General features: G+C 34.6%; 6 protein-coding genes and 2 long non-coding RNA genes across 10 annotated transcripts; 6 read left to right on the top strand and 2 right to left on the bottom strand.

The window, feature by feature from the left end:
* Positions 1-20,320: 20,320 nt before the first annotated feature.
* LOC145571273 (uncharacterized) lies at positions 20,321-24,517 on the top strand. The gene is made up of 9 exons (XM_081630337.1): positions 20,321-20,348; positions 20,595-20,685; positions 20,771-20,835; positions 20,930-21,001; positions 21,115-21,186; positions 21,310-21,394; positions 21,488-21,552; positions 21,647-22,528; positions 22,809-24,517. Exons 1-9 carry the CDS (start codon positions 20,321-20,323, stop codon positions 24,515-24,517), a joined length of 3,069 nt encoding a protein of 1,022 aa, XP_081486463.1.
* Positions 24,518-24,598: 81 nt separating this feature from the next.
* Positions 24,599-26,134, top strand: LOC145571274 (ATP-dependent DNA helicase pfh1-like). The gene has a single exon (XM_081630338.1). The coding sequence runs from the start codon at positions 24,599-24,601 to the stop codon at positions 26,132-26,134; it is 1,536 nt and encodes a 511-aa protein (XP_081486464.1).
* Positions 26,135-43,337: 17,203 nt separating this feature from the next.
* LOC145572513 (uncharacterized) lies at positions 43,338-45,031 on the top strand. Its single transcript, XR_014096871.1, has 3 exons — positions 43,338-43,486; positions 43,826-43,880; positions 44,408-45,031. It is a non-coding gene; the product is annotated as an uncharacterized LOC145572513 (long non-coding RNA).
* A 6,455-nt stretch (positions 45,032-51,486) lies between these two features.
* LOC145570580 (monodehydroascorbate reductase-like) lies at positions 51,487-56,275 on the top strand. The gene is made up of 10 exons (XM_081629701.1): positions 51,487-51,640; positions 52,804-52,875; positions 53,278-53,329; positions 53,678-53,758; positions 53,976-54,094; positions 54,176-54,395; positions 54,568-54,686; positions 54,794-54,919; positions 55,029-55,169; positions 55,731-56,275. Exons 1-10 carry the CDS (start codon positions 51,590-51,592, stop codon positions 56,052-56,054), a joined length of 1,305 nt encoding a protein of 434 aa, XP_081485827.1. The 5' UTR covers positions 51,487-51,589; the 3' UTR covers positions 56,055-56,275.
* A 1,440-nt stretch (positions 56,276-57,715) lies between these two features.
* On the bottom strand, positions 57,716-59,317 carry LOC145572514 (large ribosomal subunit protein P2B-like). Its single transcript, XM_081631484.1, has 3 exons — positions 59,121-59,317; positions 58,045-58,271; positions 57,716-57,906 (listed from the first exon to the last, which is right to left on the bottom strand). The coding sequence occupies exons 1-3, from the start codon at positions 59,206-59,208 to the stop codon at positions 57,880-57,882; spliced, it is 342 nt and encodes a 113-aa protein (XP_081487610.1). The 5' UTR covers positions 59,209-59,317; the 3' UTR covers positions 57,716-57,879.
* A 4,889-nt stretch (positions 59,318-64,206) lies between these two features.
* LOC145570584 (alanine--tRNA ligase-like) lies at positions 64,207-77,708 on the bottom strand. 2 transcript variants are annotated; one of them, XR_014096525.1, is made up of 24 exons: positions 77,316-77,708; positions 76,556-76,794; positions 76,292-76,432; positions 74,242-74,388; positions 73,815-73,967; positions 72,040-72,169; positions 70,937-71,033; positions 70,669-70,789; positions 70,275-70,334; positions 69,341-69,391; positions 69,159-69,254; positions 68,858-68,959; positions 68,606-68,728; positions 67,498-67,635; positions 67,335-67,406; positions 67,172-67,247; positions 66,929-67,071; positions 66,717-66,825; positions 66,443-66,630; positions 66,195-66,284; positions 65,900-66,091; positions 65,633-65,812; positions 64,699-64,880; positions 64,207-64,496 (listed from the first exon to the last, which is right to left on the bottom strand). XR_014096525.1 is itself a non-coding variant. In XM_081629705.1 (23 exons), the coding sequence occupies exons 1-23, from the start codon at positions 77,659-77,661 to the stop codon at positions 64,806-64,808; spliced, it is 3,069 nt and encodes a 1,022-aa protein (XP_081485831.1). In that variant the 5' UTR covers positions 77,662-77,708; the 3' UTR covers positions 64,526-64,805. The 2 variants fall into 2 exon arrangements, 1 of the variants encoding a protein (XP_081485831.1); XM_081629705.1 differs by lacking the exon at positions 64,207-64,496 and having other exon boundaries at positions 64,526-64,880.
* Positions 77,709-87,852: 10,144 nt separating this feature from the next.
* Positions 87,853-93,523, top strand: LOC145570582 (IQ domain-containing protein IQM3-like). The gene is made up of 9 exons (XM_081629702.1): positions 87,853-88,183; positions 88,277-88,385; positions 88,591-88,656; positions 88,745-88,833; positions 89,397-89,484; positions 89,585-89,734; positions 89,852-89,944; positions 92,388-92,489; positions 92,706-93,523. Exons 1-9 carry the CDS (start codon positions 87,951-87,953, stop codon positions 93,159-93,161), a joined length of 1,386 nt encoding a protein of 461 aa, XP_081485828.1. The 5' UTR covers positions 87,853-87,950; the 3' UTR covers positions 93,162-93,523.
* Positions 93,524-94,061: 538 nt separating this feature from the next.
* On the top strand, positions 94,062-96,300 carry LOC145572515 (uncharacterized). Of its 2 annotated transcripts, XR_014096873.1 has the most exons (5): positions 94,062-94,135; positions 94,418-94,598; positions 94,701-94,840; positions 95,412-95,456; positions 95,823-96,300. It is a non-coding gene; the product is annotated as an uncharacterized LOC145572515 (long non-coding RNA). The 2 variants fall into 2 exon arrangements; XR_014096872.1 differs by lacking the exon at positions 95,412-95,456.
* The last annotated feature ends 20,302 nt before the right edge of the window (positions 96,301-116,602 follow it).

Genomic DNA, 116,602 nt, shown 5'->3' on the forward strand with positions numbered 1-116,602 from the left:
TTCCTTAAGAATAGCCTTGTAATATAAGGAGACTAGCTTGGGGGGTGTGCACACTTGGGTGAGGAAATTGGATTAAAAGAAATTGGTTCTTAATAAAGGAATTGGTTTTATTAACTATTATTTTGAATATTGAATCATTGAAATCGGTTTTGGAATAATGTGTTTGGAATTTATTGGATTAATTATTGGAGTTGATTTTTAAAGCATGTTTGCAAATAAATTGAGTTTACATTATCTTGCACTTATCTTACTTAGCATAATTTACTAATCCGTATTTCCTATTTGTTTTGGTTCGCCTTGTTTACCGTAATGATAAGCAGTGTTGACTATTTTCAGGTGGAGTCATGAATGAGCATATGGGAGTCTAGGGATTTGCTTCACCTAGTTTAGGAATGTAGGTCTCGTCTTTATTTGAGTACTCATAACAATGTTACTATTTTTATAAGTATTAATAAAAGAAAGTTGAGTTTCCGCTGCAAGTTTTGTTATTGAGTTAAATATTTTGAGTAGCCTTGCGTAATCACGTGGCGGTATAATTATACGTATTATACTAGTATTTTCGTAGAGGGAGATTTGGGGGTGTTACAATGGCACCACAAAACGGTCAACGCTGTGCTGACGGACTACGCACTCTCCAAGGTACCAGACAAGACGTGATGTACCAAAGAAGACAGTACGACACGCCGAGCGCTCCAAAGCCTCGGGAAGGTCAGTCAAGCCAGCCCAAGGTCGATACTGGATCTCGACCGGGACTTGAAAACCATAAAAGAATGCAGTGAATGCCGAGAAATAACATCAAAATGAAAGAAATACACTGTGAAGTCGATCCTTACGCCAACAGTGGTGGTACCCCGACGCAACAACCCTCGTAGACTCGTTACCGACACCACTCGTGACTCGCCCCGGTCACGCCAGCTGGCACCGACAGGAAAGACGTGGACTGCTCCGCGATGCCGTCGAGGGGCTAATCCTAGAAAGTACTCGTAGAATCACAGTTGCAACAAGAATAATCTCTAAATACATGAGCCAAACCGATAAAAGCAAAACACGAAGAAAAAGGATCGTCACCTCTACAACTTATCAAAGACCATAGACGGCAACAAGGGACTGATCGTTCAACTGCCTACAGCCATGACGCAATGACGAGAGCAGATCAGCATACCCTAGACTAGCCCAACTAAAGGATCCTATCTCAGCGATCTTGGTCAGAGACGGCAGGTAACAAAGGAGCGCGCGAGAACTCCTATCAGGAGAAAGAGTCCCAGAAATAAGGATCAAGATGAAGATCCGCACTCGCTGCTCAGGTGTCGTCTCAGCAATATCAAAACCATGGGCAAGTACAGAAGCCGAATCTGACCGCCCACTCAGAGGACCACCCCGAGGCACCGGTTGAGTCCTGATATGGTGAACGATAGGACCTAACAAGTCCACTACGTCACCCGCCCCCTAAGTAAGGTCAGGAATCTGCTGAACGGGGCGATCAATGAAACGCAAGCCGCTGATCATGCTGAAGTCGAGAGGAGTCACCGTCATCTCCCCCCAATCGAAGTGGAAAGTGTTGGTAGTATCCCAAAAATACTCCAACAACGCTCAAACGACTATCGAACCACAACCTTGGGGGCTGCGAATTCCCACAACTGCTGAATAAAAATCGCCTAAACCAGCAGACTCCTTCAATGCATTGGTAATGAGATCCCCTGTGATGACCCCATACAGCCGAAAAATCAAGTCTCCAGCTCCTGAACCATGATGGCGAAATACACCATCGACTAATCCGGTAAGCGGATGGTGAGAAATACGGTTCTCATGACAGAAAACTAACTCGTCTAGTGTCCACGAGGGTGGAGTCCATCTACCCCTGCTTGTAGAGGAGCGAGGCTCAGGTTCCAAGACATCATCTATATCCTTAGGAACCGAGGGAGTGTCCTCTCTCAAAGCCTAACGCCGGCCACGAGTATGAATATCTCGATCTCGTTGTCTAGGCATGCTATTATGTTAAAAAAAAGATAAATATCTAAATACTTAGCATCATTTCCTAAGCTATTTGATTATTTATTCAAAGCAGCATTAACGGCTACCTCAAGTTGCATTTCCCATTATGCGCTAAATTTTTACCTCAAGGCTAAAAATTAATAAAATAATAGAATCATTTCTAGTATTTAGTTTCTCCATGACAAACTAATACTACAATTCTCCTAATCGCATGATACTATGACAATGTATTACATACACAAAAACAGAGCATGTTTCGAAATTGAACAAGAACAATAGATCGGCACATCATAACATGTTTTACAAGATCTATAACAATTAGATCATCATATCAAGTGCAAGAAACAACAAGGAACAACAAGAACATCATTTCATGCACAAAGTAGTACCAAAAATGGTGATTTGCTCATTTCTTCACCAAATCATGCAAATTTGGTCTCAAATTGCTCACAAACCAACATACATTCATATACAAGCTAATTCATGGCAAGAATTTTGACATAAAAGCTCAAAATAAACTTACATAGAGGCAAGTAAACTTACATAGAACCTTGTAGAAATTCGAAAATGAGGAATCTAGCTAGAAATTTGAGTGAATTTGATGGAGAATCGAGTGAGAAAAGCTCGAAAATGCTGGCGACAGTAGCATTGAACTAGAGCAGCGAAGAACAAGAAATTGAAATGGAAAAGGAGCTGCGATTTTCGAAATTTAAAGGAACACATGGGTGTCGTGACACGGTAACCTATGCCGTGTCATGGTAACAAGTGTCGTGTCACGGTACAACTGACGTGGCGCGGGAAACAGCAAGTCAAAGGGCACAGAATTCGAGCACGCGTAATTGTTTCAGCATGAAAAGAAACATTGCGTCACGCAAAAGAATGCCGCGTGAGGACAGAAATTGCCGTGTCACGGCGCCCAGCCACGTGACACGGTGTATGCAAGTGATCTGCACATTTACAGGAATCTGCCAGCGAATATTCCTGACAGCTTTTGATTAATTCGGCAGCAGAAAAAGTGGCCCGTGTCACGAAATAAATTGTCGCGTCACGACAGAAATCGTCGTGTCACAGCGCCCAGCCGCGTGACACGGTGCACGCGCGTGACCTGCAGGAGCTTTTTCAGCGAATATTTCTGGAATATTCCAGGCATCTTTGACCAGTTTGAACGATTTTCTGCAGCTTTCGTCAGTTATTTTTCCACCGAAAAACTCGCGGGAAATTCTAACTGATATTTAAATGGTATCAAAACTACCATTTTACCCCTAGCAAGCATAAAAGTCATATTTCAAGCCCCTAATACGATCGGATAGTCGGCTTGAAGGTCTAATCATTTACAGCCCACGTTCGGGGACAATCGCACCATCTACAACCCATGTTCGGGGATAATCGAACCATCATCATTTTTAGTGATCATCTCCCAAGCGAAGACGATTCACGACGCAAGGTTCTCGATACACAGAGACTTGCAATCTCGTCATTAGACAAGTTTTTCCTCAAGCATGGAAAATTGTCGGTCGTTGCCACCTCTTAAGGCGAAGAAGTTAGCGATTATATCATCTATCGGCTTTCCTCAAGCAGGGAAAGTATCTCTACAAACATCATCTGGTAAATTTCTTCAAGCATAGAAAACTACCAAATTTATTTTCCACCGATACAATGGTGTCCGATAAGCATTCTATCCCTTTACTCTTTTATCTGTGGAACTAATGTTTTCTACAGGTATCGACGTATACAGAGTGATTTTGGATCGCAGAACGTCTTAAATCATTCTTCGTCCCAATCGACTACTTTGACTATCGTTTTCGACACTGACATTTCTACAAACTCAGTCAAAGTGGGGGCTTCTATAGACACCTAAAAATGTCTCCCCGAAACCAAACCCGATGATGAACAACCTTTCACCGCCATTATTGGCCGGGTTGAGTATTTAATCCTTGAGAGTGCTTGAAATCTTTGTTCAATTAAACTCAGCTCACAAAATAGTCAACGGATCAATCCTAATGTTTAGTCAAAGCGTAGTCCAATTTGTATTTTAGCCCGAACCCTTTTAATTCATTTCGTATTATTTATTAATTGAGCCCGATTAATGAATAATATAGCTAAATAGCCCGAAACTACGAAACGACACTTAAAATACCGAGCTTAATTAGGTTAGAAATGAATTTGGACGCATTTCGGAAAAAACAGTAAACTGTGACACGGCGCCACGTGCCGCGCCACGGTGGAAGTTGCCGCGTTACGGTACACTTGCCGTGTCATGGTACACATGCCGTGACACGGGATTCTTCCGTGTTTTCTCTGCGTACACACTGCACGCGCTTTATCATTTTAGGGTAAAATAGTGCACCGCGACACGGTAACCTATACCGTGTCATGGCAGCCACTGCCGTGTCACGGCTCCCCAAAATTAGGGTTTTATCTTTTTAAGGTTCCTGTGTTCCCTCTACTCATTTCCTCTATAAATACGAGCCTTATTTCTGCAGTTCGGGGCATAAAATAATTCTCTATTCTCTCTTCTATGCGCTAGCCTAAACACTAGCCTACCTTATTCTTCCACAATATTTCCCCCAAGCACTCCAAGGAATCCGTACTTTACCCGAGGTTCTGTATTTAAACTAAGGCGTGAAAGGTAGAACTGAGGGTTTGGCCCCAAATCAACTCAATTTAATTTAATTTTAATTATTGTTTTATTAATTTCCTTGAAGTTACTAACGTGTTTATTATTTTGTAGTTGCAAGCAAACAAAATCAAAGGAATCATGTTCCTTTTATTTCTATTATTTTTCTAACAATTGTTATTATGTTTGTCATATATTAATTGTTGGATTATTGTTGAATTTCTTCCAATATTAATGTTTATTGCATGTTAAAAGGAATATGTAATTGAAAATCACGCCTAATAAGATAATTTGGACAACCGGTTTAGGTTCCTTTAATCTTGTTATTAAATAAAGTGATCACCAATAATTAGAATTATGCGTTGCATTAATATTCAACCAATTTAGCCTAATAATAGTTTGGAGCAAATTAAATCTTTGTTTGTATGCCTTTGAGATCGCAGGAATCACTTTTCATTATAAGAATCGAGTAGAGGCCAATACGGGCGAATGTGACTCCGTTACTCACTTCGTACCATCATCCCCGATCCTCCTTTCGTGGTTCCGAACCATATGGAGTTAGTAATCTCATGGATTATGAATGGGGTGTGACCTTCACGGGTCAATCGTTTTTTCCTATTGTTTTCCCTTATTCGTGGTTGCCTTTTATGATTCGTGAACGGTTTACAAGTTCCTTAAAAACTTGTTGACAACTCCTTACTTTCCTTGTCCCTAATCGTATATGTCAATTCCCACTTCCTATGAGTGCCAAGCATACTCACACATGCTTTACGTAGGCGCGCTTCAAACGACGCCTACAAGAGGCAATTTTTTTATAATACATTACACATTGGTCTAAATCCAACCAATGAGGTAGGGGAATTGACTTTCGGGATAAGAACAATGTTAGTATTATTCACAGAGCTAATAGAGTCATTACCCTGCAAAATATTACTAACAAATCGAGAGACATCATCACCAACAATATGCTAAATTTTTGATAGAAAATAGCATGCTTATCGTCCGGACCCGGGGCTTTACAAGGATGCATTTGATTGAGGGCTGAAAAAATTTCTTCCTTCGAAAACGGTCGAATCAATTCTTCATTAATCTCCGGCGTAATGATGGAATCCACCGCATTCAACACATAATCGCAAGCCTCTTGGGATTAGGATCCAGCAGTGAAAAGATTACGATAAAAGTTTTGCACAATTTCTTCCAAATCTTCCTCATATTCTCTCCAAACCCCATTACAATCAAATAAACCCTTGATCTCATTTTTCTTCTTATGCTGTGATACTTTATAATGGAAATATTTTGTATTTCTATCTCCATCCTTGATATCAGAGGCCTTAGAACGCAAGTACTAGTAAGACTTGTGTTTATCAAGAAGCTCTTCCAGTTTCCTTTCGAGCTCATTAAACCTTGCGATTGACTCATCCGAAACCTCCTCACCTTACGCAACCTTCAATTCCCCTTCAATGTCGCTCACTTGTTTGCTTAAATTCTTAAATTTCTTGCCACTCCACATCTTCAAATTCCCAGCAAATTCTTTCACCCAATAAGTGCTTCGGTTCCCAACACCAACCCAAGCACTCTGAACCACTTCCTCACACTCCTTCTCTAACAGCTAGTAAGTTTCAAACCGAAAACCTCTTTTTTTTCTTCTTTTTCCTGTGCTCCCCAATTCTACGGAAAATTGGAGAATGGTCAGATTTGACACGAATCAAGTTCTCAACATACGAGCTAGGATGATTGCGGAACCATGAGCCATTAGCAACAAACCGATCAGGGCGTTCTCTGATGTGAGTTTTCGCTGAAAGACCATTTTCCCATGCAAACCATTGACCCTCATACCCAAGATCTCGTAACCCACAATCCTGTAAAATGTCACGAAATTCGGGAATTGAACGTCTCTCATTATCAACACCACCTTCCTTCTCTTCATATGTAACACCCTAGAAATTCCTAACCTTTAAAATACCTGTTTTGCCCTGTTTAAAACTTTAATTAGGAACATCTAAGACATTACCGCCACTGTGATAACGGCTAAGGCAACCATCAAAGACACACAGCGGAAGACTAATTTCAAACCCTTTCAAAACAAGTCAACTTAAAAAGTCAATCAACGAAAGTAAAGTCAAACCAAAGTCAAACGAAGTAAATTAAAATCAACCTACAACTTGGAACCATTTTAGGCCCTTATTAAAACCAAACCAAATTCAAAACCTTTTCGTTAGTCACGCATAATAATATTATCTTAAATAATTAAGGCGATAAACACATCATAAACTTATGGAAACTAGCATGATACGCTCTTCACTCATGCCCATTCATGAATATGTTTCAACACCTGAAAAGCTTATCTCTACCTACTTCCACTACTCTCCATTATAAATGGGTCATCATAGGGCCAAGATAAAGACAAGGCCGACAAATACACAAAACACACAATCAGCAAAGCTGAGTACATAAGCGTAATTAACACACTAGCATGCAATTCCCTATCAACACACGACTTACCTTGTTGCACCTATATTTCAAGCATACAACATTCAATAAAAATTCTCACTAGACACTAAATAATTTATTTAGCATTGATTACGCATCGAACGGGTTTCCCCCTAACCTCCCCCAATAAATTGAGGTCACTGACACGGGAGCTAACCGTGCCAGCATCAAAAACCACACATAGGTGGCGGAATTCCTGCGCATAATAATAATAAAAAGGAATATACAACGTCCTGTACTCCATTAGAAGTTATGGTTAAATATAAAACCCTATAACTCCCCACATATGTTCATACTCAAGGTATATACGTTCCAAGAGTTTTGGTGCGTAATCTCTTTCACTTTACTTTATTTACCAATTATTAAACTTGGTGATGACTCTCAAACCATAATCATTCAATCAACAATAATTATTCAAACAATCAAATATTTCAATTTAATTCTTGAATAATTAGTGACCACATAATATTTAAAGTTGAACCCTTTTTAATTCTACCTCGGTGCCAATGACACCTTAAACGCATAAAGCGCCACAAATCCTATCCCTCGGTGTTAATAACACCTTAAGTGCACTAAGGCACCAGCATACAATTTATTTCTCGTGTACATAAACACTTATATAGCTCATTTCCTCATGCTTATAGCATCAATAAAATTATATGAACCATAAATAAATTCCTTTTCAACATTCCAAACCAAATTAAACATTTAGTTTGATTAAACATGCTCTCTAACACGCCATAAATAAATATGTGGTTCATAAATAATATTCCAAACTATTATTTTCCATCCAATAATCCATTACAAATAAATCATGCTTCATAATCAAATCACCAATAACTTCCAAATCATAATTTCCATTCCAAACCTAGCATGATACTACTTGTAGTCAATCAAACACATTTAGCATGCTATTACATCAACATAATTATGCTAAGTACACGAACGTACCTTGAATATGATCTTAATATCGCCACAATTAATAGAAATCACTCACTTCGAAGTCTCCTACAATTTAAAATCATAAAAGAATATTAAAACCCACTCTATACAAATTTCCAGCAATATACACTATTATAAAACCCCTCATAATTTATTTAAAATAAGCTGAAATTATATTTAAAACATCATAATTCAATCTCAATTAATGGGTGATTAAAATTCCTTAAAGAAACTTGATTTTTAATGCTTTACCAAAAATTCCAGCACTTTATTTTAATTAAATCTTGCTGTAATTTAGTCTTAAAACACTTTAATCAAAGGTTTACACCATTATATATCATAATCCTTCAATAATTTATAAATCAAGAACCCAGGGTTTCAAAAATTGGGGCTTTTTAATTAAAAACATAATCTGAAAATTAATTAACATAATACTTATAATCAAACATCAAAATCAAATCACAAAACCCATAATTAATATTTAGATCTAGGATTAAATTGATTTTTAAAACAAAAATTAATTTTTTTTTATTCGAAAAAGAGGGAGAAAAAGGAGGTGGCGGCATCCACCACGCCGGCTGCCAGCGCCGGTGGCCACCTGCTGCCGGTGGCTGGCAGTGGTGGTGGGGGTGGCCGAAAAAAAAAGAAGGGGAAGGGGAAAAAGGAGAAAGAAAAAAAAGAAAGAAAATAAGGAAAAAGGAGAGAGAAGTTTACCTTGGGTTTTCTCCACTCTGGGCAAAGTTTGATTTGCCTCATATGTGAGATATTTATACCCCTTCTCTAAGACCCTTCTCCCAAACTTTCCCTTTTTAATTTTCCTAATCCCATCCCTAATAAAACTTTACTAAAATAAACTTTCCTAAATTAAACCCCAACTTAATTAAAATAATTAATTAAATAAACTTTCCTTTTATAAAATATTTCCAACTTATTAAAATAAATAACTAAAATACTTTAAATAAAACATTTAAATTCAATTAAATACTTCTCAAAATACTTATTTTAAATAAAATACGTATAAAAATACGAGGTATTACAGTCTACCCTCCTTAAAAGAAGCTTCGTCTCGAAACTTGGGGAATGAAATCCGAAGTTTTTCCTTAATTAGTATTATATTGCTGTACTTTTTGTCATACCTTTACCCTTTTTGCGTCTCATTGAGAACACAAGAACTCAAAATATTCGATAAAATTGTGCAAAAACACAAAAATAACTGAAAATATAGGGTAAAAAAATGCGAAATTCTACCGCATTCTACCCCCTAAAAGAAAACGAGTTACGTCCCCGTAACTCAACATACCTGAAACAACTCAGGGTATTTCTTTTTCATTTCATCTTCTGCCTCCCAAGTGGCTTCCTCATACTCTTGATTAGACCATAACACTTTCACAATCTTAACATTCTTATTGCGTGTACTACGCACTTTACTATCAAGAATTTTGATAGGTTTTTCTTCATAGGTTAAACTTTGGTCTAGCTCAATGGTTTTAGGTTGTAGCACATGGGACTTGTCAGGTATATACCTTCTTAATTGAGACACGTGAAATACATCGTGTACTTTGCTTAGCTCCATAGGTAAGGCTAACCTATAAGCTACTTTGCCTATTCTTTGCAGTATCTCATATGGACCAATGTACTTTGGGCTCAGTTTCCCTTTCTTTCCAAGTCTCATTACTCCTTTCATTGGTGATACTTTTAATAACACCTTATTACCAACATCAAACTCCTCTTCTCTACGCTTTAAATCTGCGTAGCTCTTTTAGCGATCTTGAGCTGCTTGAATCTTGGCTTGAATTTCCTTTACTTGCTTCATTGTATCCTCGATCATTTGAGGCCCTAGAATCATTGTTTCGCTTATATCGTTCCAACAAATTGGACTACGACACTTTCTCCCATATAATGCCTCAAATGGAGCCATTCCTATGCTCGCATGATAACTATTATTGTAAGAAAATTCAATCAAATCCAAGCTATCCTCCCATCCTCCTTGGAAGTCTATAACGCAAGCTCGCAACATGTCCTCCAAGGTTTGAATGGTTCTCTCAGTTTTCCCATCTGTGGCAGGGTGAAACGCTGTACTCATCTTAAGTGTCGTACTAAAGTTTTCCTATACGCTTCTCCAAAATTTTGAGAGAAACCGGGAATCTCTATCAGACACAATATCCTTTGGAATTCCATGTAACCTCACAACATTCTTGATGTAAGCCTTTGCAAGTTGCTCCATCTTCTAAGTCTCCTTCATTGGTATAAACACCGCAGATTTTGTCAGTTCGTCCACCACTACCCAAATGGTATCATTTCCACTCTTTGATTTTGGAAGGCAAGTCAGAAAATCCATCGAAATGCAATCCCACTTCCATCCAGGAATTTCCAATGGTTGCACCGTTCCCTGTGGCCTCTTGTGCTCTATTTTCACTTTTTGGCAAGTCAGACACTTTGCTACGAATTCCGCAACTTCATTCTTCATTCTAGGCCACCAATACACCCTTTTCAAGTCCTTATATAGCTTATCCCCTCCTGGGTGTACTGAATAGGGCGTATTGTGCCCCTATTCCATTAGCTTTCTCTTCACTTCCTCACACTTTTGAGGTACACACCATCGACCCTTATACCTCAAACTTCCATCTTCATAAATTTTGAAATCTGTAGCTTTGCCTTGCTTTATTTTCTCTCGAATCCTATCCAATTTCACATCTCCTGCTTGGTTTTCCCTTATCTCGTCGAATATGGTTGGTTGGATAGTCAGACTCGCAAGAATGCCAGCTGGTACTCCCCATTCTACTACTTCTAAGTTCATTTTCCTCATTTCCCTACATAACTCATCAGCCACTATCAAGGTATTTAATCCGTGACTGGTCTTACGACTTAGAGCATCTGCAACTACATTTGCTTTCCCTTCGTGGTATTGTATGTCCAGGTCATAATCCGTCGTATATTCCAACCATCTCCTCTGTCGAGAGTTCAAATCCTTTTGAGTGAAAATGTATTTTAAGCTCTTATGGTCCGTATAAATTCTACATTTCACTCCATACAAGTAATGACGCCAGATCTTTAGGGCAAAGATAATCGCAGCAAGTTCTAAATCATGGGTTGGGTAATTGACTTCATGAGTCTTTAACTATCTTGATGCGTATGCAATTACCTTCCCATTTTGCATAAGCACACACCCCAAACCATTCTTTAACACATCGCTATACACATCATAGATACCACTGTCGTCTGGCAGTGTAAGCACTGGTGCTGTAACCAGCTTCTGTTGCAAGAGTTGGAATGCTTCTTCACACTTATCATCCCACTCAAACTTCTTATCTTTCTTCATTAGAGTAGTCATAGGTTTAGCAATCTTCGAGAAATCTTTCACAAAACGCCTATAATATCCTGCTAGACCTAAGAAACTCCGAACGTCAGACACTGTTTTGGGCGTAGGCCAACCCTTTACGGCTTCTATCTTGGCTGGGTCTACTTCCACACCATCCTTAGACATGAAATGACCTAAGAATGCTACCTTTTCCAACCAAAATTCACACCTAGAGAACTTTGCATAAAGATTGTTTTCTCTCAGTGTTTGCAGAATTGCTCTCAGGTGTTCCACATGCTCCTCCTTGTTCTTGGAATACACCAATATGTCATCTATGAACACCACAACGAACTTATCCATAAATTTATGAAACACCCTATTCATCAAATTCATAAAGATTGCCGGAGCATTAGTCAATCCAAATGGCATCACCGTAAACTCATAGTGCCCATACCTCGTCCTAAAAGCAGTTTTAGGAATATCTTCATCTGCAATCCTCAACTGGTGATATCCAGACCTCGAGTCAATTTTAGAGAACACGGTTGCGCCTTTTAGCTAATCGAATAATTCATCAATTCTTGGAACTGGATACTTATTCTTTATTGTCACCTTATTTAGTTCCCTGTAATCGATACACAACCTCATGCTTCCATCTTTCTTTTTAACAAACAGAACTAGTGCTCCCCAAGGGGATGCACTCGGCCTGATGTACCCTTTGTCCAACAAATCTTGCAATTGCTCCTTTAACTCACTCATTTCTGCCGATGCCATCCGATATGGTGCCTTGGATATTGGTGTTGTTCCTGGGACTAAGTCTATAGTGAAATCGATTGCCTCTTAGGTGGCATCCCAGGGATCTCGTCCGGAAATACATCGAGAAATTAATTTACTACTTCTATATTTTCTGGCTTAATTGCCTCCTCATAATCCATGTTCCTCACACTACAAAAGTATACTGGATGCCATTTCCTCATGTACTTTGCCAACTTCAATACAGAAATCAATCTAGGGCATTTGACTTTGCCATGCATCCAATAAGTCATTGCCTCATTCCCACTTGTGGTCATTTTTACTTTCTGCGATCGACAACCTATTTCTGCATTGTACTTGCTCAACCAATCCATTCCTAGGATGACATCAAAATCCTTTAACCCAAACTCAATCAGATCCGACTGAAACACTTTCCCTTCGATCTCTAAAGGTACATTCCTAAAGGTTTTGGTACAGTTCACTACCCCACCCGTTGGAATGGTTATTGGTAAATCTACTGCTTCTACTGTTTTCAAACGGTCTTTAAGTTTTGAAGCAATTCTTTTTGAAATGAAAGAAAAAGTTGCACCAGAATCAAATAAAACTTTAACAGGAATAGAGTGGATAGAAAAAGTACCAGTGATGACATCTTTTGTGGAATCTGCCTCATGCCTACTCAACACATTCAATTTTCCTACAGCTCCACTTTTCTGCTGATTATTCCAATTGCTGCTGTTATTATTATTCCTTGCTCCGTTCTGCTGCGCTCCCTTATTCCCATTGAAGATGTTGTTGTTTCCCTGAAAGTTCCTTTGGGTCCCTCCTGAATTATTGCTTGGTTTATTCCCATTAGAACCTTTAGAGAAACACTCATACTCTCGATGCCCAAGCTTGTTACAAGCACGACAAGCGACCAAGTTGCCCTCACAATCTTTTCCAAGATGGTTATTCTTGCATCTCCTGGAAAAATAACGCCTCTCATTTCTGTTATTCCCTTGGTTATTATTTCTAACCCCTCCATTGAAGTTACATCCTCCTTGACGATTGTTACCTTGGAAATTGTTGTTGTTGTGGAAGTTGTTGTTGTTATGGTGGTACTTCTACTTTTTGAAGCTATTCTGGTTACCCTGTTGATTCCCAGAGTTTTGTCCCATCTCTTTTCTCTTCTCTTTCACTTCCACACCCGCCAGTTCCTTCTTTTTCTTCAACTCCAAAGCATACAAGTGCGCAGCTCTGCCATATACTTCATCCAAGGTTTCAAACACTTGACCACATAACTTCAGCTGCAAATCAGTAGTCAACCCACTCTCAAACTTCCTAGCCTTTGCCTTCTCCGTAGAAACCGACTATTCAGCAAAACGAGACAGCTCTATAAACTTCGTATAGTATTCAGTCACTGACATGCCCTCCATTTTGAGGTTTGAGAATTCCTCAGCCTTTTGCTTCTGTAAGAAGCTAGGGTAAAACTTGTCTCTCATCTTTTCTTGGAACTTAGTCCAATTGAATCCAGGCAGTGCTCTAATAGTTGTTTCATTTTGTTGCCACCAAAGATCAGCTTCACCTCTCAAGTAGTAGGTAGCACAGCCCACCTTAGAATTTTCTGGGCACCCAACTGCCCCAAACAGTTTCTCAAACTCCCTTAACCAATTTTCCAATAAGGTAGGGTTAGGCTCTCCTTGAAAGGTTGGTGGTTTGCTTTGAGCCACCTTCTTAAAAAATTCTCCCTGAGCATCCCCATAGGTGGATGAATTCCTTGCCAACTGCTGGGCTATAACTGCTAATTGCCTAACAACCTCATTCAACTCACCCCCATTATTACCAGAATTACCTCCCCCTGCCATTTTGCTTCTCCTGAATTAAGAACAAGGGTCTATATTAGAGAATGGCTATGGTTAACTCTCAAAACATACACTCATCTATTACTTAGCATCCCTTGAAACATTCACAATAAAATTTGAAGCTAACAAATTGGAATAGCAAAAGCTAAGAATTCCCTAAATTTGTAGCTTTGTCAATCAATTATTGATTGCTAACTAACCATACACTTTTTTTTGACAAGAACTAACCATACACTTAATAAAGCATCACATAGATAAATAAAAATAATTCCCATAGATTCCCATAACCTAGAAATAATTTATTGGAATTAATTTGCTTAGAATTTTGGCTATTGGAATAGTGATGTGAAATGGAAGATTTTGGAAAATAGATGAATTTCTTTATTAATCATATAAAAATTCCAACAAAGAAATAAATAAGATTTTATTAATATTACTAAAATAAAATTATTTTCTAGAAACTTATGTGGTCATGCCACTTATTAATTTTAAAACTAAAGTGATAATAACTGAAATAAAAATTGAAAATTCATGACGAGGAAAACTATAAAAAATCTAATCCTTTCGGACATCATCTCTCTTGTCGGCCGACTGCTTGTAGCTACCCGGTTCGAACTCCAAATCATCTTCCTCCTCTATTGGCTCAGGTGACTCTGGTTCAGGTTCCACCTGTACGAACTCTCCCTCTTCCTCCTCATCAGAAGAAATTTCTATAATGACTGGAGTTGGAGGTGGATATGGATTAGAAATTTCCATGAGTGAACTATCTTCTTGTTGTTGTTCCTCATTTTCTGCTTGATTTCCCCCTGAAGAATGAGAAGAAGAAGAAGAACTTCCTGACTGATGACTAGGAGAAGGTGGATTTTGCCCCACTGGATTTTCGAAATAATAATCATGGTAAGGAAGGTGAAGTTGTCGGCAATGGGCTTTCTCGACCCTAACAAGGTAGGAAATTAAAAATCTGTAATCAGGGTACCATTGTCCATAATAGTCCCTATATTTGTAGTAGTTTGGGATGTCCCCTGGTAAATAGAAATCAGAAAATTTGGATTTGACAGCATAATAAGGGGGCTCATCCGGCAAGCAACGAACAATCATAGCTGAAATACGATCAGGGCTATCAAAGACTCTGTCCTTTAAAACATTGCTCCTGAAGGAACAGTAAAAGCGAATCTTTTGAACGTAATCATAGGGATGTTCATTTGGTTTCTTAGTGAGAGTGCCTAGTTCGGTGTATCTTCTAGGAAGATTCGGCATCCTGTAAGGAAAAGACTTAGAAAAGAATTTCCTTTCCCAAAGAAAACAAAATAATACAGTTCTTGCATGAAATAGGTTCAATGTTCAATCAAACAATTTTCTTATTTCTAACCACATAAATACATGCTCACAAGTAGTCCATAAACATGATTAAACATCACAACCTAAATATTAATGCATACAAGAACATGATTATTTCTAACTTATATGCCCAATTTCTTTCCTACCCAATCTCGCCAACATGCTTTTTAAAAGCTATTAACACATAATACTTACCTTAATCCTTGCTTTCCTGCAAAATGAACAAACTAAAAACATTTTGGACTCCTTTTTAATTAATTTTTTTTTTCGAAATTAAATAAGAAAGAAGGCAAAGTTCGAACCTCCCTAAAAAAAATTTCGAACCCTTCCCTAAAAAAAAATTTCGGACCATTAAATAAAATAAAAATAAAAAATTTCGACCCCTCTTAATAAAAAAATTTCAAACCAAATAAAAAAAAATTGGTTTTAAATTAAATAAATAAATATTTAATCTTCCCAAAATAAAATAATCAGAATAGAATAAAATAAAATAAAATTAATTCTCTAAAAAAAACAATTAACCAATAAATAAGTACTTGGCCAAGTTTAAATTTAAAACACTTTAAAACACATTTTTGGCTTTAGTGGTAATAAAATCTCAACCAAAGCTCCCAGATACCACTTTGTAACACCCTAGAAATTCCTAACCTTTAAAATACCTGTTTTGCCCTGTTTAAAAATTTAATTAGGAACATCTAAGACATTACCGCCACCGTGATAACGGCTAAGGCAACCATCAAAGACACACAGCGGAAGACTAATTTCAAACCATTTCAAAACAAGTCAACTTAAAAAGTCAATCAACGAAAGTAAAGTCAAACCAAAGTCAAACGAAATAAAATAAAATCAACCTACAACTTGGAACCATTTTAGGCCCTTATTAAAACCAAACCAAATTCAAAACCTTTTCGTTAGTCACGCATAATAATATTATCTTAAATAATTAAGGCGATAAACACATCATAAACTTATGGAAACTAGCATGATACGCTCTTCACTCATGCCCATTCATAAATATGTTTCAACACCTGAAAAGCTTATCTCTACCTATTTCCACTACTCTCCATTATAAATGGGTCATCATAGGGCCAAGATAAAGACAAGGCCGACAAACACACAAAACATACAATCAGCAAAGCTGAGTACATAAGCGTAATTAACACACTAACATGCAATTCCCTATCAACACACGACTTACCTTGTTGCACCTGTTTTTCAAGCATACAACATTCAATAAAAATTCTCACTAGACACTAAATAATTTATTTAGCATTGATTACGCATCGAACGGGTTTCCCCCTAACCTCCCCCAATAAATTGAGGTTACTGACACGGGAGCTAACCGTGCCAGCATCAAAAACCACACATAGGTGGCGAAATTCCTGCGCATAATAATAATAAAAAGGAATATACAGCATCATGTACTCCATTAGAAGTTATGGTTAAATATAAAACCCTATAACTCCCCCCATATGTTCATACTCAAGGTATATACGTTCCAAGAGTTTTGGTGCGTAATCTCTTTCACTTTACGTTATTTACCAGTTATTAAACTTGGTGATGACTCTCAAACCATAATCATTCAATCAACAATAATTATTCAAACAATCAAATATTTCAATTTAATTCTTGAATAATTAGTGACCACATAATATTTAATTTAATGTTGAACCTTTTTTAATTCTACCTCGGTGCCAATGACACCTTAAACGCATAAAGCGCCACAAATCCTATCCCTTGGTATTAATAACACCTTAAGTGCACTAAGGCACCAACATACAATTTATTTCTCGTGTACATAGACACTTATATAGCTCCTTTCCTCATGCTTATAGCATCAATAAAAATTATTATGAACCATAAATAAATTCCTTTTCAACATTCCAAGCCAAATTAAACATTTAGTTTGATTAAACATGCTCTCTAACACGCCATAAATAAATATGTGGTTCATAAATAATATTCCAAACTATTATTTTCCATCCAATAATCCATTACAAATAAATCATGCTTCATAATCAAATCACCAATAACTTCCAAATCATAATTTCCATTCCAAACCTAGCATGATACTACTTGTAGTCAATCAAACACATTTAGCATGCTATTACATCAACATAATTATGCTAAGTACGCGAACGTACCTTGAATATGATCTTAATATCGCCACAATTAATAGAAATCACTCACTTCGAAGTCTCCTACAATTTAAAATCCTTAACTCTTATAAAAGTCCCAAAGCAACTTACTGTTGCACCCAAGTTGCTTCCAATTTTACTGTTCATTAGGAACAGTAAAATTACGCCTTTGCCCTTAGTTTCCCGTGCTGGAGCACCAAAATTCCAGGGGTAGGGTTGTCCTTTCGCGTTTTCCCTTGCTTGGTGTACATTTGTCAGCTGCTGTTGGCCACGTATACAGCTATGCTTCTTGGGAACCATATTTCTTTCTTTATTGATGTAATAATCTTTGATGTAATTAGCCAATTTATTTGTTAATTGCGTTTTCTTCTCTTCCAGAGCATAGTTCAATGGAGATTTTCCGTGTAATCTGGGTTGTTGTTGCTTTATATATGGTGCTTATGGATTATTATAAGGTGGGTTCTCTTTTTTTCCCCTTTTTTTTCCTTGTGAAATTTAATTATCTTTGATTTATGGTTGGCTGTGTTAATTTGCTATTTACTTTGGAATTTCATTTTGTATGATTTATGTTAGTGGCAGAGGTTATGGTATTGTTAGATAAGTAGGTGTTTAATTATTGTGATTGGAAAATTTGTCTGGGCTATTTGTTTTGAATTGTTATTTTAGCAGCAAAGGATACGGTGTGGTTAGTTAATTAAGTGATTAGTTATTGCAATTTAGTTAATTAAGTGATTAGTTATTGCAATCGGAAAATTGGTTTGGGTTGGATACTGTTAGTCTACAATGTTTGCACAAGGAATGATGTGGTGCAGCTGTTTGAGTTGTACTGCAAAATTGCTAGAATATTTAATGCATTTAGATATACTGAGTAGAGAACATATTTGAATTTCGAGGCTTAAAATACTTTTGTGATGTACTTCTTCTTTTATTAAAATATGTATAGGTGTGTCCTTTGGTTTATTTTTTTGCCTTTTATACCAGCACATATTTCTCTTATTTCTTGTATGTATTTCTTTGTTGTTCTTCATATAGAAAAGGTTGGTGCTATGAAACTTTGACTGAGGCTATTTTCTTTTGGCTAATTTTGATGGGAACACTGCATGATAATGGAACATATTTCACTGAAACTTAGTTATATAAACAGATTTGTATATTGACATAGTGATTCTTGGATTAAAAGAGTACTTGACTTTTTGGACTATAAAGGAATGTAAATTAGCTGGAAATATGAACTACAAGTTTTAGTTTAGTTGTTAATTAGTTTATGTACTTGTGCTAATATTGTTGTATTTTGGGAGATCTGGCTTAAATGTTGTTGCTTATGTTGCTTTTTTTTTTTGGTGTTTTATGTGTTTTCTTTTTCCTTTTTGCCCCCCTCTTCTTGATGAAATAAAACAGAACAATAGGAAGCTGCATCTTGGGTTAGCTGTGGTGGTGAATCTGCGCAATACTAATATTAGTAAGTTTATGTGATGAATTTGGACTTGAATGTTTCGAGTGTATGTGGTTTCTTAGCTGGATTGCTGTTAGATTTTGTAATTTGATAGGTGTGCTTGATTAGTTGGTGCTTGTGTTGCTTTAATTAAGATGCTATTTTTTGCCGGTTACAGGTTATGGCCATTCATCCAAACAAAATTACCATTCCATTTCGACCTTTATTAGGTCAGGTAGCTGAATGTTTAAATTTCCCTGAACCAGTGTATGGTTACGTAGATAAGGATAGGAACAATGCTTTTGTTCGTGTTAAGACTGAGTGTGGCAGATCTGAATTTGTATTCTTTGGTGGGGAGGCTAATACAATTCAGGAGTCACAGGAAAGGGCAGCTAAAAAAGCTGTACAGAAAATGATCAGCTACTATGGAGTGCGGGTGAATGATTTCACAGCTGATAGAGCAAGAATGTATCAGTTGTGTAGTAAACTTTATAAGCATAAGGTTGTTGAATTATGTCGTGAGAAAGGGTTAGAGATGCCTATAACTGAAGGCAATTTAGGAAGGAGAACAACTGAGGATGTTGTCCATGTGACGATGAATTATGTTGGCTTTTTAGGTGCTGTTGTTACAAAAACGGGAGCAGAGGTAAGTTCATTGGAGACTATTTGGGCTGAAGGTTTGGGTTTTGTGGCTTGGCTAACTGTGTCTTGCCCTCACAATGGAACTGGTATGGAATGCATTTATAGTGATCCTTGTGCTGAAGTAGCAGCTGCAAGACAAAAGGTTGCTAAAAGAGCAATCTATTACTTGGTCACCCAGTATAACCTTGAGGTTATAGATGCTAATTATGGCCTTGCTTCAGAGAAGGGTGCTGCTTGTTCTGATTTAAAGGCTAAGTTTTATCATTTCAAGGAACGATTAGCTGCTAGAGGTGACCGCTTTCCTGAAGGAGACTGTGTGACTCCGACATCTGAAAGGTTTCAGATTCCTAAGTCTACTGTACCACCCTCTGCTCCGATGAAGCGTCGCTCAAGTGCAGCAATGGACACCACATCTTCTTCTTCTGTCAGAGTTACAGAACCTTTAGTTTCTGGCATTCCTGAACTAGAGACTGTTTAGAAGCGCGCTAAGTTTGCTTAGGTTACTTAGTGTTATAGTTAATAGGTGGCATGGCATGATGTTTGCCTTATTATTAGTGTTTATGTTTAGTGTGCACTAGGTCTATTATATGAGCTTATGTTCTTCTTTTGCCGTTTAGATTTAGTGCTTCTTTTGAGTATGTAGAAACCGCATGAAAGAAACCGTATGTATGATAAGGCTTGAATATAATGTAATGTACTTTCTAAATGAATGAAAGCACCTTTTGATTGCCCTGTTTAAGTTTACATTGTTTTATGTTACTTACAGACATATTATTTATCCTTTGCCTATTGTCTCTGAAATAGTCATCAAAATAAATTTTATTTTCTATAAGGCTTAGTTAAATGTCGAACACTAAGTTGGCTCCAAAAGGTAATATTGGATTGTTGGTTGTGGTTTTATGCAGAAATAAAAGAACAAAAAACGCAAGCTTTCTTACTACCGTATATAAGATCTAGAGGTGGTTTCAGCTGTGCCAGTGTTAGATGGGTGCGTTTGCAGTAAAATAATTTTTGCAGGAGAAAAAAATTTCTTATTTATTTTGAATGTTGTGTTGTTGCATACTATCACCTTAATGAATAGCTGCTTTATTGCTGTTTTACAATATTTATGTAATAGCTGAGGTGCCTTATAATTTTAAGAGGCCATCAGCTCAAGGTCGACAGTCAAAACGAGCACTTAGTGTATCATTGCCACCGAATTCTATCAGGTACTAGGTTATTATGACAACTATGATTATGTCAGGTATAATTATGTAAGAAAATAAATCCACCTGTCTTTTATGCTTTGTATAGTGATGGAGAGCAATCGAGACCTAAAAAGGCTAGAGCAAGGCCTTCGACATACATCACAGCTGGGAGTAAGCATTTTGTTTTGATTTATGGCTATAAAGAGGACATATATGTGCATCAATATAATAAGCTTTCTTTCTTTTTATTTATGTTGCATTACAGAAAAACCTAAATCTACTAAAGCAACAGGTTCATCTGCGCGGAGTTCAGAGCAATTAGAGAAGACGCCGAAAAGTAAGCATTGCTTTAATTTTGGGGGTTAGCGTATGTGTGCTGCTGTGTCGGAGAAATATTTGGTTTTATTTACTTAGTAGGTTTTGTTCTTGAATTATTTTTGTATATGACAGAAAGAAGCAAGGCTACTAAGACAGCTCCATCATGTGCGCAGAGTTCGGAGCAGCTACAAAAGGCACCTAAAAGTAAGCATTGGTGTAGGTTCAGTTTAAAGGGTTAATTAGTGTATGTGTGCTGCTGTGTGGGAGAAATATTTGGGTGCATTTACTAAGCAAGTTTTTTTTTTAAATTGTTTTGGTATATGGCAGAAAGAAGCAAGGCTACTAAGGCAGCTGCATCATCTGGACAGAGTTCAAAACAATCAAAGGATTTGGCTAAGGGTGAGATCATATTGTAATTACGATTTTCAAAGAAAATCTATATATGTTGCTGTATAATATGTTGTTTACTACTTTCTGTTCTTTTTTAATGTTATAATTTTACAAGGAAAAACAAAGTGTCAGTATCTGCACCGGCACAAACTTCAAAGCAATTAAGGGATGCGGCTAAAAGTAAGTCTTTATTTATAGTTGCAGTTCATGGGATCAGTATATATATGTTGTTGTGTGATGGAATTTAACAAGTTATCTTTTGATAATGTTACAGAAACACCTGTGGCTGCTGTAGGGAAGCCACTGCCTACACAACCATTACAGTTAGCTTCGCCTACTTACTGTGCCAAATGTGGAGCTAAGAAATTCCAGTTTGAAACCAAGCATTTCTGTTGTGGTGATGGAGATGTTAAGATAGTTGCTAATGACTATCCCCTAGAATTAGTAAGGCTTTTTACTTCAAAGGATGAAGATGCTGTGCATTTTAGAAAGTATGCTAGATTATACAATAATTTATTTGCTTTTAGTTCAATTGGCGGTAAATACGAAAGAGAAACACATAAAGGAATATATGTCTTTAAATTACATGGTCAAATATACCATTCTGTACCAGATTTAATTCCGGATGAAAAAGGCCCAAAATACTTGCAGCTGTACTTCTATGATGGTCAAAATGAACTTAAACATCGAGCAGATTGTTTTCCTGAATTAAGACAAGATGTAATTGACATATTAATGCGAGTAACTAGAGATAATCCATATGCAAGATTTTTTCGCTCTTTGAAAGAAGTAACTGTCAATGAAAGTACTAACATCATAATAAATTCAAACACTGTACCAGATCAAAGAGTGTATAATGCTCCCACTTCAGATGAAGTTGCAGTTATTTGGCCTGATAGTGTTTCGTCGAGCCAGAGTTCATGGCTGCATATCCTTGTAACTGGAAAATCTACAGAAATTCACCGAATTGCCCACTATTATGGGTGCTATGACCCTTTACAGTATCCTCTACTCTTTCCAAAAGGTGAATGTGGTTGGCATCAAGGACTGAAAAAAGTTTCGCACGGTAGAGACAGGCAATTGGCCACTGAACCTGATCCTATTCAGTCTTGCGCGGTACATACTCCAGCAGAGTTTCTGGATGCAGAAGCCGCCCGTGAGTTTGCACAAAGACCTTAATTTTTAACATTGCTTTTATAACATTGCTTCCTTTATATAGGCTTGATTACTTAATGCTTATTATTTCCTTTGGTTATTGCTTAATTACTAAATTACTATTATTTCTTTGGCTCTTTCCATTGGCTGTTATTATTATTATTATTATTATTATTCCTTTGGCTATTTCCTCTAGCATTGCTTAATTACTTAATTTTTTTCCTTTCAATGATCATAACATTGTTTCATTTTGATAATTAATCACTTCGTGCTTATTATAGGTGCTTTTGGAAGGCATACCAGGGCCGATAAGTACATCTCTGCAAGAGAATACTATGCCTACATGATTCAAATCAGGATAGGAAACATGCTTCTAAGGGCGGGTCGTGCTTTCCTGCAGTACATTGTAGATATGTATATCAAAGTTGAAAATACTAGATTAGACTTTTTTCGGAGGAATCAAGATACAATAAGAGCTGATCTATATAAAGGGATTCTTGATACCGTTGAAAGTGGAGAAACAAATGCAGCAAATGTTGGACATAAGTTCATTTTGCCACCATCTTTTCTAGGAGGGCCTCGTGATATGAAAAGGAGATATTTGAATGCAATGGCGCTTGTGCAGAAGTACGGAAAACCTGATCTCTTCGTTACTGTGACGTACAATGCAAATTTGCCAGAGATAAAAGCTGAACTGTTGCCAGGTGAAGCTGCTCAGGATCGGCCAGATTTAGTTGCTAGAATATTTCGAGCAAAGTTGATTGCTCTCAGGAAAAAAATCAAGAAAGAAAAAATATTTGGCAAAGTAGCTGCTATGATTTATGTTGTGGAATTCCAGAAAAGAGGGTTACCCCATGCTCATTTCTTGTTAATTCTACAGCCACAGTACAAGATGAAGTGTCCTGCTGATTATGATAAATTTGTTTGCGCAGAAATACCTTCTGTGAATCAACCCGAACTCCGTAAAATTGTGTTGCAGCATATGATGCATGGACCATGTGGGGAATTAAATCCAGAATGCCCTTGTATGAGAAAGAAAGATAGTGTATCTTCTTGTAAAAATGGGTATCCAAAACAATTTACACCACAAACAACAACAAATAAGGATGGCTACCCATGCTATCGCAGGACGGATACTGGAGAACAAGTCAAGGTCAGGGGTGCTTACTTAGACAATCGATGGGTTGTGCCTTATAACCCTTATCTGTCTTCACTTTTTTACTGCCATTTAAATGTTGAGGTTTGTTCAACTATAAAAGCAGTAAAGTACTTGTACAAATATGTTTACAAGGGACATGATCGGGTTGCCTTTAGTGTTTCAGCTGAGGATAGAAATTCTGGAGATGAGATTGCTCAATATCAATCAGGTAGGTGGGTGTCACCATGTGAAGCAGCATGGAGAATTTTTAGATTTGACTTATTTGAGATATATCCACCGGTAATTCCTCTCTCAGTTCATATGCCAGAAATGAACACCGTGTGTGTGCGGCCACATGAAAGACTAGATGTGGGAATTGCAAGTGGTGTTTATGCAAAGACTCCTTTAACTGAGTTTCTCCGTTTAAATGCTGCTTCTGAGAATGGTTTGGGGTATTTTTATGGAGAATTTCCAGAGCACTATAGATGGGATGCTACTGCAAAAGCATGGTTCAGGCGGAAACGTAAAACAAAAATGGTAGGCCGTTTAACCTTCGTAGCTCCTTCTGAAGGTGAGCGCTTCTATTTGCGGTTGCTATTGCTGAATGTCAAGAGTCCTAAGTCATTTACAGACTTACGGACAGTTCACGGGCATGTATGTGCGAGCTTCAAGGAGGCGTGCCTTAAAGCTAGTATCTTAGAAGTGGATGATGCTGCAAACATTTGTTTAGCTGAAGCAACTGAAATTCAGCTGCCAATAGCTTTACGCCGCTTGTTTGCTACTGTGCTTATATTCTGTCAGCCAGAAAACCCTGAAGAACTATGGTGCAGATACTATGCTGCATTGTCATAAGATTTTGCAAAAAAAAATCTTGGTGCAGAAACCAAAATTAAAAAGCTCACAATCAGATCAATTGAGCAGCATCTAGAAGCTATGGGAAAGTCATTGGGTGAATGTGGTTTGGGTTCTTTAAGTGATAGCACTGATAGCATGATTGACAGAACAAAGGATATACAAGACGCATTAGATGCCCCAATTCCTCAGAGCTGTATTGACAGTCGCAGCCTCTTAAATGCAGCTCAAAAGGAAGCATTTACGTCTATGATGGAGCATGTAATACAAGGAAAACCAGGAGCATTTTTTGTAGATGGTCCAGGTGGAACCGGCAAAACATTCTTATACAATGCACTGTATGCAGAGGTACGCCTCATGAATAAGATTGTTTTGCCGACAGCAACCTCTGGCATAGCTGCAGCAAACATTCCTTCTGGTAGAACAGCGCACTCAAGATTCAAAATACCAGTAGACAGTGATTGCTCACTAGCATGCAGCGTTTCTAAGCAAAGTAGCCTAGCAGCATTGATAAAAGAGACAACTCTTATAATATGGGATGAAGCATCAATGGCAAACAAGCAAAATTTGGAATCCTTGGACTTGTTGTTACAGGATGTATGTGATAATAATATTGTATTCGGTGGAAAAGTAATTGTATTTGGAGGGGATTTTCAACAGGTGCTGCCTGTTGTTCCTAATAAGTCTCAGAAAGAAGCAGTTGATGCAAGTGTGGTGAGTTCGTATATATGGAATCATTTAAAGAGATTCAGATTGACTGAAAACTTAAGGGCCAGAGAAGACCCTGCATTCAGTGATTTCTTGCTTGCATTAGGAAATGGAGAATTGCAAGCTGTGGAAAGTGAACTTGTTCAGTTACCAACACAGATAGTGAAGACTTTTCCGCCCGAAGAAAATCCAATATTAGAATACCTAGAATCGACTTTTCCAGAATTGAGTTCAAGCAGTTTGGATCCTAAATTTTTTTCAAGGAGAGCTGTTCTAACTCCTATAAATGATGATGTCGATTCTATAAATTCGTTCATGATTGATAAGTTTCCAGGGGAAGCAAGAACATATACAAGCTATGATACTATTTTGGATGACACTGGCAACATATACCCTACAGAATTTCTGAACAAACTGTGCCCAGGCGGAATGAGTCCTCACAACCTTGTGTTGAAGAAGGATTGCCCAGTAATACTGCTCAGAAACCTGTTACCTTCTTCTGGTCTGTGTAACGGTACACGGCTCATATGTAAGAGATTTTTCTCAAATTTAATCGAGTGTGTGATTGATGTTGGACAGTATCAAGGTGAACATGTGTTTATACCTCGAATTAAACTCAGGCCATCAAGTTCTCAGAAGTATCCTTTTCAATTTCAGAGGAGTCAATTTCCAATCAAATTAAGTTTTGCAATGACCATCAATAAGTCTCAAGGGCAGACACTAGACCAAGTGTTGGTCTATCTTCCTCGATCATGCTTTTCGCATGGTCAATTATATGTCACTCTTTCACGTGCACGAACAGCGGATAAAATCAAAGTCCTATCAGTTGCTCCTGCTATAGAATACGCCCAAACATCTGTTAAAAATGTTGTTTCGTACACTGTCTTAAAACTAGCAGGAGTGATCTAGATAAGAACGCAAAAAAACTAGCCTCTAATTACATATTATCTTAGTTGAGAAAATATATATGCATTACCACATAAATCCTTAATTCAGTTTCTTTTACGTGTTTACATTGCAGGAAATCCGGTTTTAAAGGACCTACATCCAAGCCTGAAGTCATTTTGTGTACATTTCTGAACACCTTTTGAACAATAGCATTATGATTATAGCAATTTAGAATAAGTTATGACTGTATCAAATGTTCTACTAAGATGCATCATGTACTCTTTATTATTTTGATTATAATATAAATATGAAGTGCTCCTTCTTAGAAAGCAAAAATTCATTTATATTACTCATATAAATATCTAAATATTATATTGCAATAGTAGTATCATAGAGTATGCTAGAAAATTTAGGCTATCTTTTAGGGTGGCTTTTAGAGTGGCTTAAGATCTGACAACCTATCATAGACTTTTCAGCCAAAATTTAGAATTTGGACCATATGAAATTTCTCCAATGAGTTCTTTTTTTTTAAAGACTTTTTAAAAAAAACATATAACTTATTATTTTCTTATATGTAAGTAGAAAATCAGACATATCAAATATAAAAAACACTTTGAATACCTAACCAAAAGCATAGAATGTGCAGTCTAAAGCTCAGAGTACAGATTTGCAAATCAGAGGTATGGGATGAACAGTATAAACAGTAACAGCAACATTTTTTTTAAAAAAAAAACCTCACTGGTTATTTTCCAATGTATCTCTAGAAGTATCCAAGGCTATTGTAGTTAATTTACCTGTGATTTTAAGCACTACATGTTTTCCTAAAGCACTATAAAAGCATTTGCTGCTAGGTCATGCGTTTTTTTTTTGGGTTTACAGAAGCAAATATTCTCAGCATTAATTCCTGAACTATGGAAGGTATGGTTTTTCCTTTATGCAATAACTACTCATATTAATTTTTAGAATGCTTCTTTTCGTTTACCTTTTCTAAGAAAGTTATTGTTATTTAGTTGTTTGTTTTTTTAGCAAAAAAAAAAAAAAAAAAAAAAAAAAAAAAAAAAGCATTGCAGATTCTATTTATAGCCGATAGTAACCATGAAATTCTGTACACATTTATATGCACAGAGTTAAAATTCAGAACAACTAGACACAAACCACAGTATGTGTATTTGAATCAGTTGAATGCATCAAGCAAGTCTTACATAGTCAGAGTAGTAGTTGCTGAAAAGGGAAGGGACATACTATCTTCCAAAAAAACTGTCAGATTCCAGACTTTGCTACTGAAGGATGAGCAGCTATCTATTTTCTGCTTTAAAAGATTATAAGTCCATATTATTTTAGGTATGTTTTTAATGTGAGAATCTAAGTGTTTACCACTCATTTTTGGTTGGACTGTTTTGATGTGAGAATCTAAGTGCTTTCCAAGTACAAACCTTTCATTATTATTATTGTATGTAGTAGTCTAACTAATTTAGTGTTCACCTTTGCTCCACATAAAAAAGAGAAACACATAAATTAATAAAAAGTCAATGGAAAATAGGCAAACACTTCTGAAAGATTTTAGACTAGAAAAAAAAAAGGGGGAATAGATCTTCTTGTTACAAAAATGCTTAGACAATAAAATCAGAGTATATGATGCTTTTAACATGCTGCTTAGTTTTGTAAACTATAGACTTATTTTAGTCAAGGTAATAGTAGATGTTATATATCCATGTTGCTTTAGGTTGCTGCTACGTATTATATTTGCCTATGATTGTTTTAAAAAGACTTGGTGATAACTCTAATATCCTATTATGCTGTTTGATTCCAATTATGCATTCTGAACTTTGATACATGTAATTCCTTTCAATGAGTTGTTTTATGCACTATATTCTACGAGTCATGAGCATAAATTGCTATTAGTAAAATTGTTTTTGCTATTTTATGCACTTTATTCCACGAGGTAAGACCATAAATTGCTATTAGTAAATGTACATGATCAGGTGTTACTTTGAATCGGATCTTGTTATAAAATAATCAATAAGTTGATAAGTGACATCTAGATTGATTAATAGATTGATCACATCTTATACTATACTCTGTTAGTATCATTTATACCTATCCATTAGCATTTGTTATCACCATTCTATTAATTAGCTATAATTTATCAGCACACTTGGTTACCTATCAAAGCTCCTCCTCGGCTTCTCAGCTTGATCTGTACTATATCTGCTGGTAGCTTTGAAAAAGTACAGATCAAGCTGAGAAATATTTGGATTTCCATTTGGTTATCACCACACTATAAATTAGCTATAATTTGAGCTGGTAAAAAAAAAAAAAAAAAGAGTCATTATCATTATCATTATATTATAAATTTACCATAATTCGATCTGAAACAAAATTCTCGACGATTTCTACAAGAGAGATACATTATATAATAGGATTATTCTAATACATTAATGACAGCATTTTTTTTTCTGCCAGATATGAAGATAGCTATTTATATTTATAACTTTGACTTGCAAATTCAAATAAATGCATTGGACTAACTAACAAGCAGAAGCAGATTGCTGAATTTTCTTTACAATGTGATGCTAATAGCATCGAGTGGCTTACAAGTTTGTGCTGCAATATTGTAGAGCAACATGATGCGAGGTACTTTATTTGGAGATCAGATTGAGGCTTTTGAAGATGCACTGCAGTATCTGGGAGAATATGATATTTCGTCTGCACCAATCAAATTTATAGATGAAAAATGGAGAACTGACCTTGATCAGTTTCCTTACCAAATGACTTTTGGCAGTAGAACTGTGATTCAGCCAGTTGATCCCGAACTTGGACCAGTTTTACCTAACTACCAGCTAATAGCAGCTATTCCTCGTGCAGTGGATCCAGATGAGAGATATGGTAAGATAATATAACTTGACATGTTCAAAATAACTCTATATAATAAAAATACTAATTAGCATTTTTTAATCACAGATGTTGTAGGAGTGGTTCTTTATGTAGAAGACGAACCAAGAACAGTTGAAGGGAAGGATGGAGGACGAGATAGTTTAGTGCGAGAAATAATCATCACTGATCAGAGGTTACTTTACATGATACTCGGTGTCAAACAAAATATAAAATTTTATTTAATCATGTTTGTGTATTACAATAATTAAAAATGTGTTTGTCATGAAATAGCTGCGATCAACCACTCTCCATCTCTCTGTGGAATGACTTGACAGAACCAAGGTACTTCGACGGATTAAAGAACTGGGCAGATTCGTTCCAAGTCATAGGATTTAGAGCACTCAAACCATATACTCGTCGTGGTGAGGCATAAATTGCTACTATTAAATTACTCAAACATTTTAATGCCATGAATATAACATTGCTGCTGCTTTATATAGGATTTTCAATGAACTCAAGTATGTCTACTCGCATTATATATGAACCTAAAGGAGAACGAGCACGTGTGCTGCAAGACTGGTAATTTTTTTTTGCAAGAAATAGATTCAGAAATAACAGCACCATAAATCTTATAATTTGCTAATTCTGTTTCCACTAAAACTTATGCCAGGGTAAAACTCTTCCACCAGAGAATAGTTGACAGGCAGGCAATGGTATTAGATGTTAAATACCCAAGTGAAAACAAAAAGATAGTTTCAATTGCTGACCTGAAGCGAAGAAAGGTAAGATATTGCTCTTACTGAATTCATTCAAAGATTCATACCTAACTGAAAATTAGACATGTGAAATCTAACAAATATTCATTAACTATAATATGTACATAGCCAAGCAACACCATGCAAGAAGAGATTCTTTGGATTGAAGTGACTATTCAAAATGCTGACTTAGACAAGGTGAACGCATATACAGGATGTTCTAATTGCTCAAAGCGCTCCAATCTCCCATTGCAGAAGCGTTTCACATGTTCTTCTTGTTCAAACAAAGAGAGTATCTGCTCAGAGAGGTATATGCATATGGACTTATATAACTATCTTCATTTAGTAGCATTATACTTAATAACATAGACTTATTGTTTATACTAGACTAGAGCGACATTTAAGTTCAAAATTAGACTCTATTTAGTATTATTATACTTAATGACATAGACTTATTGTTTATACTAGAGCAACATTTAAGTTCGAAGCTAGCGATGACACAGGAAGTATGACATTCACTACATTCAACGATGATACAGAAAGACTATTCAGAAAAACTGCTGCAGAAATCTATGCTATAAAAGAAGAGGTATAACATTACAATCACCATTCTAGCTCTTTAGTTTCATATTATTTTACTTACAACTGAGAATATACATAGAAGAAGCACTTAAGCAACTTCTTCTTAGCAACTTTTTCTTATCATTAAGAAACTGCTAATTATGGCCAAAATTACACTTGAATCAAAGAGTACACCACATAAAAAGTCTTACAAACCTACAAAATCAAAGATGTAGCTTTTACCTGTTACATTTTTAGAGTTTATTTCTGACATATGCTACTATAATGCATTCAATACAGAGTGATTACGACACATTCAGAGCTATTCAGAATACGCTTAGCAGCATCCCGTTCTACATTCAAGTAGGGCCAACTTTGCATCTGGCTCAAAACAATGTCCTAGAGTGGCCAATCAAATCTGTGCAGCTGAAAGAGGATCCTAACACACAGGAGATTACAGATGAAACCCAAGGAGCAAATGAAACGCAAGTGACCAACATCATGACTGAGATGCAAAGTTCTGAGCCATTTATTCCTACACCAAACCTGAAAATCTCTTCAAGGAACCATCCGCAGCAAGAGCCTTTTACTGAGGAGCTTGAATCACCTCAGCAACCTTCTGAAATGATCAAGCAAGCAAAATCTGCAGGGAAAAGGCCCATGGAAGCTGAAGCTGAGCAAGACACATCACAGTTGCAAAAATCACAATCTGCTGCAAAGAAAAAGCTTTGCTTTGGTGGAATGTCTCCACAGAAGCGCACTAAAAGTCAAGGCCAAACCACATCTCTGGGAAGAGGTAATGCTGAGGATGCTGCTGAGCTAACTGAAACTGATCAGAAACAAACCACACCTATCACTGTGAAGACTGAAAAAATCAAAAACGCCTCCACTGAACCAGCCACTGATGGAAGTTAGTACCCGATATATCAGCTACCTAAAGAAGACGAAGCAATGTATGTAGTAAAGTGATCAACTATCTAACATCGGCCGATTAAGGTGCATTTCCTGCACACCTTTTGAATATTAAATATTTTGCTGCTCTCAAGTATCTAAGCAACCATAGCTGTTTCCTTTTGCTATGTTAAAAACACAACTACTCAAGTTTATCTAGCAAATGGCACATTAGGTGCCTTATGTTCTGTCTCTAGCATCTTCTAAGGATCATCTTTAAGTATGTCCTTATGGTTTTATGTATATAGAAGAAGGATGTTGTAGAAAGATGTCTTTTGAGGGGTTTCCTAGAAACAATGACAGTGGTTATTGTTTCTAGCAAACAACTAACTAAAACTTTGTCTTATGTACTCCTATTTATATAAATCTATATAAAAATATGTTTATTAAAATTGAACTGCTTATCTTGCTATTACTCTTATATGTAATTGCATAGACCTTTTAAAGAAAAACAAATGAAAATGTAAGAAATCAAGAAAAGATGCAAATGACAATATATATTACAACAGGTAAAATACTATATTTATTTAGTGTACACAAATACAATTTAAATATACTAAATCTTAGGCAAAGATAAAGACTAAGTAATCTAAGAACATACTCTTAAAACAATAATTCTACAGCTTAAACACAATCAGCCTACAGCTCCTAAACTGGTCCAAGCAACAACTCAAACAAAATAGGATAACCATGTCGGTAAACAACTAACGCTCCGACTCCATCGACAATTGCTTGATCTTCATAGAACAAATTAACTCCATTCTTCAAAACACTATTAGTGATAAGGTTATCCTCCTTTACTAAATGAAGTTCAACAGGCCACTGTTTCATTCTATGCCGGAGTAAAACTAAAGTGCAAGGTTCTATTTCATGAAGATGAGCCCTTGCAAATAATAGAGGAATCACCTGCATAGAACATAAACTATTTCAGTTTCTGACAGCAACAAATTATGATCATAATCAACTATAAACGAACAACTCACAATTTTTCCCTGGAAAATGGATCGACGATCAAACACATACTTAAATGACGGATCAGAGCATTGTTCTTGCATTTGAGTTAAATGTCTATCCATTTCCTCAGCACTCAGAGGGAGCCTTCTTCGAACAGGGATAGTTCGATTAGTAGGAACATTTACATGTGTTTTTTCCTCCCCGAATGAATTATACATTTTGGTGTGAATGATACCACTACCCATGAAATACAATATCAAAGTATCTCCTACTTCTAGATCATTATCTGAGATAAATTCTTTCCAGCCTGCATCAATATACATACCAGTAATCGACTTTCCAATGCAAGTCTTATAAACAACTATATCCCATGCAAGTCCATCTTCACCGCGGTAAATTCGAAAAGCTCCACATTGATCTGCTAGAATGTGATAAAACATGGAAGGAATCTCCTAAACAATACCAACAATTACCCTAATCAAGGCCACATAAACTTATCAAGTTTAAAAGTAAACTTTATTTTAAAAATAGCTAACTATACCACTACTTGTAGATGATCTTCATCCAATCTCTGAATCCACTTCATTGTACAACTGCCATCAGCCTAAAATACCAAAAGGGAAAAAAAAACCAAAAACAAACAAACATGAACATATTTTATAATACACTAATATATAATTATCATCAGTTTTCATGTTCAAATATCCATACCATTATTACTAGGCTATAAATCCAATGCAAATGAAAAATTCTAATTCTCCAAATTATATAACTCTTTTATATACTCATTAACATTACATAATTTTTTTAAAAAATATATATATTTAAGATAAGAAATCAAAGGGAACTGTAGCCATGTGAACTACACTATAAATGAATTTGCTTATTTCAGTTGATATATCAATGCAAAAAGGAAGAAAAAACAGAAGAAAACAAAAGGAAAAAAAAAACAAAAAAAAAAGGTAAACATGTAAGGAAATCAGTCACTTTTATCAAAGGAGTAAATCCATTACATATGTAAAGCTTCTCCATACAGATTATTCAAAGCTTTCCCATACAAATTTCTTTGACATTATTGAAAGTATTACAATTAAAAAAAAGCTTGGATATAAATCCATTACTCAATTATTATTAGATTTTAAGACAATATTAATCTTCAGAGGAGCAAACTGCATCACTTGAACTAAATTTGTGTAAAGGTTCAATAAGACTGAATCTTTCTACCATTGACATTGAAAATTTCCTCACATAAAAAGACTTATTCCCGCCATAATATATCATAAGAACTTCGCCTTCACATATTTGGTTATCGTTTACGAACACTTCCCAACCAATGCCAAGAGTCATATACTCTCTGGTTTGGCCTATGACTTTTGCCAATTCAACATTCCAAATCCGACTATTGTTCCCGCGGAGGACTTCCACCGGGCTAGATAAACAATATAGCATAGAAGTCCAACTTTCAGGTAGTTCCTGTAACAAATATTAATAACATAAAAGGCAATTCTACAACATAGAAGAAAAGCGTTAGCTATAATTAGTAAAAATCTCTTCCATACCAGCTCTTTTCGACATTCTTCTTGAAAAAGCACCACATGAGACGGCAAATTCTGATATAAGCTCATAATTTCGAAATACCAACACATCTATTCAAAAAATATAAACAGCTCCACTATTATAAAGGATCAAATAATTAATTGTCTATGCAAATAACTAAGTAACTCCAGCTCTAATAAGAGTTACACTTACTATATATTGACCTAAAGTTGGCGGTTTCTATAAAATCAGTTTTTAATATGACAACATAGCATAGAAGTCAAACTTTCAGTCTTTAGTTTTCTATGTACATACAACAATTTATGAAAATTAAGGACTAAACTATCTCACAATTAAATCACTCATTAAGAGGTTTCTATAAAATCAGTTTTCTTTGAGAATCAGTTTTCTGTTTTCTATGAAAATTAAAAACTAAACTATGTCACAATTAAATAAGTTTTCTATGAAATCTGTTTTCTTTGAAAATCAGATTACTTTGAAGAATTTATTTAATTAGAGAATTCTCTGAAGATCAATATAGACAGTTACATATTAATCAAATTTCTGTGGAATTTATCTATAAACTTATTAATTTGTTTAGCATATAGTCTATTAATTTCATTTATAGTGCAGTAAGCTTGTTTGAAGATTTCTATGGAAATCAGTTACTAATTTAATTGGAACAGTTATTAAAAAGATTAATGAAGTAATATTATAAATAAAAACAATTGTTACAGCAGAAAGCACAGAAAGCAACTGGTTTTTTTATCCAGTAAGTCTTCAAACCGAAGATGCCTCAGACAAATGCTCAGAGGACTTCCTTGAGTAAAGAAGTTCACCTGTAGTAGTAACCATAATCCATATGAATTAGATTAATTAGATTAGTGAACACTAAATAGACAACACAATAATATAAAAAGAAGGACTGATCATATCATATCACACTGCATTCATAGAAACTGAATTAGTCACAGCTTTCAGTGAGTAGTAATTTTAGTGACAAATCAATAAGAGTTGTCATTCATACCTACTGAACAACAAAGCAATAAAGATAAGAATGTTGAGCAGAAATCTATTCATATCAATAAAGCTATAATGAACAATATCGACAATAAAATAAATTTTCAGCTTAGAATATCCAATAAAAGCAAATAGATAGAGATAAATTTCTGCACATATTGTCAGCCTTAACAATGCATCATACATTTACAGCCTGAAAAAAAAAATAAAAACGAGGACATGTAAAAAAAAAATGGATTTCAGTATCTCTAGAATCAGTAATTATACAATTTATTTGTACATATAGGCATAGGATTCCAATTTTAACAATAGGACAAAAAATAAAAAAAATAAGCCTAGAAATATATTATAACTGTACGAAACATATATACACCTTTTTTGTGAAAATAAACTTCCTGAATATTTCATAGAAGCACCTACGTGGAATTCATGCAAATGCAATTCACATAACTTTTTAAAAAAAAAAGGAAAAAAAAAAAAGATTGTTAGTATAAATATAGAGCTATTGCTTTGCAATTCACATAACAGAAAAAAAAAAACCAGAAACAATCCTGTACCAAATATAATACACCTAACTCACAAAATGCTTCGAAAAATAATGCAAAATCACACTAGCTTTCACCTTCCTCTCATTAGCCAAAAAAAAAATACTAGCTTACCTCAAAATACCATTCTATATATCAAACTACTAAAAATCAACACCAAAGTTAATGGTAAATAAGGGAATCAACTCCAAAGTTAATGGTAATGTATTCCCTAATAATAATCTTTACTACAACTACGTTGTCTTCAGTTGAATTCACTACGTGAGTGACGTAATTGTATTAGAGTTCGTTAATAGCTATTTAGGTAATTTGTCAATAAAAAAAACCATATAAATATTGGCAATTAAATACCTAAATAGCACCCAAGTTTCGCGTTGAAGCCAACGATTTGGGTCTTACAAAGAAAAAAAAATTACTTGCATTCCATTCGACTAAACAATCTCCTACAAATAACTTGGGAAAAGTGTGTCAATATGAAAAATTCAAGAAGGCGAAAGATTATGGATGCCGGGCAAAAATAAAAAAATCATTGCTATGATTTCAAGAATTTGTACTTTAGATGCTCTCACAAATTAGCCGACATTACTTTCTATGTATTCTAGGATTAATGTAATTTAAATATTGTTACAATAGAGCAATATAATTATTTTTGCTTTGCAAATCCGTTTTTATCTTTAATGATGCAATACTATATTTCACTAACTGCTTATCTTTAAAATAACTCTAATTTCATAATGGTTGTGTTTATACGTCCCTAAATGAAAATAGTCACCTATTAATTCACGGCAAACAACGAACTAAGTGCAAAATATTTTGTATGATTAAAAGTCTAAGTGAAAAAAAAAACAAAAAAAAGAAAAAAGAAATGAGAACGTGCACTATAAAATAACACTAGGAACAAACTCACTCAAAATTATACAGGTAAAAAATGATTCTTTGCCAATAATACACTTCTACACTTTTACTTGATAAAAAAAAAAGGAAAAAAAATTTGGCACCAAAATACTACCCTCCATCAGTGCAATATATTTAAAAAAAAAAAATGCTACATTATTATCTATAAATATAGCACTTGCACTTCTCATTTACAACAACACCATAACAATATCATTCACCTTCTCTAATTTTCAAAATGGTTGAAAAAACAACCCAAAAAAATAATACATCTCTCCCTACTCTCATTAATCAAAAATCACTAATATCTTTCCTAAGAATACCACTACACACAAAACTTTAAACATGCTCAACCCCAAAGTTAATAGTAAATAGGGAGTCATCACCAAAGATCGTGGTAACATACTCCCTAAAAATATTCTTTAATACAATTATGTCACAACCGGTTAAATCAGCATCGTCGGCAACATATTTGTATTAGAGTTTATTAATAATGCCCAAGTAGAGCGTTGAAGCAAATGGAGTCGGTGTTTATGTTAAGCAAATGGAATTAGCTTTCGTCAAATAATCTCGGCTCCTACAAAATAACTTGGGAAAATTAAACCAACATATAAAATCCTTTGATTTAGAAAAATTTGTATGTTGGGAGAAATGAAAGAGATTTCTTATGTAATTTTTAAAGAACAAAATTTACGATCGCTATAAACTTGTATACTACAATTAGTGTATTTTTCAAATTGAATAAAAAACCCAAAATATTCAGTTATTTTTTATATCAGTAGAATTTAATGATTCTTTATTATTTTGCATTTTCTTTTCAAGTAAAATTATTTATTTTTAGGTTTGCAATTTGTCTTATGCACATCTAATTAAGTGAAAATAGGAAGATTCTCAATATTCATTGTATTGTGCACTTATACTTGATAAAAACAAAAAACAAAAAAGGAATGTTTAGCTTAATATTGCAATAAGAGATCAAAAACAAAATAGTCCCACTTAAGACAAACGTAGGTCCCTTTCAAAAAATGGAATAAATGTTGATCAATATTAATAAAGTATGATAAAGAAAATAATAGATATTAAGCCCACAAACTCACCAAACGCATATTACTCCACCGAAATACTTCACTTAAACAAATTTATTTACCACAAACTTTCCTTTTTATCCACATTATTAAAGATAAGAGGTATGTAATTTTAGGAAAAAACATGCTATAAATGCCATATAATAAGACATAATAAAAAACAATTGAATTAAAAAAAGAGAAATAGACTAAAACCTTTCTTCTGACAATACCCTTTAAATCTTCACCCAACCAAATTTAACTCATCACATTTTTTTCATCTTTGCATTTTGGTACGACTACTAGAGACTAAAGATACCATACTTAAAGATGGGCCCTTTTTTTTTTTCTTTTTCTTTATCTCTTTTAATTTTCTTTAGAACTGTTTTTTTTCAGCTTGTCAATTATTTGTCTCAACATATCTCTTTCTTTCTCTGCTTATGTGATGAGTCATAGATTTTATTTGGCTATAAATATAGCACATACACTTCTCATTTACAACAACAACATAACAATATCATTCACCGTCTCTCATTTTCAAAATGGCTGAAAAAACAACCCAAAAAAATAATACATCCCTCCCTCCTCTCATCAATCAAAAATCACTAACAGCTTTCCTAAGAATACCACTACACACAAAATTTTAAACATGCTCGACCCCAAAGTTAATGGTAAAAAGGGAGTTATGACCAAAGCTCGTGATAACATATTCCCTTAAAATATTCTTTAATACAATTATGTCGCAACCGGCTAAATCAGCTTCGTCGGCAACATACTTGTATTAAAGTTTATTAATAACGCCCAAGTTAAGCGTTGAAGCAAATGGTATTGGTGTTTACATCAAAGAGATGGAATTAACTTTCATCATATAAACCCAATGCCTACCAAAAAACTTGGGACAACGGCGCCTACATGTAAAATCCTTTAATTTAGGGGAATTTGTATGTTAGGCGAAAATGAAAGAGATTTCTTATGTAATTTTTAAAAAACGAAATTTATGATCACTATAAATTTGTATTCTGCAATTACTGTACTTTTCAAATTAGAAAAAAAAAAATTCAAATATTCTTCCTATCAATAATATTTAATAATTGTTTATTATTTTGCGTTTTTTTTTTCATTTTGCATTTTCTTGCCATTTTGCATTTTCTTTTTAAGTACATTTACCTACTAAACTAATTTGGCATTAATGCATTCGTGGGTTGATGAATGTGTTTTACAATGTGATAATGCTATAACTACTACACCAGTAGCAATATTGAAACTATTCAAGCATATTGTCATATTGAGCTACATTATATTGAAACATATTCTCAGAAAGTCCAATAAAGCCTTGGATTTATCCAAATAAGCCCAATTGATGAGGCTGCATTATATTCAAGCACCAAAAGAGCCAAATGAAATCCTTCAACCATAAGCCTTCAACCATAAGCCTAATATTAGAACAAGACCAAATTCTTTCTTTCTATACTCTCTGCTAAACTAATTTACCTTTAATGATTCAATGATTACATCTAGCTTTTCTTAATTATTACTAATGAAAACGAAAATTAAAATATATAATTGCACAGTTATTATTTGCTTATTTGCTATAGTTAAATTAATAAATATACATAATTCTAGCTTATTAACAATAGTTCCTAGCAATTCAACTTAACATAAATCAACCAAAATTAACACATAAACATCAACTAATCACACACTAATTACAAATTAGAATAATGTTGGGGGACCGCGCGCGTAGCGCGCGGGCCAACGACTAGTCATAAAAGAATATTAAAACCCACTCTATACAAATTTCCAGCAATATATACTATTATAAAACCCCTCATAATTTATTTAAAATAAGCTGAAATTATATTTAAAACATCATAATTCAATCTCAATTAATGGGTGATTAAAATTCCTTAAAGAAACTTGATTTTTAATGCTTTACCAAAAATTCCAGCACTTTATTTTAATTAAATCTTGTTGTAATTTAGTCTTAAAACACTTTAATCAAAGGTTTACACCATTATATATCATAATCCTTTAATAATTTATAAATCAAGAACCTAGGGTTTCAAAAATTGGGGCTTTTTAATTAAAAACATAATCTGAAAATTAATTAACATAATACTTATAATCAAACATCAAAATCAAATCACAAAACCCATAATTAATATTTAGATCTAGGATTAAATTGATTTTTAAAACAAAAATTAATTTTTTTTTATTCGAAAAAGAGGGAGAAAAAGGAGGTGGCGGCAGCCACCACACCGGCTGCCAGCGCCGGTGGCCGCCTGCTGCCGGCGGCTGACGCTGCTAGCTGCGGCAGCCACCTGCTGCCGGTGGCTGGTAGTCGTGGTGGGGGTGGCCGAAAAAAAAGAAGGGGAAGGGGAAAAAGGAGAAAGAAAAAAAAAGAAAGAAAATAAGGAAACACTACTAAAATTCGGTCGAATTGCGACCGTTTTTCTACGACCGTCATGAAAACGGTCGCAAAAATTGATATTTGCGACCGTTTTTAAAGCGGTCGCAAATTTGCGACCGTTTTGTAAGCGGTCGCAAATTTGCGACCGTTTATGGGCTATAAAACGGTCGCAAAGGTAATTAAATATATTTTAAAAATAAAATTCATGTGAAAATTTATTCAAAATTAAATTAATTCTGTTACGACCGTTAGTAGCGGTCGCAATATGTGTTAATTACGACCGTTTGAGAAACGGTCGCAAAATTACGACCGCCATACCGGTCGCAAAAGTGTTTTATTAATTTTTTTTTAAAAAAGGGTATATAAGGAGATCACCCAAACCCTATTAGAACTACAGCCGTCACACGCATCCTCTATCCTCTCTCTCTCCTCACGCATCCTCTTCTCCTCTCTCTTTTTCTCAAACCCTTCTTCTTTCTCTCTCTTCTCTTTCCTCTTTCCACCTCCTTGTGAACAGCCCTCATCTCATGAATCCTCTTCTCCTCATCTTTTTCTCCTTCTCTTGCATCTCTTCTCTTCACCAACCCGAATGAAATAGAGCAGCCACCGTCACAATCAAAGCCAACCGTTAAAAGAAACACGCTAGTTTGGTGTTTATGGTCAAATTCGACCTTAAAAATTCTAGATCTGGAGTTTTCTTGGTCGAATTTGACCATATTAACCTAAAGAGGAAGATAGATTATGAGAGGTATGTTTATTTTTCGAAAATTTTGTTTATTTTCAAATTTTGTGGTTGAATTTCGTTTTTAGTTAGAATTTCCATGTTTGTTTGATTTTGTTATCGATTTTTGTTTGCGTTTCTGTTCCAATTACTTTGATTTTGGTTTTATTTTGAGTTTTTTTTAGTTCTGTTCGATTTTGTTCGAATTTCATAGATTTTTGGTTTGATTTTGAGCTCGAACTTGTCGAATTAAGGTTCGAATTGGTGGGTTTAATTGTTGAATTTTGGTTCGATTTATGAGGGTTTTATTTCGTTTTTTGTTTGATTTTTTGTCGAATTTTTTGTTCGATTATGTGGGTTTAATTGTTCTGTGTTTATTTTTTTAGGTTGAATTTTTGGCCGATTTTTTTTATTTAATTTTTGTTCCTTTTTTGGTTTAATTTTTGAGCATTTTATTTGTGGGTTAATTGTTTTGATAAATTTGGATTTTTTTTTCCGAAATTGATTGATTTTTGTAGGTGATTTTTTTTTTAATTTTTTTACTGTTTTCCTGTGTTAAGGGTGAGTGGTGGTGGGTATTGGTGGGCGAAGGTGGGCGAAGGTAATGGTGAGTAGAGGGCGGCATAGGCGGCTACTGGTTGTTTAGGGTGGGCAACGGTGGTGGTTTGGGTGGGATCTGGGTTAAGGGTGGGATCTGGGTTAAGAGTGGGTGGGTGGGTTTTTTTTTCTTTTTTTTTTTGTTTTTCTAAAAACTTTTAGCGACGGCTTAGGACAGTCGCTTAATTTAATATTTGCGACCGTTTCATAAGGCGGTCGCAATTTATAATATTTGCGACCGTTTTTGAAACGGTCGTTGAAAATAGGGTAAACGGCCGTTAAAAATTTGCGACCGTCAAACGGTCGTAAATTTTTTTTTTTGCGACCGAGATAATAACGACCGCCTAGTTGCGACCGTTGACGGTCGCAATTATATTTTGCGACCGTTTTTACTATTTTTGCGACCGTTTGCGCCGGTCGCAATTTGGCCAATTTTTAGTAGTGAAAAAGGAGAGAGAAGTTTACCTTGGGTTTTCTCCACTCTGGACAAAGTTTGATTTGCCTCATATGTGGGATATTTATACCCCTTCTCTAAGACCCTTCTCCCAAACTTTCCCTTTTTAATTTTCCTAATCCCATCCCTAATAAAACTTTACTAAAATAAACTTTCCTAAATTAAACCCCAACTTAATTAAAATAATTAATTAAATAAACTTTCCTTTTTATAAAATATTTCCAACTTATTAAAATAAATAACTAAAATACTTTAAATAAAACATTTAAATTCAATTAAATACTTCTCAAAATACTTATTTTAAATAAAATACGTATAAAAATACGAGGTATTACATCATATCTCAATATTTCATTAAAATCACCACAGAAAAGAATCTGGCCATTATAGTCCTCACAAAGGTGTTTAATTAAACTCCATGTTTTGTGTTTTGTTCCCCGCCTCCGGCCAACCATAAATACCCACAAATCTCCAACTCTCCCCAGAACTGGTTTTAACATCACCGCAAATATGATTATGTGAGAACGAGATTAAGGTAAAATCTATGCCATCTTTCCAAAACATACAAAGACCACCTGATCTACCAACATTACTAACACCAAAAGCATAAGAAAAACCAAATCTGAATTTATTATTCTCAACTATAGATCTATTAACTTTAGTTTCAGACAAAAACATTAAATCTGGGCCTAAAGATGAGCACCACTATCGTAGTACTCTAACTGCTCTGGGGTTGCTAATTCCCCGACAGTTCCAGCAAAAAGTACTCATTGAGGATGGCGTGGTTTCTCCATGTCAACCACCGCCGGAATAACGGCTTGAGAAGTCAACTTAGGGATGGCTCTAAACCGTTTCCCAATAGAAGACTCCTCTATAACTGTTGAGGAAAAAGGGTCATCATGCTTGCGTTTACCAGAAATAGGCAAGATCTCAGTCATTGATGCATCAATGTCTCTGTCAATTCTCTTCCACAATTTGCGAGAGGGGCCTTGTAATTGTTACGAGTGCACCACTGTAGAACCAGAATCAATTATAGTGGCAAAGGTATCAATCACAGTGGGCATCATATCAGCAACAACAATTGTAGCAGCAACTTGGGTACTTGAAGAATCCATCAAAGCCTGGTGGAATAATCGCAGCGTCTTCAATCTCTCTGTCCTTCATAACGGCCTTGTCAGAGTGAATCAAGCTCTCTACACCCTTCTCAATATCATTAATCACCTTATTATCCTTGCGCACTGATGAGGAAAAAGCAAGTTTCCTTGCAACTCCAGGGGGCCCCTTGCGAACAGCCTTCGGATTAAAGTACCCTGGCAGCTTGGGTTTGTTATTTTCTTTAATCTTTGAAAGCCAAGATTTCTCCTTCTCTCTGTCAAAAATCGAACTTCGAACTTGCTTTTTGGGTGAGGCACCCAACCATGGACCATACTCTTACACCACTCCCTTTTCCGCAACTCCCTCCTCTACAAATTAGCACTCCACGTCCGTATGATCCATCCTTCCACAGTAATAGCAAAAATCGGCCAATCGTTCATATTGAATGCCACACCATCTAGGAGAAGCAGAGCCATTCGCAATTTTTATACCCCTCCGCAATGGTTTAGTGATATCCACCATAATCTTCACACGCAAGTAGGCAACCCACCCCAAAGGATCAGTGTTATCATACTCCAAAAAGCCTCCCAGATGATCTCCAATTTCATAAGAAAAATCCTCATTCCTCTTATTAAACGGCACATCACGAACTCGGATCCAGAATGGGGATGAAGTGAAACGAACCTTTGAGGGCTACTCATCGCCAATTATTTCAGTTAAGGCCCTGTTTGGTTAGGCTGAAAACCATTTCCAGGAAAACTATTTTGCTCATTTTACGTTGTTTGGTTTGGGCCGGATAGAAAAAGGAAAATTTGGGCTGAAAAACTATTTTCCTCGTACAAGAAAACGTTTTCCCCCAAATTAGAAGGGAAGCCGTGTTTTCAGATTTTCACCCTCCTTCCATCTTCCCCCTTCTCCTTACGCTGCTAGCTACGAACTCAGGTAGATCTTCCTCACTCAATTTTTTTTTACAAATTTGGTAATATTCTTTCTCTTCTTGTCTTGATTATTAATCTAGGGTTTAATTTGATTTAAAATTCGATTGTTTTTGGGTATTTCTTGTACATATTTTGATTATTCGATTGTATTTTTTTTTACAAATTCGATTGTTTTTGGGTATTTTTTTGTACATATTCGATGGTTATAATTTGTTGTTAGATTCATTCTACTTGCTGCAAATTTTATTTTCTTCATATATTTTACATGTTTTTATCATGCCCACAAAGTGTTTGATAAAATGCCTCACCTAAAATTTGTTTTATTTTGATGATTTTTTTGAAGATTGTAAGCTAGTATGATGTCGGATCAAGGGGTAGCATCTCAAAATTCACTTCAGGTATATAATACATCTCTAATGGTCTGATTTTACTTGCTTCATTATGTAGAGAATGTAAGAAAATTTCTGTCATATTCTTCTGGAATCTGGTAAACTCATTAGTATGTTACCATATTGTAGAATAAATCTATAACACATTCACATGCATGTTGTTTCAGTAAAATAAACAAATTAATTAATACCAACATGTTTATTGAAATTCTATCTGCAATGTGCATTTGTGATGTACATAGATCCAAGTAGTCATCTGACCTTCAATGTACTTGGTAGAATATAGTCATATTGCACTTCTGAATGTGTCTGATGAAATGATCAATTAGTACCCATCCTCAATTGCATTAGAAAAAGCACATTTGTTCTCTGGTTAGCCAAATCCAATCTTATTTCAGATTTTTTTGAGCCAAATCCAATCTGATTTCAGATTTTTTTGAGTACCCAGCTGGTTTAATTTTGTAATTATTGAGATAATTTGCTATTTTTGTATATGTTATGGCTTATTATATAATTTGTTGTATGTGTTATTGTAGATGACCCATGAAATGAAAGGCATGATTCTTGGTTCTGTGGCAGCTATAATTGCTTCTGTTCTTTCTCTTGTTGAAGAGTATAGGTTAAGGAATAAAAGGCCTAGAATAATTAGGCAACCTTATGTGAATAGAGATAGTTTGAGGGAGGCAAATATCAATAGTATTTTACATTGTGGTGACACTCATTGTCTAGGACAAATTCGTATGAGGCCTACTGCATTTTATAGCCTGTGTAATATTCTAGTTGAAAGAGGACTTTTGCGGGAAAGTGTTCGGATGAGTGTTAAGGAGCAAGTAATTATATTTTTACACTTATTGGGGCATAATGTAAGGTTTCGTGTGATTGGGGGAAGATTTTTTCGGTCAACATGGACCGTACACTACTATTTTCATATTGTACTTCAAGCTATCCTTCGATTGTATCCAGAGGTAGTGAAACCACCAACAACTTCAATTCAACCAGAAATTCAAAACAACCCTAGGTTCTTTCCATGGTTTGAGGATTTCATAGGGGCTATAGATGGAACACATGTGCGTGCCTCCGTTCCCATTGAGATACAAGATAGATTTCGTGGTAGAAAGGGCGGAACAACGCAAAATGTGCTAGCTGCTGTTGATTTTGATGCCAAGTTCACATATGTTCTAGCTGGCTAGGAGGGTTCTGCACATGATTCAAGGGTCCTTAATGATGCGCTAAGTAGGGGTTTCAAAATTCCAGAAGGTAGTTGTCTCTTTTTTTGTAGTTGGCTAGTTGCAAACTGAAGATAAATTGATTATAATATGCATTTTTATTTTTGTGTGCAGGGAAGTATTATCTTGCAGATGCGGGTTTTGGTAGTCGCAAAGGTCTTATGCCTCCATACAGGAGAACCCATTATCAATTGAAAGAATTTACAAACAATCCTCCAGAAAATGAACGGGAGTTATTCAACCTTCGACACTCTTCAATTAGAATGGTTGTAGAGAGGGCGTTTGGAATTCTAAAGGCGAGGTTTCGTGTTTTGGATGCTGAGCCTTTTTGGTCATTTAAAACCCAGGTTGATGTGGTTTTAGCATGTTGTGTGATACACAACTTCCTTAGGGGTGTGGATCCTAATGACCAGATAACTAGAGAGGTAGACTTGGAGATGGATTCACATGATACAAGAACATTGCTTACTCGAAGGGAAATGCGAGAAGAAACAAATGAGTGCATTAATAAAAGAAATGCCATAGCATTAGCCATGTGGACTGCATACAAGAGGCCTCAAACAACCTGAGTTTTTCTATTTATTTCCTATTGTAATGGGTTACACTAATGATTTGAAGTAGAAATTGCAAAGATGTTTATATTCTCCTTAATTACATGAACTTTTATTTTGGTGAATGTATATGAAATGATTAGATTTTCTTGATAATTCATGTGGTTTGCATATGAGAAGCATGTGTATCTACAATTGCAGGTGAAGAATGAAGAAAAAAAAGGGAATTTTCGTTGGTCAAAACAAATGTCCAAGGAGTTGCTGGCATTTCTTGCAGAAGAAGTGAGAAAGGGAAATAGGCCAAATAACACTTTCAGAACAAGCTCATTTGTTGCTGCTGCAAAAAATATATCAGAAAAATTTAAAACTTCCTGCACGGCTGACCATGTTGAGAACCACATGAGGACGGTGAAAGCTAATTGGGCAATCATATCGAAAGTTCGTGGTAACTCTGGATTTGGGTGGAATGACACTGTGAAGATGGTAACAACATCTCCTAATGCTTACAATAACTATGTTCAGGTATCTTAACTTTTCACTAGCTTTTTACATGCTATAAATTATTATGGTGTGTATAGAAAAACAACTCAGAGAAGAGTTTTCCAAATCAGTTTGTGATATTTATTCTGTTTGTATTCTTACATGCTTAGGTATTTGGGTTTTTTTTTTGGATAGATAATCACTTTTTCAAACTTTTGGCTATATATGACAAGGGAGCAGGGCTAGATATCTGGAATCTGGTCCATTGGTATTACATAGCTAGATATCAGCAGATTATTCTTGATTCAACCTACTAGATCTGTGCATTACATAGCTGTCAGATACTCTGGCCTGTTTCATAATTATAAGTGTGATATCTAATTGCTGCAATTTTGTAGAGAATAAGTTGTTTATAGTACGTATGGTAGATGGTTGGGTAGTGACGTATAGTAGATGGTCTTATAATTATGCTTTCATAGTCATGGTTGCTTTATATTACATTGTTTCAAGTATTTCACTGATATTTTCTCCTTTTATATACAGGAAAATCCTTCTCATGAGAAATATCTCAACCGAAAAATTGATATGTATGAAGAAATAGCAATCGTGGCTGGTAAAGACATGGCTCGTGGAGACTTTTCTAAGAGTTTTGCTGATATTGAACTTAACAATGAGAGTGGACAAGGGCAGCCTACAAGTATGGCAGAAGATGGGACATCAAAATCAGATAGTGACACTTCTTCAGAGCCAAGACAACATCGTAAGAGGACTCGAGGTGAAGATGACACTTGTGACTTGCAACAAATATCTAATCAACTAGGAGAAGTGGTTAGTGCTCTGAAAAAATTCTCAAACAACCAACTTGATGTGGAGAAACTTTATGAAGAGATAATGAAGATGGATGATTTGAAGAAGCAGTTCGTGATGCCGCATTTGACCACTTAGTTGAGCGGGAGATGCTTGCCAAAGCTTTTTTGACAAAGAGCAAACCTCTCCGAAGAGTTTGGATCCGAAACTTTATAAATTCCCTTAATCGTTAAAATTAGAATGAGTATGTTTTAAACTTCATAGCTTTGTTGCTGCTACTTTGTACTATTCTACAACATTTTATCTTACTTATATAATTTTATTATGCTAATTTTTACCCTTTTATTTCTAAATTGCAAAAAATATTTACAAAAATAAATTCAAAGTTATCCCTTAAAAAAAAAACAAATTCAAAGTTAGCTTAGAAAAAGTTCGAAGATTATTATAGTATTAGTAGTACGGTATGAGAAAGAACTGATAAGATCTTCCATATAAATAATATTGGAAAGACAAAGAATAATTTTTTTTTTTTTAAAAAATGTTGATTTTCTATTGAACCAAACGACGGAAAATGCTTAAAAAGGAAAATCAGTTTTCATGTAACCAAACAAGGGAAATGTGTAGGAAATTACATTTTCTTATGAAAAAGGTTTTTCATGGAAAATCATTTTCCATTGAAAACATTTTACACCCAACCAAACAGGGCCTAAAAGTAGTAACTTCTTATCAAAGAACCAGGGGCAACCCTCCATGACTCTAACCTTATCATCCTCACAGAAGAATTGGAATATAAACAGGTTAGTTTCGACCATTCGAATCGCGACATTGTCCTTAACTCTCCAGACGTTCATGAGAGTCGTTTTCATTGCCTCAACATTGTAGGGGCGCACAGTCAGAAGTTTCCCTACTAAAGTCAAGGAGATTTTGGCCTTCGTACTTTCAGTATCCACCTCTTCAAAGTTTTCTCCAACAATTTTATATTCTCTTCTTCGGTTAATTTCAGTTTCTCCAAGTCATCTAAAACCTTCAATTCCATGATCAATTGCAGAAAATTCAAGGAAAACGAGCGAAATTGAGTATGAATTTCTATCTAGAACACAAAAACGAGGAAACGAAATGAAAACTAACCCTAACCAAGGACGAGAGCCGCGCAACCCTAGCAAGGGACTTTTAATTGTGAAAAACATTCACAACTAATGGTTTTGTCTCTATAATTTTTTTTTCATATAAGGTAATTAAGTAACAAGAATACATAAAACATATACTCTATATTTCAAAGAAATTTTTAATGTTGTGCATTACACGGGCTAATCTGATGTCTCTATTATTAGTGATTCACACTAAATTAATGTGAATCAAGTTTATTTTAGAGTTTGTATAGTGGAGGAGTACAATAAGCCAAGAGTAGTACTCCCTCCATTTTTAATTATTTGTTGCATTTCTCCACGGCAGAGTTTTAGAAGAAATCGGAGAAAATAATAAAATATGGAGATAACTGGGTTGGTGAAAAAATAAAAATTGTAAAAAATAAAAGTATTTTAGAGAATTGTAGGAGAGTGGATATGAAATTAATTGTGCAATTATTTAAAAAACGGCCGGATCAGAAATGAAAAGTGGCGGAGCAAGTATTTAAAACGGAGAAAGTAGTTTAACAAAAACGACATTGAATTTATGGATTTTATGGGAAGGGTAACAATTTATTAAGAAAATAAAGGGTGTTGCGTGTAAAAAAAAAAGTTTTTTAAAAGTTTTATTTTTGTATTTTACTTATTAATTGTGGAACTAGTTTGTGGCTCGGGCAATGCCCCGAGTTATGTTTAAATACAAAATGAAAAATTTCCTTGAGTTTAAATAATATTTTCGAATCAATACCTTAAGTTAAATAATAAAATTGAAAAGGTAAAATTAGGGCCTGTTCTGATTTACTGAACTGAACTGAATATTTTATGAGATAAGGAAATTAGGAACTGAACTGATTGGAGCTGAACTGAACTGACCTGAACTGAAATTAAGCTGAAGAGAACAGGCCCTTAGTTGGGGATAAAAAGAGAGATGTAGTAGTATTTGTTTTACAATTAAGTAGGGAATTGCATATTTGCATAAATACTTAAAAACTTTTAGAATCCTTAATGAAAAGTTACAATTCATATATGAATGTTAATTAAGTAATAAAGTGACATTGATCGTGGAATAGTGGTAATGAATAGTTGGGAATTCTAAGGGATATAATGGTTCAAATCTAATCCAAATACTACGCATTAATGTGTATCATCATCTATGTGACATTATGTCATAAATATTATGATGACAAAGTATGACACATGTCGTCAACATGTTAATCCCATGGATTTTAATAATATTATATAGATAGATTATAGATATACTTCATAATTATACTACCTCTGTTTATTACTGTATTATTTGTAATAAAGAAGTATTATTTATAAGATATAAAATATTCTTTTGTTATAAATATTAAGAAACTAAGTTAATATGTTAACATCTGAAGGTATCAGCTTAAATACTTGCTCCATTTATCCTTACGCGATATTTTTGGAGAAATTGAATAAAGTAATAAACTATGGAGGTAGTGGATTTAGTGAAAGGTAAATTGGAGGAGAGAATCTGAAAGTAATAAAATATAATTTTATTGGATCCCACTAGTTAAGAGAAATGAATTAAATATTGCAAAAAAAAATTCCAAATAAGAAAGAGCAATTATTTAAAAACGGCCAGAAATAAAAAGTGGAGCAAGTATTTAAAAACGGAGGGAATATATGACAAGGAAAAGTTGGAACCTAACCTTGACTCATACTGTATATTTTACTTTCCTCGTTCTTTTTTGTGTGACCCGCTTTGACTTTCACATTATTTATCACCCCTCCTTTGACCGTTTTTTGTGAATAATATGTAAGGAAAAACAAATTCATGTGGGATCTTTTTGAATTCGTTTTAATAAGTATTATCATATTATATAACTTCTATAATTTTACTTATGAAGAATTAAAGTTATTGATTGTTAAAATTTTATATTGACAATCGTGATAAAATAAACAAATCTAGTAAAAAAGAATATAGGAAATATTATATATACCCGCTAGTCTGAACACGCTGAAGATGCCATCAACTTCCGAAGGTGTTGGTCTCAGAAGTCTGCCACATAAATAAACATTTAAAAAAAAAAATGCAGGAAAAAAAAGATAGCAAGCGCAAACTCGCAAATTCGCAATGGGTAAGGCAGGGGCCAAGGGGGGCCATTTAAATTTTATTTATGGTATTATGAGTTGTGTCATCATCAGTTACGTCATCATTTTCACACTGAACAGCCAGTACGTGCGTGACCATCTCAATTCTTTTGTTAGGATTTGCATATTCATTTGAGGAATTGAGGGTTTATTTTTACAGTTGATAATACATTACCCTTTGTGGTATGCACTATTGATAATCTTGTTTAATTTTGATAATACATTTTCACAATTGACGCAAGCTAGTGCAAATCTATTCTTTTTATTTTTATTTTTTATAAATATTAGTTAATCTCTTCGTTTCATAATAATCATTACACTTTGACTTTACACTATTCATATACCTACTTTCACCATATATATAAACTTTCTTGTAAAATACTGTCATGTAAATTAATTCATATTATTGAATTAGTTTTAATGATATTTTCATTACATTAACCTTTTATACTTCTTAATACTCAAAATTGTGCATTAACAAGTGCATCGGTCAAAGTTTTGTTGTTATTATGAAACGGATAGAGTATTTCTTTCTACATTTATCTTTTCACAGAATAAGTATGAGGGGAACTAGGGATAAGAAAAAGTTTGGGTTTTAATCCACTAATTTCTCTCTTATTAGTACACAAAATAACATTTAGAATTAAAATAGTTGTGATTTGTGTTATTACATACAGATTATTATTAGGTATAAACTATTGAGGTATATATTCTTATTATTTTCATCGTGTAAATATGACAATTAAAATAGGATGTAGAATGCAATATGAGTAATTTATAATGTCATTATATTACTCCCATCATCCCTATTATTTTGCCCTATAGTATATATTTGGGTCAAACTTTAAACATTTTGACTATAAATTCTCCTTGATTTATAAGAGATGATATAGTTATGTGGTATCCAGTTGATTGAATTCGTCTTTTTTTATATTTTGCTGATATCATGTTTTTATAATTTTTACGTATTTAGAATTAAAGATATACTTTTTAAGACACATGTTAAAACCATAGAAAATCAAATAAGATAAGTAATTAGGGACGAAGAGAGTAATACTACAGTACCATGAATCTATCCGCGGATAGTTTCTAGAGGTTCATAAATGATCCGTTACAGGGAGGGCGGGCGCCTTTGTGGCAAAATACATACGGAGTATTATCAATTCACACGAACGGATACTGTATCACCACGTGTCTAACAACCATCCTACAAAGCTAATCAGACGGTCAACAATTGCACATCACCTGATTATTCTCAATAACATTCAATTTTTATTATTTATAAATATCCAACCAATCCTTGTTCATTTTTCTGCAATTACCATTTTCTCTCTCCTCTTTTCTGTCTCTCTGTCTGATTTTCATTTCTGCGATAAACTTTTTGGATTCAATCGATCAAAGAAACTTCAATGGCGGAAAAGCACTTCAAATACATCATTCTCGGCGGTGGTGTCGCTGCTGTATGCCTTCTTTTTCACTCATTTTGATTTTTTTTTTTTTAACAAATTTCATTTTTAGCTAAATAATTTGTGCAGTTTAATGCAAAATTTACATGAACAGATCGTATTTTTGATTGAATCTGAATCAAATGCTCTTTATTTATTTTTGTATGATTAATTTGTTAATTTTGTGGTTAATTTGATCAATTTTGCTGTATTTGTTATATGAATATTGAATGATATAAAGATTGTGCCCGATCTGAGAGTAATAATGTAATCATATTGGCAAAATCGCAATAGCATGTTAATGGATTGTTCAGATAACGTTGATTTTAAAAAATGATAATCGGAATGAAGTTTATTTGACTGAATATTTTTATGTATAGTCTGACTTAGAGACTGATTGCCTAGTCAATAGAGAGAGAAATTTTCATTGTGAATTTAATAATTCTGGTCAATTTTGTAAACTGTTATAGAGGTATAATCTTGCTGTAAGATTCATCATGTTAAATTGGATTATTGTGCTAGAAATTTACGGAAACTAAGTTTTTATTGAAAATTTTATGTGTGGTGGTGCAAATGCTATGAGAAGCGGCCAGAACATCGGTGTTTGCTTGTGTATAATGTTACTCCGTATTACGATGTCAGAGTATGTTATAAATGCAGAACTAGTATATAGGTGAACATCATTGTTATTGCTCGATTGTGTTACGACAGATATACACATGTATTATTTGTGCAGATGAACATTAGCTTGCTCGAGTGTATTATGTTATGCATACAGATTAACATCAATTTTTTGCTCGGGTTTATTATGCTAGAGATGCATTTGCTCGAGTGTATTAGCAATGACTTAATGAGTGTACTCTGTATTATGCTATATGAAGTATGAGCGTTCTTTTTTGCTGGAATAGTCCTAATAATAAGAATACAAATGATTTTTTGTTCAATTGTACATGCTAGAGTTGCACAGATGTTAAGTAAATGATATGTCCATCAGTCCATGTTGAATTATGATTATTGGATTGGATTAGTATTTCGAAGCATATACCAGTACACAAGTAGAATCTCAAATTTGGCGTTATGTTCTCAAAGGATACAGAAATTTGTGTATGCAATTGCTCGTTATTTGGACATTGATATTTTCTGTTTATGAAGTTGGAAGGCTTATTTTGTGCTTGCAGGGGTATGCTGCTAGAGAGTTTTCGAAGCATGGTCTTCAACCAGGAGAACTAGCCCTCATTTCTAAAGAAGCGGTATGCTGAACTCTATGTTTGTTAACTTTTGATGTTCGTAGTACTTTTGAGATTGTCATTTAATCCAAGTTGCTCTTAAATTTTCCTCATTTCTTTATTTTGAAATCTCTTAAGCAAGTTCTCATGAATCATGTTATTGGATAATATTAGCTATTGTGAGTCGTACTTGTTCGCTGAACTTTAATGCTGAAAGTTGTTGTGGGGTGAGGCCAGCTTGTTGTTGGAAGTGCTTCTGACTCTTATTGCAGTTCCTGCTGCAGCCAGTGCTTCTGACTCTTATTGCAGTTCCTGCTGCAGCCTGCATGATATTACATAGCTCCTGCAATTTTACGTTCTTTTCTGGGTTTACTCCTGTAAATTCAGCTTTTGAGAAAAACCTGATAACTCATCTTTCTGTTCCAGGTTGCTCCTTACGAACGCCCTGCTCTCAGCAAAGCTTACCTCTTTCCAGAAGGTGAGTAGATAAAACTCACTGCATGGAAATTTTTTTTAAAAAATTCAACTACATGATATTTTTGCTGATAAGTCGGTCCAGTTTAAGTTATTGCTTGAGTTTATATTATTTATACTGGAGCTCTATCTATTAACTACCGATGTTATTGTGTTAATCTTGGACTCTATTTCTAATGCACTTTCACTAGATCCTAAGGTATCCACATTGACACTTTGATGCATCTATTATACAATTGCTGACTTTCACTGCCTATCACTGGCTAAGTTTGATCAATGGACTGCTTTGTTATCTGACTGCTGTCACAAATTTTCATGACATGCTATTGACAATTTAAATTGGGTTTTACAGGTACTGCTAGACTTCCTGGGTTCCATACCTGTGTTGGAAGTGGAGGGGAGCGACTTCTTCCTGAGTGGTATACCGAAAAAGGTATAGCAGCTTCTATTCAACCATCATCAATGGTTGTGCTTTCAACTTTGCATGAAGTTAGCTGTTTTTTTAATTTCTTAAAGGATTGTATTTTCGTTATTACTTATGTTTTAAGAAGAAATTATCTGATTTTTCTTGAACTGACCATTGTGTTGATGGATTTTTTTTTATTCTGTTTGCTTTTGCTTGAATCATAATTATATGTATATGGCTGCAGGAATTGAGTTGGTCTTGAGCACAGAAATTGTCAAAGCTGATCTGTTTTCAAAGTCTCTTACAAGTGCTGCTGGAGACATTTTCAAGTTTGACAATCTGATCATTGCAACTGGTTCTACAGTTAGTTCTGTGACACTCATACTTACTGTTGACATTATGTTATCACCTGCCTACTGAATAAACTGTTTGACATTGTTTTAGGTTATAAGATTGACCGATTTTGGCGTTAAAGGAGCAGATGCAAAGAACATCTTTTATCTTAGAGAGATTGATGATGCTGACAAGCTTGTGGAAGCAATTAAAGCTAAGAAGAATGGTAAAGCTGTTGTGGTTGGTGGAGGTTACATTGGTCTGGAGCTTAGCGCAGCACTGAAAATCAACAATTTAGATGTCTGCATGGTTTACCCAGAACCCTGGTGCAGTAAGTCTAAGAGCTATATATTTTCTGTTTTAGGTCTTAGATATTGTTTTTCATGAATACCTATCTTATGGTAGCTGTACTTTGTATGATGAGCCTTTGCCTACCCTTCGATATGAAACAGAAAGATAGCTGATCAGTGATAATCATCTTTCATCTTAAATCTCTCTTGTAGTGCCACGTCTCTTTACTGCTGATATTGCTAAGTTTTATGAGGGATACTACACCAACAAAGGAATCCAAATTATTAAAGGAACAGTAGCAGTTGGATTTGGCTCTAATGATAATGGAGAGGTATGGATTCTAGTTTCATGACTCATTTGTTCAAGTCTTTTGTTACATGGCTTACACCTATATGATGTGAGTAAATAACTTTGAACAACGATCCGTCTATAATTCAGGTAAAGGAGGTACAACTAAAGGATGGTAGGGTGCTTGATGCTGATATTGTGGTGGTTGGTGTTGGTGGAAGACCTCTTACTACACTGTTCAAGGGGCAGGTTCAAGAGGAGAAGGGAGGAATCAAGGTTGGTTGCTTTCATGAATACTTATCATTGACCTGTAACCTTTTTAGTTTAGTTATTTTCTTGCAAGTATATGTCTGTCGTGATGGCTGACTAATTTTCTTGGTTGCAGACCGATGCCTTCTTTAAAACAAATGTCCCAGATGTGTATGCTGTTGGTGATGTTGCCACCTTTCCAATGAAACTGTATGGTGATATTAGAAGGGTTGAACATGTTGATCATGCCCGTAAATCTGCTGAGCAGGCTGTGAAGGTAATGCTCACTTCATTTCTTAACCAAAAAATGTATAAAAATTGTGAACATAATGGTCACTTCAACTCTTAACTAAAAATTGTATAAAGTTTGTGAAGGTAAAAGTCACTTCATCTCTTTACCAAAAAAATGTATAAGAAATGTGAAGTTAAAAGGTTACTTCATCCCTTAATTAAAAAATGTATAAAAAATGTGAAGGAAATGGCCAATTCATCTCTATACCAAAATATGTATAGAAAACAAAAACTTGAGTATTATCTCGAGTCTTGAGATTGTAAGTTGCTTCAGATTCTGTTCAGAATAGCAACAATGTGATAATTAGCTCATAGCATATGTATTTAGTGGGTTTTTTTTTAAAAAAAAATGGTTATGGATTATGTAAAAAGTGACAACTGATCACGTTATGAAATTCCTATTTCCCCCCTTCTTTTCGAGTGTTTGGGTATATGCATTATTAACTTCTTGATATTAAGCGTTGTGGCATGGATACATCGCTCGTTCTCACAATTGTTTTTAATCTTGTGACAAATTTCAGTGCACTAATTTATGTTTATTTTACAGGCCATCAAAGCTAGTGAGGAGGGCAAGTCCATTGAAGAATATGATTACTTGCCATACTTCTATTCTCGCTCATTTGATCTATCATGGCAATTTTATGGTGATAATGTAGGAGATGCTGTTGTCTTTGGTGATAATGACCCCGCATCATCATCCCACAAGTTTGGTTCTTACTGGATTAAAGATGGGAAGGTTGTTGGAGCATTCCTTGAGAGTGGAAGCCCTGAAGAAAACAAGGCCATCGCTAAGGTTGCTAGAGTGCAGCCTGTAGCTGAGAGCTTGGAGCAGCTGTCTAAGGAAGGCCTTGGGTTTGCCTCTAAGATCTGAGCACGATGAATATATTACAGCTCAATTGTGGTGGTTGTGTTTATATGACACCCCGTTGCTAGATACTATTCCGTGTGGTTTACTCCTGGAGATATGCTGCTTAATAAGTTTTGGTTTGCCTCTTTGAGTTGTAAGTACTTACTGCAGCTTGCTAGTGAATTTGACATTGAGATTTGAAAATTGAGAATGAATTAAAGTTTATAGATGACATTCTTGTTTTATCTCATCTATCATCACTATATAAGTTTTGGTTTTCATTTTTATCTTGCAAAAATCAAATATACAGGTGTTTACCCAACGCATCATTGGCATTGCTATGTGAACTCTCCTCAATCCCTTGCAATAAGTTTTGGTAATTTGGGCTCCGCAGCCAGCTACACTATAATGATTGTCCCTTAATTGTGCTTAGCAATGAGCGAAAAAATAAACTACATTGTCTATAATTTATGCTTTGCAACAACATAAACGAGAAACATAAGATTCAATCGTTCCAAATTATCTTTGCTCTGGTTCATTAACACCACATAAAAATCACTACATGTCTACATACTTCTTCCATCCCAAATTAGATGACATGTTTCTTTTATCACATTTGCCAATGTAAAAGTTCAATCGAATATATTTTTAATTATTGTAAAAAAAAAAAAAGATTTTTAATTAAGTACATGAAATTAATTTAATAAGATCCTATGCTTTTTTTTTTTTTCTTATTTTTTTTTTTTTTTTTTACCTATAAATCACAAATGTTAGTCCAAGCAAAGTTAATGAATAGTGTCAAAACATGTCATCTAATCGAAGTATAAGTTATTTACTTTTAGTTACAATTTACCAATGGGTTTTTCTTTATATTTTTGTAAAATCATGTACTATGTAAAATAAATGTTAAAAAAAATACGAAGTAAGCAAAGAACGTTTTCCCTGTAAATTGCTCAATCAAAAATTATTTCCCACTTTGCATTAGTTTATAAACTAATTCCCGGAGTATTGTCCATGCCCTGCTACTTGTGTTCCCTGCGGTCCTGCCCACTGATGCTTATTATCTTTCCTTGCAAAAAGAAAAAGGCATACATCACATCTTGATAATGCTCAAGTACACCAAATATCATCATAACAATGGTGGTTGAGTTTTTTTAACATTGCTCTGTTTTTTTTAAGGCCGCTCCGTTGTTTATTTTTTTAAAAAAAGTACTACTTTTGTCTATAGAATGAAATGAGGTGGAAAAGAAGAATTGGGTGTAATTATTGAAACTTTGAAAGAATAAAAACCATTGTTAGTTTTTTTGCTGCAAAAGATAAAAACCATTGTTAGTGATTTCAGTTTTACTCTTTAAACTGCTAACATCGTTCGGTACTGCTTTAAAAAAAAAAATTTTAAAAAAAAAAACTAAAATGATATCCAATCAGACTTTGGAAATTATTTTATAAAAAGCAAACACGGAATAAATTTTAATTTAAGCTATATTGATGGAAATCATTCGCTAGCAATATTGAGCTCTATTCCAGTCCCTAAGCTGGCCAGTGGCTTTATGGTTACTATTTACTAATGTTGATGGAGTACGAGTAGTAGAATGTAAAATTTCAAAAAAAAATTACCAAAAAAACAGCAAAATGTACCCGAAGTTAGCAAGTAAAATACAGCACTTACATTACGATCCAAAAAGTAGAGAAATCCAACATTCTTTAATTCAATTTGTTTCGAAAAATCTCCACTGTTTCAACTAATAATAAACCCTAACTACACTCTGGGTAAAATGCTAAATATGATCGCAAAACTCTAAACCGAGAAAAAAATTGGCTCCATGTAAGAGGCATCCTTCCAACCCACTTAGTCAAAGAGACTGAAACCCATGTCCTGCACAAAATTGAAAGAAAAAGGTCAGCTGAAGGGGAAATGTGCTAGAAGCTTATACAAAAGTCGAAAAACCAGGAATGAAGTGTAAGATGCTAACATGCACTCAATATAAATGAATTCAGGAGGTAGAGATATTACATCATCGGATTCTTCTTTCTCTTCGACTTTCTCCTCTTTCTTAGATTCAGCGGCAGCTGGAGCAGGAGCACCAGCGCCACCAGTGGCAGCAACAGCAACACCGGCAGCACCACCAGCAGGAACAGAGGCCAACTTTTCCCTACCAGCAGCAACAAGCTCTGTAATGTCCTTGCCGCTCACTTGGGACATGAATAGCTCAATCCTCTCGTCATCAGCATCAACACCAACTGTAACACAATGTAAAATTGCAAGTTAAACAAAAAGCACAAATTATAACCAATGAACCACCTACTCACAGACACAGTCTCATTTCGAATTCCTAACAGATTGCAACACCAATCATATAATTCGACATCAGAACAAGCAGCAAATTACAAAAACCTGAGATGAAATTGAGGATAAACCATAGCATCTTCCCTCGTAAACCATTATTCAACAGAACTCTTTGATCCATAGTATCTGTTCCTTGACCATTTATCTTTTATATTTTTATCTAATCCAATTCCTACCACTCTGTAAGATACTTCCCTTTATCTATTGAGCAGTTCATCAGTTCAAAGTTAGAAACAGGGGCAATCAAGTCAATAAGCTTCATCATTGTTTCATCCCAAAAAAATTGTTCTATCATTCTCCATTTATTACATTATTAATGTCATATTCTCCAATCATCAACAAACAATAAGCTCAACGACGTAAAAACGGTAATCAATCCAGTGATCTACAACAAATGGAATCAACCCATTCATACAATTTATGATAATTTTATATCCCAACCAAATATGAGAAATTACAGACAATCATAGATAATATCAAACACATTGATCCTGATCACTCAGACACCAACACCAGAATCATTATCCCCAATCATTAGACAATCTAAATCTTCAAATTCAACAAAAATTAAAATATCACATATTCGGAAAAATCAATCAAATTGAAATAAATACTTAGAATGTTCCAAACCCAATAATTTGTTCAACATTTATACATCAAGCTACTAAAAATATGGCACAAATTCTTGTTAAATGAACTAAATTATCATTAAATAGCAGTAAAATACGATCAATAGAGAGTACCTGAGTTGAAGATAGCCTTCAAATCAGCGGCAGAAGGAGCGTCATTGCCACCCAAACAGGCAAGCAAGTAAGCAGCGACAACCTTCATCTTCTTCCTCTAATGGAAGTGCTCAACGAATTGAGGAGTGAGATTAAGAACACACAAAGGATCTGCAGAAATTTTGAGCTCGAGTAAACCCTAATTGAGTTGCAGAGACAAATATATAGTGAGTAGGGTTTTTGTGTTTTGGGTTTTTCTTAATTTTTTTGTAATTTGGGCTGTTATGGTTTTCGGCTTTTTGCATGGTCATTGCTCTCTCAATGGGCCTTGGTTTTCCTTCTTTAGCGATTTATTAAGACACTTCATTTTAAAATCCTCTTCTTGAAAATACTTTCTTCGTTTTTAAATCCTTTATGAATTGTAATACGGCTTTATGACACGCACTTTACGGTCGAGATTATATAATATAAACAATCAAATTAATCAAATAATTTTTACACATGGTACTTAATCCTTTTCTAATCCCGGTGGTAAACAATTTGTAAAGAATCTTTCGTTTACCTTTAATAATTGTTGTCTAAAATTTCGTGCCTAAATGATGTGTTACAAGCAAAAGAAAACGAGGAAATAGAAGTTTATCACCTTGATAAATAAAATTTGTTAACTACATGACAAAATTGTAAATAAATCAACAACTTTTATTATATACGAGCTCATAATTGTTGATATAATTACAAAAAATGTTATTTTAACTAAACATGTTTGTTGATTTATTACAATTTTGCCACTTGCTAAACAAATTTTGTTTATCAACATGATAAATCGGAGCTCCATTTTTTTATTAACCAATGCAACATATGTGTTGTTAACTTGTTACTAGGTATCAATTCAGGTCATTAGGTCAATTTTGGTCGACTCAAACCAATTAAGGTCGAGTTTGGTCGCCTCAAACCAATTAAGGTCTAGTTTGGATTTTGAGTCACACTAATTCATTGTGCTTGTGCTCATGCAAGTTGATTTTTGGAAGTTTGAAATATGTTCCAAATCACTATAGTTTTTGGTTTTGTGGATTTTTAACTTTTGTAATTTATATGAAATAATTCCTTCATTTTTTTAGTTGACATGTTTTAACTTTTGACACAATTTACAAACTACACTTTGACTTTTTTGTAATTTTTAGTTGCAGCAAAACATATATAGTCATATCTTGTTTAAACCGTCTCAATGTACTACGACTACTACTCTTATTTCTTATTTGTTGCAACAGATAAATTTTTTATGTATCTAATACTCCTTTGTTGTAACTAATAAAGACAAAAGTACTATATTTTATTAGTATACACTTTTATTATTTTACTCATACTTATTATTCCCTCTGTTTTTAAATACTTGTTCCATTTCTGCGTTTTGCACTATTCAATTATCTTACTTTGACTAATGTTTGTGATTTATACGTAAGAAAAAAAAATAGTTTGTGGGTACTTGTTGGAATCATCTCAATGAATAGATTAAAGATATAATTGATCAAAGATTTTCATCGGCATACGTGCCCAGGAGAATTAGAGCAAGTATTTAAAACGAAGGGAGTAATAATTTGAGATATTCATCGTTACACTTGTGCAAAGGCAAAAGTGATAAAAGAAATGTGTCAACTAAAATATGGAGGAAGTACTTGAAAATAAAAAAAAATTAAAAATTTATTAGAATCATCAGGATTATGAAAATTGACAGCAAAAAAATAGTCTCAAACCAACTTTTGTGGTTATTTTGTAAAACAAAGAAGAACAAGCCTTTTAGAGTTTGAGTTTTGATGGTTGTGTAATATGAGAAAATACATGTTACTCAATGTTGCCCTTGATGTTTTGATGATAATACGAGTCAAACTTATGATTGGACTAATGTCTTAATAAGCTGTATAGTTTGAAGAGTCAAGTTGCAGAGTTGTTCGAGACAAAGGAACTGGAGCTTAGAAAGCAGAAGACTGGTTGCAGTGTTCCTTTAGAGGAACAGAAGCTTCAGAGTAGAAGCAAGAGAATGAAGGCTCAGAGCAGAGACTTCTTAAGGGAATTGATAGAATCTAAAGTATTTTTATTTTAGGTTTTATGTAAGTGAAAGTTAATTGAAGTTGGATACTTGGTAGAACGCGCATAAAATTTGGTTACAGATAGAATTTAAAGATTGCTTAATTATAAGAAAATTTGTTTTGAACTTTATCTTTTCTGATTTATCATTTAAACAAATATCTTTTATTTTCAGAAAAAATATCTTTCAAAGGTTTTTGCAACTGATTTCCTAAACTTGTTCAATTGTTGTTGATTAAGTCTTCTCCACTAAACGAACAAACTGCTTCTAAGTGGTTCAACGTGCCCTGAGTTTTAGGACATGATTGAAGCACTGGAAGTGGTGGAGAATAGTGGCGTTGATATGCAGCAGTAGTGGCGTAAGTAGAGGAAGGTATGGCGTTCTATTCAAGCTAAGTTTTTCTATAAATATCGAAGATGTTTTCTGGAAACTTCACTCTTGCTCAATAATTTATATTTTCTATCTTCTTTGTTTTTAAAAAGAGTCAAGAGTCGCATTCTACTTTAGTTGATAACTTTCTTATTTTCTTTCATTAGAGTATTTCTTTCAAGAGTTGTATTTGGGGATTGGGAGTTTGAGTGAACTCTAGAGAAGTTAGTAGAGAAAGAGAGAGAAGAGAAAGAGAAGAAAAGAGCAATAAGTTGAGGGACTTATCGCTGGGAACTCTAAGTTCGTTGAGGAACTTGGAGATAGAGTCTTCAGCTTGTAATAGGTTGATTACTTCCCTATTCTAGTAAAAAATCTTTCCTAAAATCCCAAGGGGTCATGGGTTTTTCTTCTTGTTAGGGCCAAGAAGTTTTCCACGCTAAAATCTCTTTGTGTGATTTTGAGTTCCTTTAGCTTAGTTTTTATAATTCCGCAAAAAGTTGGCTAATTCCTCTCATACTACAATTCACTTGTAGTATTCTTCTAAAGTAACGATCAACTAGAGATACATTGAAACATGGTAGGGATAATGTTGTAATGTTGTTTACAAAATCTCTATTTTGCAAGCAAAACCATAAGTTTTCATTGGAGAATTGAAGAACATAAATGGAGAAACTAATAAGAAGCTTCAATGGGTGCATCGAACATAATGCAGGTCTTCAATGGAGAAGGACGCAACCCTTCCCTTTAGGGGTTACCCAACTTATGAAGGTCTTCAATGGGTGAATCGAACATAATGAAGGTCTTCAATGTTAGGCTTTTAGTTTAATTCAGCGGCTTATATGGTGGTAAAAGTAGTGGTTCACAAGCTATTACAATGGAGATAGAGGAAAGCATGAAGAAGATGGAGGATGGAGAAGATGAGCAAGAAAAAGAAGGAAAGGACATAAACAATATTTAAAAATTCATACAATTTTTCTTGTTTACAAAAATTCCACCACCCTATTGCGAGTATGTTTTCATTAGGGGTGTCTATTCGATTTTCAGTTTGAATTTAGATCAAATCCGATCCGAAATAAAATTCGGTTTTTAATTTTCAAATCCAGTCCGATCAGAATTTCTTATCAATTCAATCCAATCCAAAATAAAATTCGGTTATTTGGATTAGATCCGAAAATCTGAATCAAAATACATTGCAAATTATTAGGGCCTAAATTGACTATAAAAAAAATGCAATTACAAAAATTTTAGTTTTCAAAATATAATTGTACCTGATTAATACAAGTATCTTTTACATAATTAATATCAATGAAATTACTAACAAAATTTTACATGATTAATATATTTAATCCTTGTTTGTAAAAGGATGATTTCATGTGTTGGTTAATTTGGTTTTTTGGATCCAAACAAAGTCAATTTGATCCGATCCGAAAATCCAAATTTTAAAAGAAAATTCAATCCAATCCGAATTAATAATTCGGTTTGGATTGGATTGGATTTTGGTTTTTATTGAAATAATGGACTCCCCTTGTTTTCATTCTCACCCCACCACCCGCCAAACCTGGATCTCTCCGCTCCACGGAGATCTCATCTCTGAATTTTCATCGAAATTTAAACTAACGTAGCAATTCAACAAAAACTAACACTGACTGATTCGATAGTTGGCGTATGGTCATTCGGTATACGCAGTCTAGAAGATGAGAAAGTGAACAGTCGAGAAATATAGAAGCAAGGAGTGAATGGTTGAGGAATGAGCATGAATGGAGAAGACAAGAGAGCAGTAGGACTGAACAGGGAATTCGACGGTAAAGATTAGAGAAACTAATGTGCGTGTTGACTCACCGTGAGTCTTATTCACACAATACTTCTCCTTAATCGAAGTATTTAAAACTTCTTAGGGCATGTTCTCTTCAGCTTAATTTCAGTTCAGTTAAATTCAGCTCAAATCAATTCAGTTTTTAATTTCCTTCTCTCATAACAATTCATTTGAATTCAGTTTAGTTTAGTTCAGCTACAATCAGTTCAGTTCAATTTAATTTAGTTCAGTAGGCCCTTAGTGTTTATAAAATTATGCACGTCAGCCAAAACCAATTTGTAAACCAGAGTAGTTAATGAAATGGAGTTTTTTTTTTTTTTTTTTTTTTTTGGTTGTTGTTGGGGGATAATACTTTTACATTATGTATCACTAATATCACCAGATACCTATACTACATCCTTTACGACGTACTAAAAGTCTTAATTTAAGGGTAGAGAACCCAATCAAAATATAAACAGAGTGAAGGCCTTATTTAGAAGAGGGGTAGCGTTGGAGAAGTCAGAATCTATATATATATATATACTAAAATAACAACAGCTTATGATATCATTGTCTACGTGTCACTTTTTCATTTAATTTTTACCCTCCAAAATGCAAGGATGATGTCATATATTTTTTTTTCCCTTCTAAGCTACCCTATTTATCATAGCTTTGAAAATATATTCCATTTAAATTTTTAAATTTTAAATTTTAAATTTTGGGTTTTCTACACATATTATGCTATTTAGTTATTTATGAGTTGTTAACAATTGTTAATAATATAATTTAATTGAATATGAAAATTATGCACTTTCGGGAATTGTATATTCATATTTAATTAGAAAAATTAGTTAGGAATATGAAGAAGTTATTTTCATTCAATACGTGTTAAAAGTCTATAATTTAATTCTTATTTTAACACCGTGCATCGCAGGGTGTTAATCTAGTTTGGAATAAGAGACTACCAAAAGAAATTCCAGGCCTCCGGTTCTCCATTTTCCATCATAAGAACATCTGTTGGTTTTGAAACTCAACAAGATCACTATTACGGAATAAATGATATCTCTAACGCTTGGGTTTGAAGATGCTAACTTGAAATTAAAGAGCTCCAATAGATGTTAAGATTTAATTTAACAGCAGTCGTTCCATCAGGCTGCAAAAAATATTGGGTAGCTCTATTAGTGGTTAAATATTGCAACAGCTTCAGTAAAAGTCCCAATATGGAAAGGTAAAATACATTTTCTTGAAAATCTGTAAAAAAATTCCTAGTATATTTAGTATATGATATGAATGACAATTCAATTCTATCAATAAGCAAAGCACGCCACATTTTCATATAAATGGCTCAATATTACCCATTTTCGTAAATCTTGCTTAAATTCCAAGGGATGAAGGGCAAGGAACATCAATTAGAATTGCACAGCCAGCCACAAAGTTTGATTTGTCAATACTCAATACGCAGTTAACAGTTCAGCTTCATAGATGCGAAATCGACTGCCAGTTTTATGGCCTCCTCAACATTTGATGCATCAGTACCCTGACGAGCAAAAATGTCATTTCATTAGATTTTTTGTTTACCAGTAAAATTTAGTTATAGCGTATACATGTAATGAAACTAGAGTAACAATTTTGCAAAAGCTTAATTTCCTAGGCATGTCTCCTGATTAAATTTGCTGAATAGACCTGCTTGGCATGCTTGCCTGAGCAACTAGTCCCAAAAAAGTTCAGAGCAAGATAATAAATGAGCTGGAACCAGGACAGTCTCTGACCTGGCTCATTTCAATCTGAACACTGGACGACATCAGACTTCACAATTACAGATCATTCTAATCCTACTTATTACGCACAAGCGTAATACTTCATCTTTTTTTTTAATGCATCACTTGCCATTTAGGAGTGTTTTTTTAAATGCATAACTTCTATATTTTGTAACTTTATACCACATTTATTTTTTTCTCTCTTCTCTAATACCCCACTCAAAATATTTTATCATTTCCCCCTCTTTCGTGGTCCCCACTTAAACAATTAAAAAACTACTCTCTCACACATACTCTCTCTAATGGTCCCCATTGTACTTTTATTCAAATAAATTAATCATCCACTTTCCCACTTGCATAATATAATATTAAAACAAATTAGCTCTCCTAAAACTCCGGGTAATTGCAAGTGATGCATTAAAAAAAAAAAAAAAAAAGAAGGGAGTATGTCCAAATCTCAACTAATATGAAAATCATACTAAACAGCAGAAAATAAGCATTCATCACTTAGAATGAAAAAGATGTTGCTAACCTGCCCTTGAGCGAGACCACCTTTTCCTTTACCACCCTTTCCCTTTAGTGGACCCAAAGCAACTGTTAACCATTCAGACACTTCTAAGCCCTCACATTTGTTATCCTTGCTCGGAACTCCAGCATAAACAATAGCCTTATTTGCAGATTCATCCACACTAAAGACCATGATTGGTAGCTTCTGCTCACCCCAACAAAGCAAAGTTAGTAAGCACCCAATGCATGTAAAGCCATAAAAACAAAGGCAAAAACAGCAATTGCCACAAACCTTCTCTTGTATCACTTCCTGTAAAGCTTCCTTAAGGATTTTGACAGCAGAAGCGTCTACACCAACATCAACACGAGAGATGCAAAAGGTCTTCCCCTCTGCAATAGCAGCCTCTGCCTTCTCACTGGCAGTCTCAACTACTTTTTGACGGTTCTCTGCAGCCAATCTTTTCTGTGCATTCCGCACTTGTTCCTGCCACAAACAAGGACATAAACATGAAACTATATGCAGAAGGTCATTGAGTTGGAGAACAAGCAAGAGAAGCTAGTATACTTAATCAGAACAAAGACAAAACCTGAAGCAAGGAAATCTTTAGCCGAATGTCACTTTTCTTGGCTGTTGGAATGGATGCTGCATCTACACTGCTTCTCAGAGCAGCTACTTTCTGAGCCAAAAGAGAAATATACATTAACACTCATCAAACAGCACAGATATCTATAGCAGGAGGCTTATATAATGACAACCATTTATAAAGAACAGCACCTGTGAAGGCTAAGATCGATTAAGTGTTAAAAGAAAGACATAATAATATTTCAAACTAACCTTCTCTAGCATGCTTGCTTCTATGTTTGATGCATCAATCACTTCTTGCTCAAGGGAGCATGCCGATTTAAATGCTTCCAATGCAATGTCAGATGTAACAGCAGTCACTCTACGAATTCCTTTGGCAATTCCCTCCTCAGATAAAAGAGCAAATGCCTTAGCTTCTTTTGTATTAGATATATGGGTTCCTACATAGTCCAAAATACAAAATTTCAGTACAAAATAATTCAAATCTTTGAAAAGGAGCACATAAAAATTCAACAAGACATCATACCTCCACAAAGTTCAGCAGAGTATTGTGACCACTCTTCTTTTTCTGGATCAGCCAAGAGATCTTCCACCTTTTTCCCAATCGATACTATTCTCACAGGATCAGGGTAAATCTGTAACATTAAGCAGTCTTTCACTGGGTATATGATAATGAAAAGAACATACTGAAACAATAATGTAACATCAACACATGGTTTCAAAAGAACAGAAGCTTACTTCCCCAAATACAGCCCTAAGACCATTTACACGCTTGGCATCAGCAAGTGTTGCCTCTTTTGCATATACATCTAATTCAGCTTTAATTTGTTCATTCACTATGCTTTCTATTTTCCTCAATTCTTCACTTTGAACAGGCTTGCCTGTTGAGGAAAGAAATGGCTTTCAAATTAATATAAAATTTGGCGGTAAAGCAAACAACCTACTAGTACTAAACTACTAACATCACCGAAGAATCATTACCATGGGAAAAATCATATCTTAATTTTTCAGGAAGGACAATAGATCCCTTCTGGTCAACATGAGTCCCAAGAACCTCCTGCAAATCCACAAATGTACATCAATTAGACAGGATACACAAGAACACAACTACAAACAGATACAAGTTAAATAGGATGCAACCTACCCTGAGAGCAAAGTTTAACATGTGAGTACAGGTATGGTTGGGCGCAATGAGTTGACGTCTATTATAGTCCACCTGTACAATAAAATTATATACAAGTGAGAAGGAAAAGCAGAACATGGGCTACAGGAATTAATGGGAAGAGTATCATAGTGAAAAATGCTACCTTGCAAGTGACTTTATCACCAACAGATAATTTACCAGTTTCACTTGAACCAATATGTAGAACGAAACCACCAAACGCTTGGACATTAGTTACTTTAAAACTACCATGTGGGCCATCAATTGATCCAGTGTCAAATATCTGAATCAAAAGAGATCAGCTTAGAGACCTGAACATTGGTACAATGTTTGTATGCGTACAGTGCAATTGAACCACTAGATAACAAGAACCATATGCATTCAAACTTTTAATTAAAAGTCGTGCAATATAAATAAGATAAACTGTCAGTGTATCCAAACAGATCGGACATTCTTATCAATAACTCAATTCCAGGAGCCAGAAAATAAAAGCTATTCTCTCACCCTGCCACGTAAGGTGGCAATATAAACCAATATATGCCACAAAATAACTTCAACAATTCAAGCTATTATCCTAAAATTTAGAGCAATTTCAAATTTGTGTGGTTTTATGAAGCACATAACTCATCAGTACATAAAACATTCCTATTTAACTTCCTTTAATCTTACAAGAAACATATTTTACATCTGCAAGGTGCAGGAGCATCTACATTGAATCTTTAAAAATGAACAGAAACAACAGAGCAAAAAAATAACCAAATGCACTCCCTGCTAAATGTAGGCCAACTCTTAATGTAACACCAACTATATTCCTTTAGCTGTAAGCCTGTAACGACACTTTAAAGATTAGTCTTATCAGTTTTAGTCAGCCAAATTACATTCAATACAACACCAGACACAAATTCTAGCACCAATATTTATCCTGGTATAAACATAAATTTACAAAAAATATAATATGAAGCAGCGTTTGATGAAATACCTTCATTGTCAATGAGCATAAAAGCTCTCCGTTTCAACAAAATATTGTGTATTAGCAGTTAGCACACAGAAGAATTGAATGGCTTTATTGTAAATAAAAAATAGAAAAATAAAATGAATAAGAGTTAATTTAAGATCATGTACGTGCCAGTTGAGATCGAATGGAACGCCTACTAATCAGATAATATTTATCTATAACCAGACCAGAAAGTGATACATGGTTGACCAATTGAGCAACTAAATTTTTACTAGAAATTTAGTATATATCTTAATACCTGACCACCTTGCTCAGCATAGAAACTTGTGGACTCCAGAACAACACCAATTTCCTGGCCAGCTTCAGCAGTATCCAAAAACTCAGATCCAGTGTATACAGCTCGAATGGTGCTGTCATGATCCTGAAATACATGAATTTGCGCAAGAAAATTATTTTATCAAGTTCCTCTTTATACAAGTGATGTACGCCACAATGTTTCTAACTTCCATCAATAGAGTATAATACTTGAATATACAATGAATACACTAACCTTGAACCAGATGTACTTGCCAGAGTCATCAGTGGTTGGAACTTGTTTAACGTGTAACATTGCCGTAGCATTTGCATCCATTGTAATTGCTCCACCAGCTTGCTATAGGATATCAAACTGACGGAGTTAGCTTTACATAGATATCCATCCACTCATAACATAGAGAAAACTGCATTACTACTGTGTCTCATGAACTAAACTTTCATAGCAATGCACACGAGGCATGAAATTAGAATTTTAAAATGCAGGTTTCCTATTATCACGATGTAATTCCAGTTCTGGTCGCTAGGCAAAAAAACACCTTATTTTGAGCGCTTCTTGATCTTTCCCTTGCCTCCGCCATAGCATCAATAAAACCTTTAGTATCAACGGTTAAACCTCTTTCCTCTGCCATTAACTAGAGGGAAACAAGAATCAGGAGTCAAAAAGTACAAAATGGAATGATTGCACTTGTATGTAAGCAATAGAAACCACACCGAGTACCTGGGTCAAATCTAATGGAAAGCCATATGTGTCCCACAATACAAATGCATCCTGCAAGAAACAATTTAGGAGTCATTGACAGCTCTATTATGTAACAGCCATTTACTAACTTGTGAAACCATGGCCTCATTGCATAACTGCAGACAAAAGATAATAAAATATTTCTCAGATAATCCATCACTTTACAACTTCACCTTTCTCCCCCTCAAAAAAAAAAAAAAAAAAAAAAAAAAAAAAAAAAAAAAAAAAAAAAAAGTGGTACTATTATTCAAAATCAATCATATAGCCATATACTGTCGATGTAACAGTTTGTAGCAGGGGTAAAATGGTATTGGATAATCCAACGGTGACTCTCAACTGAAGTATTTGTTTTATTAGTGACGACTCAAAACATTAAGTAGATTTTAAGTCTTGGATGTAGTCACAAAACCACTTTTGTGGGCAATGCAGATGGCTTCGTGGTTGACACTTGATACAGCCTAGTTTATGGTCATAGTGAACTCATACACCTGTACAAGGTAGTTCTGTTTACTTACAGAGTAGAGGTACTGATGTACATGCATATACTGTATTGCTATAACACTACTACCTATGCCTATGGCTATCAGAGAAAACTTCCCCACAATAATAGCTCAATGAATAACTTCACCACTAGTTGACTCCAATATGGTCAAGTCGTAGCGTAGCTGGCGTACACACTAAATCCCAAGCAATTTAGAGTCAAGATTAGTGAAAATGTCTCAGACAGCAGCAAGATAATATCTTGGGGAGAAAACAGAGGTTCAGAAGAACGACAGAAAAATTGTAGAAAAGTGGATTTAGCAGCTGCAAAAACCCTCATAGAAATATCATACACAAAAACAAAGAGTGCACATGCTAGGAGCACCCACAGTAGAAAAGGAGCAGACGCAAATACCAAAGGAAAGCATTCTACCTGGCCACTCAATGTCTTCCCATCAACCTCCTGGGCAGCCTTCTTAAATTTCTCGATTCCCTGGTTACATATTAATCATCATTTGTAAGAGTTAAAGTGCAGCCTAGCCATAAATTCAAACAAACTACTACAGCATTCAGCTAGACCTAATCTAATCTGGGATTTTAAAAATTCCTTTTTTGAAATGGCAGTTCCTGGTTTCCTTTAAAGACTTTGACCAAGTTATGTACCACCACTTGGTTGTTAAGCATAGAGTAAGCAAATTTAATAGCAAAACCCCCTTAATTCTATAGCGCATAGATAGCAATATTACACCCATAAACTGTTTCCCATCTCCTTATAACTTTGCCACTAAACAAACATGTCTTTGCAAGCAAATTTTTTTTTTCCTCACCTTAAGCAATGTTTTCCCAAAACTGGTCTCTTCAGCTGCAATGACATCTTTGATATGTTTCTCATGCTGCTTCAGCTCCGGAAAAATATCATCCATCAAATTCACCAGCGTAGGTACAAGCCTGCAGCCACTCATGCGTTCACAACGTGTTTGTAGGAATAGAATTAAGGATAAAATGCAGCATAATTCATGAGAAAAAAATAAGGAAAATGATAATTAGCTCAAGCTAGAAGAATGATTGAATAAAAAGTATGTTGTTCTTTCTTACCCATTAAAAAACCCTTCCTTGGCGTTTAGTACTTCACTTCCATAACGAACAGCACGACGAAGAATGCGCCTTAATACGTATTCACGACCCTCATTACCTGTGGTACAAGTAAAAATTTGTGAAGTGTCTGTCTATGCATGTTATGACAACTATTTTTCTTCAAATCACATAAAACCCAAAATATAACTCAACACGAGAGACGTAATCCTATCTACTACCAAGTATATGATTGTATTCTGAAATGTACTAAGGTCCACCACTTTATTGCCTCTAGTTCGGCACATGAAGACTTAAATATCCAACTATCCACTATTATCAAATTTTATATAGCTAGCATCATATTCCAACCTAAATTAACTACTAATCTACCATAATAGTACATCCATATAATTTCAGGGCTAAGGGCCTAATCTAATTTACTGAACTTAGCTGAACTGAACTGATTGGAGCTGAACTGAACTGAAATAAATTGTTTATGAGAGAAGGAAATTAAGAACTAAACTGAACTGATTGGAGCTAAGCTGAACTGAACTGAAATTGAGCTGAAGAGAACAGGCCCTAAGTCAACAAGCCCACAATAATGTATATATTTTAAATACTTCTGAAGACCCCTAAAAAAAGGCAACAAAAAAACTTAATTAGCAATTATACACAGGCCCAAAGCTTCTAATATTCTATTCTGAAGTGGCAATCACGAGATCAATATTCCCTAACCACACAAGATTTACCAACGAATTGTTTATTATTTTCTGATTTAATACATCTAAGATGTTTAACTTCAAGATCACAACAGCAAAAATCCAAGGCAAAGTAGAGCTGATTGATAACATATGCCAGGTGTTCCAAGAGATATAACATGAATAGCTTAAGCTTTGTACATGTTTAAGACAAAATCTAAACAACCACCAAAGTATTTAATCCAAACTTCATGAATTTTGATCAGCTGTCATCTACTTTTTATCATTACAATAACTAGTCAATAAGTATACATTTAACTTTTACATGAAGATTCAAACACAAAATAAGATTTGTCATTATACAGGAACAGCAAGTCAGCAATATTTAAAGATACATGAGCACTAGGACCATGTTTCAGACTATACCTGGACAAGCACCATCAGCAATCGCAAAAGAGAGAGTTCTTATATGATCAGCAACAACCCGATAGGCCATATCAACATTGTCTATATCATCGTCACCAACTTTTCCAGAATAAGTGCGAGCACCAGTTGCCTGAATGCCATTTAAAGATGAGGACAATAATTAGAGCTCATTAAGGGTTGATTTCTCAATCCAAACCATTGGTTCGCGCTGCATTAAGATATATCCAACCTAGAATATGATTAACCGATGCAATCTACAATACAGCATCCACATGCAGAACTGAGACCAAAATTCATCACAAACGCCACAAGTAAAGCAGAAAGCCTAAACATTGACCAAGCTTGAGCAGCAAGGAGAGTTCTTTTGTAGAAAAACTCAATGGGAATCCATGCATTTCAAAATGCAGAAACGATCATCAAGAAGACCTGCTTGAACTAGCTTCAGTATAACTACAACTGTTGCTATTATGCACACTTTCCTCAACCCCCCAAGTAGGTTCTGAACCAGCATATAACATGCTGATAAAAAAATTCTTGGCCGAATAAATAAACGTAGCCCCCCCTAAGTAGCTTCTGGACCAGCATATAACATGCTAATGATAAAGTTCTCGGCCAAACAGGATAAAGTTAAAATATCCACTTTAATTTGCTTCATAAGTTAGAAAAGTAGGTAAGCAAGCAATTAATTACAAGGTCGTGCTTCCAGTAAGATTACTGATCAGTGGCGCACATAAACCCCACAGCCTAAGTAGGCAAGCATGGGGCATTCATATACCCTTAGCAGCGACAAGGCTAACCCAATATTGTCCCAACTCCCACCTATCTCAGATTTGATTTCTTAGATCTAGTAATAAGTAACACACCCTTGTCTTCCTTCTAGTAGTATCCCATGTATAAGTGAACAGCATAAATAATACTCCCCAATCCCCCTCCCCCCACCCACCCAAGATAAATAAATAAATAAATAAAAGAGAATCAGTATTCAATTACAGATCAGCAGGCTTATTCTTACAGGTAAAATTAATTTAGTTTTCTATTAGGGGTCATGCTCAGACAGCCCCTATAGAATATCTGTCCCTGTACGTGAAAACAGCTAAGCACAACCAGAAGTCGAAACTAGGGGAATAAAGTATTAATCAGCTGACAAATATATACTTAACTAATAGTCTATCAACAACAAACTATAATGGCCGTGAAGATGCACCCTTAAAGGAAGGACAGAAGACCTGCTCTGGCTCTTCATTGCAGCTCAAGTATCCATACGTCACTTGAAGAGTTGAAGCTCCCAAAATGGATATGCATAATTCAATTTTCGATTAACATGGAAAATTAATAATTTTATACTTGTGTATACATATATGATAAAGGATCTAAAGGAAAGGATCCTTGTTATAATAAAAGATCCTAAAGGAAAGGATCCTAGTGCAGTTGTGCTCATCCCCCATTATAGGCTAAGAGTTCTCTACGCCAGCCTCTTGGATTCATATCCAAGTGTGATATTTGTATCTGAGTCTGAGCATTATAGCAAAGAGCTCATCAAAAAAATTTCTACCAAATAACAAGTCTGAATAACTTAAATTTATCAAACAAATTGGCACAGAAAGATTAAGTCCAACTACCAGGAGGATATTTTCTGTAACAACAATCAAATACAAGAACCTTAGCTTCATCATTAAAAAAAAAAAAAAAAAAAAAAAAAAAAAAAAAAAAAAAAAAAAAGAACCTTAGCTTCAAATAATACCTAACAATAAAATGTTTTTCAGTCATCTGATTACCTGCTGAATAGCATCGAACAAGGGCATGAAGACATCTGTATCGTAATTACTCATCTTATTCTGAAGAATTGATGTCAATCTTTCAAAACCCATTCCCGTATCAACATGTTTTGCAGGAAGGGATTTCAGGGAACCATCAGTTTCCCTGTTAAACTGTGAGCCACAAAAAAAGAAGCCATGTATTAGCAGCAAACCAAATGTCTGAGGAGAAAATCTCTGAAATGAAAAAATTCCTTGTCATAAAGCAGAATAAAAATTCTAAAGATGGGCAGCAGATCAATATCAAAGACCAAGATATTCAACATTTTCAATAAAATAACAATAGCATATAGAGTACGTAGATTTTTTTTTTTTTTTTTTTTTTGGTTGCTGAGTTTACTACAGGAAACCAGGCCTACTCCATAAAATATATTTCGCAAAAGCATACCTGAATAAATACAAGATTCCAAATCTCTATACATGTTGGATCATCATTATTAACCAGTGATGCAGCATCACGATTGCCAATCCTATCAAAGTGAATCTCAGTACAGGGCCCACAAGGACCAGTATCACCCATCTCCCAGAAGTTGTCCTATTCATACAAACATCAGGCCATATAAATTAGAACTGAATTACAAAGCAAGAACCAATAATCAACATATACAAGCCTAAACTCAAATACAAGGCATTCAAAATAATCATCAAATGGCTCAGAAATGCATTAGACATACTTAATAAATTGCAAACCCCTCCTTCCCTAATAACTTGCTTTTAAAATTTATGCACGAGTATTAAATAATGTTAGTTACTCCATTCGTATCATTTGTATTAAGAAGTAAGAACTGCCAAAGTGCACTAGTATTTACAATTTACAAATAACAGTGCAGCGATTTCTTAACTGACATTATTTAATGAGATAAGTTTGTGAGGTGACCTGATGATATGGAGCAGAGAAAGCCACATGGTTTCCATTTAGGAATGTCCCAAGTTATATGAGAGAGTTCAGGATGACATCAATTGAAAGGTAAAATTTTAGGTACTTCCCATCTTGAGAAGTATGTCATTTGAATTGAAGACATTTTTCTTGGACTAATTAAAGAGCTTGCAGAAATTCTTAAATAGATTCTCGAAACTCCTAAATATTTTTGCAAAAGTGAGATTGTAAAATGGATAGGATGAATAGAATTATGGAAGAGAAGAAAATTTCTTCCCCCCATTCAAACTAATATACTCCCTCTGTCCCATAATATAGTTCCTATTTTCCTATTTAGGGTATCCAAAATGTTGTTCCTGTTTCTATTTTTGGATAGTATGTAAATACCATTATACCCTAACTTTTTTTACTTTATTCATTGTACTTCCTAACTTACCCTTGAATTTTGCACATGCTTTGTACTTTTTCCACTCTCTCTCTCTAACTTATGTCTATGATTGTACTATTCACTTTTATTACTGTACTTTATCCACTTTTTCCTCCTATTTCTTAAATACCGTGAAAAAACACAAACAGGAACTATATTATGGGACGAAGGGAGTATAAGGAAATTGGCCTAAATTATCTAGCCGTAGTCGTGCTAATCAGGCTGTAAAGTGTAAAGCTTAAAGCAACCTAGGATGTCACAATATAAATAACAGTCATCTTTGGCATGTCAAGTGGTATGGAAAGTAGAGGGTTGGAATCAGGGGTATCTCAGAAGAGGTAGAGGTCTAGAGGAAAACCAAAGATGACTTGGATGGAGAGAGTTGAGGACATGAAAAAGTTGGGTTTGCAGAAGCATATGACATTGGAATAAACGGAATGGAAGGAGAGGATCATGGTTAGTGAGTTCAGGAGATAAAATCTTGGTTCATGTAGCTAACCCCATCTTAGGGATTAAGGGTTTGATTGTTGTTGTTTTGTATACAAAAATTAATGCATCACCTTATCTTTTGTCTACTTAAGACAGGTGATTAAGAATAAAATGATTCATATGACAAGCCATGACTTGTAATTTACTCAAAAGTATTACATGTGCATATTTATCATACAACTAGTTTACCAAATTCAAAACCCCTTTTTAGGATTCAATCAGCAACCAAAGCCGATTAGTTCATAAAATGGCAGCTACCACTATCACAAGGAAACAATTTCAATTGTGTGATACAACTAGGAACTATAACTTAACTATAGAAACTCTGTATACGGAGTACTATTATAAAAAGTTTGAAGGTCCTAGGCAACTGGCCTAATTAATAATAAATTGAGTCGAATAGACCATTCACCTATGACAGCTAGGAGCAGCTGGGTGGGTCCAGCATTCCACGAATCAAACCCTCAGAGTCTCAGACACATCATAAAAGGGGATAGGACACTTCATGAAAGAACTTTTAATAAGTGCTGAAAAAATGTTTTTTGGACCTTGTTGTAGCAATAATTATTCTTCTACATCCAAAATTACAAGTTCAACTCGTAAAATTACAGAGATAAAATTCTGTTAAGAGTTAAGAAAAGACACCTTGCAACCAAAAGGTAATACACGCTCAGGAGGCAAGTAATTGAGCCAAATATCCTTGGCCTCTGAGTCAGCAGCAAGTCCTGCCTTCTCATCTCCACCAAAATAGGTAGCGTAAATTTGACCAGCAGGGAGGCCATAAACCTGTCAGCAAGATGATAGCACAAATTAGACTTAAAGGCCCACTCCTATAAACCAACACATTTTCCACAATATGATAACAAGTAGACTTAAAAGCAGCATAAAGAATTAGGTCTGAATACTTGCCTTGGTCAGGAGTTCCCAAGCCCATTCAATGGCCTCTTTCTTAAAGTAATTTCCAAAAGACCAATTGCCAAGCATTTCAAAGAATGTATGATGATAAGTATCTTTCCCAACATCGTCGAGATCATTGTGCTTTCCACCAGCCCGAATACATTTCTGAGTGTTGCAAGCACGCTTTAGTTCACTCAAAGGACTGTTGGGATCAACATTCCCCAAGAAAATCGGCTTGAACTGATTCATACCTGTTCAATCAGACAATTATGCTTTTAAGAAACTTGATGTAAATGGCATGTTCACTAACTTATTATCAGCAATAAACAACCAGCATATGTCCTCATTCAATATCGTCGACAAGACTAAAAGCAAATCATTCTGCACCATGAAAACCAGCATATATCCTCAGCATCTGCTCTCTGCCGCCTATCCCTACATGCTTCCCCCCTCCCCCCCCCCCCCCCCAAATTTCTTACCAACTCAATACTTGATGAATTCATTATTTTTTATTAATTTAATCAATAAATTAATTTCAAAAATCTGGGATGGTGTTCTACATATCAAAAATAGTCCAATTAAAAATCGCAGCAGGAAGATGAAGAGTCCATTTCGCAGGACCGAAACGAGTCAACCCGAAACGTAATATGGGTTGCACACAATCAAATACCCATTAAACCTAATTACCCAATAGACAGATTAATTTACAAAATCAAATTCAATATTCAAACAATAATAATCAAAAAAATTAAAGGAAAGAAAGAACACAAACCAGCATTAGCAAACAGTAAAGTGGGATCATTAACAGGAACAACAGGGCTAGATTTCCAGAAAGTATGGTTTTTTCCTTCAAAAAACTTGATGAAAGTGTCTCGAACTTTCTTAGCAGGCCATTCCAAGGAAACCCCATCAACAGATTCCGAATGAAGCCCCATAACTTGAACAGATGAAGAAGAAAAGGTGGTTTTATGAGATACCCAGAATCTGAAATGGGAAGAAGGAGTGAAATGAAGAGGTGTTGAAGGAGGAGAGAGAGTGGTGGAGGCTAAAAGAGGTCGTTGACGTTGAGTGAAGTTGAGGATGAAGAAGCTAAACCCTCCTCTAGCATAAGCCCTCATACATTAGATTTTTGTTTTAAGGTTTTGTGATGAACGAACCAATCTGTTTAATGGGATATTGACACTACAAAATATATACTTCGTTGTTTTGTTTAAATGTAAAAAAAAAAAAAAAAAAAAAAAAAAAAAAAAAAAATTGTTTTAACAAGATTATTTTGTGTACAAGTACGATTTTTTTCGGGGAAATTGAAAGGTACTTGTAGTTTGATCCATTAATATATATCTCTAATACGGAGTACTACGTATACAAGTCAAGGAGGAGTACAATTTATACGATAAATTCCGGAGCTGAATAGTCCTTTGCACCCCGTCTTAGAACTATATCGTTTAGGACTTGATATTATTACATAAATTGGGAGAAATCTCCTCTTCTCCGCAATCACGCTTTTTGCTCCGATTTTCAAATTTTGATCGCATCTAAAGACTAGGTTAATAATCGAGCATTCTACGTCAGTTTTTTTTTCTTCAAGCTTTCAATTAGCATGGTTTGATTATCAAACTTATCGATTTGCAAGGAGATGATCGCACAAATTATGCTCATGAAAATTGTGATGATGAAACTAGCGCTAAATTAATGCAATTTGAAGGAAAAAGTAGCGCACTATATCTTGGAAATCAAACTATTGAATCTTCAATTGATCATCAATTAATTGAATAAAAATCATATACGTAAATTTTTATTTATTACTCGGTATTATTTTTTTCATTATGATGATTATGATTACTATAACATGTTTTATATAAGGTTTGAAGTACATTTAAAATAACAATGTAATATGTTCCTTGTGTTGACTGATACGTTTTTATTAATGTTTGATATGTCCTTAATTTTGACTAATATCATATAGCAATTAGCTGATATGCTCATTTTAATAGCTAATATGCGTCATTTGTTGGCTAATATGATTAACAACAAACAATATATTTTTATTTCCTCCCCTATTCTCTTGGCTGATATGCCTATTATTAACCAAAAAAAAAATCACCAATCCTCTCACGTTCTCCAAACACACAAAAACCCTACCAAACAAATGACGTTCTCTTTCCTCCCCTTCAATGGCAGGTTCACTAAAACCCCACTCACCAATCCTCACGCCACTCCACCCCACCGATTGCACCGTCCACTAAACGCATTGCACCCACCAACCACCACAACACCAACCAAACCCAAGCGAACTGAAATCGCACCACCTGAAATTGCAACCCAAGCGAACTGAAATCGCACCACCTGAAATCGCAGCCCAAGCGAACTGAAATCGCAGTCCAAGCGAACTGAAATTGCAAATCGTCCATCATCATCTTCGTCCGCCGTCCATCGCAAATCCCACTTCATCATCTTCGTTTTGAGGGCATGGTGATCTTTATTTTGTGAATTATTTTATGAGCCGTAAAATCCCAATTTTTTTTTAGAATTGAAATGAATGGGTAATGTGGTTGAAGGGGAAAGGGTTGCAGCACGAAATATTGGGTGCAGACTGCCAATCACCTGGAGTCCTATGGATCAAGTACTCCATACACAATGGCCCTGTTTGGGAGAAAGCTGAAGCTGATTGAGTTAGCTGATTTTGACTAGCTGATTTTATTAACTGATTTGACTAACTTATTGTATTAACTGATTATATAAAAGTGTTTGGTAAATAGCTAATAGCTTAAAGGTGTTAGAGTATATGAAATGACCAATAAACTAATTGTAGGGTAGGTAGTTTAGATAGGATTTTAAATTAAATGAGGTTATAAGTGTCATTTCACAATAATTAATGAATAAGCTAATTGAAAAAGCTCTAAAATGAGCTTTTTCAAAAAGAGCTTATTTAGTGGAATAAGCTCTTTCAATAAGCTTACTACTAAACACTTGTATTAGCTTGTTTGACTAGTCAATCAGCTAAAGTTAGTCAAATAAGCTAATATACCCCCAATCAACTTTCTTCCAAACATGGCCAATATGTTTGAGTTATTTTGCCTACACTTTATGTTATTTTGCTTAAAAGTTGTGTTATTTTGCTTAAAAGTTGTGTTATTTTGTTACAACAATATGTTATTTACTTACTTACTTCAAACTCAGCTCAAGGTATTTTAATTAACATAAAATAACAATTACTATTTAAAAATAACATATATATAATTAAAATAATAAGAAGTTCACATCAAAATAACATCAGTAGCGTTGAGATTTAGAGCATCTTGAAAAAAAATCGAACACTTCAAGAGGTACTAAATTTCTGAACATGAATCCACTGATTTTTAGGAAACCTAGAAAATTGGAAGAAGAAAAGAGGAGAGAGAAAGTGTGTTTGACTTTGAGTTGGAGTAGCTAGAGGGAGAGGGAATGAGTATGGGAGGTTGATTTCTATGAAACCCAAAAAATTAGAAGAGAGGAGAGAGAAAGTGTTGTTTTTGGTTGGAGTAGCTGAGAGGAAGAGAGATAGTGAGTTTGGGAGGAAGATGATCGAGAAAAAGGGCAAAATAACATATATAAAATTTGAAATAATAAGAAGTTAATATTAAAATAACATGAATTTTATAAACCTACGTGGTACTCCAGGAGTAAGATAGAAATTGCGGCAGATTGCCGCACCATCCAATAGTTCGTGCATTTAAAATAACATGTATTGTTTGATTTTATATAGTTTTTTTATATGTGAAAGTAGATAAGTTTAAGCCCATTCTTTTAAAATTCAAAAGTGATAATGATGCATATCAAATGAATAATGATCATATATGCATACAAGAAATGACTTAGTGTTAGGAAAGGAAATTTAAAAAGAAGAGAGTCTAATAGGTCTATTTATGGGAAGATTTTTGCGTGTTCTTTTCATGGGTATAAGCAGCAAAAAACACAGGCTATACAATATTATAATAAGGCAGATAAGAGGTGTAATTGCAAGGCTTTTGTTCAATTTCATGCTGACAAGTCTGGTATTTATTATCAATGTGTAAGATATGAGATGTTTCACAAATATCACAATCATGAATTAGTGTTTAGCATTGGTTAAGGTCACAAAGACAGGTGACTAAGGAACAGTTGTCCACCCTCACTACTTTGAACAGTAGTGATATTGGGACAGCTGATGCTATTCGACTTATGAGGAATGAAGTTCAAAGTTATGCTGATTTAATTAGGTCAAGTGATGCATATAATGCAATTAGTAAAGTGAAGAAAAGGAAACTTAATGTTTGTGATACAATAGAATTGTTAAGGATGTTTTAACAGAGGAAATTACAAGAACTTGATTTTTATCTTTATTTAGAAGTTGATGATAAAGAGCATATAGTTAGTTTTTGTTAGAGAGACTATGAATGTTTGGACTTCATATTGCATAATATACTACATATCCAAGTAACATGTATGACTTAATTTGTGAGCCCTTTGTGGGTATGAAATATGAATCACCACACTATAAATGTTAGGTTTGGGATGAGTTTTCTTTTAGATGAGAAGACAAAAATCCTATTATATTTTTTGTTTTATCCATTTTGTTTTTTTTTTTATCCATTTTGTTTTCTATCTCTAAATTTTTACTAGCAAGTAGTGCATATCATATCACCTAAGTGGAATCTTGTCGATCAATAATATAGAAGACTTGTAGAGGTGACTTGTGAAATAATGTAGCATTAAGGCTCCATTGCCGGCATATTAAGCACAACATTACTAGTACTTTATTTGTTTCACCTCATCTTTTCATTTTATTCCTTGTTAGAAGACAAAAGTGAAAACAGTGTATACAATTATTTATTTTAGTTGTTTCTCATATTTCTAATTTGTGTGTCCTCATGGCATATATAAAGTTACAAATATACATATAATCCGACTGGTAAATGCTAAAGAAAATCTTAAAATTCACTAATTTAGAAAAGATTCTCATCATACTTGATAGAATAATTATAAATCTTTTATGTCTATCTTGTTCCCATGATGATCAATTAGTAAAGATAGGTGTGGGCAATACCTCATGCCGAGCCCACATGCTTTGGGGGTAAATAGCTTTAGACCATAATCTATATGTCATGCCAAAATTTTCAAAAGGCTGGCCTATGCAGGACCCAAGCCCATGTGTCACTGTATCATGTTTGCGTGCCCAAGTCAAATTTTAGTAATTTTAGTGTGTTTTGTCATATTGGGCCAAACCATATATGTCAAGCCTTAACTTGCTGTATTTCTCATACATAAAGGTGATCAACATCTGACCAATGACTTGACATGCACAGTAATGTGTCATGCCATGCCTACACAATGTTTGTGACGTGTCATGCGTTTTTGTGCTATGGTCTTAACCGTGACATCTCATCCCAATACGATCGTTACAAATAAGCATATTAATTGTGTAGGGAAATAAAAAAATAAAAAATAAAAACCATCCTCTCCATTTTCTAGAATAATTTTAGTTATGTAAAAATCAGTAACTTTAAAGAAGAAATATACTGTAATAAAGAATCAATAAAAATAATTTTAGTTCAGTTAAATTAATTTTGGTTCAGTAAAAATAATTTAAGTTCAACAAAAATAATTTCAGTTTAGTAAAAATAATTTCAGTTTAGTTAAATTAAGGTGAAGTGAATTAGTAAAAATAGTTTCAGTTTAGTTAAAATAAAGTAAAGTGAACAGGGTCTAAGTTTGTTCTGATTACATGTTTTATTTTGTTTATTTTGTTTTATTATATTTATTTATTTATTTTTTATAAAAATCATACATTATTGTGCATAAGTTGTTATATTAGAGATCTTGAACACTCGATGTATATTATCATACTTTGTATATTATTATTCTCGCTAAATAATTGCATGTATTTAAGGTCAAACTTGTATATTGACACATGGGGCACTTAAAGCGGGCGAGTTACTAGAAACATGGGGACGTAGATTCTATATACGCTTGGGTACAAGGTGCACCCAATGGTAGTTTTTGGTCATTTAATATTTTTTGCTCGTTTTAAATCTTAATATAAATAAAAAAAAGTATCAAATGAGCAAAAAAAACTACCTTTAAGTGCACCTACCTTTATCCTATGTGTATATAAAAGGAGTCCGTATATATGACCATTTAATAAAGATAAGTAAAAGTTTTTGCATGCATCAAGTGTACAGTAAATTTAATGTACATTCGGTTATCAATTATTACATAATACTAAAACAAAACCAAGAATGACACGTGTCGTTTCTTAGTGCTGCCATTTTTCCTCCAAAACCATCCTCTATCTTCTCTTGCCAAAAACGCTTTAGAGAATATTTATATAATATGATTTGTTATTGGTTTTCTTATGTCTTCTATATATACACACTTAACTAAAATTTTATTCAAAATATTATAATTCGTATCTTTTCTTGCCAAAATCTTTTAAAAAAAATTTGTATAATATGATCGATTTCCTATTTGGTTTTTTTTTGTTAATCATTCTTTTTTATTTAATGAGATGCATTTTATATTGTGTTGAGAAAAATAAACTAATGTAACTATTTTCTTTTCTCCAAAAAATTGCAACAGTACTTTGACTATCAGCTAAACACCATTTCCTTTATTTAATTCCATTTTACCATATCACATCCCTATTTTGTTTGTTTTTCTTTCGTACGTACCATTGAATTAAGGACTAGAGTATCAAACATTAGTATTATTGTTGTAGTGAGTCACGTATTAATTTTAAAACTATTTCAATAATATACAACTTTAATTTACGCAAAATTAAATTTTTTGGTTAAATCCGTGCATCGCACGGGCTCTGATCTAGTTGTATATCAAAAGTTACCCATATTTTCACAAAAGTTATCCTTATTACCATGTTAATTCTAACTTCACAAAATTACCCTTAAACTGTTAAAAGTTACCTATATTACCCATTTACTTTTATACTATCAAAAGTTACCCTTAAACTATCAAAAGTTACCCATTATTTTTTCCTTTTTCTCTCCGCCACATTGTAAATGAGTGTACACCCATTTTTTTTAAAACATTTGTCCAATACAATTTAAACAATATATTTATATAAAATTAGATAAGTTCCTTAACGATTTAATAATAATAATAATAATAATAATAATAATAATAAAGAAGATAAGTGCCTTAACAAAAGAACGAGTGTTAATGGGTGAACCAACAAAGATAAAATAGCCCATCTTATTTTCTTTACTAGATATAAGCTCGTGCGATGCACGGTTCTAGTAATCATTTTATTTAATTTAAAATTATGTATATTTATGAAGATCATTTATTAAATATATGGATAAAATTCCTAATATCATAAGATAATTTTTTAATTTTAACACTAAAGTTATCTTTTGTTGTTTTATTTAGTTTATGTGACGCTTGAATTTAAAATCCCAAACCTTATTCACTAATTTTGCTTATGTGACAATTTAAATTTTTAATTCAAAAAAGAAATGACAAATCTCGTTTTTTTATTGATCAAAATAAGTCTTTTGCCTATCCGTTTATTTAATATACTCGTTCTGTTTAAATTGTTAGTCTCATTTATAATCGTTTAACTATAAAATATTATGAAAAATTAGTCATATGAGATTTAGTTTTATTCGTCTCGATGAGTACATTATTAAAATCAAACTTTTACAATATTTTCTAGGGAGAGATTAAAGATATTTGCGATTAAAATTTGCATCCATATATGTAAAAAAAGATAATTATTACTTTTTTCCTTTTTTTTAGAGAAGATAATTATTGGTTTTTAAAAATAATTTAAATTTTAATTATTCTCTATTCGTTGTTTTTACCTATGTGTTAAAATTCTTAAATCTTATTCGTCACTTTTGCTTAGGTGGCGAGTAAATTTTTTAATTCTAAAATAAATTATTAATCTAATTTTTCACTGGACAAAATAATACCTTTTCTTATGTGGCGCGCCAAATGCTCCCGAAAAATGCCTACTTTATTTATATATATTATATATTAGATTTTATTAAAATAAAATCAAATGTGATCTTCTAAAAAAAAAAACCTCTCCTCCTTCATCTCCCCAAAACCCTAGCCTCCATTGTTGAATTTTAAAGGGGTTTCCATCGATTTTAACCAGTGGAAAGCCCCAATCCTAGTTTCTTTAAAGTTTTTTTAGGTTTTATAATAATGCTTCCTCTTTTCGGGAGAAATGTTTCTCCCTCGAAAGAAAGAGTTTCCGATCTCCTTCGAAAGACAAGGGTTTTTCGACCTCCTTCGAAAGACAAGTTTTTTTTTTTTTTTTTTTTTTTTTGAGGGTTTATCTCCACTTTTCGGGGGAGAAATTTCTTAGTTTTGAATCCATGATATTAACTCTAATGGATTGTCGTGAAATTATTTTGTTGGTGAAAAAATTATCAAGTTTTCGAATGCAGACAGATGAATCAGAAGAAAAACATCCTCACGGCTACAAAAGATCGTTAGATTGTCTCTCCAACAAGGCTGTATTTTCCAGCGATATAAGCGGAAGATGTTCCACAGTGCAAGATCTATTTGACGATCGTAGTTTTTATGAAGGAAAATTTTATTTGATTCAATATCTTATGCATTTGTTAACGTCGAATCTATATTGTAAATGTCGTATGACTTTTAAATAATGAAATACTAGATGAAGCCCATGCGACACACGGTTTGTTTGAATTTTTTAAATAATTTTTTTAATATATATATATATTTATGTGCTAAAATTTGTCATATATTTAGATAAAATCTCTGATATCAAAAGGTAATATTTTATATTTAATTAATTTAAACTGGACTTTCATTCGCCAATTTTGCTTACGTGTCATTTAAATTATTTACTTCTACAAGAAAATAATAATCTCGTATTTAATTGGCTACCACTAAAATTTATTATCCTACATGGCGCGTTGAAAAAATTAAATCCTACGTGGCTCTTTAAAAATTCTCCTTTATATATATATATATATATATATATATCTTAGATTTTTGCTATTCCCAAAAAAAAAAAAAAAAATAAACGAGCCCAAAAAAAAAAAATATAAATGCTACGTAAAACCAAAAATGAAAAACATTATCCCCAACAAAAAATAAAATTAAAAATAAGAGTGATAAGTTTATGGTATGGGAAATGTAATACTTATTAGATTATCATGATGAAGAAATCATGCATTTAAATTGTGGTTGTGCAGTTGAGTTGACCAGCCATATCATATTATATATGGATCTATCTAGATTCCAAAAGTGGAAATGTTAGATTTGTTGTAGTTGTATACTCTTTGTGTATGAAAATGAGATATTTAAAAAGAGAAAGCAAAAAGTAGTCTAAAGAGAGTGAATGAAGTGAAGTGAAAAAACAAGTGGAAAATGATGAGTGGCCATAAAATGAAATTTCAAGGAAGTGACCCCAATTGAGTTAAAGACTAAACAGTGCTTCAGCTACGTTTTTGGACGATCGACATCCCACAGAAAACGAGTACTCGTACAACACATTATACATGTTTAACAAGTGATTTTTCAAGAACAACTAGCTGCGCAGTGTCTTTGAATTTGGGTTCAATACTTGTGCAGTGTTCCCGTGTTCAGTTTCTTTTTACTTCCATTGAATTATTTAATTGCATTATATAAGTTGTGGGCATGCATGGAGCATGTACTTACACTTACGGCTCGTTTGATAAGTGACTATAAATAATGATGAATTGATGATGGCAATGAGAATGAGTTTGTATATGACTGCGTATTACCATGGCAATGTTAGCTCACCTTTAAGTGTCCATTTTAAGTTATAAATTTTCATTCCTACCTATCAAGTGTTAATAGATGGTAATGAAAAAATATAAAGGAAACACATGTTTCAGAAAATGAGGATGAAATTGCATTATCACGAGGATTACAATGTTAACATCCTTTTCAATTTACACTTAAAATTCATTTCATTACCATTATTTATAACCAGTTATCAAACAATCCGTTTATATTTTTGGAAGTAGGTATAGATGATACCTCACATTCTCACCAATCAATTTTTGATTCACTTCAGGGTGAGATTCTCTTACCCACCACCCCCCCCACTTTTAAAAGACATTATTATTTATCGCTAACTCAAAATGTGTACATTTGTGAGAGATTCATATTCGATATAACGCATTGTCTTTGCCTAAAAAAAAGTATTATTGAAGAGAATAACACCACTTTCTTTCTTTATGTTGTTCTTGCTCTAGCCTTTATAAACTTTAACGCAAATAACTCCTAACACATATACAAAGTGAAACATGAAAAAAAGTTAGGTATATTGAAAATTACGAGTGTGTTAAATACTTGTTATCAAATGGTTAACAACCAACCATGATGTATGTAAGAAAAGGTGAACTTCAAATCCTTATGTCTTGCTTGAGAGGTCAAAGTTCCACCATTTACTCATCTAATACTACTCCCTACATTCTTAGTTATGCTTTACCCATTTTTAATTTTTCTCTCACGAAAAAATTCCAAACTCAACCAACAAATAGGAACGAATGGAGTTTAATATTTTTTTTTTCTTCTTATAAATCCAATGACACTAATATTCGTACTTATCATCTCAAATCCTCTAATTTCAATTTTTTTTTTTTTTCTTTTTTTTTTTTTTTTTTTGAGGCAACTCTAATTTCAAATTTTTAATATTAAACTCCAATAATTAAATTAATTATAGCATATGGTTAAAATACAGAAACCAATTCAAAATGTTATCCAAAGGTATAATTCCATTACTTTACAATGGTATTAGGTTGATGACATCTTTTAACTTACAATTAAATTCACATATTCCCTAATTCCTACTCTTTTCCTTCCAACTTTTCCAAGTCACGCAAATCTCACCCACCCATTCATTCATTCCAAGTCATCCAAGTCAATACATTAAGACAAAATTACAAAAAATTAACAAATTATATTCATATTATATTTATACTTTATTATAACATAATCCAAAGAAAAAAAAACAAGAAGAAGCCAAGTCAAATCTAAAAATCTTTGCTGGACCATATCACAGACGAGTCAACCAATCAAAATTTTATTTCATTTATTAAACTAGATATTCTATTTATAATATTAATTATTTAATTATTATTTCTATTCATAAAATAAACACGCGCGACTAACAAGTCTACAACTAACCACTGCGAAACTGCCAACCTGTTTATAATAACTGCTATTAATTCAATTTTAATTTTTATAAAATTACGAAATTTCCACGTCAGTATTTCCGGCAAACCAACCCACCCTTATTTAACGAAAGTATTTTTAATATTATTATCTATCCTCCTTCTTCCTCCATATATGCCGATCATCTCCTTTCTCTCACTTCCACTCACAAAAGAAAATCAAAAATAAAATTAAAAAAATAGCAAAAATGGAGGTTGACACTCTGAGTACAAGAAATGCGACGCAATTTACCTTCACAGACCGTCGAAAATGCAACCTAGAGACCGAGTTACCACCGAGTCAAAGCTGGGTTGACTCGTTGGATGAACAATCTCCGGTGAGTTCGAGCGTTGGTGCGGCGTTGAAGGTTCAGAAGGTTTACCGGAGTTATCGTACTCGTCGTAGATTAGCTGATACCGCCGTTGTCGCCGAAGAACTCTGGTATAATTATTATTCAGCAATATTGCATTTTGTTATTGTTAGTTATCTTTGTTGCGACTTGCGAGTGTGATATTAATGGCGGTTTTTTGGTAGGTGGCAAGCGATTGACTACGCTAGGTTAAACCATAGTACAATCTCCTTCTTTAACTTTCCTGAATCGGCGGCGTCTCGTTGGAATAGAGTTAGTTTGATTGCTTCCAAGGTTTTCATCCACTCTTTTTTTTTGTTGTATCTCTCGCATTTGTAATTTTGTTTAATTTACGACAAGTGTCGGTCAGTGAGTTAATTACTTTTTGCGGTTGTTAAGGGCTGTGTATATCGTTTTCCTTTTTCAGTCGAAGAAAAACGACTGTAATTGAGATGAAATTTTGGAATGTTGTTTGAATTTGGGTGTTTTATGTAAATAGGTGGGTAAAGGTTTGTCTCAGGACTCTAAAGCGCAGAAGTTGGCTTTTCAGCATTGGATTGAAGCTGTAATTTCAACACTTTTATTTTCTCTTGTTTTTTTTTTTTTTTTGGGAATATTTTTGACCAAATTATTGATTTTGTACTGTATTGTAGATTGATCCAAGGCATCGTTATGGACATAATTTGCATCTTTATTATAATGAATGGTGTAAAGCAAATTCTGGTCAACCATTTTTCTATTGGTAAGCATCTGATTCTGAATTTTTCTGTTATATAGCGCCTTTTTTGGGGATTAGATTTGGGATAGTGTTCTTTTGGGATATCTTTGTAGATGAAAATATATATTAACAATGATTATTAGAGTACATTGTTTTTCTATACCATGTTATGATACAATTGGAATATGGTGTTTATGGGCATCGCGTCTTATAGGGTCTGGTGAGGGGCTGATACGCGAGTGTAAGGGTTGGGTCCTCTGTGCTCTGAATGGCTTACTCAATCATCGGAATCTGGAAACCATCTATTTGTAGAAATTGGTTGAATAAGGTGAAAACTATTGATTCCTTAGGAACTACATTGGATAGTTGTTTGACACCAACTATCTGTTGCTTGCTTTTAGTGTGATCTTGTGTTAGTTATTCTGTTTGGCAATGAGGAAACACCCCATGAATATAAAATAGCTCGATCATGAGTATCCCGTGTTCCTACGGGAGGCTAGGATTGCTCAACCAGTGTTGTTAAGTTTTATGCCTTCTATACATGAAAGAATGGGTTAGGAATCATGTTGGTTATTGTGTTTTTGTAGGCTGGATGTCGGAGATGGAAAGGATTTAGATCTCAAAGCATGTCCCAGATCGGATTTACGTGTGCAATGCATCCAGTATCTTGGACCTGTATGCACTTATGTGAATAAAGTTGACTAGTGGAAGCACTTTTATCTTTTCCAGTGTTAATTCTCTTATGTCTGTTATTGACTTTATTTGGTATTTGCAGCAAGAGAGAGAACATTACGAGTACATTTTTTCTGAGGGGAAGATCATCCACAAAGTCACTAGGGAGTTGCTCGAAACAAGGAAGAAAACATCAGAGATTACTAAATGGATATTTGTTATGAGCACCTGCAAGAAATTGTATGCTGGTGAGGTAAGATCTCCTAGAGGCTAGAGAACTCAATAGCAAAGGATTGTCTTTTTTATTGATTTTATTCTTGTTTTTGTTTTGGGTATTCACGACCACTGACACCTTCCAAGCTTATTGCAGAAAAAGAAAGGAAAATTTCATCACTCTAGCTTCTTAGCTGGAGGAGCTACTGTAGCTGCTGGACGATTTGTTGTGGAACATGGTACTCTCAAGGTACAGTTTACTTTCGTGATGGATTTCCATCACTTTATTATTCCAGTCTGTAGTTCATGTTAGAACAGTTTTCTGAGGTATTCCGGTCTTTTGTCCTGTCTTTTTTTTTTTTAATTATTGTTAATCTTCAAATAATAAATTGTGTGTTAATGTTGACTCACTTTATTTCCATCATGGGTAGAATTATAGGCTTGTAGTTTGTTTGCATGGGCGTGTAGGATAGTTCGAAGCTTGTTTCTCTGCAATGTGAGGCACATGTGACTGCCACTGCAACGCAAATATGTGTTGGGTGCCAGAAGCAAAGCTGCATGAGTGTCCAACCCTGTGGCATGTTTGTTCTTCTCTTGGCTTTTGGGTTTTTAACTCCTCTTCTTGAGGGAGATTTTCAGATTAATTGTGCCTTTCAAGCTTTGTTTGATCTTCCAAAAAAAAAAACTATTTAGATAGCTTGCTGAGTTATCAATTTATTTGTTCTGTATGCCCAAACTATAAGCTACATTCTCCACCAAACTTTAGAATGTGAATTAGAATAGAAGAAAGACAGTCATTTCTCCAATGTAATCTGAATCATTACATAAGTGTTTGAGTAATATAAAGAACATTTGTGCAACTTGGGCACAATTTTTGCAAAACTATTGAGATTTTGATGCTTATCCTGTTGGATCTGCTTTGTAACTTGGTTCTGGCAGGTGAAAAGAGAGGGAGGGGAGGGGGGGGGGGGATTCTCACAATTTTTATACAGGCAAACGTCATAATTTGTTTTGTGGTTTGTATCTTATAAGTTTAAAGCACAAGCTACACTGAACAAAGGGTTTGCATATAAAAATAAAGACATAGCTGAAATTCTCCACTCATACCCAAACATCTCCTCACTCTTTGAGCTTCCTCACAATGAAAAAACAAATCAAAGCACGTGCTGTTTCACCTCTGTCAAAGTAGATATGTTTTGAGAGGGACAAGGATGTTTTGTGTATAATATTATTTACTTTTTAAAGCTAATCCACACTTTATGATAGTAGGCACTTTGGACCTCCATGCGAAGGCCAAATAAGCACAAATGGGAATTTAATGAGATAGATTACATGCTCATGAATAATTATGTGAATGAATTCTCTATAAGAATAAAGATCCAAACTTTTGTCTTCACATCAAAAGGTATTTTACAAAGTTTAAAACACCTGGCATAGCAAAACACCTTAAATTCTGCAATTGTTTATCTTGCGGGATTGAAGATTTTGGGAAGGGTACACCCTCAGTCACACAAGAAGCATCATCAAGGAGAACATGGAACAAATGGGAAGACCTTGTAGGAAAATGGCCCCCTCTTTTCCATGTATTGTCCTCATTGAAGAACCTATCTTTCTGTAGGAAAAGAGAGACACATCACACACATTGAATTAGCTTACAAGTGAAATCATGAGTATAGTAATGGAGCCAACATAGGAATTTTAATGGTTTTGCAGAAGTTTATTCAAAGTTTCGGGGCCTTATGCTGCGGGATATCGGTTTCTAAAGGGAAAGCACTACCATCATTACCTCACTATGATATTAGTGGACTTCATGTTACCAAAGCCACTCTACCCCTTATATACTTGCTTACTCTGAATCTAACACCTGACAAAAGACATAATAACAGACATACAGTGTTAATGCCAGCTAGGCTTTTCATAGGGTTGTTAACCCTAAGGCCTGAAATGAACCCAGAAATTAGGTTGATGTTGCAGGATCTCTTATACTCTTAGTTGAAAGATGTAGAAAGGATCTTATTATCTGAATATTGAAGATGAAGCACTAGAACACTTCCCCTGCACTGCACCCTATTCTTTACAGTATTGACTATAGATCTTTGCTCCCCTCCAATCACTGGTACTGGTATGGTCTTTGTTTGCTTCTTTGCTGGTTTCAAAGTCTTATGTCACTCTCGATAAAGTGTTGCAATGCAATTGTTATATCATGGACATGGGACCATCGTGCACATCCTGATCCTGAATGCACATATTGTTAAAAATTAATGAACTTATAGTTCAAAGATTGCAGGCATATTTTCCATATTTGTGATTTTTGAACTCTATTTGTTTGCTGCTGAAGTAAATGAGAATTACTTGTATATCTTTGAAACCTTTAAGCCATGTGTTCCTCTCGGATTTGAATGAATGACTACTGACCAATGACCACCATAGGATTCAAGGTGTGCTCATTTCTGTGTTTGTGCCCAGGAAATTCCCTGTGCTATCATCAGGCATGAAGCAAACATTTAGTATGGTTCCTGCCTTAGCGAAGCAGAGAAGCATATTACTGTTGATGATTTGACTTCCTTAGTTAAAATATGTTTGTTATTGAGGATCGAAATTCATTCAAGTCATTCTTTAACACTACATTCACTTTGTAATAGTTTGTTCTAATCCTTTCTGAAATCTAATTTTTATTCAACCTTATTTTGCAGTCCATCTCAGCATACAGTGGACATTACCGTCCATCTGATGACCGCCTTGACGCCTTTCTTTCAGTTTTAAAGGATAATGGTATAGACCTCAGTGAAGTTGAGGTAAGTTGGTGGTTCTTTTCCTCCCACTTTTCTTGGATGTGTAGAGGACTAGTTAACATCTTACATCCTGGCTTAAACAAAGCGATGTGTGATTAATGATATTGGCCAAACTTGGAAATAACCTCTGGCTCTGATGAAAAAATGGATGGAATGGAAAGGTTACTCTTTGAAATGTTGACATTAGCAATTCCTAAATTTTGCATATTCTACTTTCAGATTGAGCGACCAGATGAGGACTACTCTAGTTATGGGAACAATCAATCCAGTAGTGTGACCAAAATTGAAACATCAGCTTTTGAAGTACCTGACAGTGATATTTCTTCTATAGCCAATGAAGAAAGTGTGAAACAAGAACCTTCTATGCCGGAGCAGGCTGAATCCCGAAATGAATACAGGAGAACTTTGTCTGGCGGTCTTCAAAGTCCAAGAACAGAGGTTCCCAAAGAGGCAATACTCGAAAGGATCAATTCCAAAAAGATAAATACATATGAACTGGGACATCAACTATCAAGGACCTGGTCAACTGGGGCTGGCCCTAGGATTGGATGTATTGCTGATTATCCCTTAGAACTCAGATTCCAAGCACTGGAATTTACTGAACTTTCTCCCAGAGGGCTGCCTCCTCCTTCACCACACAGGCGTGGAGCTGGCTTTGCTCCTCCTATGCCGTGATCATCATTCTAGAAATACTTCTCTGATCGTTGGAATCGTTAGAAGTTTTGTACTTAATCCATGCACAACCACCCAAAACAACAGGAAAAGGAAGAAGTCTTTCAGAAGGAAAACTTATTTTGACAGAATAAGGTAAAAGCTTGGAAAATTCGTCCTACTTAGCAGTCTGTAGTCCAGGGGGTTCTGAACATCATGTTCATGTTGTGGATTTATTTTATCTAACAATTGCTTTACATGTTTTCGGCAAGAGAAATGATCTTGTTAATCCCTTTAAGTTGTACTTATACTTGCTTTCATGAAATTAGAGTTTGTATGGGATTGTTAAATTTTGAAATACTAATATTACTGTGCTTTCTGGTGTATATATATGTTTTAGTGTAATGTAATCCATCTATCATATAATTGGATTTTGTTACTGATTTCTGTAGTAGAATATGATCTATTTTGTACCACGAGATATGAGCATGTATATTGTGTTGCTGTTGCTGCTGCTTTGGTTTCTCGTCTTTGGTGTCTTGGCGATCAAGCGTACACAATTGATGTGGTATTCTTGATCACCAATGAGGATTGTTGGACGTTGGTCAATGGTTGATTTTTCTTAGTCGCAGTATAATCACACAATCCTTACTCAAAGATATAGTACATCTCTATTGCCAAGTTAGTATTCGGTATTCCATCTATACTTGATATCTTTGAGTTTCCAATCAACAACAAAAAAGATAGCAGTAACCTTGCTTTCTACGTTCAACTTTAATATTTGTCAGGCCGTTTTCATAACTTTTCGTATTTCTTGAGTGTATTTAGGCGAATTGTACAGTATGGAGTAGTAGTCTGGCTTCAATTAGATTATTTTCACACTTTTACCTCACTCACTCACTCTCTCTCTCTCTCTCTCTCTCTTAGCTGGGTGGCTGGTTTTGGCGCGTGGAGAAACGAAGCAGTGTAGGCGAGGAAAAGTCAAGAATCTGAACAAAGTAAATTCTTTTTAAATTTGTAATTTTTCCCCAAATTAATCAAATTAATATATTACTGAAACAATATATGTTACGTAACTTTAAGCTCAATTTCGTTTGATTTAATTGAGCTTCTTGAAAGAAATCTCCCAAATTTTAATTATTTGAAAGGTGATTTAACTTCGTTTGATTTAATTATTGTGAATTATAATCCGGATGAACAAGAGTGTTCTCCTTTTTTTTGATTTAATTGAGCTTGTTTTGGTTTTGGGGTGATTTAATTGAAATTGAATATGTGTGCAGTATGATGTTCACAGTACTCGAATTTGTGAAAAGCTGTGATATAGGAATATTGGAAGAAAACCTCGGAGACAATGTCAGTGGTGCTGACCTTGAAGAAGGTGGCCAAGATGATGTGCGTGTTAATGATTTCTTGCTTGCAATGAAAGCTGTTTGTGATAGACTTGAGCAAGCCAAAGGCAAGGTCTGCTCTATTTGAATTTGTTAGGATGAGGCAAAGCGCATAATATTTGAAACTTGACATTCCTGGTGGCATGGTGAACTTATACCTTGGCTGATTTTTTAGGTGGAATATTGTTAGGAAGAAACAGGGCAGCTTAAATATTGGAGGGACCAAAATAGCTAGCCCACAACCTACGGAGGCTCAGCTGGATCGTGCTCTTGATATGGCTTTCAAGGACAAGCTATCAACTGGTTGTAGCACTGGTATGGTCTTTATTTTTTTGTGCATTTTATTTTGCTCAAAAATATGGAACTTCCAGTCTTGTGGTGTTATATTTTCTACTACTGTTTTTTATGAGAACTTCTTATGAAACATAACTTCACTAATTCTGTACTTTGTGTCCATAACTTCATACATATTAGTACCATAATCATCTAAGACTTCGAACAATCTGACAATGTTTTTGAAGTCCCTTATAGACTTATGAAACATTCAGTTATCATGTTAATTTAGGAAGTGGGTTTTCTTTTTTAGTTCTCATTTTTGTTGTTTGAGTCTCATTTCCTTTATCAACAACTTTTGAAGCCTTTTCAAAGTGTTTCATATGTTTTTCATCATGAGGTACGATAATGTAGTGAAGCATTTCATCAAATTTAGTGGGATATGATTGAAAGCGCATGCTCCCCATTTATTCTAACTTTGGAAATCATGCTTGATCAATTTTTTGGCCATTCTCTGTCCAAGGGCCTTATTGATAATAGTTTAGGTTAACTTGTCTTAATCATCTTGGTTTTGGCTGTGTTTTTCTAATGAATACTTTATTCTTTCCCCAAGGTCCAACAGGCGAAACACAGTGAGATCTATATCGAATATTTTCGTGTGAGTTTAGTATAATTCTCCCTAGATTTTTTTATTTGTTAATAATTTTTTTATCTGTTTTTTAAATGAATGTATTCATGCACACCCTTTATTTCTCTTGGATGCTCTTTCTTTATCTCACTTTACTCACCTTTTTTTTTCAAACTCTTTCAACTGATTATCTTCTTATGTCCCTTTTTGTATTGTACGGTTCCTTATGACGATTCATGTTAACCGATCCCAAATCATTTTGGGACCAAGGCTTTGTTGTTGTTGTAATGTATTCATGAACAATTGCATTTAAGTATATTTTACTTTTGTACTCCGTATGTGTTTGCGTGAATTAGGTCTTAAGCTTCATTCACATCTAAAATCCTATTTGAGCAGGTTTGCGGAAGGCTTGGTCTCAGCACTAAAATGCTCGACAACCTGACCAATACAATGGTCTCTCGGTTTGGTCTGCATCAACTTTCAGAAACCCTTGAGAGAGGGTCAGCTTATCGGTTTTGGACTAAAGGAAATTTATGTCCTGAATTACCTAATTTATCATTCAACAGATTAGATGGCTCTGATGGGCATCCATTAGCTTTAGCATCTATTCAAGAGCCAACTCATGGTGCAAGCTCCCAAAGAGTGAGGTTCTACAGATTGGGAGCTTATTTAAGTAAACACTTTTGTAGCTATTATTTGTTATGAGTCATGTTTATGATTTACAAATACATGTTATTCTGTGTTGAGCTGATGATGCAATATTAAAAATTAACAATAGCAAGTTACTAATAATTTTAGCATTTTGTCTACTAGTGAATTTGTTTGTTTTTTTTTTTTTTTTTTTTTTTTTTTTTTTTTTTTTTTTTTTTTTTTTTTGGTACTAGTTCATGTATAAATGTTATCTTATCTAACAGGTCTCTATTAATGCACACCTTTAATAATATTATGTGTTATTTAAAATAAAAACAATGGCAGGTCCGTCACAATATACTCACAAGTTAGAGATGTAAGCAAAATGTATAGTTTACATATTACTTAATACAATTGCATATTAAAACTTCAAAAGGATAAGCACTTACTTGAACTAACTTTTTAATAGATATCTTATAATTTTTGCCGCAACAATGTGAACTTGGAAAACGATTAGGACATTGTTAGCATATATCTCACTGGTACATTTTTAAAACCCAGTTTGACTAGTGTCACTTTTAGTAGCATACCTTTCAAACCCAGTTCTTAAGAATACTCCAGAAGTACCGTGTATTGTTGTATTCTAAATAATAGTTTCATTATTAACATGTCAGTGGTATCCTTATGTATGTCAGTGATACCCTTTTGTATGTCAAAGGTACCCTTGGATAATAATGTGTAGTGTAATCCTATAACATTAATAATTGTTTAATTGGGAAAATCTATCTATACCTTATAATTGTTTTTGGTTACAAGAATGGAGTATGCATGTTAAATTTAATGAATTTAATTTGTAATGTATGGAGTTTAACGATGTAGTTATATTGTCTAAATGACTAAAATTGGGTTATTTGTAATTGGTTTATATATTTTTAAAATGCTCTAAACATCGGTTGAGTCTACTTGGTTTGTATCGTTGGCTAGTTGAATGAATTGTAGTTAATTATTAAGTGTTATATCATAAATAAGTTGGGTTAGTTCCAATCTAATATAATCCAATCAGTTCCTTCATATAAGGTGATGGCCTATGTCCCTATATTTGTGCCCGATTATTGCACTTTTCAACTTTGTGATTTAACAAATTGTACGTTTTAAGTTTAACATGAAAAAAAATTTAAAAAAAAAAAAAAAATCTATGATAGCATACACAATATTTAATTGAATATTAGAGTGTGCACGTCGTTGTTATTTGGAATTATAGGCATTTAATAAAGACTCTAATAAATATATTATTTTTTTTATTTATAGGAATTTACGGCTGTGGTTCTACCCTAGTAGGTGCCAATGGTACCCTCGTGGATACCAAATGCACTTTTGTTTTACTCAATGATATCTGTGTTTCAGCTGTACTATACAATATTATAGTGGAACCCTTTCAATGTGCAGTGGTACCATTGTGACATTAAAGGGTACTTAGTCCTTATCTACCATTTGCTCTTGTATTTTGAATAATAGTTGCATCAAAAGTGGTACTCTTCTGTAAGTTAGTGATACCCTTCTGTGATTTAATGGTACCCTTTGTATGAAAAAGCTATAATGAGTAATAAAATGATATACTACCTCCGTTTCATAATTTTTGTAACTTTTGCCAAAAATGGATGGTAATATACATAATTTGCAACTAAAGTTTTCTTTCCTTTTTAGGTTGCCATTTCTCTCTATCTCTCTTCTCATTACACGCATTCCTATTTTTCTTTCTTTATCTTACACTCACAAACAAATTTTGTCTAGGAGTCCATACACCCTTTTAAGTTGCAAAAAATGTGAAACATAGGTAGGCCCTGTTCTTTTGAGCTTCTAGGCAGAGCAAAGCAGGGGTCAACAAAGCAGAGCAGATTTCGACATTATTATTATTATTATTATTATTATTATTATTATTATTATTATTATTATTATTATTATTATTATTATTATTATTATTATTATTATTGTTATAAACAAAACCTACAGAATCAATCAAATTACAAGAAATTAATGGGGAGCCGAAATACAATCTGGGTCCCCACTCCTCTAGCTGTAGCGAATTTGATCTAGCTATAATGTAACTAGTTTATAGCTATAGGGGTGCGGGACACGTTGTCTGACGCGTCTCCACTTTTATTATAGTGGATTTGATCTGAGCAGAGCAGGGCTCAGCAGAGCAGAGCAGAGCAGGGCTCAGCAGAGCAGAGCAGCTCTAAAGAACAAGGTCGTAGTATTACATAAATTAATCATGCCATTTATGAGAAATCAAATTACATATAACATAAATAAATCATGACATTTATGAGTAATCAAATGACATATATTCATTTGTTATAGGCAAAAAAAGTAAGTAAAAATAGTGATTGAATAGTGCATAATTAGTCAAAGTGATTTTCCAAAGAAGCGATCCTGACATTTTTTTTTTACTCCTTCCATGTTTAAATAAATGAAATGTTTTGATTTTTTGCATTATATTCTTCTAACTCACTTTGACTAATGTTTATGATTATACATAAGAATAAATATAGTCATGTGGGTATTTGTTGGAATCGTCTAATTGTTTTTACTTATTGATAATTACAAATATTTTCAGTCAAAGTTTTGCATTGGCATACGTGTACAAGAGAAACGTTTCACTTAAACATCGTATGATTCCACTTAAACATTGCAGGGTTCCACTTAAACGGTGTAGGGTTCCACTGAAACAAATAAGGGTATGACTTTAATTACAGGGTGAATTGAGGATTCCATTGAAACAATGAAGGGTTCCACTAAAATAGTGAAGGGCTCCATTGAAACAATACTCTTCGATTATGTTTGCAGGGTTATACTTGTACAATGAAGGATTCCACTAAAATAATATACGGTTTCAATGAAACAATGAGGGGTACAACTCTTCAATTATGTTTAGGATACATTAAATTATTGTACCAGTTAACAAGTGTGATTATGTTTTTGTGGGTAAGAAGTTGAAACCAGTAAATATCTTAACAATATTGATATTTCTTATCAAACACGGAGAAGAAAAATATCTTAAGAATATTGACATAACAAACATGTAATTTGTGTTTGGACCATTAACTTGATGTGAAAATCTGTTAGATTTGATTTTACAAGTAATCATCTATTGATCTAAGTTGTTTCTAATATCAAAGGTTTACGGTAATTATGAAGTTCATAAAAAAATGTTAAATTTGAAGCTATTGTTCATTGTTTTTTGGTTTTGGATCAGCTGAAAACAAAATTAAGGGTACAAATCTATACCCTAAAGTGGAAAGGTTCCACTAAAGTATAGCGGGGTTCCTTTGAAACAATCAAGGGTACAACTCGTTACACTGAATTGGAAGAAATTCACTAAATTATTATAGGGGTTATACCGAAATATAGTAGGATTCCATTGAAGCAATGTAGGGTACAACTCTTTATATTGAACTAGATTAGGTTCCGTGCCATGCACGGATATTTCACTAAATTTAATCAATAAAAGAAAAAAAAAATTGTATTAAAAAATAGCATAGATGAAATACATCTATAACATATTTATTATCTTCTTATTTTGCGTATATAATGAAATGAAACATGAAATATAACGAAAGGGTCAGTTAGACAAATGTGTATATTAAAACTACATCTACATGTTAGACCATATGAGTGTTTTAAAAATTCAATGATAAATTAGTATAAAATTTTCTTTTTTATTAATCAAATAAGTATTTAAAATTATGTATTACACTTAATGGGAAGGAATGATAACCCCGTTTTGATATTTAGTCAATTTTTTCCCTAAATTATGATACTATATGAAGTATTGGAGATACAAATACAAAGAATTTAATCAAATTATCTTACATGATTAAATTCTCTTCATATTTTTATTGGGCTATTCGTATTAGGATTAGGTGAGAAACCAATTAAAGTACTAAAAAAAAATTAAAAAAAAAAAATTCAAAATCCCATTTAATAATAATTTAAAAAATCTACTTCCTCCGTTCTTTTTTTTATTGCACCATAGGAGTTTAGCACAAGATTTTTGGTAGTGGAAAAAAGGATGAGAGAGAAAGGTAAAAATACAAGATTGTCCATGTGATGGTATACATAAACTAAAAAATTAAGTGTGAAAAAGAAAGGGTATATTTGGTATTTGTAGTATGAACACAAATATTTCTTTTTCTAAAATAGAAATGGTGCAATATTTATGCTATTTCCTTAAAAGGTAAGTGGTGCAATATTTAAAAAACGGAGGAAGTATTATTTATTAGATTCATCATTTTAAATTATATTAATCAATTGAATGAAAAAAAAAAATTGTGATGTATTAAAGATTTGTCATATAGAGTAGTATTTATGGAAAATAGAGTAATAAATAAAAGGAATATATTTACTATAAAAGATACATGTAAAATATTTGAAATAATATTTATTATGATTGTTATTATATTTGAAATAATACGTGAATTTTAGTAATGAAAGAAATTTTATAGAACGTAGAGTCTCGCTCTGGTTTAGGGTTCCCTAGGATGGAGGTCTGAGTGTTTCTCTTGCGCGTTCAAGCGGTCTCCCTTTCTCCGGGAGGGGGTTTCCGTGGTGTTTTCAATCAGAATGGCAGGGGAAATATTGAGAAGTGGTCAAAATTGAGTATTACTGATGAAGAGAACGAAATTGCAGAATTAGGTGAATCGAATGCTAAAGAACAGGACAATAAATTAGCCCTATCTTTGGTGGGAAAATTACTGACTATTAGATCGTATAATTTTGAAGCGCTACAAAAAACCCTAAAGCAGATTTGGTCATTGTCTAGGGGTGTGCTATTCCGTAAGATCGAGAACAATCTATTTGTAATTCAATTCTTCCATTGGCGTGACAAGGAGAAAGTTCTTGATGGTGCTCCATGGAATTTTGACAATCAATTGCTATTACTTAAAGACATTAGGGGGACGAACAACCTGAGAACATTGAGCTCAAATTGTGCCTGTTCTGGATTAGGCTATATAATCTCCCTTTTGATAGCAGGTCTGGTGAGGATGTGAAGAAGATTGTTGAGAAAGTTGGTGTTGTATTGGAGGTTGAGAAAGACGAATTGGGGTGGGATAAATCAAGGAGGGCTCGTGTGATGATTGATACATACAAACCTATTCAAAGACTACAGAAATTTCGAAATAAAAAAGGGGTTGTTACCTCGGTGCAATTCAAGTACGAGAGGTTATCAACTTTCTGCTTCATGTGTGGAATTTTAGGCCATACCGAAAAAGATTGCCCTAATGTTGATGAAGACGAGGTGATTGAGGAGAAGCAATGGGGATTGTGGTTGCGGGCGTCGCCTCGAAAGGGGCACGAGAAGTTAAAGGAGGAGGTTGAGAGTCTACGGAAAACGTCTCATTCCCTTATATTTACTCACAAACCCGAAGCACTGAAGGTTGGGGGAAAGGAGTTGCGTGGCCGTAAACCGCTCTTCTCATCGTCTATGCACATGCCTACTGACAATGCACCAAAAGATAGAGTTGCTGCTTTGCAAATTGTTGTTGATCCCTATACAAATAAACCCGTGCTACGTCCTAAGGGTGTGATGGCGAGTATGCAAGGGAGTGTGTGTGACCCGATTGTAAGTGATGGTGATGATGTGTGTGTGGGAGTAGTGATGGAAGGGAAGAATAATGTGAGGGAGGAGCATATAAAGGAGGGTGGGGTTGTGGGTGCCGGGGGGAATTTGGGTGAGGGGTCTGATTGGGGGAAGGGGGAATTTGCTGTAGGGATGAGTACAAAAAATACAAAAAAATGGAAAAAATTAGTGAGAATGGATGAGGGGTATGGGGATGGTAGTAAGGGGGCTGCTATGGGCAGTAATGAGAATGAGGTGTTATATAATATAAAGAGGAGGATAGCAGAGATGGGTCATGAAGAGGAAGAGGAAGAGGAAGTGGAAAAAAGAGGAAAGTTGGGGCTTTTATCTAACTCTGGGGACAGTAACATGCAAGTAGAGGGTGATGGTAATGACCATGCCCTCGAAAATCAATGAAAATATTAAGTTGGAACGTTTAAGGGGTTGGCAACCCTTGGACGGAGAGAACTCTCCAGGATTTATGTTGGAGAGAGAGGCCAAGTGTGGTGTTTTTGACGGAAACAATAATTGATAGTGTTGTGTTGGAGAGGATTAAAAGAAGGTGTGGGTACGAGAATGGTATATGCTTGAGTTGTAATGGGAATTCTGGGGGTATGGGGTTTAGGTGGCATGATGTGAATCTGATTGTTGTTTCATACTCTGTGCATCACTTTGCAGCCGATGTTTGTGATAGATTGGGTGTTCCGCAATGGCGAGCGATTGGCATCTATGGGTGGCCGGAGACGGAGAATAAGCACAAGACTTGGGACCTTATGAGAGCCTTAAAGAGGGATTGTAATCTTCCTTGCATTATGTTTGGAGATTTCAACGAAATAGTGAGCATGTCGGAGAAGAGGGAGGGCCGTGAGACAGTGCGTATTTGATGGACGCTTTTAGGGGTGCCATTGATGATTGTGGATTACGTGACTTGGGATTTACGGGTAGTATTTTCACTTGGAAAAGGGGGAGAACGGAAGACACTATTATTCGGGAGAGACTCGATAGGTTTCTTGGGGATGATCCTTGGTGCGAATTGTGGCCGAATTTTAAAGTCAAACATCTTGCTCGTATTGATTCTGATCATGCTCCGATACTACTGGATACGATTAATTATTATGAACGTGGGAGGAGGAAAAAATTGTATGGGTTTAAAGCAATGTGGCTTTCCAAACCGGAATGCAATGATGTTGTTGGGAAAGCGTGGGAGGAAGGGGCTGGTAACGCTCCCCATACTCGCATTGCTTTGTGTGCGAGTGCTTTGTCTAAATGGGCTGCAAAATCTTTTGGTGATGTGAAGAGAAAAATCAGAGCTCTGGAGACCGAGCTTCAAGAAGCGCAGGGAGGCCATATGGACGCTGCTAGGCTGAGTCAGTGTGAAAAAATTTCAGGGGCCATCAATGAGCTTTGTTGCCAGGAAGAAACATATTGGTATGCGAGGGCTCGTGCGAATGAGTTGAAGGATGGGGATAAAAATACGGCATATTTCCATCGGAAGGCAAGTCAGAGAAGGAAAAAAAACCGAATTGAGGGACTGTTCATTTCGGCAGGGGAGTGGGTCGATGATGAAACTCAATTACAGAATGTGGTGGCCGAGTATTTTTCGAACTTGTTCAAAACAGATGATCCGGTGGATATTGAGGCAGCGTTGGAGGGGATTGATACGTTGGTGACGAGTGAAATGAATCAAAAGCTTTCCGAAGAACCGAGCTCTGAGGAGATTAAGTTGGTTTTATTTCAGATGCATCCAAATAAGGCTCCTGGTACAGACGGTATGCATGCTCTATTTTTTCAGAAATTTTGGCATATTGTTGGTTCTGATATTATTGCAATGGTGAAAAATTGGTGGAGGGGTTTGATTGATATTACTGAAATTAATAGGACATGTATTGTTTTAATTCCCAAATGTGCCGAGCCTAAATACATGTCGGAGTTCCGGCCAATTAGCTGTTGCAATGTAATATACAAAATAATATCAAAACTTTGGCTAATAAGCTAAAGCCTTTTCTCAATGATATTATTTCTGTAAACCAGAGTGCTTTTATCCCGGGTCGTTTGATTACTGACAATGCCTTTATTGCTTTTGAGATTTTTCACTCTATGAAGAGGAGGGGTGAAGGGAGAGATGGTACGGTGGCTCTTAAGCTTGATATAACTAAAGCTTATGATCGTGTAAAATGGTGTTTTTTAGAGAGAGTTATGCTTAACTTGGGATTTTGCAATGGGTGGGTTCGAAAAGTGATGGATTGTCTTTCGAGTGTCTCTTTTTCTTTCAAGGTGAATGGTGAAATTTTGGGCTCTGTGCTCCCATCTAGAGGTCTTCGTCAAGGGGATCCAATTTCACCATATTTGTTTCTGCTGTGTGCTGACGCTTTTTCAGGTCTTATTTCGAAAGCACCCGGGAGAAAAAAATTAGTGGGGCTAGAGTTTGTCATTCTGCACCTAGAGTATCTCACCTTTTTTTCGCCGATGATAGTATTCTTTTTGCAAATGCCACTCTGCAGGAATGTTCGAAAATAGCTGAAATTATCGATTTATTTGAGAGAGCATCTCGTCAGAAAGTCAATTTGAGTAAGACAGAGGTCGCTTTTAGCAAATGTGTCAATGGTGAGAGAAGGAAAGATATTATCGATACCTTGGGTGTTCGTGAGGTGGAGAGACATGAGAAGTACTTAGGTTTGCCGACGATGATTGGTAAATCAAAAAAGGCAATTTTTGCTTGTTTGAAGGAAAGAATATGGAAAAAACTGAATGGGTGGAAGGAACGTTTACTCTCTAAGCCAGGGAAGGAAGTCTTGATTAAGGTCGTTGCTCAAGTTATCCCAACATACATGATGAGCGTTTTTAAGATCCCAGATGGATTGATTGATGAGATTCACACCTTGTTATGTCGATTTTGGTGGGGGTCTAGAGAAAATGAAAGAAAACTACATTGGCAAAGTTGGGAAAGATTGTGTGTTCCAAAGGCAAAAGGTGGGATGGGTTTTAGAGATCTTAAATGTTTCAACCAAGCACTCCTTGCAAAACAAAATTGGAGGCTGCTCACAAATGATTCTACATTGCTCCATAAAATTCTTAAAGCTCGCTACTTTAAGAATTCGAATGTTATTGATGCTCTAAGGGGTTATGATCCAAGTTATACTTGGAGAAGTATGTGGGGGGAAAAGGGTTTGTTGCGAGATGGACTAGCTTAGAGAGTTGGTGATGGTAATAACATTCGGGTTTGGAAGGAGCCGTGAGTTGTGCAAGAGGGGAAGCCTTTGATGCTAAATATGCCTATGGGTGCTGACGAGAACATGCTTGTGCATGAACTTTTTTCTGATGGTGGTAAGGAGTGGCACGCTGCTAAGGTTCATTCATTAGTGGGGGAGGTTACAGGGGCAAAAATTCTAGCTACTCCTCTGCCTTTTTCGAGACAAGCTCACAGTGTCTTTTGGTGGCAATCTAAGGTGGGTTTGTACTCTGTGCGTTCTGGTTATTGGCTTGCAAAGGGTGGTGAGGGGAGTGAGTTGGCTGGTATCCCTGTTGATGAGGTTTGAGGATGGTATGGGGAACTCGAGGGTCACCAAAGTTGCTGCACTTTCTATGGAGCGCGGTGAAGGGGAACCTTGCTGTCAAGAGCAGACTTGTGCAACGTCATATAGCAAATGACACTTCCTGCCAGATTTGTGGCCACCATGATGAAACCATTTGGCATGCCATGGTGGAATGTGATGCGGCTGCTGCTATTTGGGAGTGTAGTGAACTAAAATCAAACTTGATTGAAGCTCCTACGCACTCCTTTGCTGCTCTATGGGCGTGGCTTTACGGTAAGTGTAATGGTGAGGCTTTAAGTACTATGGCTGCTTTGATGTGGGCAGCTTGGTGATGTAGGAACCTCACTATCTTCGAGAATGAAAGACCAAATGTTGTGCTTCTTGCGGCTGGATATTGCAGGCTTGTTAATGACTACCACTCCTATGCAAAAAGCGTGTTCCACAAAGTTGATTGCGTGGTTACGCCTCATAGCATTGCTAGTTGGAGTTGTCCTCCAATAGGTACGATTAAAATTAATGTCGATGCTCATGTACCTAGTAGTGGCTGGGCTTTGTGTCGTATGTAGGGATGCCGAAGGAAGGATTGTAGCTGCTATAAAGAGAAAGGCCGCCATTGCAGCTCCTGAGGTTGTGGAAGCCGTGGCTGTTCGCTACGCCCTACAGCAGACTGGGGTATACTCGAATCATGGTGGAATCGAATGCCATTAATGTGATAAAGGCTGTGAGATCGACTGAGGAGGGTCGTTCACCCATTTATTCTGTTTTTGATGACATATGTATTGATAGAGCTAAGTTTGCGTTATGTACTTTTTCACATATTAAACGTTCATGTAATACCGTGGCTCATCTAATAGCACGATGGGAAACGGGTGAGAATGTGGAACTTGTACGTTTGTCTTCCTTTCCCCAAGGCATATTGTCTTTGGTAGAAATGGACTTGATTTAATTATATAAATAAAAGCTCTTTCCTTCCTTCAAAAAAAAAAAAAAAAAAAAAAAACTTCTCAAAGAAGATTATAGCAAAAAAAGGAAGAGTTTTTTTGGAGGGAAAAAACTACACCAGGATTTGACACGTGTCATTCCTGGTGTCTGTTTTAGTATTATGTTATTCATTGATTGGAAGGGTTCTATTATATTATTGTAATGTTCTATTGAAACATCGTAAGGTTCCATTGAAACAGTCAAGGGTACAACTCTTAAACTGAATTCGAAGGGATCCACTAAATTACTGTAGGGTTCTAAGGTTTCATTGAAGCAATGAAGAGTATAACTCTTTATATTGAATTAGAGGGGTTCCATTAAATTATTGTAAGGTTTCAATGAAATACTGTAAGGTTTTAATGAAATACTATAAGGTTCCATTAAAACAGTCAAAGGTACAACTCTTTAGACTGAATTCGAATGGATCCACTAAATTATTGTAGGGTTCTACCCAAACATTATAGGGTTTCATTGAAGCAATGAAGGGTACAAATCTTTATATTAAACACAATGTCTTTTAAGGGTGATTAAATTTACAAGTCATCAAGTAATAATAGTAGTTTTGTCAAAGGGTCGGTGATTAAGTTTACATGTCATCAAGGCAAACATCCATTGTAATAATTTCATCCTCTACAAGCTATGGAATAACTTAACAATTGTATCATTGATTTCTCTAATTGATAGTATTTTATTGTTAATCTTGCAACCTGATCAATTGTTTGATTAATTATTGTTAATAAGAGTTTGAATCGAAAGATCTTACTTTTAAAGGCTTACCTACAATTAGCAATTCTGATTATGTTAGCGACCAAACTACATATGTTGAATTGAGAGATGTTAAGACCCGACCGCAGGCTTAGCAATTGCTCTAGATAATTGATTGATTGAATTGTTATTGATATTTAATAGATTTAGAACTATAAACATGGTGAACCATAACCCTAGATGTTTTTATTAATTGTTTTGTTCCTATTTTAATTTAGACTATCTTTTTATCCCAATTTCGTGACATAGTTTAGTTTCACCAAATTCTTAGAGGTTAGATTAAATAGCCATCTCTCTGTGGATTCGACCCTACTTACCACTACATTGTTAGTTGGTTTTGTTTGGAATTTATTTTTGATAGGTGTACGACAACCTATCAAATATAAAGAACAATACTTACTCCTTTACAGATATGCTCAAGAAATTCTTAGGTCTAATCCTGATAACACAGTGAAGTTCAAGTTGAATAACAATGTTTTTGAAAGAGTCTACATCTGTTTTTCTGCTTTAAAAAAGGGGTTCCTAGCTGGTTGTAGGCCCTTTTTTTGGATTAGATGACTGTTTTTTAAAAGGTCCTTATGGGGGCCAACTTCTTGTTGCTGTTGGCAGAGATGGGAACAACCAAATGTTCCCAGTTGCCTGGGCTTGTGTTGAAATTGAAAACACAGCGACATGGACATGGTTTTTGTGTTTACTTGTTGATGACTTAGGTACAGCTGATGGTGCTGGTTATACCATCATGAGTGACCAACAAAAAGGGTTGCTCAAGGCTGTTGGTGACATATGGCCTAGTGCAGACACAAGAGTTTGTGCTCGACATGTCTATTGCAATTTTAGGCAGAAATTTGGAGGTAGTTTGCAATACAGGAGAGGGTTTTGGAAAGTGGCTAAAAGCACAACAGAGAATGATTTTACTGGAAACATGCAGCTCTTCTCCTTAATGTCAGTCAAAGCAGGTGAAGACTTGATGAAGAAAAATTATAAGAAGTGGGTGAGGGCTTTTTTGACTTCAACATCACAGTGTGAGAGCATTGATAATAATATGAATGAAGTTTTCAATGCTTACATACTTTCTAGAAGAAACAAGCCCATCATAACCATGTTGGAAGATATTAGAGAAAGCCTAATGGAGAGGCTTCACAAGAAAAGGGACTTCATTGGTAACAAGGACATTCAAATCTGTCCTAAAATCAAAAAGAAATTAGAGAAGTCAAAGATAGATGCAAGAGGTTGGGTTGCATTTTGGGATGGCCATTTCACATATGGGGTTAGGGAAGGGGCAACACAAACTAGATATGTTGTCAGCCTACTAGACAAAACTTGTAGTTGCAATGCATGGCAGCTTAGTGGAGTGCCATGTAATCATGCTGTTGCAGCAATTTGGAAAGCCGTTGAGCACCCGGAACATTATGTATCAACTTGGTTCACTAAGGACAAATACTTAAAGGCTTATGAGTTCCCACTCGAGCCTTTAAATGGACCCCAAGAGTGGCTTGAGTCCCCTTATGCTCCAATACTAGCCCCGACGGTCAAGAAACTCCAAAACAGGCCAACTACAAAGAGAAAGCCATCTTTGGGTGAGGTAGAAGGCTGCAAGCAGTCAAAGAAGGGGGAGTTACACAAATGCACTAACTGTGGAGAAGCTGGACATAACAAAAGAAAATGCCCATTGCCATTGATAGAAAAACCTGTGCCTAAGTCATCAAAGCCACCTAAATCATCACAGGTGGGTGACTCTACTGAATCAGGGCAACATTAGGCCCCAAAGAAGCTGAAGCAGACACCAGTAACTAAAGGAAAGGGGAAAGGGAAGGGAAACATTGTGCCAGAAAACAGCAGTCAAGTAAATCTCCCTATACACAACAGAGGTGTGGGAGTTTACACTTATCCTAATGGTTACAGCAGGCAGGCAGTGGTAAGTATACACTTACTAATAATTTTATTTAACAAATTTGCTCATGTGCACTTGTTTATACATACTAACATCATATATTATTTCAAAAATGCAGTACATCAACCAAAATCACTATCAACTCCTCAGTCAAATCTGACAGATTTAACAACCGATTAATGAGGTATGTTTCATTCAATTCAATTGTCGTTATAAACAACATCTAACTCATTGTGATTATTTTTTTTTTCAGGTTACTATACATGATGGAAGAAGAAGCTATCTTTTATACTGATAAGTTGGTTTAACGGCTATTTTTTTGGAATTCTCAGCAAACCTCTTATTTTGACAGTTGGAATATTTTTTGAATACTTGGAATATTTTTATTTTTTTTTAAAAAAGTTGGAATATTTTGATATTTTGACAGTTGGAATGTTTGAAATGTATAAATGCTTTGAGGAATTAACTTTTGTATTAGAAGGACTTAACTTTTTATTTAGAAGGACTTAACTTTTAGGCCGGAGCTCAGGTGGGTTAACTTGCCGGAAAACTAACCTCAGGTCCTTAAAGGTGAAAAAATAAGTGTCAGGTCCTTAAAGGTGATAAATGTCAAATGTTAAGTCCTTCCTTTATGCTTAACTCTAATTTATAAGATTTAAACATTTTTAAAAAGTTTATTGTTGGATTATAGTTAAACTTGTACTCCCTTCGTCCCATAATATAGTCCCTATTTGGCTATTTGTGTTTTTTCACGGTATTTAAGAAAGGGAAGAGAAAGTGAATGAAGACATGAAGTACATTAATAAAAGTGAAGAGTACAATTATAGACAAAAGTTAGAGAAAGAAAGTAGAAAAAAGTACAAGACATATGCAAAATTTAAGGGTAATTTAGGAAGTACAATGAATAAAGTTAAAAAAGTGAGGATATAATAGTCTTTACATATCATCCAAAAATAGAAACAAGAATTACATTTTGAATCTCCAATATAGAAAAGCAGGAACTATATTATGAGATGGAGGGAGTATATTAATAGAGGTGTAGCTACATGGGCTGGCAGGGGCTCGACTTCTGGCCCGTTCTCATCACGACCTTTTTTATAATATGACACATGTAACTTTAATAATATATACTACCATGTCGAATTGGACATGTTCAATCCAAAGGGAGATGTGATTTGGACATGTTCAATCCAAAGCAAGGCATGTCGAATGTTTGGTGTGGTATAGCTGAAAATGCAAAGTGGTTAAATACAGGTGCGAGAACGGCAGTTGGCAATGGTTCACGAACTCTATTTTGGGATCATAAATGGGCGACGGATAAGCCTCTAAGTGAGTTGGCTACGCAGCCTATTCCTCCTGAGCTAGCTGGTGCAACAGTCGAAGAAATGTGGGAAGAGAATCAAGGTTGGAGGTGGAATGTCTTTGCTCCTTTCCTAAACCAGGACACACTCAAGATAATTCAACATCATGTGGTGCGTGTTGATCCAGAAATTGGAGATCTCATCTATTGGAAGGAAGGGAATAAGGGTAAATTTTCAATCAAGTCTGCAATTAGCATCATGAGGCATCAAACGGAGATCCTAGATGAAGAATGTTGGGAGTTGATTTGGGCAGACCCTGTATAACAACGAATTAGAGCCTTTTATGGTTGGTGTGTCATGATCGAATTCTAGGCAATTTAAACAGGTTCAAGCGCAAATTAACTGAAGACCCTGGCTGCTTTATCTGTGGGAACACTGAAGAGAGCACCCTGCACATATTAAGGGACTGCCCCTGCTGCAAAACAGGTGTGGCTTTTGGTCCTAACTCCCAATCTATTCCAGAATTTTTTCAATTGCTCTTTGAAGGAATGGTTAACACACAACCTTCGTGAGTCTGGGAAATCCAATGACCAAGGATGGCCTACCTTATTTGGTATTGTGAATTGGTGGGTGTGGCGTTGGAGGAATTGTTATTGTTTCAACCGACTTGATGAAATTCCAGTGGATATTGGAGCATTCTTAAGCATCAAAATTGATGAGGCATTTCGCAACCTTAATAATCAGGAGGTGGCACCTCACTCCTTGAGTTCATATGTTCAGCACCATATCTTGTGGCAGCCCCCCCCCCCCCCCCCCCCCCCCCCCCCTAATGGATGGTATGTCATCAATTGCGATGGTACAGCCAAGGGGAGCCCAGGCTTGGCTGGTGGAGGTTCCATCATTCGTGATTATGAGGGGAAATTTATTTCTGGTTTTGCTGCCAATTTTGGCTGTTGCTCAGCTTTCAGGGCTGAAATTCTAGCTCTTACTCGTGGCCTGGAGCTTGCTCAAAATCTACAAATTACTCGGCTTGTAATCCAGTTGGATAATCTGGCTTGTGTTCAAATCATGAAAAAAGGTGAGCAATATAATCGTGAAAGCGTGCATGAGATAAACCAATGCCTTCGTATGCTTCAAGATGACAAATGGGAGGTCGAGGTTATGCACATCTATAGGGAAGGAAATCGCGCGGCGGATTGGTTAGCCAACCGCGGAGTCACTCTAGACACTAATATTGAAATTTTTAGTTTTATTCCTGTTGGTGTTTCTAGCATCTTAGAGGAGGATATTAGAGGAGTGACTTTCCCACGCCTAATACCTTCTTAGTCTATTTTGTTTAGTTTCGTTTTGCTTTTGTTTTCTTGTATGCTTTGATTTTGCGTGTTTCTCCTTTGGCTTTTGCCTCATTTGAATCAAAAAAAATAAAAATATATACTACCGAATTTTAGAAAAAGTCAACAAAAATAATCCGAATTATAGACTATCTTCTATTTTAATCCAAAATAGTTTTTAAATTAGAATAAACTAAAGTATAAGCCTATAAGGGTAGTTGCTCAGCTTAGTTTGAGCAAATTGGTTACCTTTTTAACAGGTTAAATTACTCGTGTGTGCCTACTTTCTTTTTGTTTAATTACATAAAAACACTTGTTGTTGAATTCCCTAACTAGTTTCTTCACCATTTTCATGCTTTTTCTGTTTTGAAGCTTGGGATTTCCTCCATTGAAGTATGACTCTTCATCTTCGATTTAGTAATTTCCATTTTTTTTTTCCAGTTTTTGAAATTTAGTTACGTTCTTCATTGCTTCTGATCTACCAATAAAAATTCAATTGTTGTACAAGTAATTGGAGTTTAGAGGCAAGGAGAACATTGGTTTCTGGACATGGTAAGTTAATGCAATTTTCATATTGCAATTTGGAATGAAAAATGTTTGCATGCAATTTGTAATTTTTAATTGCAATTTGCTGCTTAAAAAAATTATTCAATTTGTTGAATATCTAATTTTATTGATTTTTTTTTAATATTATGTTGCTATATTTCCAAAAAAAATTTAATTAGTTGTTAAATTGTGTTGCTAAATCATCTAAGTTGTTGAATTTAAAGAGCTTCATTTTGTGCTTAAGTATGTCAGTGGGGAGACTAATTATATAAGCTAGATCAATTGATGTTGATGAGCTTAGTTGGTTTACTTTGGAGGAGCTGGCCAAAAAAATATGGTATTATTCAGTGATTGATTATATCATGGTGACAATCCACCTCAAGCGATAATTTTGATTAATGTGTTGAAGAAAATGAGTGACTAATAAGTTTTAAGGAGTAACAAAAACGATTAAAATTTTGATGGTGTCCAAACTGACAAAGAGAAGGGGAAGATATATCGAAGCAAAAGATGATGTTTTACGAAGAAGAAATTTAAACTGGAGTAAATGATGTAAAAAATGGGCGTTAGAAGTAGGGGTGAGCATGGGACGGATACCCATATCGTTAGTACTAACGTTTTGGGTACCCGATAACTAATATCACTAAAAGTGATATCCATAAACCGAACCAATAAGTTCGGGTATCCGGACGCCGGGTATCCGGATTTTCAGATCGGATATCGGGTACCCAATAAGTTATTTAATAACGATAATTAACTTAATAATGTAGTTATTATGATACCATTTAACACTAATTAACAACAATATCACATGATCTTTACCAAATTATTAATAATATTACTAATCATTGATATTATAAAGTGATTATGATGTAAAGTAAGAGTTTAGATTTTGGAAAAATAGATTTAAGTGGGAAAAAGAAAAACAAAAAATTGCTTATCGGATCGGATCGGGTACCCGTTAATTTTAAAATGATATCCAATAACCATACACGATAACAAATTATCGGAACGGATACCCGAACCGTTATGATTATTGGATCGGGTACCCTAAATTTCGAAACGGTTAGTTTTCGATTTTTCAGTTTTTCGGATAGTTTTACTCGGCCATAGTTAGTTAGAAGAAGTATGTACAATTAAATAAGAAAAGTACTACACAAATAATTCATTCTGTTTAGCACGTTATTAACTTGTTTAAACTAATTAGAGCAATTACCTTTTTTACAATATAAATATAATGATAAACATTATAATTGTTTGATTTTTAAGTCAGCTTAACTTTTTTTTTTCCACTTTTTCAAATTTTATTTATGTATTATTTTTTTTTTCTAATATTGTTTAAATCTTTCTTCTACTCTACCAATGTTTTTCGATTAATTATTCAATTCTTAAAATTTGCATGGATTGAATTAATATTTTTTTTTTTAAGTATTCCTTTATATTTAATAATTATTTCATTCATAAGTTAGTGAATTAATATGATGCATGTGAGTTTTTTTTTTTTTTTTTTTTTTTTTGTTAAAGTATATTTTTGAATTACATTTTTCTTGGCCAGTTGATCCTAGTAACTTTTAAACCCTGACTACGCTCCCATATATGAACAAGTGTGTCAATCAAATTATTGGAAATATCATGAAATGAATAGAGTAGGCAATATAGATTAATACTTGTATAATTTTAACAAGACAACTCAAGTGTTTCAAAATAATTCATACATACATATTTACGATTAAACAATAACAATTTGGGATTTAAACAATAATTTTTTTTTAAATAAAAAAACTGAAATTATTCTTCAAGTGGGGGGACAAGTGTACCCGCTCCCTCTGCCTCTAGAGGGAAAAAGAGGGAATAGAAAGGAAGAAAAGGGAAAGGATTCCCTTGCCTTACCCTATGTCTTATCCAAACAAGAGAAATGATTTACTTTTCAAAATCTTTATATCCAAACATAGCGGTGGCTAAAGCGTTATTACTTTCTAATCTATACTGCTAATATATTAAAAAACATTTCTAAGAACATCAATGTGCCACGTATTCCCCATTAATTATACTATCCCAATATGTCATGATGCCACATCATCACTCAAACAATGCCACATCACCCAAGCAACCACTCCAACAATGCCACATCACTCTAGCAACTAACATTAGTTAGTATAAAAACATAAGGATAAGAAAATTCAAACCCTCAACTTCGTATAAGAAGTATGACTATTTAACCATCTAAGCCAATATCAACTATGTTATTTGTATGGAAAAAAAATCATATAAGTGCAAGCCACAAGGTTCAATTTAAAAATAAAAAAAATATATTCAAAGAATAACTCAATTTTGGTTTGACAATGACAATTACAATTTAAAAAAGCCTTTCAAAAAAATTATCCATTGTACGTCTACAACAGTAGCAACACGGGGCAACGCCCCATCTACTCACTAGTTTTCTATGATAAGATGTGATAGTATAATTAATGGGGCTATTTTAAACATGTGGAAGGTTATGTACTAATTTTAAACAAGAGTAATATTTTTTTATAGAAGAAAAAACAAGAGTAATAATTATCTTATAACAAATTTATTATACATGAATTCAAAAATATACAAATATAACTTAAACATACTAATTAATTTTGACAAAATTAGATTCATAAAATTATAGAGATAACTAGATAAGGGAGAGTGAGGGATAACTTAAGTGGTTAAAGTTCTCTTCCGGTTCCAGGAAATCTTCGGATCGATTCTCACACCCGCCCTTTGTCGTTCTCTAAACGCCAAAAAAATAAAAATTATAGAGATAAGAATAATGGGATTAAAACAAACCATAAATTTATAGACAAGAATAATGGGATTTAATGTCGAATTTTAGTCCCACTGATTAAAGATTGCGTTTTTAATTTATTTTAATTAATTTCAATATGTAAATAAATCAATAATGTTAAAATAAATCTGTAGGGAATATTTCAAGCATCCCACACTTGAGCTCCACTGTTATCATACACTTAAGTACGATGGCGTCCAAAGGAAAGGAAGCTAGAGCAAAAGAGTCGCCAACAAGTTTTAGGAACTTGTAAACCGTTCCCAGGGTGAAGGTTACACCCCTTCACGATCCATGAGATCGCTAACTCCATAGTGGTCCTGAACCATGACTGGATATTCAGGGATGAAGGTACAAATCCAACCTAAAAGAGATGAACCTACCCTAAATAAGCCTCTACTTTATTCTTTTCATATTCATGTACGCTTTCTGAATAACATACAATCAATATATTAATCCTAAACCTGTTTAATCTATGTTGGTTGATTATTAATGCACAAACAAACCTATTATTGGCGATCACTTGAATTAAAATCATATTAGCCTAAATAAAATTATAAATTATGCTATTAAGCGTGATTTCAAGTACAAATTCCCTTTAAACCTGCAAGAGAGGGCGTGATCAAGCAATAACAATATCAAGCAACATATAAATATTGATATAACAATCATCATCATCATCATAATAATCTCATCAAAGCATAATAATATTAGTAAGATTCTAGGCATGATACTAACGTGATTAATAACAAATCCTAGCATGTCACTAAATGATAAAGATCAAAACTTTAGCTCTAACATGATACTAGCATGATATAAGGAAATAGGAAGCAACCTAAACACGATATTAGAAAGCAATAAAAGACATCCTAACATGATACTAGGAATAATATAATATGAACATGGTTTCTATAAAAATATAACAATGAAATTACTCACTTTATTGCCTCGTATCTCTTTCTATCAAAACAATACACACGTTAGTAGCTTCAATGAAAATATTAAACCAAACGATTAATTTAAATAATTGAAATAGGAATTTGGGACCAATCCCTCAGAAATTATCAACCTTTCACATCTAGGGCGAAGGCAACTTCGAACTTGGCTAGGTGTGTCTAAGTCTCGTGATGGACGTATGGTGTTTTTGGAAAGACAAGGCTTAGAAAGAGGGAGAAAGAATAAGCTTCTAGCTTATAGAGAGAGAATAGAAAGATGATTGTTGATGATTATTGGTGATTAAAAACGTGAAAAATCAACCCTATTTATAAAGAAAAAAGACCAAAAACGATTAGAAAAGAGTCAGATTTTGAATCAAAGTAAAATTACTCCCTTCGCGGCACGACAGGGCTATCGCGACGCGATGACTCTGTCTCGGCGCGATGGACCTGTCGCAGCGCGATGGTGCTGAGGGATAATATTTTGTTGTACGGAGACCTTTTTCCAATATAATTGAATAATTAGAGTCCGTACTTTATCATAAAAAATCAGATTAAATGTTTTTTAAAATACTTGTTTTATTTCAACTAAAATTCTTTTTCTTTTTTGAAAATATAATTATTAATCCTAATCTCTTTAGAACTTAAAATAACCTTCTAGATTAGTCTAGAAAATTAAAGTAATTCCTAATGACTTTAGGAATGATAATTAATGGACCCTCCACTTGATCATTGGGTTGCCCACAAAACTCATTTAATATCCAATTTAGTATTTGGGCCATAACTTCCTCATTATTCATCGGAATTGGGCTTACAATATATCGTTGGAAA

This window comes from Chenopodium album, chromosome 12 (genome assembly GCF_948465745.1).
Source record: "Chenopodium album chromosome 12, dcCheAlbu1.1, whole genome shotgun sequence".
Taxonomy (NCBI): domain Eukaryota; kingdom Viridiplantae; phylum Streptophyta; class Magnoliopsida; order Caryophyllales; family Amaranthaceae; genus Chenopodium; species Chenopodium album.

What these genes read in the sequence shown, in the direction of transcription:
- LOC145572514 (XM_081631484.1), bottom strand. Translation starts at nt 59,208, where the DNA reads ATGAAGGTTGTCGCTGCTTACTTGCTTGCCTGTTTGGGTGGCAATGAC. An exon ending in GAAGGCTATCTTCAACTCAG is followed by an intron (nt 58,272 to 59,120) that starts GTACTCTCTATT and finishes ATTGTGTTACAG; the next exon opens with TTGGTGTTGATGCTGATGAC. An exon ending in AGAAAGAAGAATCCGATGAT is followed by an intron (nt 57,907 to 58,044) that starts GTAATATCTCTA and finishes AATTTTGTGCAG; the next exon opens with GACATGGGTTTCAGTCTCTT.
- LOC145571273 (XM_081630337.1), top strand. Translation starts at nt 20,321, where the DNA reads ATGTCGAACACTAAGTTGGCTCCAAAAG. An exon ending in TTGCCACCGAATTCTATCAG is followed by an intron (nt 20,686 to 20,770) that starts GTACTAGGTTAT and finishes TGCTTTGTATAG; the next exon opens with TGATGGAGAGCAATCGAGAC. An exon ending in ATTAAGGGATGCGGCTAAAA is followed by an intron (nt 21,553 to 21,646) that starts GTAAGTCTTTAT and finishes ATAATGTTACAG; the next exon opens with AAACACCTGTGGCTGCTGTA.
- LOC145571274 (XM_081630338.1), top strand. Translation starts at nt 24,599, where the DNA reads ATGGGAAAGTCATTGGGTGAATGTGGTTTGGGTTCTTTAAGTGATAGC.
- LOC145570584 (XM_081629705.1), bottom strand. Translation starts at nt 77,661, where the DNA reads ATGAGGGCTTATGCTAGAGGAGGGTTTAGCTTCTTCATCCTCAACTTC. An exon ending in TATTACCTTTTGGTTGCAAG is followed by an intron (nt 74,389 to 76,291) that starts GTGTCTTTTCTT and finishes TTGTATGAATAG; the next exon opens with GACAACTTCTGGGAGATGGG. An exon ending in AAGATATGATTTTTCCCATG is followed by an intron (nt 67,072 to 67,171) that starts GTAATGATTCTT and finishes TTTCCTCAACAG; the next exon opens with GCAAGCCTGTTCAAAGTGAA.
- LOC145570580 (XM_081629701.1), top strand. Translation starts at nt 51,590, where the DNA reads ATGGCGGAAAAGCACTTCAAATACATCATTCTCGGCGGTGGTGTCGCT. An exon ending in TCGGCGGTGGTGTCGCTGCT is followed by an intron (nt 51,641 to 52,803) that starts GTATGCCTTCTT and finishes TTGTGCTTGCAG; the next exon opens with GGGTATGCTGCTAGAGAGTT. An exon ending in AGCTTACCTCTTTCCAGAAG is followed by an intron (nt 53,330 to 53,677) that starts GTGAGTAGATAA and finishes TGGGTTTTACAG; the next exon opens with GTACTGCTAGACTTCCTGGG.
- LOC145570582 (XM_081629702.1), top strand. Translation starts at nt 87,951, where the DNA reads ATGGAGGTTGACACTCTGAGTACAAGAAATGCGACGCAATTTACCTTC. An exon ending in TTAGTTTGATTGCTTCCAAG is followed by an intron (nt 88,386 to 88,590) that starts GTTTTCATCCAC and finishes TTATGTAAATAG; the next exon opens with GTGGGTAAAGGTTTGTCTCA. An exon ending in TTCAGCATTGGATTGAAGCT is followed by an intron (nt 88,657 to 88,744) that starts GTAATTTCAACA and finishes ACTGTATTGTAG; the next exon opens with ATTGATCCAAGGCATCGTTA.